Raw genomic sequence first — 144,179 nt, 5'->3', positions numbered from 1 at the left:
TGTGAAACGCAATCGGATTTACTGAGCAGCTTCTGTACATCAGGGGCCGGTTGCACCAGCTATACGTACTTTACAACTTAGTCTAGTTGTGGCGTAAATGGGCACTAAGGCACAATTTATGCTCTATTAAGTATTTGAGCGTTGCACCATTAAACTTAGGTAGGACGTTACCCTACGTATAAACTAAATATATATGGCAGCCTCCGACCAGGAGTAACTGATGGAATAAAAAAGCAGACTCATTTAATGACATCAATGAGCTCATGTTTTGGTTGACAGGCTTCAGTCCTTTCGACATATATGATGATTTTGGCATTTACACTCGTTTACATATACGAGAGAAAAAAACGTACTTTTAAGCAGCTCTTCAGCATGAAACCGATCAAACGGTGCTGTTTTCAGTTTCAGCACATTGAAAATATATATAGGATATTAAAATGAATAAATGTCTATTTTTCCAGCCTGTTGTATTAGTATTTATTTATCACCCCTTATTTATTTTAGAGACAGTTCCTATATATTGTTATTTACACAGGGCAAATATACTATTTATTTTAATGGGGATATAATTTATTACAGCTGACAGTTAAATGAGCAAACAAGGTTTGAACATCAACAGTAACGAGATAAAACTGAAATGTAAGGCTGTTTAACACATCTGTGTATAAATATGAAGGCTGTTTATTGGATCAATACAGGTAAACGTCATATTATGTGACTACACATTACTTTACGGAGAGCTTATGACCTACTAGTGAAGTCTTGCCTTAAGAACAGGTGGTGCAACCAAATTAAGCACTGACTTAATTACAAACTAACTAGTAGTTACTAAGCCCTTAGTGTGAACTTTACGTCCTAACTTACGGGAGAACTTACAGCTGGTGCAACCCTACCCAGCTCACCACATTATTTAACTACTGATGAGTCAGCAATGCAACTAGCTGCACTGCGTTTATAGTTTACTATGCTAGAAGTAAGTCCGGTTTAATAGCGATTGAGTTTAGTTACTTTACCTCACACACAAACAGACAAAACTTACAAAGTCTCTCTTCTTCTAAAACTGAAGTTGAATTTGGATGACATGATCCTCAACAAACTTTCCCGTTTCGGTGAAAGATTTGTCATGAAGACTTATAAGAACTGGTCACATAGAACTATGGGTGTGGCAAAGCGATGTTTGAAGTGTTATTGTTATAAACAGACATTATTTGTGCTCGACTTCACGTAACTAGACGCTTTCCATGAAAAACCGTGAAGTATAACAACTCATCCTATTGGTTCTCTTGTGCTAGCTCAGCCAATCAGCCCTTTAATCCTCTTAGCCACGGTGTTGTGCCATCGAGTGCAACACTTTCAGTATCCAGCAGAGGGACCTCTCTCCCACTACACTGAAAATTCTATACATACTCATACATACAATGCTTGAGAAAAGAAGAATAAAGGAGGTTGTCTTTTCAGGATTCTACATTAAGGATTTTTTGCTGTCCCAGTAGTTCAAATATATATATATACATACACATAAAAGACATACATTTTTTTAAGCAACATATTTTGAAAAAATACTTGTAGAAAAATATAAAATATGTATTTATAAATGTATATATATATATATATTACAAATGTAAAAGCTTTAATGTGTTTGTGTGTGTGTGTGTGTGTGTGTGTGTGTGTGTGTGTATATATATATATATATATATATATATAATTTATAATTATATGTATATACTGGCCCAATAGGGCAAGTGACAGTTCCATCAAATGGCCTGAAACTTTCTCACACTGGCCCTGGGACAGTGGGCCATCCTTATTGTTGAGCCCTGCTATTAGTTGTCATTGCCTCATTAATTAGGTTTGATGAAGGTTTTAATAAAAACCCAGTTCCTCGTTTCTGGCTTTAAAATTATTTTTAACAGAATAAAATTGTACTGTGCTGTCAAAACAAACAAACAAACAAACAAACAACAATAGGCTACCACTGCTGCAATTTAATAGATTATTATTATTATTATTATTATTCCATAAATCAACTGAACATGCACTGAAAGTAGTAATGAGGTCAACATGAGGTCTAGTTTAGGTTTAACACATTTATTAATCCTGTTGTGTACTAACTGTGTGGTCAGCCCTGCTGGAGTGAAACCTTTCTATACATAGGATCTAATATTTAATGACACAGTATTGAGACAAATACTGTACATTGACTTAATAAAGGCTGTGTGATGACATAAACTGTTCCCATATCAGTTTTTAATCTATAAAAAATGTAAGTTGTCATTATAAATATTTTTGGTTTACTTGTTTATTATTTAAATAATATGTGTCAAATCCTAACTTGATTGCTACATTTGTAAGTGGGTTAAATGTATGCTACTGGTGTTTATACAAGACTGCTAAAGAGGACAAAATGAGTGAGTCATACTGTTAGAAATCATTCTGGTGGAAAGTGTTCCCATTAAAAGCAGACTCATGTGTGCTATATAAATGATTCCAGTAAAACTTCTTTTGAATAAAAGCTAGTGTTAAGGAAGTCCTGAGTGGATGTACACTAACTGTGGAAGATACAGAGACATCTTAGTTCTCTCTATCTTTCTCTTACATGCACAAAAGTACAATTAATCGCTCTGACATCACTGCTGGCAATGGGAAGCAATCTCTTTAATAACCCAACCAAGCCACACCATAAAATTTCCCAGTCTGTGAGTGATTTAAAATCCATTATACCACCACACCATTTTCACTGTCCTGATTCACATACTCACAGTGCAGAACATGAATGACTCTGATACTCTCAAATGAAGAGGAATAGTGTCTGTACATTTCTTTCTCTCTGTTTAGTTGCCATGGTCAATCAATTGTTATATTACAGTATTAATGCATTTTTATCTCGGTCCTGCCCAGCCCTTACATTGAGTTTGGCATTCAAGTCCCAGCCTGGCTTTGAGAACTGTATTTTAGAATTGTCAGAGGAGAGGTGGGTTGGAGATGACTCAGTTAACATGAACTGACCATAGTCATGTGTCATGATAATCTCCATTTGGCGCACACACCCTGCTGAGTTCATATTCTCAGATTTCAGTCTAAGAGAACATAACTTGGGAGTTTAGAAGGAAAAATAAGGATGATTAACTACTGTCAAAAATATTAGTGCATTCTTAGAAAAGACATGCTGTTTTATGTATAACAAGAAACAAGAAAAATAACATACAAGCTGTATTTAAAGTTTTACATCTTGAACACTGTAAAATCTAATTAGATGACCTTACTGAGATTTTTCTAGGCAATCGGTTTGCATGCATTTCCTAAGTAGATGTATTTACTGTATTTGTCTCAAGTAAACTGAACTTAATTCAAGTAACTTTAACTAGTTAAATGTAAACTTAACTCATCTGTTATTAAAGTGTCATTGTTTTAATTAAATTATTTAAATTGAGTTATAGCATGTCTTATACAGTAAGGGAAATTATGACTGGAATCTCGGTTAGCCATATGGGACATTGGAGTCTCCTCAGTAATTCTTAGCGCACATAAATCTGCAATTTTGTACAGAATGATTGAATAAAAAAAAGTCTTGAATTTTGTAGGCTCCAAGTTCACCAGAGGTAACACTTATCACCCTAATGGTGACTTCACACAAATCGTAACTATCAACCAGTTACAACAAAACAACAATAATAGTCATAAAAATTAATATACACTGATGAGCCAAAACATTATGACCACCTGCCTAATATGCTGTTGGTCCTCCACGTGCCGCCAAAACAGCCTTGGCATGGACTCTGTGACATGTAGTATCTGGCACCAAGACATTAGCAGCAGATCCTTCAAGTCCTGTAAGTTGTGAGGTGGAGCCGGCATGGATCGGACTTGTTGGTCCAGCACATCCCACAGATGCTCAATCGGATTGAGATCTGGGGATTTTGGAGGCCAGGGCAACAGCTTGAACTCTGCATTATGTTCCTCAAACCATGCCCGAACAGTGTGTGCAGTGTGACAGGGTGCATTATTCTGCTGAAAGAGGCCACTGCCATCAGAGAATACCATTGCCATGAAGGGGTGTACCTGGACTGCAACGATGTTTAGGTAGGTGGCACATGTCAAATTGGCATTCACATGAATGGCCGGACCCAGGGTTTCCCAGCAGAACATTGCCAAGAGCATCACACTCCCACCACTGGCTTGTCATCTTCCCACAGCGCATCCTGTTGCCATGACTTCCCCAGGTTGGGGAGTAACGGAATACATGTAACAGGATTACGTATTTAAAATACAAAATATAACTAAATGTATTCCACTACAGTTACAACTTAAATAATTGGTAATTAGAATACAGTTACATTCAAAATGTATTTGGATTACTGAAGAGATTACTTTGCATTTTATTGTCATTTGTTTCATTTAATATTTAATCCTTTCAGATGGAAAATATTTATACATATAAATGATGCGATCCAAAGTGCATTTGAACAGCGGTGAAACACTTTCTTATGATGTGTTACATTCATACAAGCAGACAGAGAAGTCTGAAGTAAGTTTAGAGCAGAAGAAATAGAAATAAACCTTGTGTAAATTGTCAGCTTTACGCTAAGCTAAAATGCTAATTCTAGTCATTTTACATGCACATGTTACCAGGCACGATCATATTTTTTTATCAAGAAAATTCACATTAGATCATAATTTCTTTTTTTCTAGTAAGACCTTTGATATTAGGGCAAAAATTGTATTCTTGATGATAATTTTTGCATTTTTTTCCTGTAAAAATATCTAAAAATCCTTAAAACAAGATCAATTTGATTTATCTTGTTTTAGAAGCAACATTGCATAAGATATTTAGGTTTTTCAGAGAATATATTTTTAACGTGTATTTTGTCTTACTGTACTGGCAGAGTTTTAATAGTCAAAACAAGTGAAAAAATCTACCAGTGCTGAAGAAGTAATCCAAAGTATTTAGAATACGTTACTGACCTTGAGTAATCTAACGGAATACATTACAAATTACATTTTACAGCATGTATTCTGTAATCTGTAGTGGAATACATTTCAAAAGTAAACCTCCCAACCCTGCGTACACCGTCGTCCTTGTAAAAGAAAACGGGACTCTTTGGCATCAATGGGGACGCTCGCTTTCGACAGTAGACGGGGTTATCATGGGCATTCTAACCAGTCTGCAGCTACACAGCCACATACGCAGAAGGGTGAGATGGACTGTGTCTTGTGACACATTCCTCCCGTAACCATCATTCAAATGTTCTGTGACTTGTGCCACAGTAGACCTTCTGTTGGTTCGGGTCAGACGGGATAGCCTTTGATGCCCTCGCATATCGATGAGCCTTGGGTGCCCAACACCCTGTCGCCGGTTTGTGGTTTGTCCCTCCCCGGACCACTGTTGGTAGGTACTCACCACTGCTGACCGGGAGCACCCCACAAGCCTTGCCGCTTCAGAGATGCTCTGACCCAGTCATCTGGCTGTAACAATTTGGCCCTTGTCAAAGTTGCTCAGGTCTTTACTCCTGCCTATTTCTCCTGCATTCAACATGCTGACCACGAGAACTGATTGTTTGCTTACCATCTAATCTACCCAGACCTTGACATGTGGCCTTGTTTGGAGATGATCAACGTTATTCACTTCACCTGTGAGTGGTCATAATATTTTGGCTCATCGGTGTACATTTAAACGATATACATTTTTAAATAACAATTATTATTTTCTACATAAGTTCCCTCATTTTGACCAAACATAATTTATTCAAGTACAAGGGCTTATGGGTATTCCACACAGGGACAATTTTGTACTTGATAATTTTGAGTGTGTAGTACCCGACGCCAAAGTTTAAAGAACGTACTGTAGGGGGCCTGAGTAGCTCAGCGAGTACTGACGCTGACTACCACCCCTGGAGTCGCGAGTTCGAATGTGTGACTCCAGCCAGGTTTCCTAAGCAACCAAATTGGCCCGGTTGCTAGGGAGGGTAGAGTCACATGGGTTAACCTCCTCGCGGTCGCTATAATGTGTGGTTCTCCTCTTGGTGGGGCACGTGGTGTGTTGTGCGTGGATGCCTTATCACGTGGCATGTTGAGCGTGTTACCGCGGAGACATAGCGCGTGTGGAGGCTTCATGCTAGTCTCCGCGGTAACACGCTCAACATGCCACGTGATAAGATGCTCGGATTGATGGTCTCAGACGTGGTTGCAACTGAGATTCGTCCTCCCCAACCCGGATTGAGACGAGTCACTATGCCACCATGAGGACTTAGAGCGCATTTGGGAATTCCAAATTGGGGTGAAAAGAAAAAATAAAGAACGTACTGTATATATTTGAGTTATGATTCCAAAATGTGTCATTTCAAGTACTCTTTAATTAGGACCACTTAAATGTTATTTATGACAACTTTAGGGTTTAGAGAGTAACCGTAACTTAATCAATACCAGTAAGAATAGTAAAACCTAAGCTTAAGTTGAGCAAAATTTTTTTTTTACATTTTCAGATAACTATTAGTATTTACAGACTACATAAAGACACATATATGACCACATCCTTACGCAACCCCACATTTTTAACTAGAACTGTCTAATTACAAAGTGATTACTCACAGTAACCTTTTACACAATAAAAATCGCCACAGCTTTGACCCCTTATTTTATTTAGTTCAAGATTTACATATACAACATAAAACTAGGCAACAATATACAATTCAACACAAGCCAGACATTTCCTCAAACTTATCCCACTGCTAATCCACATAAGCTATAAACACAAGAACATGGGCAAATGTTATGAAACTAAACTGATATCCATTTCACCATTACATTAATATTTGTAACAAAGTTAGAATAGGGCACTGATATAGATGTAAGCTCAACCCTAATAAAGTATCAACATCCTCACAGAACAGAGTTTGTTCCAAATTCCAAATCTGGCACTTGTGAAAACTTAAATTGTAACGATACATTCATAAAGCACAGTATTTACAAGCAAGGAGTGTAGGCCCTCCGCTAAGAAGATTGCTTCAGTGTAGACTCTGGTAAGGCATTCTAAAGGCCTCTAAGATTTGGAGAGGCAGTTTAATGCAGTGTTAAATATTGTTAGTAAGATGAAGAAAAAAAAAATAAAAAAAAAACTGCCATCGCATGTACCTTTTGAGCTACACTATATAAAAAGAAGAAATGTACACTGAGTAACAGAAAAAATCTATAGCCATAAAACTTTCAATGAATAAATACATCAGGCTACATTTTCACAATACAAAAACCAAATAATTCCAATACTTAAAATGAATACATATGTTTATATATATAAAAAATTCTTTATTTTTGCATAAACATTATTTGATTATCAAATGTGTATAAAAATCTACTTTGTAGACAGTGAAATATTCCAACACATAAGAGTGCTAGGTAAAACACAAAACAAAGGTTAAATAAAAATGCCATTTAAATTCACTACTATGATATGTTACACCTTTTTGCTTGAACTTAAGCATAGCCAGAGTCCTATAATAGTATTTCCCTTCAGTGTAAGTAAATACTTCAGTTACACACACACACACACACACAAAAAGAAGATATTACTGCTTCTATAGATAGGCCAAGACCAAAAGCTATTCACTGTCCTCTCTTACATTGTTCTTCTACAGTGATTGACGCAAGATTAGAATTCTATTTAGATGATGCAAGATCACCATAGAAACCTTCTGTGGTGGTATATCTGTAAGCTACAGACTGTCTACTGTGAGGCAGGAAAAGGAAATTGTGTCCAATTGCAGAAAAAGGAGTTTTCTACACCTACACCCACAGTAAACTGTCAATCTACCAGCCCTCATTTTAATTTGAGGAGGGTACTTGTGTGTTTTGACAGTCTCAAAGACATTACTTGGCAGAATGTAAAAAAAAATCCTTCATCACACCTCATCATCCTTTAACAATACAAGAATAATAAAACAAACAAATAAAACATTTAAATATTTTGAGCAGCATACACGTCGTGTTTTGTCTACTGATTCATTAAAACACAATCACCTTTTTCATAATGATGATATTTTATATAGACAACCACACTAATGAAGAAATTAAAATAGCTTACACCTGTGTTTATAGGTCTGTGCAAAATGTACATTGTGTTTTCTTTCAGGAATTAATTTCACCCTCTCTAAATTTCTCTCCCTCTTATTGTAATATAGTGTGCTTTTGTGCTATCAGTGTATGTACAAATCCAGTTTTATATATATATATATATATATATATATATGTGTGTGTGTGTTTGTGTGTGTGTATGTGTTTAGTAGAGGGCACTATCATTATAGGAGGTAGGGCATGGTTTGTTGCAAGGCAGGGTTCCGCTGTAATCTGCGTTGGGTAAACTCAATGTGCTGCTGCTCTTCTGCTTGTTCTTGAGACCCCAGCTGAGGAATGACGGTTTCTTTGCCACCTTGCGAGACTTTGAGTTCTTCTCGTCATCATCGTGTGCCAAGCAGATCATGGAGTAGGTCTTCGGAAGACCACCACAGTACGTAGCGCTCTTGGTGGGCTGCAGGATTAAGCGAGAGAGAGGTTACAACACTAATCTGAACTGAATAAAAGCTACAAACCAGGAACACTCAAGTTAAATACTTTACTTTGAACTTTTTCTTAAGATATTCAATTTCCCATACTACTGTATTTTTTCCCCTCGTAAATGGTTGGACACATACACTTTGTGGCTACTACACTAAAAAAAGGATTTTTGCTGCTTGTTCAGTAAACTTAATTAAAATGAACTAAAGCGACACAATTCTAGAACATTTCATCACAACTTGATTTCATTGTGTTCTATCCATTTAAATTTGTAAAAATGGAAGTTTACTTAATCCATTTAAATTGGGACTACATGAATACAGTTTAAGGTGTTTATGCATTTAGCAGACGCTTCCTCCAAAGCGACTTGCAGTGCACGTATTAAAGGGGCAATCCACCAGTGCTACCATGTGGTGTTAATGTAGCATTGAATTCAACTAGGTTCTTTCTACACAGTGTTTTTGTTAAGATTACATAGTCATTTTAAGTTAAGGTAACTAATTTCAAAGAAGTGCACTGTCCATGATAAAATAAAGTTCAGCCAATAGCTTTTTTTTTAGTGTACTATTAAGTGCTTCTGTTACATCAAGACACACTGACCTAGGTACATTAGGTTCATTGTTTTTGTTGATTCAAGGACAATTTGTTCTTCAGAGTTAATTATCAGCCTATCATGCTTTAAAGTTCTACTGATGTTCTATTTGCCTGGCAATACACTATTTTCACTGACTTTTATATTAGTTAGTCTATCCATCCCGTTGCCTAAAAAAAAAAAAAATATAAAAATAAAAAATAAAAAGTCCATGTATCACCACAACACCCACAAGAATTCACAAAAGAATAGCAAAACCCCTTAATCCTATCAAGTATGAAAATAAAATTTCACATGCAGATAAAGGTCTCAATCCAAAATCATAACAGCCTCTCCAAAAACAACTTACAAAACGTTAAAGGTTGGATGGAATTCATTGGTGAAAGGGAGCTCATTTCTAATAAGGCTAAATGATATCTACAATGTTTACTATACAGTATATTCGTATTTTGTTGGCAATATACAATTTACAAACATTGTGAATGTTGCAGTGATTTTAATGCACTTTTTATTTTCCCTTTTCGTTCACCAGACACAAGCGATGCATCAAAAGCAAATAGAATATATTAAAGAAAATAAAAAATATAAATGTGCAATGCATCCAGTATAGACATCATCATTGATTATTATGAGTTCTATTTGCTTTTGACCAGTGTAGACAGGGTGTAGGACTAGTGCTAAATAATAGATATTTTGTAATAGTGTCCCCGATTCAAACCTTGAAAATTCGATTAATTTCCATGAGTCCCTTTTCGATGAATTGGTTCAAAACACTGATTCAGTGATTTGATTGTGGCAGAACTCTAAATTGTTCATAGAAGTCCCCGTTTTTTTTTTTTTTAGCAAAATACATAAATAACAAGATATACAGTATATCTAGAATATTGTCAGAAGGCTGAAAATTATCAAGATATGTTGTAGCTATATCGTCCTAGCCTACTAATCAGCCAATTAAGGAATTGTAGGCAAACAGGAGTTACCATTGCTTGGCTGCTGCTGTCCATCATGCTGACCACACTGATGTTGATGCCCTCCTCATCCACATCCTTTAAAAGCTTCATTACCTCACTCACTCCCATCCATTTACAATCTGTTTCGCCCACAGCAACAAGGTAATCTCCCTCTTTCAGTCCCTCAGTCTGGTGATGAAGAGACAGAGAAAAGAAAGAGTGGAAAGAAAGAGAACAAGTCACAGAGAAGTAAATCACATCCAACAAGAGTGGCACTTTGCCTGACACTTCAAATATTTATGGTATGAGTTTATCGGCACAACCACACTGCTGTTACCATAGAGATCAATTCTGAGAGGAGGGAATTTATTTGTGGGAAAGAACACAGCTGTTTGAGACAGCTTGAGACTGATATGGTCAAAAACAGGTGCAGAGTGGATATGGATGTATGTGTGTTTTGTTTTCATTCAAATGCAGTGGTCACAGATTAAATCTTCTCTGCTCAATTTGAGGGGCGTTCAGAAGGAAGATCAAGTGAAACTCTCCTCTGATAAATGTAATGACAGTTATTGGTTTCTGTTTGTTCCTTCTCATTAAGGCTGCTCGGCATTAATTATTTATTTGCAATGAAACAGAGGGAGAGGGAATAGTTTCAACTAAAGGTATTTGATCGTAACCATCATTTTGAAATTAACCTCTCATTTTCCCTTCAAATTCTCTTAAAAGGTTCCACTGACCTAATTAAAACCCACTAGGCAGATATTACGGAATGTTTAACCCTATGGTTTACCTCAAAGTAAACATGCACTTTTCATAAATGTAACTGGTACCCATTTTACTAACATTTCTGTTTGGTGTCAATTCAGCAAAAACACCCCAAACATAAGACCCCAAACAAATTTAATATTTAAAAAAATTATGGATGATGGTTAAAGCATGTTATCGAGTTTAAATTTTGTTTACAATCAGTCCTCATAAGAGTAGGAAAACGCATAAAGTATCAACCTGTTACTACAATGTCAAGTATGTTTTGAACTATTAATATGGCCTTGGAGACTCTTTTACCCCAAACAGAAAATTAAGGTTAAAGCTGAAGTATGTAATTCCTGTGCCACTAGCACCACAAACGGAACTGCAAAAATAAACACTGTTTTCAAAACAGCTTTCTGAATATGGCTTTTCATAGAAAACATTTTCATAGGGCCACAGAGACATAGTTTTCAAGAAAATGGCTTTTTACTACTTGTCTCTGCATATTAAGCTGGGACAGGAAAAAGTATTTTAACACATACTTAAGCTTTAAAAAAGGGAGAGCCAACACTATCATGTATGAGTCTGTGAGTGAATACTCACCGCTGCGGGACAAAGTGAATCGAGTGATTGTATCTGAACAGGTGCATTTCCCTTCAGAGTGAATCCAAGGTCTCTTTCCTGCAGCCTCAGCCTGATGGTGCGTGGGACCGTCCATCTCTGCTTTGCTGAGAAAATTGACAAAGGCCCCTGCACAACACAATCACAACAGCAACTCACAATACAGAAGTGTTAAGCTTGCCAATTTCAAAGATGGTTTTAACTCAAAACACAGGGTCAACATCACACACACGCACACAGTGTTTTCAACTTTAGCTTGCCACCATGGTTGTCCTTGGCTATAAATCTGGTTCTGCTCACCATCCAAACATTTGGCTTACTGGCTCACAGACTTCATGCTGTATATGCTTATATAGTGAGGAATGTTTATTTAATAGTATCATGTAATGGGATTGCCATCTGGTGATGCTAAAGGGATAGTTCTCTCCAAAAAACATCTCCTTATGTGGTTCATGGAAGAAAGAAAATCATATGGGTTTGGAACAACATGAGGAGGAGTAAATGATGACAATTTTCATTTAGGGTGAATTATCCCTTTTAAGAGTAAAGAGATTATGCTGTAGCATTAGGTTGCTCCTTACGTCAGCAAAGTCATATAAATTAATGAAGTACCTGCAACGTTTATATCTACTTTGAGCTGAACACCCCATGTAGTACGAAAATGTCATTTCAAGTGACGGGTCATTTAGAGTGCCCATGGCAACCACTGCAGGATCACAGCAGTGGTTCTTTAAACTCTCAGAAGGTCACTCAGACATCTGAAGGTGGTAAAACTGAAACATATGCCTTCATAAAACTAACCACATCATAAACTCCTTCACCTGAATTACCCTGCTCCCCACAGTCGGAGGCAATGGAATATACGTCACTGTGGTTCTAGAATGTTTGCCCAGTTCTGTACACCAGCTTTAGAATTCTACTAGGACTAAGTCAAAGGGCTTCTTCTAGTTTTAAAGAACCTATGGCAGATGAAGACCTAAAGAGGCGTTACACAAATCCACTAAAATGCCAGGGTGTTGCTATGTGGTTACTGAAGTGTTCTAAGTGTTTTTATATGTTTAAATGGGTTTCTAGGGTGTTCTGGGTAGTTCAAGTCAAAAGAGCCCACCTTGAAGTCTCTATGATAAAAATAAATTGTGTCCCTCCTTCAGAGTCTGATCACTTAGAAAAGTAATAGCTCACCTCTCCTCAACAAGCTGAACAATTTGAGGTATTATTCATGTTTGTAGCACAAACAGTGCAGGACAAGTTTTATACTTAGGGTTATGGTTTTGTTTGAATCAATAACCCCAAGTATGAACAATAGTAATAGTAATCACTAACAAGGTTGATTTAACCTTCAAAACATACCCCATTATGTCATACCACATCAAAAATCTCGTTAAAACCAGGGTTATTCATATTAGTACTGTAAAAGCTCTACACACTGACCAAGTAAACTCACACAACACATTTAAAATGACAGCTTACTGTCCATCCCCAACTGGTTTGGGTATCTTGGTTTTAATTTTGCTGGGGTTGTAGTCTATTTGGCCAGTGAGTACAGGTCAATCAACATGGGTCTGTTCAACAGCACAGATGCTCACACTATATGAAGATGCTCTTCAGTTTCAGATGATGTCTAAAAAAAAAAGTTTCAAATCTACTAGAGCATTCATGTGCTGTGAAAAGAGCTCAAAGGAAATTAGGTTTCTAAATAATATTAGTAGCCCACATACCAGTCGCTGGAATAAGTCTGTGACTTTCACCTTCGTGGCAGCTGGAATCTCCATCTCTGCTTTCTTTTCTGTTTTAGCTAACAGAGCAGGAGGAAAAATGAATGTTACTCCATGTTTACACTGTCAACAGAACTGACATATCCACTGTTGATCTCTGCTGTTAGAAGCAGGTTCTGTTCTGAGAAGGTTACACTGTAAGCATGACCTCATTCAGACCACATATACCTTTTAAATAGGGATGCTTTGGTGAAAACAAACTCACTGTTGCATACACAGTTGCACAAAAAAGTATTTGGACACATTTTGACATTTCAGTCACACTTAATATATAAATTTCATTGTAATACTGTAGATAACAAAATATAAAATCATGTGGCATCTGCAAACAAATGATGCAAGACATTTTCTCAGAAATAACTTTACTTCTCTAAGACATTTTTTCAATTATTTTTAACCAATTGGTGTCCAGGTGATTTTTAGATTTTAAGTTAGTTCTCCTCATGTTTACACAGGTGCCCTAGTAGAATAACCACAAGTTTAGTTCATCACATTTGCTATGGATATGTTCTACAATGTTTGACAACCATAAAGTGTCCAAATACTATGTCTTAATTTTGAGTGATATATTTTTTTTGTCGTTTTTTAATCTTCTTTTTGTGAAATGTTTTGCTTGAAAAGTGTATTTCTTCAAAATAAATGCCCCTTAAAGCTGAAGTATGTAATTTCTGCACCACCAAATGGTATACACAGACATTCAGAATGTCTGAATACACTTCTGTCTGCTGTTGATCGAAAAAAAAAAAAAAAAGTCAATATTATTCATCAAAACATACAGAGCAATTTCTATAGCGCCACAGAGAAACAGTGTTTACAGTTTTTGAAAAAAATAAAAATAACCTACAACCTTACATTTGTCTCTGAAAGTATTTCTAACACAGAAAAAGTTACAAACTTCAGCTTTAATTTAATAAATATTTTTATATAATTAATTTTTAAGTGTCCCAAAACTTTCTGGGGCCACTGTAGTTTACTTGTCTTGATAAGAGCATATGACTATTCGTAACTAAGTGACAAAGTGAAACTAACCATACGTCATTAACATTATTCAACAATATCATGACATTCTCTGCCAGAATGTACGCTCTATGTTTTATTCATTCTCTCTGTCTATCCATGACTTACAGATGACATCTGGTGCAACCATGTAGTCTGTGAACTCGTCTTCCTTGTTGTTTTGGTCAAACTTGGCAAGAGAGCGTTTGTGGCTAGCTTGCAGGATGTCATCCAGGATGTCCAGCTTTTGCAGGTGTTGACAGAGAGCATGTGTGCGGATTGCCTCTTCATGTCCCATGATGGCACGCTGCAAATGAGCTTTACCTGAGCAAAAAGACAGGAAAATGTCAGATTAGTGTGTTAAAGTGAAATAACCCCAATCATTTACACCCTCTAAGATATAAGGGGCCAATTAAGCACAATACAATAGGTCTTGATTTAAATAAGAGTTATGCCATGTTTGATTGGTCTGAATTTACAGTATCTGCCTCTCACCTATCCTCCGTCGCTCCTCCTTATTCTTCAGGATTTTAAGAGGGGAACATCCCTCAGGCATAGTGTCATATATCTGTGAAAGAGCCTTCTCTTGCTTGTCCTCATCATCACTAGGGGTCACTGCACAAACAGTTTTGTGCTATATTTACAAACTGATTACATTACATTGTTTTGCATTATATTTGCATGCATGTCAGAATGAAGAATCCCTGCAAATTTCATCTCATTCCACTGATGCCATCTAAACGTTATGGCATTTACACATCCTATTGTGTATTAACTTGGTCTGCTGAGTCAAAGGAATCTCAATGATGGCATAAACTGTGACTGTCATGGAGACGAAAGAGAGTGAGATTGAGAAAGAGAGAGAGGGGTGAGGGAGTGTCCGTTTAAATAACAACGAGAACGTTACATAATCCCATTTGTTCTGTCATTGTCTTTCATTAATCTGTCAAAAGTAGACAGATACTGAAACTTCTCCACCTTTCCTCTGTCTGTCTCACTCTTCTTCCCTCTTTATGGCTTTAAAAAAAGCTCCTCAGAATAAAAGTCCATTAAAGCGCTGATACCTGAATCCTTTTTTAGTCTCCTAAGGAGAAGTAAACGGTTTATATAAATGAGGCACAAAGGTAACCTTTAAAGATTCCATTGGGCTATCAGCCAATTGGAGATGGCCAAGAGACCTCTACCATTTCAGGGCCTTATATAAGCACCGTGATTGGCTGCTTGACTTACATTGGTGGTCCAACAGAGCAGTGGAGACAAAGTAGTGGGCAAGAGAGTTGTAGTGATTGATCTTCAGCTGGGACATGGTGGTCCAGAAAAAGGGCACATTGTTCTTAACAGGGGTCTGGATCATGGACTGGAGAACTTGATTATAGGTCTCCCCCACCTGAGAATAGAAGGACAAAGGAGTAAATGTCACAAGCATTCAAATACTGGACAGAGGTGTAACTGTAGGCTGAGTTTTGAAACAGACCCACACACTGATGGCAATGTATTTTATTTTGTAAACACTGCTACTCATACTGACACCCAAGATTGAATTACAACAGTAAGGACATGAACACTTGATGTGACATCTGATTTTCAGTGTCCATCCCTCATAAAAAAAAAAGAAAGAAAAAAAAAAAAAGAGATATTGAATAGCAAATAAGAATCTCATTAAATATTATATATATATATATATATTTTTAAAGCATCTTGCATTATGTAATAGGAAACCCTTTTGAACTACCATAAGTTCCATCTTTTAAGACAAAATACCTCTAAGCTTTCTCCAAAGTAAAATGTCTACAAAACCTGATTTTGAGACGGGCACACCAACACAGGTTTACGCCCATATCTATTTCGCAACTACCCACATACTAATTGAACATTCATAGTATAATGCAGTTTTTATATTTTGTCTACACAAAAAATAGTAGACCTAATAATTCTAATATTATAATTAACTTTAGTCAGAGAACATTTAATAAGATTTGAGCCTAGTACCTTGGAAGTCTCTTGGGCCATTTTGAGCAGGCTAAAGAATTCATTTCGGATTCCTGGCAGAGCGATCTGCTCAAACAAACACTCCTGCGCCTGTGCGAGCATCAGCCGAATCAGCATGCTTAGCATAGCAGGGCTCATATCATAACTGGGAGTGTGTGTGAACGTCTCCTTTAGGTAGTGCAGCACACCTGAAGCAGAACATTCACAAAAATAAAGTCAGCCAAAAGGACAAAATATTCGGGATTAGAGTGTATATCTATAGAGCACAAGTGCATTTGCCTTCCACTGTAGAGCTTGAATGTAAAAGCAATTTAAAGAGCCCTGCAGCGGCAGAATGTGACCAGTATTTGAACTAAACAGAAATAGCTTTGGCCTTTTCTCCATTTTATTTGGAGCTTTCAAAAAAACACAGTGTTAAAAAAAAAGAGACTTGTGTGACAGAGTATCAATCAATTATCTATCTTTGCAGAGAACAACCATATTTGGGCCTTCTTTCCGGTGGAGATATACAAAACATTGTCTGTGATGAAAGACAATGGGGTTGGCTGTTTTGATAGCATTGTGAGCTTAAGAAAAGCCTGCCAAATCTCTCTTTTTGTTGCTGTTATTTTAAGGAGGTTAAAAATTGACACAAGCCACTGAGTTTCCATGAGTCTGCAACAGATCTACTTTTAAAAGGGAAGAGTTACACAATGGTTACATTTTACTCTACCTTGTTTAAACACAACCAGAAACCTATACATGGTTTGTGCTGTGAAAGTCCTGCCTCATAAGAACAGAGGAAAACCATTCCTGCTTCATTTAAAGCCTTCATCACGGCCAGTTTCTGACCCTTACCTAACTTCAGATCACTTACTGTAGTTAAGTTAAAAGGCTAGTTCACCACAAAATTAAATTTTGTCATCATTTATTCACTCTCTTGCCATTACAAGCTAGAGCTGAACGATTAATTGAAATGAAAGCGAAATTGCGATATGACCTAGTGCAATTATCAAACCGCACGGGCTGCGATTTAATTAATAAATGAAGACTCTGAACCCGCTGTTTGCTGCATTTACTGTATGTGAACATTTCTGTTCTCCGTAGTGTATTAAACATCCTCAAAGCAAGTGCATGGCTAATGAGCAGAGTGTGTTATATTTATAGCCCTCTAGATTCACTAATTGCACATTTGCATAATTCCAAATATGTTTGGCCGCTAAAAGGTGCCATCCAAATGTAAAGTAACCTCATTACATTGGGTTTTAGTGGACAGAAGAGTGGATGAGAGCATTTCTCTGAATTACAACACCATTGCTAACTCCTTGTTCTGCAAAAATAAGAGCTGCCACCAAAATAAAGGCTTAAGGGTTTAACCGAAACGCATAGCATTGCCGCATGCAAGTTAAGAAATTATTGCATAAATATGATACCGTTTTATAATAAATGGTTCTTGTTTGTTCTTCTGGTTCTTCAAGTGTGAACACTCTTGAACAGTATTTCTACTGGCAGTAGAGCAGGGGTCGGCAACCTATGGGACGCGTGCCAGCATTGGCACGTGGAGGGGTAATCACTGGCACGCCAGCAACGGCGAGAGAGGGGTAGACTATTTTATTTATATAAATTCCACACTTGCATTCCAATCTACATCTTGATGTAATCCTTCCTCATGATCACACAGCATGTTTTCATCAGCTGAATGGGAGACTAAACAAAAATGTTAAATGTGACGAGACTGCAGTACACCCAACAGACTCGTGCAAACCATTCATGCATCACAACCGATCATCTATTTAGCCCTATGACATAATATAAGAAATATTTAAAATTCCACACAATTTTGTGATCAGTAATCATTAATCAAATGAGCAAATTTGTGATATTAACTCATTTTGTACAAAAGGACAGGCTTTCTTTGACTAAAGCACTTTCACAAGATGCTCTGTGAAAATTCACATGCAAGATCATGATTTTGGGGGGGGAATGGCAAAAAGGTTGCCGACCCCTGCAATAGAGCATCTTTGCCCATTACTTAATTTATGTAAAAATGAAACACTTACTAGCTTTTTTTTTTTTTTTATGTTAATGATCATATCGCTGTTCAAATCGCAATCGCAATATTTTTCAAAATAATCACAATTAGATTTTTTTTTTTATCCAAGACTTTCTCCCGTGGAACACCAGAGTAAATATTTTAAAGAATGTTCAGGCTGCTATTTCCCATAAATACTATTTCCTTTTGTTTCCCACGGAAGAAAGTCACGTGTTCCAAACAACATGAGAGTGAGTAAATGATAAAAGAATTTTGGGGTGAACTATCCCAAAGAGCTGCTTTAGCGGAGAGCTCACCAAATTTCAGAATCTTAGCCTTCCGTGGGAACTATAGCAACACAGATGAGACTCTACATACAGTGTTTGTGCCCAATATCTGCCTCTGTCTCACACTTTACAAATCAATATATCAGTGCATCAACAACTCTCACCTGCAGATTTCTGGAATGCAGAAATGGCGTCCTCGAGTCCGGCTTGTGTCTGTCTGTTGGCACGAGTGCCGATCTGTGAGTAGAGAGCCGCCATGTTGAAGAGCACACTGGCTTTTTCCAGAGAGATGTTCTGTTGACACACAGGCACGCCGGTGAAGGAGTCATACCTGCACAGAGACACATAGATAATGCGTTTAATTCACATAAAAAAAAATTAAAAAAAAACACACAGGAGTGGCTTATTATTATTTTGGTCACAATATAGTCTTATTTTTTTCTTATATGAATTGAATAGCTTTATGAATAATTTAGTTAATCTTCTCTGGCTTGTATTATGATGACTCTCGATCTTTATTTATGCTGTTGTCTCTCTTTGTCTCTAGGGTATAAATGACAAAAAAGCTGATCTATAAACTGAAACAAAGAGAGCTTGACAGCCCAGTCAGACCAGTTACGCGCTTCCTTTGAATGTCTTGTGATGTTTACAGCTGATAAAGCTGTATAATAGTTCACGATAACAATGTTCCATGCTGGTATGCATAAGATGTGACCTACCATGTGAAGAAAATGCCGATCTGATGCGTAGGGGAGAAGAATCGGTTCTCCAAGAAGGCAAGTTGACTGTAGTATCTGGCAAGCAATTCTACACCAGAAACGTTGCGGCTGGGGGTCCGACAAGCCTGAAACACACACATACCACACTTCAAGTTATTCAACAAGACAGTTCTTATTGGTGAAGCCTTATATAATTGTCCTTATCGGTGTTAAATGGATAGTTCACCCAAAAATTAAAATTCTATCATAAATATACATGCCCTCATGTTGATCCAAACCCATATGACTTTCTTTCTTATGCAAAAAACAAAAGGAGCTGCTTTAATGTATATCACGGTCCGTCTTTTCAATACAGTAGCAGTGGATAGAGTCTCAGTTTAAAAGGGATAGTTCCCACAAATTTAAATTCTTTCATCATTTACTCACCCTCATGCTATCCCAGATGTGTATGACTTTTCTGCTGAACACAAAAGATTTTTAGAAGAATATCTCAGCTTTCTGGGTCCATATAATGCAAGTGAATGGTGACCAGAACTTTGAAGTTCCAAAAATCACATAAAGGCAGCATAAATGTAATCCAGATGACTCCAGTGGTTTAATCAATGTTTTCTGAAGCGATATCATAGGTGTGATTGAGAAATAGATCAAAATTTAAGTCCCTTTTTACTATAAATTCTCATCCCAGCCCAGTTGGTGGCGATTTGCACACAGAATGCAAATCGCCAAAAACAAAAATGAGAATGTGAAGTGAAAGTGGAGATTTATAGTAAAAAAAGGACTTATATATTTATGCATTTCTCAGCAACACTTCTGAAGATATGGATTTAACCACTGGAGTCATGGGGATTACTTTTATGCTGCATTTATGTGATTTTTGGAACTTCAAAGTTCTGGTCACCATTCATTTGCATTTTAAAGCTACAGAGCCGAGATATTCTTCAAAAAATCTTCATTTGTGTTCAGCAGAAGAAAGAAAGTCACATCTGGGATGGTGAGGGTAAGTAAATAATGAGATAATTGAAATTTTTTTTGGTGAACTACTCCATTTCAGCTCAAAAAAGGACCCAAAAGTATCAAAGTTATTTTCAAGCAAAAGGATGCATAAAATAAATAAATAAATAATAATAATAATAATAATAATAATAATTCACAATGGCTCACCAAAATCTATTCTTTGCCTTCGCTAGACTATGTTTATTATTCATTTGGATACTTTTGTTAAACTATAAAGTGAGGCACTACCACTGCCTTTGTATTGAGATGTAAATTATGACAGAAATGTGATTTTTGTGTGAACCATTTCTTTACGTTTTCACTGATATTTGTATTATTTACTATTTAGCAGATACAGTATTTCATCCAAAGTGGATTACAGTACACAAACAGCCCAGCTTCTCACAAATCAGTAACAAATGTGATGGGGTGTGTACATACAAACACAGAAGTGGTGCTATACCTGTCTCAGGTCCATCAGATCATCTATCTGATCCTGAAAGTTTGAGCCATCTTCACTGTAGTGTTCCAGAATAAAGTCCTGTTCAAATAAAGCAATTTCATAGTCATTCATTTATCATGTCAACACAAACATAACAGTCCATCACAGTCACGTATTCAGGCCTGTTCTCCTTGTTAAACTCATCTGTAGTGAGAAGTAACATCAGAAGTAACAATGACACGCCATGCAGGTGAATCTATGACAGTATGTAATTACAGTCTGGCAGCAAACCAAAACCATCAAATTGATCCCTTCCCTTGCACACCTCAACAAACATCTCAACACATAATATGACATGCAGCAAATATCACTGTGCACTTTCAAAACCACAATGAAAGTTTTACTACGTCTTTGGCTTTCTTGTTTATCAAGTTGTGACCTACTTTCTCTTTTCACTAGGAAACTAAGACAAACTTTCTGAATCATAAAAGCTACTGACTGAATGCCAGAAAAGCAATGAGGTTTACGAGGTAAACATTGTGGGGGCATTTAGAAGAAACAGACCTTAATAGGAACAGAGAAGTCCACATCCTTTGTCTCCTTCAGTCCCAGAGGGATGAGTGGGATGCTAGATGTCTCTCTGTAAAAATGGAAAAAGAGGTAGAGATTAATTAAATGCTGAAAAACCGTTGAAGTCTATTGTTACAATAACGAAGCATGAGAGATTTAGTTACAGATTTTGAGTTAAAGGATGAAACAGATGAATCCTTCTCCCTGTGTGAATCAGATATGAGACATGTTTACAGTGGCAGTTGTACGTGACCCCTTCCACAGATAACTAATATAAAAAATTAAAATAAAATACTCAAGTTGCACCCAGCTCCAAGACTAAAGAAGCCAATATCAGAGTAAAGGATGATTTACCATTACAGGCTGAATGACCTTAATGCATAAAAAAAAAAAAAAAAAAAAAAAAACTGCTGTCAGAAAGGAGTGAGTCTGTTACATTTTGTGCTCTTTATCAAACTCCGATATCACACACACTCAAAATATGTGTATTTGTCTCGTCAATGCATTAACTTTAGTGCTTGCACTGTTTGGCCATTAGCCCAAAGCTGACCAAATGATTCAGCAGTCTGAAAGAAGACCACATGAGTGTGAACTGATAAGAGGCAGTCCTGGTCTAGAAGAGAGATTACCGTCTAGCCCCAGGGTGGTTCAGTGAAAAATTGCTTTCACAATGCACAAAGTGGACTAATTTAAAAGAAGTTACAGGTATGTTGGACCAGAAGTAACCAGGACCAGTCACACAGACTGGAGGAAGTATCACTCACGCTTCATTTGGCAGATCAAGTTTCCATATTTGCTCAAACAAAATGCTCTATTCTCTCAAATCTGCAGAATTATGCAGACTGGATTTAAACATAGTAAAACAGGTTAACCATAGCGAAGACTACACCCATTACACTCTTAATGGTACCTGAAAGCTTTTTCAAATTAGCCAAAATATTTAATAAACAAACACTCAAGAGGTGGAATTCAATAGCACTATCTGCAGAATTGATTAGCCAGAGTCCATGCACGCTTTGTCTGTCATAATTGGAAAAAAGTCAATTTCATAACTCCTCAAGAAAAGCTATATAATAACATTCCCACGATTAGAATGTACCACTAAATCACTCGTAACATGATATCATGTTAACATCTGCCAAGTTCCTCTGTGTAGAATTCTAATAAGAACATCTCAACCACTGAAAACCAGTCAGAGAGCAGAACAAACTCACTGCACAGAAGACAGGTTTTTGTTCCTGTATGCTCTTTGGGCCATGAGAAAAAGCTTGCATTTCAGAAACAGACAGAAAGGGGGGGGGGGGTTTGGGGCATGAAAGAAATGAAAGAATGCTGGTCTGTTCTGATAGTGACACACACACACACACACACACACACACACACACACACACACCTGGCAGCCAGGTGCGATTGAGATTGCAGCACTGTTTGCAGCTACAGGAAGACCTTGTTCTGTTCAGAGATCTGTGCATGAAACACCAGTGATAACACTGCTCCAATGGGAATATTCATTTTCTCACACTCAATCATTCAGTTTTACAGGGAAGATAATGCAGGTTTGTGGAAAGTTGAGGAAACACAGCCTAGAGACAGAGAGAAAACCACATAGACTCTGTAACCAGAGCCTGTAAGATTGGTATGCATCAATCAGTACACTTTCATTTATAAGTTATAATTGAGCTACAGTAGGTCTTTGCACAGTCAAGCTACAGACTTTATCTGTCTGTACAAGTATACACGACACAATGAGTAATCAAATATTTGAAGGAAGGACGTAAAATACCCCAGATAAAATACATGTCACATGTCGCCTCTGTCTTTCAAACAGGTACGATTTGAGTCAAACTTAAGCATTTACATGACATTTTAAAAAGATGGCTTTTTGTTTTAGTCGAACTGAAATTGAATTTTTAAGTGCATGTAAAACTACTGAGTGATTCAAAAATAAAGACAGCACACAACCAAATATACACACGAGGCAGAACCATGGTACCAAAAGCAATAAACTAGCCTTAGTATTGGATACACTTGACATTTACCATACTTTTCCTTAAAAAAAAAAAATAAAATAGAAGTGATTGATTCTTTTGTGTACAGCTTTACAGTAACGCAAGTTGCAATTACTGAGGAAGGTCGGGAGTTCAGAATCAAGTGCACATTTCTGCAGGGTTTTTTCTGGTTTATAATTGACCCTCCAGACACTGGGGATAAACACACCTACATTAATGCTTGGTCCAGAGTAACAATCCTTAGACTGTAAGTGGCAACATGTTATGAAGCTAATGCTAATAAAGAACTAGGCCAGCAGAGCTCTGTTAAGCAGTGATTGAGCTGAATATATGGCTGAACTTTCTTACAGAATAGAAAGACGCTGAAAGCTGTTCTTGCACAGAAAGTGAAGCATGCGAGAGACACTCGAGAGTGCATACGTGCACACACACAGAGACACACACACACACACACACTCTCTCTCTCTCTCTCTCTCTCGTCTGAAAAGCAAAAGGGGGCTTAAAAAGGATTTAAAAGAGGACAAGAATCCAATTGTAACCAAGGAAACACACTTGCTTAGCCAGCCACAAACACTCAAGGCCTTGAACTGACACACTCATGTGACACTCACAAAAGCATGCATTGGTTCAGAAACACACACACACACACTGCCTGACTGCCATCAGACTACAATTAGGCCCTCTATTTTGGTTGCACGCTGAGTTTGTATCTTGAAAGAATCACTTAAAAATAAAACTGAATACAGATCAAATATTTTCTCTCCATGTGCTCCGTGTCCTAAATTACATGAACTGTAATTTGGCAATATATGTAGAAAATCACGACCACTCACATTAAAATGAAGACTCCAGTCATATCAGTAACCTTATACAGCTGTTTTATTCTACATGGAGAGGGTCCGCACATGGGGGCTGCCATATTAGAATCACATGACCAGCCGACTACTACTCAATCTCAGTAACCGTCCTGTTATTTGACACTTTTACTCATTGATTAAAGTAATCATGGCTGACTATGAATACTACATTTCTACACTGGCATCTGAAACTAAAAACTATTGATTTTAAATGATGCTGCATCCAAGCCGCTAGATGTCAGTGTAAGTCCAAGATGAAACAAAGACAAAAGTTACTGAGTGCACCTTTAAGGACTAGGGCAGGATTATATGATGGTACTTTATACACCGTGTGACAGTAGAAATGCGTTAACCAGTAGATATTCTGCTATACTGTTTAAGATGAAGGTTTTTTTTAGTAACTCATTAATAACTCATTTAATAATGAATAATCTTATCTTTTGGTTTGTGTCCATCATGTTCCAAATTAAAAAGTAGATGATCAAATTCCTATCAAATAATTTGCACTAGTCACTGGAGTATCAAAAAGTAGGCATTACTACAAGGTTATGTAATATATAAAACATTTTAAGTTGAATTTCCAAAAGCAAAAATAACAATATTGTGACACATACTGTTAGCATGACATAAAATTACTCATACTCAGCCACTCCTAGATATGACCAACTAAGCAATGAGATTTGGGAAAATCAAGTGAGAGAGTCCATTGTCATCGTCAGTGAGTGACTGTCATAAAAAATCATCTAGCTATAATTAGTCAGTCTACAAAAACACACATACCAGTACAGGCTCTAGCCGAGTTGGTTAAGTATTTCCTTATATCTCAAAATTAAAGTTAAAAGGAAAACATTTTAAAAGGAAATGGCTTCCTCTTCTGACACGTGAGAGGGGACCACGTGTGTGAAAAGATGAGCCTGAGAATTCTACAGAATCATCTGAGAGGGGTGTATATTTCAAATTGTCAATCAAACCACCTCAGCAGCTTGTCATGAACCTTTCTGACCAGTCATATGCAGTGAGAGCCACTTTCTGTTGGGTCTTTACTTTGATTCTGTCTTTAATTTATGAAGAGAAACTCAAGGAGCTGTCCCTGATCAACCAATGAAGCATAAGTCTTCACTTGCAGCAAAGTTAGTCTGGCTTTCATGCATGTACTTATTGAGGCCTTGGGTTCTCTTTAAACCTCTGCCAAGTTTACAGCTGATTATTTCTCAAGTATAAGAGGAGGAGAGGTCAGGTCAGTCTTTTAATAAAGGAATACTCAATGACATAGAAGTAGAGGGAGCATTGAATGGCATGAGTAGAGGGGACACTCCTATGGAAATCAGCAGCCTGAGCGGAGTGTGATATTTTCAATATACAGTTGGAATGTATAAGCAACCCATCAAAGGCAAAGGAACAGAAAGCAATTTTGAAGCAGGCAAATTTCTTTGTGGGATGAGAACCAATCAATGTATGAAAGACCAATTGATTGATATGAATACTTAAATGTATTCATCTCAGCTTTAGTGTAAAAATGAATATTAATATCTAACTTTAAATAATCTACAGTATAATTTCTTCTGAGGCATGTATGATTTCACTGGAAATATATGTGCAAGCTCACATGGCCATAGAACTCTGCAGAAAGTTCTGCACATTTCTGCAGAATTCAAACATTCATCATGCATGAAGTTTAACACACCCCCACCCCTTGCATGTTATTTCTTCAAATCTATGTTAGTGTACTTCTAACCATTACCAAAATTTCTTTTCAGAAGATATAACCATTAAAAATCTGCAGTCTCTCTCTTCCAGCTAAATGGACCCAGAAAAAATTTTAACTCACAAATTACTGCATTAATTTTGTCCAATCAAATGCTTTTTAGAATGAGAACACACCCTTCCACTACATCTGATCAGCGCACATGGCTGTGTACTCACCTGCACTGATGATATCTTCGCAGGGCACTTCAAAGGAAGCACAATCCATGCTGTAGGGTCGTTCCAAACATAATTTCCAATAAGAATCACTTAAAGTGAGTTGTAAATGACCGTTATCACTTTTCAGCCCTCTGAAGCTCTCACAGTGGAGGGTAATTGTTAATAAGGCATAGGGATGATCACTTCTGAACAGAATGCACATGCAGGAGTTGGATGCGAGGTAATATGCTGGAGTTTATATTTTTAATGCAGCCGTTTTACAGAGGTTTCTTGGGATGTACAGTACGAGCAAGTGTTCTTTATTCTTTAAGTTTATTGTATTGTGATTAAAAACATTGATATATTGTGATCTTTTACATTAATCTGAATTCACTTGCAAAATGGCTTCAGCCTCGTCATAAGACCGCGATGCGCTGCGTTTGTTTGTGGGCTGGTTATGTAGTAACTTGTTTAGTTAGATCCGCTTCTCAAGTTAGCGGAAAAGCGGTCGAACTCTGCATTGAGATTGCTTCTTAGTTTCCCCAGGTGAACACCAGCACTGGCTTTTCTGGGCACTGCGATGTAAACTTAAAAAAAAAAAAAAAAAAAAAAAAAAAGGCATGAGCCGTTCGACAAATCCCGGCTCAACTTCATGTTTCGATAGGAAATACGTCAACAGGCCAAAGAAAATTGTGCTCGTCAAGGCAGTTCATGGGGACCTTTAATATTCTGGCTAATGTCCCTGTTGAAAACACAAGCATTGCTGGTCACCAGCATATGTTGCGTTTCAGATGCTAGTCCCTGGCATGCTGGTTTCACCACCAGGCTTCTTTACAAGCATAACCAGCAAGACTTCCTTTGTAAACCATGCTAGTTTTTGCTAGTAAACAGCATAGCTACCAACTAGCACTAACCAACATAAATCATAAAACTAGCATAAATAAATCAAAGTTGAATCATTTAAACTAAATAAATTAATGCTTCAGCAGAGTTGTTATTGTTTGCAGCTACCAATAAGAGAGTAGTACTTTCTCTAAGTACTAAGCTCTGTTTAAAACATTCAAAATATGTGGAAAATTCTGTGGAATGCATATTAACATCACCATTTTTAAATCCATTCAGATGAATTCACTAGATTCCAAAATAAGCACAGAAAAGTAAAAAATAAAATAAAATAAAAAATAAAAAAAAACTTACAAAAAAATACGATTCTGCCCAGATATCTACATTTTAGTAACAGTCTGACTTAAGTTATTATATCATTCTTTACACACCCCTGTACTGTAACTCATCAGGGAGGCTCCATGTGTCCAGATTAATTGGACATGTGCGTGGGTAGTCACTGTGCGTTCTGTCTGTAGAATGTTATGAATCTTAATTGAATCTGAGCATGTTCTTTCTGCACATTCTTTCTCTGAGTTCAACCTAGTCAGTTTTGTGTGTACTTACTGTACGTTCTGATAAACCTGCACCGAGCTGTTGAGTCCTTCCAACTGTACCATGAGAAGCTGCAGATCAGAGTTGACATAACTCAACTCCAGCACCACCTGCTCCCGAACCTTATTATTGGACGTCGCCCTTAAGAGGGAGAAAGAGAGAGAGAGACAGGATCAGCAAAGGATCATTAAATCATATCCAAATCAGGTCACGACAGGGGACAGTGGCACAGTAACAATATGACAGTGTATCTGGTTTGAGATGTCCTGCTGCCTCAACATCTACAGTACACAGAAGGGAGAGATTGATAAGACCAGAGCCTTTATTATTTTCTGTGTTCTCTGGCACATGATAGTTGAGTGAGCAGTACAGCCATACTTACTTGTTAAAGCAAGGATATCTTTAGAATTCTGTGTGGCGCAAAACAGCCCTTATCAAACACACACAAATATACACTCACTGAGCACTTAATTAGGAACACTATGGTCCTAATAAAGTGCCCAATGTGATCTTCTGCTCTTGTAGCCCATCCACCTCAAGGTTCTATGTGTTGTGCATTCTGACAATTATGCTCAGTGGTTATCTGATTTACCGTAGCCTTTCTGTCAGCTCGAACCAATCCATTGACCTCTCTCATCAGTAAAGTGCTTCAGTCCGCAGAACTCCACTCACTGGATGTTTTTTGCTTTTTGCACCATTCTAAGTAAACTCTAGAGACTGTTGTGCATGAAAATCCCAGGATATCAGCAGTTACAGAAATACTCAAACCAGCCCGTCTGGCACCAACAATCATGCCACAGTCAAAATCACTGAGATCACATTTCTTTCCCCATTCTGATGGTTGATGTGAGCATTAACTGAAGTTCCTGACCAGTATCTGCAAAAATTGTATGCATTTCACTGCTGCCACATGCTTGGATGATTAGATATATCGCATGAATAAGTACGTGTAGAGGTGTTCCTAATAAAGTACTCGGTGAATGTAGGACAGAGATATACAGAGACATTTTTCCCATGAAAAATGCCTGATCAAAACCAATAACAAACAGAGACACAGCACAGCGTGGCAGCTCGGTTGCGTATATGACTTCTATTCTAAACTCCTGTCAATGGCATTGATACATGCAAAACCTAAACTGTGCTAAACGGTCAATCATCGTGGGTTATTTTAATCACACAACTGATAGGTCTCACAAACACTCACCTAACTGCAGAAAAGACTCCTTTATAAAAATTGATTACAGTCAAATTGGGATCTGTTGTTGAGCAACATGTTTTCTTATCCCAGAATCCCACAGGCCTGTGACACAATGCAGATCATTATACTCCTTAGCTTTAATTTACATATAACTTTACTGAGACATGTTTGTCCTTTGTTGAATATTGAACACATCCTCAACAATTGAAACCAGTCAGCACAGGTACACATCTACCTGAATAACAACTTCCTTTCACCCTTCTCTGCTTTTCAAAAGTTCTATTATAATGTAGATGAGGAGTGGTGCAGTTTATCACAGCAACAAAATTGGTCTAATAAATGTTAAAGACCTCATGCAGTGTATGCAGTATATTTCTGTTCACAAACTCAAGTCACGTTAGCAGGGTGTGATGCCACAAAATCAGCTCTCAGTGAAACCAGTTGAGCCTGTGAGCTCACTCAAACAAACACAAGAATGTGGACATGACTGCAGCCGCTCAGATCAGAGAAAGAGACAGTGAGAGAGCGAGAGAGAGAGACAAGCAGAAAAACATTATGGTATGTATGCGTGTGGGGAGGTGGGCAAGACAGAATAGTGAGTTAATAAAAAGGAGACAATTTCCATTATGTGGCTGTGTGAAACTTTTATCCCGTGAACCACAAAGCTCTGAGACCTACGAGTGAGGGAACATTCCAGATAAACTCAATAGATAGAGCAGCTATGAATGGAAAGTAAAGAGACTGAGCAAGCAGGCAAACGCGCGCACACACACACACACACACTCCCAATTTCAGGAGCTCAGGTAACAACAGATATCCAGCTCTTATGGAGGGCAATAAGTGTGAGTCATTCATGTATATTGTTTCAATACATACCAGGCCTTCTTTAGATCTGACTCACACATCAAATACACACTCAATAATACTGTTTCATTGAACTATTTTATATAGTTCTAAACAGAGATCCTCAGGCTGTGTTCAACGTGTGGTTGTGAGAGATGCACTACTGCCACCTCTCAAACACCCTAATTTGAACAGTTGACATGTTTGTATTTATGCGTGTGGTTGTATGTGCCTGTGTGAATGTCTTAGGATGAGAAGCCCTCAGGGCTTTTTCTACATAACCCAGAAAGCACTGGAATGGCCTCACTACTCTAGTTACCATAACTGCCACTTGTTGATAAGTATGAAAAAAAATCTTTCCGATTAAAAGCAAACTACTAAGCCATGTGTCTGCTTGGCTGCTCTTCTTAAAGTAAACCCACCAGCAGTCAGCTAGGCCAGCCCTCAATATGCATCCAAACTGCAGCCAACACCAGTTGATAAAAACTCAAACATCAATTAAAGCTCAAACATACAGTGTCAAGAAAAAGTATGTAAATCCTTTGGAATAGCTGGTTTTCTGCATTAATTGGTCATACAATATGATATTATCTTCATCAAAGTCACAAGTAGACAAACACAATGTGCTTATGCTAGCTACACACAAACAATTATAATCTTTCATGTCTTTCATTTCTTTATTGAACGCATCACATTAAAACCTTTGGATTTAATAACTGTAGCAATGTTTTGTTGGAAAGCAGCGGCTTCCTTCATGGTGTCCTGCCATGGACACCATGCCTTTTTAAATGTTTTCCGTATAGTAGACTCATGAACAGAAATGTTAACCAGTTCCAATGATTCCTTCAAGTCTTTAGCTGTCACTCTAGGGTTCTTTTTTACCTCATTGAGCATTCTTTGAGTCTTGGCTGGACAGCCACTTCTAGGGACAGTAGCCACAATACTAAATCGTCTCCATCTATAGACAATTTGTCTAACTGTGGACAGATGAATATCTAAACTCTTTGAGATAACTTTGTAACCCTTTTAAGCTTCATGCAAAGCAACAATTCTTGATCGTAGGTAGGGCTGATAACGTCGACAAAAAATTGTCAACAAATTTTTTTGTTGTCGAATAGTCGTTTGATCTCATTTAACGTAACATGAGATCACATTAAACTCTGATGACGCGTGAAAGCAGCACTGCAGTTCGCACCTGACTGAGGAGAGGAAGAATTACACAGCTCACAGTCCAGATGCACTCTAAACTTTCCAAACAGCTTCAGGTGATGTAGATCGCAAAGTACAAGTGAATTATAATGCAAAAATACAAAATAAGTAAATACAGAAGCACTCTCGTTGTGGAATAAATGGAGCTGGAGCAAAACTTGCATGTCGAGCGTCTTTAAAGGAAACAACCCGGCGTTATATCTTTAATGCAGTTATATTTAATGCGTTATAGCTTTATTAAAGTTCAAATAATACGGAAGCAGATCATGTAAATAACTACAAACTCCGAAGTCGGTGCCTCTTCTATGAGTTGTGCGAATGTCCCGATCTAAGGGATTGAGATTGAAACTGCACCCGGCTGATGCACGCTCTGATGCGGGGACGCTCATCCCTCGAGTGCACACACTTGATGCAGCTAGATTATAACGTGATGGCTCACAACTTATTGAATCATAATATATGCGTCACTGTGCATTTCTTATTGTGAAGAAAATTGGCAATACGCAACTTTATTAATAAGAGAGAGTTTGTTTTTTGGTGAGTTAAAGATGGATCGAAGTGAACACAAAGGTGAGAGAGGGTAGTCTTCACCCCATTATGCACTGCAAATAAATATGTTTTTGATTTTGTTTTTTTGTTTTGTTTTTTTGGCTTGTTTTTCAAAACAATATCTAAAACTCCTTTAAAACAACATACATTTACTTTAACAGCTATACTGTAGAATAAAAAAATGTTATCTGAGAATGTTGAATATAATATTAAAGGTGCAATATGTAAAATTTTTCATGTAATATTCGCCTTTTTTTGCCAATGTGTGAACGGTTTGTAATGCAACTTAAAAACTGAGCCCTTCCCGGACTTCCTAGGTTGCCTATTAAAGCCTGTAGACTGATTTTCATGCGAAGGGAGCAGGTCGATTTTGCCGGGAAAATCCAAAAAGGATGTGACGTTTATGCGTGCTCCCGAGAGCCTTGCCTCAGTACTTCTCTTCCGCTATTCAACAGCGACAACAAACTGCAACTAACTTTATCTTTGAGATGGAATCCAGCAAACGTCCGGCTCCCAGCACAATACCGACTCCTACACAAACTCCGAGTAAGCCAAAAAAAAAAAAAAAAACCTACTGAATCCCGTCTGGCTAAGCGGGAACGTGATCGAGCGAAAACTAGAGTGAACATCGGCAGGGCATTTGATTCCTGGAGGGACCTTCGTTCGGTTTTGGGGATCAAATCCGACCCTGAATTGGCATTCTTCTTATTGGACAGGTAAGCTTACATAACTGCAAAGCATGTGAAATATAGTGCCATAAGGACTGCTCTGTGTAATTTTAGCTAAACTACAATAACACATGAAATAAATGCTAGACAATGTTCAAGATAATGCAAAAAGCTCCATGCATTAGTGTAACGTAACTTGGTTATACAGAAAATATATACAATCTATTATTATAGAACAATAGCGCATCAATATATCAAAATGACAGTTGTGATGGAATCACATCAATACTGAATTGGGTCAACATATTTATAATGTACAGTCTATTTTATAAACAGCTACTGCCATCATCCACCAAATTTAGCTAGCAGCTATTGATAAAGCTGGCTAGCTAGCTAACTCTGACATAGGCTATTGTATAAATGCAGCCAATGTATCATGCAAAGAAAAGTGATTACGTCAAACTACAGTCTCGCATAGTCAGACCTATATCCACACTTTGTTTTAGCCCTGTTCCAGCACTGGAGAGTCAAATATAATATACAGTCTCAAAGTTTGTAGTAAAACAATCATAACTGTTTAATTTTAATTATGCTACCTCATCTGTGATCATGATGCCGGTGAATCACGTACAGTCTTGCTTCCCTATGGAGTCATGCTCGCTCGCGTCCCTATACAGTGTGTGCGCAATCATGAGCAACAGGCTGTAGTTCACTTAACGGCCACAGGTGTCATTAATAACAAGGGTTTCTGAATCTTACATACTGCACCTTTAAAAATACAAATATTTAAAAATATCTAAAAATCCTTTAAAAAAGATGCATTCACCTGAGAAGCAGCATATAAGATATTTAGTCTTGCTGTTAGAGAATAGATCTTGAATAGAAGTATATTTTGTCTTTACTAGACTCACAGAAGTATAACCAAGTGAAAAAAATACAAATATACAAAATACACTTATATTTAAGATACATTCTCTTAAAGCAAGTCTAAATATCTTATATGTTGCTTCAAGTAAATGTATCTTGTTTTAAGGATTTTTAGACAATTTTAAATAGAAAACAAGACAAAAACACTTGATGATAATAGGATTGTTTGCAGTGAATATCTTTACTGAATTAAACTTAATAAAGAGTATTTTTTTTCCCCTTTAATTCAGTGAATGTCATTTAGAGATTTTTAAAAGATGATTTTGTCCTTTTTATTGTTAGTAAGCACGTTTAATACAACCTTTTAAGTCGGGGCAGAAGCTGAATAATCGGTTAAGAGCTAATGATTAATCATTGCAATAATCACTGAATAGTCGTTCTAATAATCGATTATCAAAATAATCATTAGTTGCAGCCCTAATCGTAGGTCTTCTGAGATCTCTTTTTTGAGAGGCGTCAGCAGATGCTTCTCGTGAATAGCAAACTCAAAATGTTTGAGTGCTTTTTATGTCAAAGTAATTTAGCTATAACCCACACCTCCAATCGTTTCATTAATTGGATGCCAGATTTGCCAACTCCTGACTCGAATTAGCTTTTGTTGACGTCATTAGCCTAGGGCACATACTCTTTCCAACCTACACTGTGAATTTTTGAATGATGTATTCAATATTTTCAAGAACAACGCAATAATTTGTGTGTTATTAGTTAAAACAGATTGTGTTTGGTCATTATTGTAACTTACATGAAGATCAAACCAGATTTTAAGACAAATGTATACATAAATGCAGGTAATTCCAAAGCGTTCACATACTTTTTCTTGACACTGTATTGCCGAAGTACAGAAAGGGAATGAGAGGACACTCTCTTAGGGCACTCATCCAAACTTTACTGTTCTATTAAGATTTGAAGCCACTCTGACGTCGGAGCCAATCAAAAGCTCTACGAACCAACCCAGCGTGTGTGTCCTTCACAACCATGACAACAAAAAACACACAACATCCCCATGGTGACCGGCTTGCCAATGTTAGTGTGTGCTTATCATAAATGTAAAAACATGGGAGCTTTTGTGATAGACACAACCACTGTTTCACCATCGACTTATGTTTTCATTCATATAAACACTGACAAGATACAAATCTGTCAGACAGTGTCTGGTAGCACTGGCCAGCAACAAGGCAAATTAGGTATTCAAGTACAATCAGAGGTTTCTTGTAAACAGAATATCACAACCATTCTCCACCTTTAGCACAATTTGCATCAACAGTTAAAAGTATCTCAAAGCACATCTCTAGCTTTCATTACATAAAATGTAACATGGCAGAAGAAGATGGACACATGACATGCTATTGTTCAAGCGATAGTTCACCCACAATAAAATAAAGTTATAATTTACTCACCCTCATTTTGTTCCAAACCCTTATGACTTTCTTCTTTCCTTGGAAAACAAAATTAGATATTAGGCAGAATGTAAGGGACTGATAGCCCAAGTTACCATTCATATTCATTGTAATTTTTTTCCATACAATAAAAGTGAATAGTGACTGAGGCTACCATTCGGCCTCTCATTTCTTGCTCCACAGAAGAAAGGAAGTCATAAGTGTGTGGAACAACATTAGGGTGAATAAATGATGACAGAATTTTCATTTTTGGGTGAACTCTCTTTAACAATGTTCTTTGCAGTTTGAAAAAATGTCAAACATTTAACATTCTGTGACTATGATTTAATCATTGTATCCTTTTGTATGTAAACCTGCTTCCACTTGATGTCACATTAGCATGCTACCAGGGACATCAGTAGGGTAACACTGTGCTAGAGTAAAATATTTGCATGATACTTTGCATAGGCATGTTTTTCAGTCCGAGACATTTTTCTTCCTCTTCGGTCTCAGCTATTATAGTATGCATGGCTGACTGTCAGTTACCTTTCAAATCAATGCTAACATTTCATAGTTGACAGCTAGCCGCTAGAATGTTCGAATAAGGTCTAACATGGTGAATGAATTCTATGATAGAACATATGTTTTTAATAGGATAATCGATTATCAATTATTCGTCGTTAATAAATGGATTAAGCTTATTCATGGTCGATTTTTCAATTTTAGCACAAATGCATTCAGTAATTATGCCAGCAGATAGAGAAATAGATGACAGTCTATACAGTCATCTGCTGCAAAATGGTGCAATGCCGATTGTGCGCTGCATGTCGTGTCCTGTCAGCAACACAGAATAAAAAGCAGACGCACATCCTTCACTTCCTTGCTTGAAAAGATGAAGCAGGGGTTAATGTATCATGGAGTATTTCTCTATAGATGAACATTACGTTTACTGCAATAATCGTGAGAGTTTTTCACTGCTGCCAGGATCAACAACAAGCATTGTTGATCCGCCGGTCTCCCTGTATCACCCACACTGACAATCACGTCACTTCTCGCCAGGAGAGCATGAAGGTACATTCACTTGAAATCTCACAGTCACCAGTGTAGTGGCATGTTATTAACTATATTCACACAGCGACTTATTTGACGATCTACAACGGGAAGTTTTTAATTAATTTGAATCTGTATCTTCTATACAAATGATTATTAACAGTAATAAATTAACAGTAAATTAATTTAATTAAAACACATTCTGAATGTATTAAAAAAAAAACACTTAACTGAAAATATATTAAGAGGAAAATATAAATGCTCGCATTTCTTACGTTTATTTATTTAAATTATATTTAAACAGTAGGCTACATGCACATACATCGGTGGATGTTTCATGTTTTCACATTTCTTTCTACAGTAAGGAAGTTTTCTCAGATGTTGACGTTTTCAAGTTTGCATTTGAACGGCTAGTCAGTCAAAAATCAATCTTTGTATAAAGCTTTGATTGAAGAAAAATATGCGTCTTGTATTTTTTGAGTTTCAAGCTGTTCAACGCTTACAGTTCATTATTGTCGTTGTTAATTATGCGTGTATTTTAATTAATTAACTTTAATGATTGTCAATAGACAAATTTGCATCCTTAGTTTCTAAGAACAAAAACAAATGTCTGTTTTAAGCAAATTAAGTGTGTGATTAAGTTTAAGATCATGTTAAGATCTGATATGGTTTCAATGTCCTTTCTATTTTCCAAAAGTGCAACAAAATCACATGTAGCATTCTCAGCCTCTTTAGTCATCAGAGTTAACAAAGACACAATGATACTGGTCTATCTTCAGCTCCAAATCAACACTGAATGCTAAAGGTATGTCTGACTGCCATCACAAAGTGCAGATTACTTCCAAACACTAGCTTCTGCATACATTCACACACACAAACAGTAAAATACTATAATGACAGGTTAGCAGCAAGGCTTCTGACTGAAACCTCACCACATAAAGAGCAAAATATTCCTCCAAAACAAGGCAGTGATTGCTCAAAAGGGCCAGGGCTCTTTGGTCCAGTGACAGGGACTTTAAACAGATGATGTTATGTAACAGAAGCATGTTAGTCAATGAAAGCCTTTTGTACCGCCTTTAGAGAAGTTTGTTTTATGAATACATTTTAATATTGTTGGTTTATTTTGGGCAAGATTTATTGCATCTGTTTGCATATCTACACAAGTGCTCATATAGGCCAACAAGAACCATCAGCCGTGTGAGACTGAGTGTGTTCCCTTGTGTCTGTGTCCATACATGAGTGTGATCGACTTACTTGAGGAGGTTCTCTGCTCCAGCTCTCATCCTCATCTGCTTGATGATTTGCTGGTTGAGAGTTGCTCTTTTATTCTGCAGCTTACTGCGACCCGTCTGAGCAAATGGATTACATCCCTGACACAGAAAAACAGACAGAGAGAATGAGACTTTGAGGCATAGGTTCTTTTTTGAGAGCTAATCTTACATCAATGTATTGCCTGTTTGTAAATGCATGCTGTGAACAGGCTCATGATCTTATAAAACCACAACTGCATGAATTACATTGTGTCTATGTATACCGATGATAAACACACCAGCTCACACTAGCTGACACATAAAGCTTCTTATGTCACTAAGGCGTGCCATACACAGTACAGCACATAATGAGAAATCAATTACCAACCCAGACACACCTAAATAAAGTATCTGTCATAAATCTGATAGCTAAGGGAGGAGGTTTGGTTTATAGGAGTGTGGTATCAATCTAGGTGGTGAAAATAGCAAACCTCTTACTGCTCTTATCTTGGCAAACATTCCATGAGAACCTACTGTGGAAAAGTAGCATCTATTTCTGAAAATAAGTACACTTAGTTGCTATGATTAAACAAAGATAAAAAAAAATAGTTTCAGCTTTGAATGGTAGAAAGATCTAAAAAGATTTTACCATAGTAACCTAGTTTTAGTGTTGTCACAGTACCAAAATTTCAGTAGTCTGTACCAATACTGGTGAAATTTCATGGTTCTCAATACCAATTTCGATTCCACAGAAAAAATTTGCTAATATGATAATGTGAAATTTTGCGGTTTAATAATCACACTAGGACATATCACGATTTTAATTTGATAAATTGTGCATTTCAGTGTAAAAGGAGTAACAGAGCACACGCTAAAATAACATGTGAGCATTCGAAAGCAGACGTGTGTCAAAAAGACAGTGTGCAAGTACTGAATTAAGTCGGTGCTCGGTACTACCGGTACTGTAGAATCACTGGTGTCATGACATCTTTTTTATTTTAGTACTGACTTGGTACCAAAGTACCGGTACTTTTGACAACACTACCAAGTTCTAATGTCTTGAAGGTGAAGTGTGTCATTTTAAATGTTAAAATACCTTCTCCTATACTAACTTAATATGCAGCAACAACTAAGCAATCTTTTTGTAGGTTGATATACCTACAAAGTGTAAACACTATCAAAACATTGCTCTGTCTGAGCATCACGTCCAGCTCGACATCACAACATTGGCTCATCCAATGGCATGAGTTTGGGGGGTGCTATCTGTTTGTCCGAGAGTAGGTGTGGATGAGTGTTCGGAATACCTGTTTGAAAACAGCATTTTTGCAATTCCATTTGGTATAGCTACAGGCAGAGAAATTAGACATTATATTTTGAATGTAAACATTCCATAATGAAGAGTCACTGTTTAAAATGAATCAGTGTGTTCCATTCTAAAAAATAAAAGTTAAAAAATTAAAAAAAGATTCCACTGCAACAGAAAGATTTCACAAGCTTTTCATTCAAGGAACCCAAAGTGACCTCTGAACATTCTAGAACACTGACCAGCCCAATGTTTAGCCAAGCAGAACCAAATAACTGCCAACAAAACTGCATTCTGTAATCACAATCACACAGCAATTACCCTTGTACTGACACTGCAGACAGAGCAGTAACAAGGTCCTAATCAAACCAGGGCATAAATGAGAAAGAAAACAGGGGCCTTGACCGAGTTCTGTAAGCGTTCAGAAACATCCAGGCATTTTTATAAAAGGAGGTTTAAACCAGGCTATGGTTTATTGATTATGCAACTGTTATATATGGCAGAAATCTGTTAAAATATGAGATGACAATAACAATGTGAATTACTATTTTCAGCCAAAGGACATTCTCTTAATGTCACTGTGACTAACCTCTCTGCGTGTTAGGGTAACAAGTGCAGGTTAGAGTGAATGCCATTCTGATGAATGTTATTGTCTCAGATTAAGACACAATCTTTCTTTCTTACTCATATGCTGTTGGTTTCTGTTTGATCCATTTAATGCTGTCTAGGTAATGCTTCTGTGAGATGTTCAGAGGCCACGTTAAACTAACCTTTTAGCTCTAAACAGCTTCTCTTGCCTGTGATGGAACATGAAACAGGAGCATCTGTGTTTTATTACTGTTTGTGGTTTGGCTATATGCACCGTCACTTGGGCAGATGCAATGTTAATAGGATGAAAACTGGAAAAACACGCTGAATCTGCAATTCGGTTTCTCCAAGCAGGCTCAGCTTAGACGGAACTGGACCAAAACCACATCCCCACTCTGAACCAGCCCCCACCTTGTAACAAGCCTGAAGCCTTCTCGCTGCAGACATTGACCACACTCATTTTCGAAGAAGGAATGTAACAAATGAAAATGAGACAATGGAAAGAAACACAATCACATCCATCAGCAGAAAATCAAACCCCTTTCCCTCAGCCAGCAACAGTAACCATGCAATACCATAGTGTGCCAGTCTCAGAATTACTCAGAAAAAGATCCCTGGGAGAGAACTATAGATACTGCCCACAGCAGACTACTGTTGGTCTGGTTGGACTCTACCGACGAACACTTTAATACCAACAGGAAGCCCTAAACAACAAAACCCAATAGATACTCTTTAAGACAAAGAGTAAAAAAGTTACATTTCTGTATTTGGAAGAAAATGACAGTCATAGGATGAGGGTACAAAATCCTTAAACATTTGGCTATGGTAAGCAAAACTCCAGTACAACTAACCTTACTTCTGTATCAAATAAAATGACATGGGATATCCTTCAAACAGTGTACAAAGCTTTCATAAGCATATTTTTTTCTAATGAAAGTGGATTCTAATACCATGTTACCACAGATTTACATTTCTAATAATGAGTGTGCAACTACTTTGGCGAAAACTATGATTACCATGGTAAATTGTTGTAAGGGATGTTGATATAAAAACATACAGTATTAAGCAAGTGAACGTATGTGTTTAATAGATTTAAGAAAACATACAAAGCACTGAATTGTGGAATCTTGAAACGAGAAAGCATATGGTGAATAGTGTGATTTATCCAGTCCAAAACCCCTACTTCGCGTGGCATTCCTTGTGGGCATTAAAAAGAGCTCGCCAGCCAGCGTCCACACTCCACATGCCCAACAGATGTTTTCTAATCTCCAACAGATCCTCTTATAAACATCTTAGAAAGTAGTAAGGCGAAACGCTCCTTAACTTGTATATGCAGCCTACACAGACGTCTTAGGTTTTATAACTTGTAAAAGAACATAATAAATAAGCTACATCTACGCCCTTAGTAATAACGTCAAATATTGAACCTTCGAGGAAAAAATACTGAAACTGAAAAGTACCCCTGACCTTTTTGAAGTAGCCATTCTCCACCGGTCCTTCGGCCTTGGGACCGTTAGGAATAAGAGTGTCCGTCATTTCTAAATTCTCAACCGTAAGCAGACTGCCTCGATTAAATTCAGAAAGTAGAAGTCGTGAGATCTCCCTGCAGCTCAGCAGGTGTGTGCACCAGGCAGTCAGATGTCTATTGATGCTCACAGTTGTTGAAACTCTGATAAACACCTTCAGCAATCGCTATTTGCACCAAACGTCCCCGCCCCGCTCCAGAAGCATGACGAGGGAGTATCCATTCAGAAGTGATCATCCCTATGCCCTATTCCCTTCGACGACTTTACCATACACTGTGAGCGCTTTGGAGAGCTGAAAGTGTGGGGCTCAAAAATAACGTTTATTCGGAACTCACCTTTTAGGTCATTTTTATTGTAAATTCTGTTTAAAGCTAGCATGGCTATCATGAGTGTTCTCCCTTCGAAGTGCCCTTCGGAGGCTTATTCATCCAGTTGGAACGCAGGGGAAAGCAGCTCGCTTAGTGGGTGGAGTCTTTCATAGCTTACCTGCGCAAATGCCACGCCCCTGATGTGAGTTGCTGTATAAAAACTTCGCCTCAACGTTATATTTATCTCAGACATGGCTAACTGTAACCAGGCAGATAGTATTTAACATATCCACTGCTCATGGTGAATGTGTGTCAAAGTATCTATCTATCTATCTAAATGTTTTCAATTTCTTAATTAAAATTTATTTAGATATTTTTGTGTTGCTTAAAGTCAAGAATGTCTAGGAGGTGTAACTGTTCAGAGACTGTATACATTTTTTTTTTTTTTTTTTTAAAAAGTCGAATTAATTTTAAAGGAATAGTTCACCCAAAAATGAAAATTATCTCATTATTCACTTACCCTGATGCCACCCTGTATGACTGTCTTTCTTCAGCAGAACACAAATGAAGATATTTAGAAGAAGATAGAGCTCTGTCAGGTCCTTATAATGGATGTACACCGGTGCCAAAACTTTGACGGTCCAAAAGGTCACATTTAGGCAGCATAAAAGTAATCCACGTGACTTCAGTCGATCATTGAATGTCTTCTGAAGCGAATCGATACGTTTATGTAAGAAACAAGTCGATAATTAAAGTGTTTTTAACTTTAAATAAGTGCTTCCATCCAGGGCAGCTGACGCTGTTTCAAATGGCCGAACTCTCACGTGAACTCGCCAATGCACTTATTACATGCTTCGTGTCAGCTGCTGGCAGGAAGCGCTTTTTAAAAGTTAACAACTTTTTAATTATTGATTTATTTTTTACACAAATGTATTGATTTGCTTCAGAAGACATTCATTGGTTGACTGGACTCACATGGATTACTTTTATGCTGCCTAAATGTGACTTTTGGACCATCAAAGTTCTGGCACACATGCATGTACTTTCATTATAAGGACCTGACAGAGCACAGTCATACATATCAGGGAAGGCATCAGCGTAAGTGAATAATGAGAGAATTTTCATTTTTGGGTGAACTATTCCTTTAAGTAACCCTAAGTCAGGAGTAACCCTCCTTCTTGATATTCATGACTAAAAATAATCTATTTTTCAAAATTGGCTTTAAAAATATGTCTGAAAAGCTTTTTTAAATCAATTATTCAGTTGTGTACACTCATGTGTATTTTATGTTTTTATTTTTAATTCACAATGTACTTTTTATTTTTTTATTTTTTTATTTTTACGTTATTTGTCCTTATGACCCTAATATCAACAACGATAGATACCTATACGTAGATACCTTATTAGCAGCCTACGTATGTATATCTATGACAACCACTACATATTCTCAGGACAACAATCAGTTGTTACTTAGCAACCAGATTAAACATGCCCTGCTGCCTTTACAGCATAACAGCAAATAGCTCTGATTAATCAAATATGCCTGTAGACTTTGACTTTGAATAGCTGAGCTGAGTTGAATAGAAAAGAATAAATGTAAACAACGTTTCCATTGAGATACTTTATGTTTACATTTGTATTTTGGTCATTCTGCCAGTGACTGTAGTTTTGCTTGTAGAGTAAAGGCGCCCTCTTGTGTTCTAGATTCTATTACTTTTTCTCAATCGCTTTGGCTCATTTTTTCAAACAGTCTTAACATTCTCTAAACTGTAACTGCAATTATCACACCTGTTTTATGGGACATCACAACTCTATTGCATGTCCGCAAAATGGAGTAACTCATCCAAAACCTTTAATTCATGCTTCAAAACCTTGTTATTGTGTCAGTAAATTGGCCAATGCCACCAAAATGAAAAGTTATCTTTTTGTCATCGTGTGAGCCGTACTGGTCAAATGTTTAGATGTTTTTTTACCATGGCAGTCAACCCTGGAAATGTTTGTCATATACAATTTTCATTTTTGTTCTACTTTTTGTTGACACTGACTGCTTACTTTACTATACAAGAATGCCAGTTTTGTTTAGCTGAATGCTATTGTGTATCACACTGAGTTTTTTAGATACCGATTTCAACAATAGGTAAAAGTTTACTGGGAAAATACTGTACAATACTGTAGGACACAGAAAAAGGATATGCACATTTGTATGTGTACAGTAAATGTATTTTTGTAGCAATGTGTTACATGTGAACAAAAAATTCACATTTGAATGTCCATTTTTACACATTTATTACATGTAAAGTCATATATAGTGAACAGAAAATTGCCACAAAATGACATTTAGGTCTAATCGCATGGAGTATTCTGCTATTATTTCATCAACCTGTTCCTTCCATTCACCAACCACATAAAATTTGTGTCCTAGGTATGTATATGCTCATGTCTAGAGTACACTCATACATGTTGATTATTGATTGTAAAGACCGGAGGTTTATCAGACTTCGAGTGATATCATCTATTATCCACACTCCTCCTCTCATATAATACAGAACATTTAGACTCCTTCACTTGCAGGCCAGACCATTCCAGAAAAGAGTCAGTCTTGCAAAGCATGTTCTTTATGACACTCTCCACACACACCCACACACACACACACACACACACACACACACACACACACACACACACACACACACACACACACAGACAGACATGTAGAGGGGGCATTTTTGTTAAATGCTTTAAAGCTTTGAGGAAATCAGGTCTTGAGTCAGTTTCTCTTCAGTCTGGGATTTATACTTTTTCTGGGCTTTGTTTGTTCAGCTGTTACAAATCCGTCTGTGCTTTTCTGTCTGATCCAACAGCCACTTATAAATGTCTCAAAGACTAGAGGGAATATTTTTGTACTTACCCTTTCAACCCCCTCATAACATATACAGACAAACAAGTACACACACTCAGGGTTCATGGCAGCCAGATTTCGCTCTTTGCCAACTGGATCAATGCTGTCAGACAGTGTGTTGACATTGGGGGTAATGATTTGAGGTCAAAGCTACAGTAATATGAATCATCTTTCCTACATTTACCCAGGCATGCTCCGCTTGACAGATTGTGAAATTAGATGTTTTGTTTTTGATAACTTTTTTTAAACACCTAACATAACCACTAGACAGTGTGTGCTTATGTTGGTACCTTGGAAGGGATAGTTCACCCAAAAAATTAAAATTCTCACATCATTTACTCACCCTCATGCCATCCCAGATGTGTATGACTTTCTTTCTTCTGCAGTTCAAGTTCAAGTGGTTTTTTATTGTCGTTCAACCATATACAGTTAGTACAGTACACAGCGAAACGAGACAACGTTCCTCCAGGATCGTGGTGCTACATAAAACAACATAGGATAAACACAGAACCACATGAGACTACACAGACTGAATAAGACCTACACATTCCTACATAAAGTGCATGTGCAAACGTGTGCAAAAAGTACAGGACAGAACAATAATTACTAAAAATGAAAACAGGAAAATAGGCACAGTAAGAGACAGTGAGAGACAGTGCAGCGCCGACCAGTACACATTTCTAATCTGAGTAGTGCAAAAAGATGAAACTTTCTAAAAATGCAGAATGTAAACATAACATACTATGAATAGTGTTCTATAGACATAGCAGTTATTGAGGTAGCAGCCAGGTATAAAGTGACAATGAATTAAGTGCAACTCTGGACATGTGCAAAAGTTGGATGGTGTACAGGTGTGTGTGTGTGTGTGTGTGTGTGTGTGTCAGTCCAGTCTCTGAGTATTGAGGAGTCTGATGGCTTGGGGGAAGAAGCTGTTACACAGTCTGGCCGTGAGGGCCCGAATGCTTTGGCACCTCTTGCCAGACGGCAGGAGGGTGAAGAGTTTGTGTGAGGGGTGTGTGGGGTCATCCACAATGCTGGTTGCTTTGCGGATGCAGCGTGTGGTGTAAATGTCTTTGATGGAGGGAAGAGAGACCCCTCAGCTGTCCTCACTATCCTCAGCAAGGCTTTGCGGTCTGAAACGATGCAAGTCCCAAACCAGGCAGTGATGCAGCTGCTCAGGATGCTCTCAATAGTCCCTCTATAGAATGTGGTGAGGATGGGTGGTGGGAGATGTGCTTTTCTCAGCCTTCGAAGAAAGTAGAGATGCTGCTGGGCTTTCTTGGTAATGGAGCTGGTGTTGAGGGACCAGGTGAGGTTCTCCGCCAGGTGAACACCAAGGAATTTGGTGCTCTTGATGATCTCCACAGAGGAGCCATCGATGTTCAGTGGAGAGTGGTCACTCTGTGCTCTCCTGAAGTCAACAACCATCTCTTTTGTTTTGTCCACATTCAGAGACAGGTTGTTGGCTCTGCGCCAGTCCTTCAGCCACTGCATTTCCTCTCTGTATGCTGACTCATCGTTCTTGCTGATGAGACCCACCACGGTCATGTCATCGGCGAACTTGATGATGTGGTTCGAGCTGTGCATTGCTGCACAGTCGTGAGTCAGCAAAGTGAACAGCAGTGGACTGAGCACACAGCCCTGGGGGGCCCCAGTGCTCAGTGTGGTGGCGGTGGAGATGCTGTTCCCGATCTGGACTGACTGAGGTCTCCCAGTCAGGAAGTCCAGGATCCAGTTGCAGAGGGAGGTGTCCAGGCTCAGCAGGTTCAGCTTTCCAATCAGATGCTGAGGAATGATTGTGTTGAATGCTGAGCTGAAGTCTATGAACAGCATTCGAACGTATGAGTCCTTTTTATCCAGGTGGGTGAGGGCCAGATGGAGGTTGGTGGCGATGGTGTCGTCTGTTGAACGGCTGGGACGATACGTGAACTGCAGTGGGTCTAGTGAGGAGGGCAGATGGGTCTTGATGTGCCTCATGACGAGCCTCTCGAAGCAATTCATGATGATGGGTGTGAATGCAACGGGCAAATCTTTGTTTGTGCAGAACACAAACAAAGATTTTTAGAAGAATATTTCAGCTCTGTAGGTCCATACAATGCAAGTGAATGTTGATCAGGCCTCTGAATCTCCAAAAAGCACATAAAGTCAGCTTAAAAGTAATCTATCAGACTCCAGTGGTTTAATCCATGTCTTCAGAAATGATCCAGTTGTTTTTGGGTGAGAATAGACCAAAATATAACTCCTTTTTCACTGTACTGTTTATGCTGACTTTGTTTTCTTTTTGGAGCTTCAAAGGTCTGATCACCATTCATTTGTATTGTGAGGACCTACAGAGCTGAAATATTTTTCTAAAAATCTTTGTTTGTGTTCAGCAGAAGAAAGAAAAAATATATACATCTTAGATGGCATGAGAGTGAGTAAATGATGACATAATATTTTGGGTGAACCCATAAAAATACTTGAAAATACTGTTAAAAGTCACATTATCTGTGACATATAACATGTTTACCATTATTAACTGTAGTACAGTATCTCATTTAGCTGTATTCAATATTGTCGACAGTGTGTGTGTGTGTGTGTGTGTGTGTGTGTGTGTGGGCAGGTTTAAGTGGTTTACGAGGACTTTTTTAGGTTACAAACTGGTAATTACAAGGGTATTATGCTATAAATGTGGTTTATGAGGACATCTAGTCCCTATAATTCAAATCACTTAAAAAACATACTAAATGATGTTTTTTTGAAAATGTAAAAATGCAGAACGTTTTTTGTGAAGGTTAGGTTTAGGGGTAGGGTTAAGGTTAGGGGATAGAATTTATAGTTTGTACAGTATAAAAATCATTATGTCTAAAAGATAGCTGGACCAACATGTGTGTGTGTGTGTGCCTTACTCATCTCTGTGTTTCCTGTATAGAGAGCGCTCACTGCTGCCATTGAAACCACATCAAGAAAAATGTCTTCCTGCCAACACGCTCCTAATGTATTTATCTTAGATAGTACATCAAGAAATGCTCTCTATAAATAACTCTAAAAACAAAAGACAGAATAGAAACATTTTATTCCAAGTCCAGTATACTGAACACATTTGTTAAGAATTTCTTGGCAACAATTATGCTCTCAGGTAACTGGGTGTTTCTACACAACTCATATACTGTAATATATTGAGCGGTTATTTGTGTTATGCTGTGTTAAGGAAACATAGCAGATACATGTTTTTCAGGGTATATACTACTCATGTAATGACACTTTAATGTAAAAAAATGACTGACAGAAAATTATGAATTCTGGTATTAAGTATTATTATTTATTTTTATGCAGTATTATAATTATTGTTTTATTCATATTTGATCTAATAGACCTGATTTTACATGTGCTGCACTTGCTTTAATCTTACAACACTGGTGAATATAAACATTTTCATACATCAGAATAATATCCGATTTCATATAAGTCTGCCTGTGTACTGGACACTGCCTATCTTTCCCCAACAGAAAAAATAAATAAAAATAATGATAATAATAATAATAATAATTTTATTTAATTTAGTTGTTTACAGTAATATTCAACTATGAACATTTTTCTTAACATTGTTTGCATCTAAAGTTTTCTCATATCTGTACTGAAAAGTATACAATTAATTAGCATTTATCACTAACTGTTTTAAGTGGAAAATCATTCACCCGTTTTTTTTTTTTTTGTTTTTTTTTTCCAGAAGTGATGCTCCAGTCTGATTAACCCTTAAATTCATGGCAATATCCCCAAACACTCTTACATATTCAGGTCTTTAGAGGCCTTATATCTATCAAAAATGGATCTACAAAATGCCCAGATAGTGTCAAATTTTCAAAATATTTTCAAGACAATTAGAAAATAATAAAATAAAATATATTTTGATATATTTTTATGTTTTATTTTTCATAAATCAAAGAGTTAATGTAACAAATCAGGACAAATCTAGAACAGGATTCATTATTTTCACACTGAAATTTCATGAGATCCATCTGGCTGTCAAACACATAGTGAGCTACACATAACACATAATCTGCACATAAGATTCACATCAGCTACACCTAAGTTACACATTACACATAAGTATTGTCAGGCACTTACTGAGTCTAAATGGATGAACAACTTACATTATTTCAGTAGTACACCCAAATTACAATAATCATACACTGTTCAAGTGTTGTACTTGCTATAGTTTACTTCCATGTTGTTTCTACGTCAGCTAGCAATGTCAAATGTAAATCAAATCAATCACTGAAACATCAGCGGCACCTTGAGTAAGAAATAACAAGTATAATATATATGTGAACATGCATATGGGATACTGATAATTCAACATTGTTAATAATTCATTGTTGCACAGAAAATCAACGTGATATCGTGTTTATTTGTATGAACATACTACTAATTTCTCTTGTTATAAACAAAGAAATAAATATTCTGTGAAAGTAAACTTAAATAGATATGGAATAATTATAAAAAATATAATTTATGGAAGTGTGAAAAAAAACCCAGACACTCTTACATACTTTGGGTGTCCAAAGACCCTATACACTTTTGGTACTTAAACCATTATAAAAAAATGTTTGTTGCAATTTTGACTTGTGTGTGTGTGTGTGTGTGTGTGTGTGTGTGTGTGTGTGTGTGTGTGTGTCTGTGTTACATTATTTATAAGAGATAGATTGAGGAATACTAAAGAGGTTTGGGCACAACTGCAAAAACTGGATGAGGTCTCTAAAGACCAGAGGTATGTGTTTAAGGGTTAAACATGACTGAAGAAATATGACTACAATGTCACATCTGTTACTTCTGGCCATACAATAGACTGTAATTGAGGACAGTGATAAACCAGAAACTACGTCAATAAAATAAATAAATAAATAATTTTATATACATATACATATATATATATATATATATATATATATATATATATATATATATATATATAGTAGCCTTTTGATCTTTCATTCAAAAAATTAACAAAACTCTAACTTTTAATTGAAGTAAAACAATTGAAACAGGGTAAATATCTCATTATTAAATAAATATTTTTCTCAAAAACTCATTGGCCATAATTACTGGCATCCTTTTATTCAATACTTTGTGCAACCTCCCTTTGCCAAGATAACAGCTCTGAGTCTTCTCTTATAATGCCTAATGAGGTTGGAGAACATCTGGCAAGTTATCTGGGACCATTCCTCCATTCAGAATCTCTCCAGATCCTTCAAATTCAGAGGTCAACGCTGGTGGACTCTCCTTTTCAGTTCACCCCATGCATTTTCTATGGGGTTCAGGTCAGGGGACTGGGATGGCCATGGCAGAACCTTGATTTTGTGGTCAGTGAACCATTTTTGTGTTGATTTTGATGTTTTTTTTTTTTTTTTTTTTTGGATCATTGTTTGCTGGAAGATCCACCAGGGCCCATTGTAAGCTTTCTGGCAGAGGCAGCCAGGTTTTTATTTTTTATCTGTTGGTATTTGATAGAGTCCATGATGCCATGTATCCGAACAAGATGTCCAAGACCTCTGGCAGAAAAACAGCCCCACAACGTTAAAGATCCAGCACCACATTTAACCGTGGGCATTGAGTACTACTTCATCTCTGTGTGTGAGACAAACCCATCTCTGGTACCAAAAAGCTCTATTTTTGTTTAATCTGACCACAGAACCCAGTCGCATTTGAAGTTCCAGTAGTGTCTGGCAAACTGAAGATGCTTGAGTTTGTTGTTGGATGAGAGCACCCTCCCAAACAACTTGTGGTGATGTAGGCGATGTCTGATTTATTTTTTATTTTTAGACTTTCTGACCCCAAGACCCAACTAATTTCTGCAATTCTCCAGCTGTGATCCTTGGAGATTCTTTGGCCACTTGAACCATCCTCCTCACTGTGCGTGGAGACAATATAGACACACGTCCTCTTCCAGGCCGATTCTTAACATCTCCAGTTGATCGGAACTTGTTAATTAGTGCCCTGATGGTGGAAATGGGCATTTTCAATGCTTTAGCTATTTTCGTATAGCCACTTCCAGTTTTGTGAAGCTCAACAACCTTTTGCCGCACATCAGAACTATATTCTTTAGTCTAACCCACTGTGATTGATGATTAAGGCAATTTGGCCTGTGTGTTACTTCATATTTATATTCCTGTGAAACGGGAAGTCATGGCTGAACAATTTCATGTTTCTAGTCACTCAGGTGCACTAAAAAATTAAAATATGAATGGTAATATACTTCAGATATATTTTACTCATAAGAATTTCTAGGGGTGCCAATAATTGTGGCCAATGTGTTTTGGAGAAAAATATTTATTTAATAATGAGATATTTCCCCTCTTTCAATTGTTTTACTTTAATTAATGGTCAGAATTGTGAATTTTTTGAATGAAAGATCAAAAGGACAAACAATGCAGATATTTTTCCCACAGCCTTCTTTGCTCATATTTACCAAGGGTGCCAATATTTTTGTCCACTACTGTATATATATTCCTCGAATAAAAAGAGACAAGGGATTCAAAGGAAAATGTTTTCTTAAAACAATAAGTGGTCAAAACAGCGATTACTGGAGCAGCCATGACTGATAATCTTTGTTGAACACTGCAGGTTATGTCAGGTGATTTCTGTTACTTGTAGAGTCAGTATGTGTGTGTGTGTGTGTGTGTGTGTGTGTGTGTGTGTGTGTGTGTGTGTGTGTGTGTGTGTGTGTGTGTGTGTGTGTGTGTGTGTGTGTGGGCAGGTTTAAGTGTTTACGAGGACTTTTTTTTTAGGTTACAAACTGGTAATTACAAGGGTATTATGCTATAAATGTGGTTTATGAGGACATTTCTAGTGTCCCCATAATTCAAATCACTTAAAAAAAAAATACTAAATGATGTTTTATTGAAAATGTAAAAATGCAGAACGTTGTGTGTGTGTGTGTGTGTGTGTGTGTGTGTGTGTGTGTGTGTGTGTGTGTGTGTGAGGGTTAGGTTTAGGGGTAGGGTTAAGGGATAGAATCTATAGTTTGTACAGTATAAAAATCATTATGTCTATGGAGAGTCCTCATAATGATAGCTGCACCAACATGTGTGTGTGTGTGTGTGTGTGTGTGTGTGTGTGTGTGTGTGTGTGTGTGTGTGTGTGCGTGTGTGTGGGCAGGTTTAAGTGTTTACGAGGACTTTTTTTTAGGCTACAAACTGGTCATTACAAGGGTATTATGCTATAAATGTGGTTTATGAGGACATTTCTAGTGTCCCCATAATTCAAATCACTTAAAAAAAAATACTAAATGATGTTTTATTGAAAATGTAAAAATGCAGCACGTTTTGTGTGTGTGTGTGTGTGTGTGTGTGTGTGTGTGTGTGTGTGTGTGTGTGTGTGTGTGTGTGTGTGTGTGTGTGCTTATCACATGGAACTTTCCACAAGGTCTTACTGACGGAGCCAGATTTCTATTTTTGCCATAAGTGCTAATAGCTAAGAATCAAAACCACTAGATGGAGCTACAAGTGTAAAATAGACTCAATAAGAATCGATGAGGAATCAGCATTTAAAAATCCTGAATTTAAAACTAAATTAAGATAAACAAGGCTTAATAATAAAATAAAGTCTTTAGCTATGTTAATACAAAGCCACTAAAAAGCAAATATGACCAATTTTACACACAAAAAAAGCCACCAGAAAAAGTGAGAGTGACTATCAGTCAACTTATTGTAAGGGAGGCTGGACTATTCTGAGCCTGAATGACTTTTACAACAACAGGTTTCCGCTCATTTCTCTCCTCTATTCGGCTGGGCACAAAGCTGATTGTGATGCAGTGCTTTTTGCTGCTTTGAATGAACTGAGAGTGAGAAATGGCATGTTAAACTGACCTCAGATCAGCGGAAACAGAAAAACGCTAAAGACTTGTGCAGAGTTTAGTTGCTATGCAGCTACAGGCCTCACCCGAAGAACTTTAGTTGTTCTCTGGACAAATTATATTATGTGATCTATAATGGCAGACCATTCAGGGCAGTGAAGTGATCGCAGTGAAATTTCAAGGATTCCTTTTTTTAGTCTTTTATAAACAGAATGAGTTATATTTTGTGTTTTTGTAAGAAATGTGGTGATGGGGTATAAGGGGGTTGGCAGAAAAGGTTGATTGTATAATTAATGTGTGTGTGCATGTGTGCTATGCGTATGGATGTATGTTAGCATGTATGGGCGAGAGTGTTTGTGTGTGAAAGACCACACCAGCTACATTGAACATTAGACAAAGTGATTGATGACAGAATCCATTGGGCCACAAGTCTTCCAAACACAGATGGATTCTGTACTGGCAATGTATATGAGTCCAGGAAGTGTCAACCCATTAAACAGCCCCTGTATATTCACTTCAAATTGCCATTAGGACTGCAGTGTGTATAAAAAAAGCCAAGAGGGGTAAAATGCGCTCCACTCTGGTGATACAGCTATTAAATTTAGACGCCTGATAAAATTTTCCATGATGGTGGAGTAAAGGTTTCCATAATGTGTATCCAAATGTTTTATTCCTCTACTGGTGATACTATAAATTTTGTGCTATGTGTCTTTACTATACAGTCTTAAAATGTAATATATATGTTGTAGTAACTGTTAAAACTTTAGTAATTTTTATAATTTCCTATAATAATAATTAACGAAGAGGGCATCAAAAAACATCATGTGGCAACCTGGAATCAAAAGGGCCTTAATGATTATATTTAATTATAATAAGATATTTGAAGTATAAAGTATTTAATACTGATGGAAGCCCAATGATCACTGTAACAGCAATCTAGGGTGGGGCTTCTGTCCTCAAAGTCTCCCATGAATTGGTAATTCAGAGTGAGAGTGTTTCTTCACATGCTGTGATATGTTTGTTTACAGACTGACTCCTCCTCTCCATCTCACACACAATGTCCTGTGTTTCCTCTTCATGGTGTTCAACAAAGCATCGTTTCGCTTTGTGCACTTCTGCAGCAGGAGAAGGTTTTATTTTAGTAAAAAATAAATAAATAAAATAAAAAAACTCTGTATTGTCAAATAATTCTTTGATTTTGTGGAACATCCAAAGTTTAAAGTTATCAGACTTTGGAGTATAAAATACAGAAAAGTCTGGGAGTTTTACAACAAAACTACTGTATAGTACACCACAAATGTAACCATTTGCCAACCATTTACTAAAAAAACTTCAGCTTTACAATGTATATTATTTATCAAAAAGCATGCTGAAACATACATTATATATATATATATATGTGTGTGTGTGTGTGTGTGTGTGTGTGTGTGGGCAGGTTTAAGTGGTTTACGAGGACATTTTTACAAACTGGTAATTACAAGGGTATTATGCTATACATATGGTTTATGAGGGCATTTCTAGTGTCCCCATAATTCAAATCACTTAAAAAACACACTAAACAATGTCTTTTTAAAAAATGTAAAAATGCAGAAAGGTTTTTGTGAGGGTTAGGTTTAGGGGTAGGGTTAGGGGATAGATTCTATAGTTCATACAGTATAAAAATCATTATATCATTACTTTTATAAAGTTTTCAAAAAGATCAAGAACTAGTACTGATTTGGCACTTGCCTATTTAGTTTATGGCAGATTTAGCTATTTGAAAATGTTGCAGGAATAATTAAAGAAACAGATGTCAATGCTTTGGAAAGCCTGGCTACCTTTAGGGCGTTTTCACACCTAGTTTGTTTGAGCACTCCAAGCGCTATCAGAGCAGTATAACGTGTATATGTGAACAACCCAAGTGGTCTCAGACCCCCCTAAAAGGACTCAAAGCGAACCTTTGGTTCGTTTGTGGGTCCTTTTGTGGTTCGATTGATTTGTGCGATGTGAAAGCGAAGAGGTACCAGTCCACTTTGCATTTTATGACATAAGTAGCCTACCTCGTAGCTTGCCATACTGTCCAGCAACATTACATACTTCATATTCCAGTCACAATTTACTGTCCACATATGGGAATTTTAAGCGAATATAGATATACCGTGATTACCATGATGTGTTTTTATGTCTCATATTCCGTTCTTGTATTATTTGAGCACCTAAAATGAACAGACCAGCCGCATTCAGAGCAGAGCAGTGCGTTAAAATGAACCACTTTTAAGTGCTCTGATGGGCGTACCGTCTATGGAGGTTTGCGCCAAACTCCCATGAAAATACAAGTGAGCATTTTTATAGTTTCACTTTAATTTCACTTATACTCATACACACAATGTAAATGACACACAGAAGGAGACTCTTGCTTGCTCCATTACTCTCGAGATGATAGATAAAGAAACATATTTTCAAATGCACATAGAATTTCAAATGTTTTCCTTCATGCGTAATAAGGGCTTGAAGGTTTTATCGGAGAGCCTTAACATAACGTGAGAGAGTGAAGAATTTAGGACAGAAATACAGTATACATTATTACTATTGCATATTGTAATATAATTGGCGGTGTTGTCTGGGTTTCATGAATGATATGACATATAAAATATTTCTTTTTATGTAATTCTATCCCTGTGCAATAATTTTTAATGAAAAATTCAATATTCTTTAAAGCTTTAAAAGTAATCATATAGTCCCATTTTATTATATGATTTCAAGTTAAACATCACTAAATTACTACTATCTGTAATAAGCATACGTGAACCTTAAGAAGTACGACAATTTGTATGACAATTGCTAATCAAAATAATCACAATTAATTAAAAAAATATATTTTCAGCCAAATTTCATAACAGCCCTAGCTGCAATGGTGTCTGAGTTCTTCAGGAGCTGTGGTGTGAACAACATGGGGTCTGAGACCACAATAATGTGAAGAGGACCAAAAAAGAAATTGGGTCCTCTTTTAAGTCCACTTACATTGTGAACACCAAAAGCACTGAGGTCATTTGCGGCTGGTTCACTTTCTGGTTCACTTTAACTGAGTTTAGTTCACTTAAATCATACTATATGTGAAACCACCCTTAGTTAATTGTTCCTCATATTTGTTCAAAATTTAGGGAGTGATTCTAACGATGAGCCCCACATGAAATCTGCACACTTACTGTATTTCTTATTTTCTGCGCTGATTGTTAGGGAAAATTGGAGAATTGAACCCTCAGAGAACCAAGCATAGAGATTTATGTTATATTTTATGTTTTCCTCTTTGAATGTGTTTTTAGGAAGCCACTCAGGGCATAACCAAAGTTTGAAAATTGGTGAGGTCCGGGGTGGGGTGTCAAGAATTTTAAATTTTTTACATTCTACACTGCCTCTCTATCTGTTCTGTTTTCTGTGGATTGTTACCTTATTGATTGCATCATAATTTGTTAGGCTACTATAGGCTAAGTGTGGAGAATTAATGTATTTACATATTATTCATGCAACAATGCTCATTAATAGTTTTCATTTACATAAATATTGCTGCATGAATGATAAGAAAATTAAGCAGGGGTGTTCACACTTCTATGAATTGAGATCTACTTTTGCTTTCTACTTCTTAACCAATTTCGACCAAAACTTCCAATTTTAATCACTGAATTTTCATTCAATTGTAGCTTTCAATTTTATTTTTGAATATGAATTTACCAAGATCCGGACCTCGGTGACCTCATAGCTGGTTACAGCCATGAAGCCACTGATGATAAAAAAAATCTTGAATTTTAAGCATATTTTGTTTTCTGGGACCTCAGATTACTAAGTCTACTGAAAAATCTTGACATTAAAGCACATTTTGCTTTGAGGTGACTATTGTGTGACTTCAGCAAGCTGTGATATTCAATAGGCTACGCCATTGTTTCCCCACCAAAAACTGTTGTTGTGATACTGTTCAGAGTGTCAGCTACTGCTGTCTGTTTACCATTAATAAAAAATAAAAATTAAAAAAATATCATTTAATTGCTGTAAACCAACATTGCAATTCTGCTACGCTGGATCTCTGAGGGCCGTGAACATACAGAGGGCCCAGCAGAACCTCCAACTCTGTTCCTGCATGATTTTGTGATAACTGGCCACTTTGCACAGGTAAGCCAACAAAATAAAGACTGCTCTTACTTGATAGTAAAAGTATGATCATGTGTGTGGGATCCCCATTGAGATGTTCAGGTTTATCCCAAAAGCACTTGATTTTCAATGCTAACTTTGCTAAATGTGCTAAACTGCGCAGCCTCGCACTTGTGTGGATACGTCATATACACCATGCTTAACTGCATCGTGCGGATCGGCCAAACAGCACAGCACAGACCACAAAACCAGTGAGACTTTTCTACTTTGAAACACTGTGGAGAATGTTAAACATATCATATTAATGCCAAACAGCCCCGACATTCTAAACAGCACAGATGAGGAAAAGAAAACAGATTTTACACAATAGGAAAACTGATTGGTCCATAATTCATGGATGTCCAGACTTTAAAGCTCTTGATTTTACATTTTTCATTTGTAGAATTACCACAGTTTAGACCATGGATTACGTACATTAAGCAGGTCAATATGATTTCTAAACAACTATAATATCAAAACAAACTATAATATTTTCTTATGGAAAACAAAAAAACGGTAGCCTAAACGCATTTAGAATCTATAACTAAAATTGCCATCATTATAATACAAAGGGAGTAGACATCTATATCATTTTTGTCAAAATACCAGTTTCTACAGTTGGTATTGCTACAGTAATGGTGCACATTATGTTCTGTTCTAATGCTCTCTGATTTTAGGGGAAGAAATCTGGGTTTGTTTTCCATCAGCTATTCCAAGGTATGATTTAAATCAACATTTAAAAACAAAAAAATCCAAATTTCCATTAGTAGCAGAGCTAAACTGCCTTGATCAAACATTCTAATATGTGTAAGTTAATTTATTATATTTTGTTATTTTTAATAAATGCATCATTTAAATTATTTGAATAAATTATTCAAAGTAAAATTTGTTTTCGTGCCTCTTATGTGCAATCATGCTTATGTTTACATTTATTAATTAGATAATGTTTATGAAACATTTTCTTCCAGGTTGCAATAAGACAGGGTCCCAGAGTGTAAAATTGTCAGGGGGCCCAGAAATTTTAACGGTGCCCCTGTCTCTTTATCCCTAATATGCAGCAATCACACATTTTCTTTTTGAGTAAGTGACTGGAAAACAGAGGAACTCCCAATAGACCCTATTTATTGTGAACGTGGCCCTCTCGTGACTATCAGTTTGTAAGATGATATGGACTGCTTTGGGAGTACAATGACACCTGAACAACCAATCATTTGCTTTAGCTGCAGCCTGTAACTCTGTTTTCTTGGTTGTGACGTCACAGATTGCATTTAGCACAAAGAACAAAGATGAAAGCTTGTCTGTCTCAATGGGGAGTCTGCACAAGCATGCACAAATATACATACACAGATGCAGAATGAAATAAACAAATGTGGATTCACATTCTAACTGCTTATACATTCACACAAACACATACAGTACTAGTCAAATATACACTCACTGAGAACTTTATTAGGAACACCTTTACACCTATTCATGCGATTATCTAAACAGCTAATCATGTTGCAGCAGTGCAGTGTATAAAATCATGCAGATATGGATCAGGAGCTTCAGTTAATGTTCACAACAACCATCAGAATGGGAAAAAATGTGATCTCAGTGATTTCAACCATTGCATGATTGTTGGTGCCAGATGGGCTGGTTTGAGTATTTCTGTAACTGCTGATCTCAACAACATTCTCTAGAGTTTACTCCGAATGTTGCCAAAAACAAAACACATCTAGTGAGCAGCAGTTCTGCGGATGGAAACAAAGGCCTTGTTGATTAGAGAGGTCAACAGAGAATGGCCAGACTGGTTGGAGCTGACAGAAAGGCTACAGTAACTCAGATAACCACTTTGTACAATTGTAGTGAGCAGAATAGCATCTCAGAATGCACAACATGTCAAACCTTGAGGCGGATTGACTACAACAGCAGAAGATCATGTCAGGAACTTTATTAGGACCATAGTGTTCCTAATAAAGTGCTCAGTGAGTGTATGTACATGTATGTCACTCTTCTATAGTCTTTGCATCAGTTATAATAAGTGTATCCCTAATAATTACCTGAATGTCATTCAAAAGGTTTTTTGTTCCTTCCCATGTCTCTCTGCTCCTCTTAGGTCTGTCAATAGGCATCCTCCTGGTTAGTGTGTCACTTTTAGTTACAGATATATATATATATATATATATATATATATGTGATGGTATATACACATGCATGCATATATAAAAACAATGTACATGCATAAGAGATCACTCATAACATACACACAAACATACACTCTGGAAATTCATATTATGTAGGGTGCCTTTATATATTGGTAAACAGGTGTTCCTCCCACATGAAAACAATATGTAAGATTTGGAGGAACAGAAATCAAAACCAAGCTCACACCAATGCATGGAATGATTAAAACTGACAAATACAATTTTAAAATGTAATTAAAATTGTAAATTTTAAAATTGTAAAATTAAATTGTTCAAATACACTGAACAAAATTTCTACCAAAATTTCTAATTTCCAACATCAGTAATTAGGCTAGAAGTGTATTTTAATGGATTTACCATGTAAGTATAGCTAATAGAAAATATGTAAATTAATATTTAGACTGAAAATGCAACAATCAATTTTATACCATATGTAAACAGCTCTATCCACCAAGGGGTCATTACTGCTCTAACCACTTTTTCAAACCACAATCTCAAATCTCAGTGACTGTAAAGGCCAAGTTTCACTTTGATTGCTGTGAAATTTGGATGATTGCCGCAATGACATTGAAGTAATGCTCGTCAGTCGTTATAGTTACTTGTGTGGTCCAGGTAACTGTGCGCACGTGCTGCCTTTACTTCCCCGTGACAGCGAGCGCAACTGCAACCTGTTGGTGTCCAAAAAGAGGCAGGCAGAGGGGAGTTCTGCGCATGCGCATGCTCGAGCGCTATATGAGACCAGGCGCGGATACAGATGCAGCTTTCATAAAACAGCCGCACAAATGGATGGAACCGAGACGAACCGGAGAAACTGTGCGAAAACGGAGCAACAGAAGATGTTAGACTCAGGAGGAAACCAAAGTGGATCAAAGGACAGAGTAACTCTTAAAAAAGAAATTGGTCTCTTGAGCGCCTGCGCCATAATTATAGGTGAGAAATGTTTCCTGACAGCTGCGTCAACAACACGTGTGCTCTGGAATACTTTAAGCTCTCTCTTTCTCTGTATGTGTCAATGCCTTTCTTTTTCTCGCTGTTATCCCTCGCTCTTTCATATTCTGTATGACATCTGCTCACATCTGTCTTGTGAAATGTGTTTCGCTTTTAATGTCGAACGTTTCTGGTGAAAAATACAGTACCAAAAGTTAACTGGTCTCAGCGTGACCTTCATAACTAACGTCCAAATGTACGCTATAAGGTGTTAGGGCAACAGTCAAGTGATGACAAACACCGGTAAGTTGCATGAATCTCTGTGCATTGTAGAGGAGTCAAAGTGGTTCATGCCATGCCGCTCTCTCGATGTACTCTCCATCAGACTCTGTTCATCAGAGCTCAGATTGCATCATTTTAGGGAAGAGAGGCTGAAACTCAACGCCGCGCCTACGTGGCTACAACTCACTACTGTGTCCCGGCACCAACTGACCATATAATACAATGTAGAATATAGATATAAAGTACGCGGAAGTGTAGGCAAGATTATTTTGCTCCCTTGATGCCCTTTGAAAGTTCTCGAGTTATCCTTGTCCTGTCTCTATAGGATGTTATACATGTTTTCTATGTGCATTATAAAAATGGTATACGATTATATAAGTTCCAGACAGGAAAACTCATGTTCATTAGCTCTTAATATATATATATATATATATATATATATATATATATATATATATATATATATATATATATAGAACAACATATGTAATTAATAAAGAGCTTATAAGCTATAGCCTATGAACAGGCTGTTACCAATAATAGCACTACCAATGTGACATTCATGCATATGTAGCCTAATCTAAATTTAAATAAGGTTAAAATCCCCCTTTATTATATCTGATATAAAAATGGATTGATTAGACATATAGGCCTAAAGTTAATAGTACAATCTATAAATTCAGTCTATAAAATCCCCAAATTTTGTTAAATTGTGCAAAGTCACAGTGAAACAGACGGGATGCAAACTACTCACCTTTTGGCTGAAGTCACCTTTTTTAACCTAATTTGCCCAAATTTTTCGGTAAAATGATCTACATTTTACTTATTATAATCACTTAAAAGGGGTATTTTATGCTTAAATGCTTTAAATACAACGACAAAAATCAACTGAAAATACAGGCACCCCTGGAACACCTGCTATGACTTTCTCACCTTTTTCAAATGTTTTAAATGTTTAGCATTTTTGTGCCGGCACATTCTACCAAAGAATTCTCCTCAGTGGTTGTACTGTCACAGTTTACTTGTAAATTCACAAAAGAGATGTAAACTGTTAGTTGGAATGTGAGCTTACAGTATGACTTTCAACAGAGCAGCATGTAAACATCCAGACTGATCTGAGACGGTTGGTAAGTTTATTTTGTTTTTGCACAAAGAGTTTTCTATGAGAGATATTTTTGTTGCTCAATTGAAGGTCATCTTATGGAGGCCTTTGCTAAGATTGACATTAGACCTTTGTAGTATTCACAAGTATTGTGTCTGCAATGCTTGTTAAATTTAGCTGTTCTCCCTGTTCAGTGCTCACTTTTCCTCATTAACGCACACAACGTATTTGGGACAGAGGAAAAGACATACTGTAGTAATAGAGTGATGTGGTTGAGAAATAAACATTTGTATCATATAGTAAATTGACCTACTTGGACAAGCATTACTGTGATACCACTGAACACAGAGAAGCGTGATTCTATGTGACTGCAGTAAACCTGACAGTTTATTTGGACGGAAGTGAAATAGCAATGATGTCTTTATGTCATATTTACATGCGCAATCTCAGAATTAGTTCACATTTTGTAATGCAGAGATACTTTGGATACCTAATGAATTTAACCTTAAACTCTGGTGGATCCTAAGGGGGCGCTATATCTATGAGCGATGACAGTGCCTGTCCAAAGTTTATAATTCAAAACACTGAGACATCAAGTTCATTTTAAGTGCATAAAACAATAGCAGCATTACAAACATTAATCACCATAAAATCAACATAAAACTATCATAAAATGAACGAAAATTAATGACCATAAAATCAACAGGAGTGACTTTGCCTAGGTCAGTGTGTGAGCTGCACACCATTGGTGAGGTAGTAAGAAATAATATATATATATAAAAAAAACATATCTAGTTAATTTTAAGTGCATAAAACAACAGAAAAATTACATGAACAAACAATAATGAACCTGAAATCAACAGCAATGACATTGCTAGGTCAAAGCTAACAGCTCAAAACTCTGTCACACTTACTTTTAACCCTTACTATTTTTAATCCTTACTACTTAGTAATAGTCCATCACCTGTTCCTTAGCTGATGTGCATATCTTACAGTTGTAACGTAAAATGAGCACATGCACAATGTTCATCTATGAGACTATTGCGCTTTGGGGTAAGAATATGATGATACTGATATGAAAATTCTCAATAAATTACTAACAATTTACTGCCATTGCCTTGTTAATATGTAATCATGTAATCTATAAAAAAGTAACTGTAGTCCGATTATGAGTATTTTAAAATGTCATTTAATCCAATTTCAAGTACTTGATTTTTGTAATCTGATTTAGTAATACAGATTACATGTAATCCGTTACTACCCAGCACTGGTCCCAAGAAGCCTAAAAATGTATGTCTGCTCTTACCTTAGGCAGTGTTCTAAAAAATTAGCTAGCACAAAAGGGTGTAACATTTCTGTTAATCGACCAAGCGGACATGTTTTTTGCGTGATAATCTCAAAATGGCCAAATATCAAATTATTAATTGGCCTGGCCCGATATATCGATCTGTCTCTATAGTCTGGAGCCCTCTATGTTGTGAGTTCCATGACCAGTCCAGATTAGTGTGACCCCATAAACTTCATTCTGCATGGGTGTGAGGATCAGTTTGTCTCATTTAGGGTGTGTTTATGAGATGCGTTGAGCCCTGCATCATTGCCTTCAGTGGCTCTTGCTTTGCACAGAAGGTCTGGGAGCAAACATTCACAGCTACTCCAATGTGAACACCAACAGACAAAGAGAGAACCCAAATGATTATATAATGCTTCAGTCCATAACTGTCACTGAGGCTCCTATAACTGAAACTCAATTGTTTAAGTTTCTTGAGGCATAATCAATCAGGCACTGAACATGCTCAGGGCGGTGTTGACCAACATATCTCCAGTGAGGCAGAAAATTTACCTTTTACCGAATACTGAACTCTAATCTTGATTTCCCAACCGATGTTTACTCTAACAATGTTGATCTTCTTTTATCATGTCCATTTGCCTGGTATGTGCAACAACATTGTGACAGCTGGGAGGACAGTTCTTGTTGGACACATTGGGTTGGCTCAGTGTTCACGTGGGGAAAAGGGAGACTCTACCAAAATAAGGTTTTTAACAGATCAAAATTTGGTAAAAATGCAGTCATCTCAAGCAGTGATAATGATGAGGGAATGATAAATTCTCACATTTCTCCATCAGACTAAATGTCACAAATCTCCATGCATTCTGCGCAAATAAATAAATAAATAAATAATCTAAAAAGTACAGTTAGCAACCAGCTCATCAATGTCTTTCTTATTTATAATATGAAAACACCAAGCAAGCATGTTCTGAAATGATGACCTCATAATTGTTCAGTAATATATTATGATATAATATATTATTTTTTATACCACGGGTCTGTTGAATGCTTGAATCTGATTGGTTGACAGATGTTCTAAGGTGTGCAATTACTTTCCAGTAAACGCACAGCTATGAAGTAGTTCCAGGTCTTCAGAATCAGAATCAGAACCAGAATGAGCTTTATTGCCAAGTATGCTTACACATACAAGGAATTTATCTTGGTGACAGGAGCTTCCAGTACACAACAATACAAAACAGCAACAAGACTTTTAAAAAATAATTAAAATTGAATAAAAAAATAGATAAATATTGAAAAGAAAAAAGTATATATAGAATACACAATAGACAATATATACAGGTGCATCTCAATAAATTAGAATGTCGTGGAAAAGTTCATTTATTTCAGTAATTCAACTCAAATTGTGAAACTCGTGTATTAAATAAATTCAATGCACACAGACTGAAGTAGTTTAAGTCTTTGGTTCTTTTAATTGTGATGATTTTGGCTCACATTTAACAAAAACCCACCAATTCACTATCTCAAAAAATTAGAATATGGTGACATGCCAATCAGCAAATCAACTCAAAACACCTGCAAAGGTTTCCTGAGCCTTCAAAATGGTCTCTCAGTTTGGTTCACTAGGCTACACAATCATGGGGAAGACTGCTGATCTGACAGTTGTCCAGAAGACAATCATTGACACCCTTCACAAGGAGGGTAAGCCACAAACATTCATTGCCAAAGAAGCTGGCTGTTCACAGAGTGCTGTATCCAAGCATGTTAACAGAAAGTTGAGTGGAAGGAAAAAGTGTGGAAGAAAAAGATGCACAACCAACAGAGAGAACCGCAGCCTTATGATTGTCAAGCAAAATCAATTCAAGAATTTGGGTGAACTTCACAAGGAATGGTCTGAGGCTGGGGTCAAGGCATCAAGACACAGACATGTCAAGGAATTTGGCTACAGTTGTCGTATTCCTCAGGTTAAGCCACTCCTGAACCACAGACAACATCAGAGGCGTCTTACCTGGGCTAAGGAGAAGAAGAACTGGACTGTTGCCCAGTGGTCCAAAGTCCTCTTTTCAGATGAGAGCAAGTTTTGTATTTCATTTGGAAACCAAGGTCCTAGAGTCTGGAGGAAGGGTGGAGAAGCTCATTGCCCAAGTTGCTTGAAGTCCAGTGTTAAGTTTCCACAGTCTGTGATGATTTGGGGTGCAATGTCATCTGCTGGTGTTGGTCCATTGTGATTTTTGAAAACCAAAGTCACTGCACCTGTTTACCAAGAAATTTTGGAGCACTTCATGCTTCCTTCTGCTGACCAGCTTTTTAAAGATGCTGATTTCATTTTCCAGCAGGATTTGGCACCTGCCCACACTGCCAAAAGCACCAAAAGTTGGTTAAATGACCATGGTGTTGGTGTGCTTGACTGGCCAGCAAACTCACCAGACTGAACCCCATAGAGAATCTATGGGGTATTGTCAAGAGGAAAATGAGAAACAAGAGACCAAAAAATGCAGATGAGCTGAAGGCCACTGTCAAAGAAACCTGGGCTTCCATACCACCTCAGCAGTGCCACAAACTGATCACCTCCATGCCACGCCGAATTGAGGCAGTAATTAAAGCAAAAGAAGCCCCTACCAAGTATTGAGTACATATACAGTAAATGAACATACTTTCCAGAAGGCCAACAATTCACTAAAAATGTTTTTTTTTATTGGTCTTATGATATATTCTAATTTTTTGAGATAGTGAATTGGTGGGTTTTTGTTAAATGTGAGCCAAAATCATCACAATTAAAAGAACCAAAGACTTAAACTACTTCAGTCTGTGTGCATTGAATTTATTTAATACACGAGTTTCACAATTTGAGTTGAATTACTGAAATAAATGAACTTTTCCACGACATTCTAATTTATTGAGATGCACCTGTATATATATATATATATATATATATATATATATCAGTATATACAGATGTACATATACATATATATATATATATATATATATATGTATGTATGTATACACATATACATACATATACACATACATACATACATACATACATATACACATATATATATATATACATACATATACATACATACACATACACATACGTAGTGCAAATCTAAATACAAATCGGTTATGTACAGTGCAAGGGAATGTAATGGCAGAAAAGGTAGAGGTCTTGACTGCATACAGTTCCATATCACTTCGCCAAATTATTTCAGTTATTTCAAAGAGCCCTACAGGCTTCGATTGAAAAGTGTCCTTGGGCTCCTTCTCTCTCTCTCTCTCTCTCTCTCTCTCTCTCTCTCTCTCTCGCACTCGTCTCACCCACATACAAACACCGTACATGCTACCACAGCAAAATAACCATATAAACAAAGACATTGGTTAAAAAAAATCGGTTAAGAATGTAAATTTCTGTAATATCCTACATTTATTTCAATTTAGGTTGAAAATCACACTCGTGCTCACTTGTCTCCCCTGCACTTATACACACTCACACACATACGTACGCACGCACGCACACACTATATACACACACACACACACACACACACACACACACACACATTGAGACTCGAGTTGCGACCATCAAATAGAGTTGCACCCCCTGTGACTTCATCAATACAACAGTTTCTATTATCTTTTTATGTTTAAATGTATTTCGCCCTAATCAGCCTCACATAGCTACTGTATATTGGAAAGCACCATGCTACAACTCCCCCTCTCTTTCGCTCTCACACAAACTCTCTCCAGAGCAAAGTCAGTGCACCCCCGTGAGTGGGATTGTAAACAGTTGTTTAGCAATGGAAAAGCTGTACAAGAATGGCGACATTCGCTGCTGCTGAGAAATATACTTAATCTGAGGGCCTACATCTTGGCAATTTGAAGCAATGTTATTCCTGACTAGAGCCACTTTAAACAGAGGTAATTCCACACGCGATTTCTCTCAGTTTCTCTATTTTTCTTACTCACATTTATACACACACTCACACATGCACATCTTGCCGATTTTTAAGCAATGTTACTTCTGACGAGAGCTGCAACAAAAAGGTAATCCCAGAAGCGATCTCTCTCAGTTTCTGAGTTTTTCTCTTTCGATCACTCAAAAACAAACTCACACACACACACACACGCACGCACAAACACATTACCTTATTACTCCAGTAAGTGCTCCAGTAAAGCAGCGCAAGCCTCATAATCATCTGTTTCTGGTTCAAAAAGTGACATTTTCGAACTAGCAACGAAGGCTCGGATTGCATCAAAGCAAGACGCTCAATCCATGGCAGAAGAAAATAGTTCCACTCACAAGAGTGTTTTGGGGACGAAAACTAGAAAATGTCTTGAGATAAAACCTTGAACGATGTCTTAAGGTGTGGTAACCGTGGTATAAGCGGAATAATTGACTCCGGCCCGTTGAATTATTGAAAAATAATGCACACCCTGGCATTATTTTTCAATAATTCAATGGGCCGGAGTCAATTATTCCTTACGTATTATATTATATTATATTATAACAAGTTCACAAGGAAGGGAAAGGAGGAAGCAGGAGACGGCGAAATCCAACTCAAAAGGTAATTTTATTGGCTCGCTCTTAAATATCTCTCCAACTCTCCCTGCAGTGACAAGCAACTGTTAGAGATAATCAATGACAGGTGACCGTTCTCATCTCCCAATCTCGCTCTCCATTCACAAGCCGACGCTCAACCACGCCCCCACCTCCACATTACCCCATTTCTGGAGAGGAAGTCCGCAATAGCCATCTGTGCCCCTGGTATGTGGAAAACCTCGAACTTAAACGGCTGAAGAGCCAGATACCAATGGGTGAGCCGTGCACTGGTATCCTTCATGCGATGGAGCCACTGGAGTGGGGCATGGTCCAAACACAGGGTGAAAGCCCGTCCAAGGAGGTAGTAGCGAAGGGTGAGGACTGTCCACTTGATGACCAGACACTCCTTCTCAATGGTGCTGTACCTCGCCTCTCTTGCTGAGAGCGTCCGTCTGATGTACAGCACCAGGCGCTCCACCCCCTCGACCAGCTGGGACAACACGGCTCCCATACCCCTGTCTGACGCATCAGTCTGCAACACAAATGGGAGAGAGAAATCAGAAGTATGTAACAATGGCCCACCACAAAGCACAGCTTTCACCTGCATAAAAGTCTGTTGGCACGACTCCATCCACTGGGCTGGGTCTGGGGCTCCCTTTCTAGTGAGATCATTCAGCGGGCTGGTGACGTCTGAATAATTAGGCACAAACCTTCTATAGTAGCCAGCCAGCCCCAGGAACTGTCTCACCCCATTTTTGGTCTTAGATCTTGGGCAGGCTGCAATCACTGCGGTCTTATCAATTTGGGGATGCACCTGGCCGTTGCCCAAGTGGGACCCCAGATACCGTACTTCCACCCGTCCAATTGCACACTTCTTAGGGTTTGCCGTAAGTCCCAACCATTGCAGTGACCTCAAACAGCCCACAGATGCTGCATATGCCACTGCCAATCTTTACTGTATATAATTATGTCATCCAGATAGGCTGCGGTGTAAGCAGATTGCAGTCGGAGGACTCTCTCCATAAGGCACTGCAATGTAGCCGGGGCCACGAACAAACCGAACGGAAGGGTCACAAATTAGTGTAAGCCAAACGGTGTGAAAAAAGCCATTTTCTTGTGGGACATTAGCGTTAAGGTGATCTGCCAACCCTTTGTCAAATCCAGTGTCGAGTAAAAGCAAGCCGCACCCAACCGATCGAGCGGTTCATCAATACGAGGCTTTGGATATGCGCCCATACACCCATTAAATAATTCAAATGGGGAGAACCCCATGGAGGACCTCTCGAACTGCGAATAACAGGGGTTCAAGCCACTTATCCCAATTCCAAGCATCTTCGTGCACGAACTTACGAATCATGTTTTTCAGGGTTTGATTAAACCGTTTGACCAAGCCATCAGTTTGTGGGTGGTACACAATTGTCTGAATCCATTTAATACCCAATAATTCTTACAGCTTGCGTAGTGTAGGTGACATAAACGTAGTGCCCTGATCAGTGAGAATTTCTTTCGGAATCCCCACTCGGTAGATGATTCTGAAGAGTGCCTCTGCAACACTGTGTGCTGAGATGTTGCGCTGAGATGTTGCGCAGAGGCACTGCTTCCAGATATTGCGTTGCGTAATCCACCAGGTTCAACACAAGGCGATGCCTGCGTGCCGTCCGTTCTGATGGCCCGACAAGGTCCATGCCAATTCTTTTGAAGGGAACCTCGATCAACGGAAGAGGGTGCAATGGCGCTTTTGGGGTGGCTGCTGGATTCACCAGCTGACATTCACGGCATGCTGCACACCACCTGCGAACATCCCCTTGAATACCCAGCCAACAGAAACGGGCCATCAGACGGTTTAGTGTTTTTTCCTGCCCCAAGTGACCTGCCATCGGATTATAATGAGCCATCTGGAATAACATTTCCTGACGGCTCTTCGGTACTAACAACTGGGTTGCATCCTCCTTTGTCTAAGCGTCCTGCGTCACTCGATACAACCGATCCTTAATAATTGAAAAATATGGATATGTGAGTGCAACGTCTGGCCAGAGGCATTGATCATCAATCACTTTCACTCATCTCACATCTGCTCCAGCGGGAAATCCCCAGCAGGGAATCCTCTAAGGCCTGGGGAAGCCGAGACTTCCCCCTCCCTTATGTCATTTTGACGTGGAGCTGATGTAGACGGCCCTGGCTCTGCCTCCCCAGTCAGCATGTCACACACCACACACCTATATGTTTTGTTGCAGGACCATCCACACACATTCCCCTTTATAAGGTAGTAAATGCCTGCCAATTCGTTCCCAAGATTAGTGGTGAGGCAGGAATTAACCGCAGCCTCAACACTGTTTTCGTCCCCGAAATTGAATAGTGACCGTCACTACAGGGTGATTTTGAATATCCCCATGCACACACCTTACCTTCACCCACCGGTTTGTATCCAAAGCCTCGGATTGAACCAAGCTTTGGTGAATGGAGGTTTTATTACAACCTGAATCCACCAAGGCTTTATATGTACCCCCCTTAATACTCACAGGAATCCGGTACGCTACTGCTCGACTGGGGGCGGCTTGTGGCGCGTCGGGAACCTGGATCAATGTCTCCACCTCCATCCTGGGGCATCGGTCCTGGAAATTCCCAGAACCCCTGCAGCTCCAGACTTCACGCCTACATCCCATCTGTGGGGGAGAGTCCCTGAGGGATGACCGGTCAACTTGACCGGGGAACCGGTTTGGGGGAAGGAACAGGATGGTAAGAAGGGGAGGGAAGAAAAGGAGGGGCGACAGGGGAGAGAGAGAAGGATCTCGGGGCTCGCCGACTCCCGAATATGCTGCCATATGATCCTCTGCCAGCTGGATAGCCATTTGGAGTGACGCCGGGCAATGTCACTGGACCCACTCCACTGTCCCTCTCGGAAGCTGAGCGATAAACTGCTCCAGTACCATTAGATTGATCACAGTCCCGATGTTACGTTGCTCAGCTAGCAACCACCTCTGGCAGGCGTCCCGGAGCTGCTGGGCAAAGGCAAATGGGTGGCCGTGCTCGCCAAGGGTTAGTGATCAGAAGCGTTGGCGCTTTTGCTCCGGTGTCCTGCCGACCCACTTCAGGATGGCTTTAATTAGATATGCGTACACCAGGAGGTTCTCTGCTGGTAACTGCTGCACCGCGAGTTGGGCCTCCCCGGACAGCAGTGGCAATAAGTGGACCACCCACTGGGTGCTGGGCCAACAGCATGCCCCTGCCGTCCACTTAAAGAGCTCCAAGAAGGCTCTTGGTTCATGTTGGGCCCCATCTTGACAAGAGGAACATGGGTCCGGGGCCACAGCGGCAGTCCCCTCCTGGGGTAGCAAGCTCCGGAGCACCTGCCGGTCCTCTGCTTGGGCCTGGATAAGCACGATGAACCGCTGCTCCTGCTCTGTGCGCAGCTCGAGGAGGGCCTGATGCTGTGACTGGTGGATGCTGGCAAGGGTATTAAAGACTTCCTCCAGTTGTGAGGCATCCATGGCGATGTTCTTCCTTCTTAAATCCCGGGTTTCTGCACCAGTGTAACAAGCTCACAAGGAGGGGAAAGGAGGAAGCAGGAGACGGCAAAATCCAACTCAAAAGGTAATTTTATTTTTCACTCGAAACTCGCTTTTCAGCTGACTTTAATAAACACGCTCTCTGGGTGTGTGTGCATGTGCAGCTCTCTCTCTCGCTCTCTGGTGTCTGGCTCACTCTTAAATCCCTCTCCAACTCTCTGCAATGACAGGCAGCTGTTAGAGATAATCAATGACAGGTGATGATCCTTACCGTTCTTGTCTCCCGATCTCACTCTCCATTCACAAGCAGGCACTCAACCATGCCCCCACCTCCACATATATTATATTATTATTTGTAACATTTAAAACCCAAGTTTATTTTAGGTTGTATAAACAATATGAGACTAAATAACCTGTTGCTTTGTTTCTTTTGTTTTCTCAGGCAACATAATTGGATCAGGGATCTTCATCTCTCCGAAGGGGGTTCTAGAGCATGCAGGTAGTGTGGGGTTCTCTCTCATCGTGTGGGTTCTCGGAGGAGGGATCTGTGCTCTGGGATCTCTCTGCTATGCAGAGCTGGGCGTCACCATCCCCAAATCAGGTGGAGATTACTCTTACGTGACAGAAATCTTCGGAGGACTTGTTGGGTAGGTCTGTTGTTACTCTCCAGTGTGTTCCACTCAATGTGGGCATCTCACACACACACACTCATTGTATGTATGCAGCACTTGTGCCGGGGGAATTTCTCCTCCTCAGGCATATTCACATGTGTTTACTTGCTTGCTCAGTTACAACACTTCTGAATTCTTTATTTGCCTAATTCTTTATTTGCATGATACTGTGTATGTTGCACAGTGGTGATGATAAAGACGTGTGTGTAAGTGTAAATATAACATGACAGTGTGTTTATGTGTTTTTGCAGGTTCTTGTTGCTGTGGAGTGCAGTGTTGATTATGTACCCAACCACTTTGGCTGTGATTGCACTCACCTTCTCTAACTATGTGCTGCAGCCTGCCTTCCCAAACTGCCTGCCTCCATACATCGCCACGCGGCTTCTCTCAACCACCTGTGTCTGTGAGTACAACACACACCAGCCAACCCAGAAATTAGTCTGTGTTCGACATTCACAGTTTGGCTCTAATTTGGTACTGATGTGGCACTAATTTCTACTTTATCAACAATGTATATATACCGTTATATACAGTGTATACACATATATATATATATACTCACTGATAGGGGTGTGACGATACACTTAGCTCACGAGACGAGACGATACATGATACTGGGTTCACGAGAATGAGACGAGACGATATTTTAACACTATATACACTACCGGTCAAAAGTTTTGAAACACTTACTCATTCTTTATTATAATTTTTTTTCTTCACATTTTAGAATAATAGTAAAGTCATCAAAACTATGGAATAACATAAATGGAACTATGGGAATTATGTTGTGACTAAACAAAATCCAAAATAAATCAAAACTATGTTATATTTTAGCATCTTCAAAGTAGTCACCCTTTGCCTAGAATTTGCAGACATGTACTCTTGACATTTTCTCAACTTCTTGATATATCACCCTGGGATGCTTTTTAAACAGTATTGAAGGAGTTCCCATCAATGTTGGGCACTTATTGGCTGCTTTTCTTTATTATTTGGTCCAAGTCATCAATTTCAAAAACTATTTTTTAAAATAAATTTTAGTTTTATAATGAAATAAATTAATATGGTGGCACAACTATATTTTTGTCTACAAAACTAATTTCAAACATTTAATCATACGCCTTCAGATCAAAAGATTTTTAAGATCATGAGAAACATTTCAGGCAATTGTTTAAAAACTTTTGTCCGGTAGTGTATATGACTGGAAAAATAGTCTTTTATTCGACTGAAAGTCACAAAATGCAAAACAATGCAGGTGCATTTTGAAATGTTTTAACTAATCAGCTTGTAATGAATGTCTCTTCAGTTCTACTTTCTGAGTATGAATTATCATATGTAGTAAAAGACAGAACAATATGCAAGCACTGTATAAGGTTTTGCCACAAACTCAACTGACTGGCTTCTCTCCTGTATGATTTCACATGAGTCTCTTCAGACCTGGTTGATTTTAGTTGAGAGCTGCGGTGGTTCTGTAGGTGTCTTTGCATAGTGCTTGTGTTAGCCGTGGTGTACGGCACTATTTTCTCACAGTGCTTACATATTGGCTGTGTCTCGTTTGGAAGGATGCGTCCTCCGGTGGTCGCATTTGTCGGCCGCATACGTCATCGAGGCTGTCTCGTTTCATTTTTTTTATTTATTTTTTATTTTTTATTGGGAATGCAAAAAAGGTTAACAATTGTATAAATGTAAGTGCATATACATTAAAGGCATTGACAATAGATAAAAATAAGAAAAAGAAAGACAAAAAAAAAAAAGAAATGTAACGAAACAGCCTCAATGACATATGCAGCCGACAAATGCGACCTCCGGAGGATGCAGCCTTCCAAACGAGACACAGCCTTTGTTCGTGTCTTGTCTGTCACTCTGTCGCCGTTTATTGTTTCCACCGGGAACCTAAAATGCTGCCACACAAACTATTTAAAAGTGGCGGGGGCATCTTCTATGCTAATTTCACCCTCACACTCCATCATGCTGATATCATGAGACAGCTTTTCACCTCAACGAGAAATATCGTCACGTTTTAATATCGCGAGGTTTCGTGGCACGAGATCGTATCACACCCCTACTCACTGAGAACTTTATTAGGAACACCTGTACACCTGCTTATTCATGCAATTATCTAATCAGCCAATCGTGTGGCAGCAGTGCAATGCATAAAATCACGCAGATACGAGTCAGTAACTATGTTCATATCAACCAAAAGAATGGGGAAAAAATTTGATCTTAGTGATTTCGACCATGGCACAAATAGTATCCTTGCATAATTCCCTGGTCTGTCTAGATGTTGAAGTATGTAATGCAGTCCCATACTGACTGCATCATCCACAGACCTGTTTGCTCTACAAGCAAATTGAAGGGGATCCAGAAAGCGATCACTCTGACCATCGTCGATCCCCGAGATCATCGTCTGTCGGCACAACCCTAATGTGCATTTCTCTCTATAAATTAACAAAATGTTCAGACAGTCTGCTTGCTGGTTTTTCCAACACATTCAGAATCATTACTGCTTTTGCCGGTGTCACTGCGGCTCGCTTCATGCATGCGCTTGTAAAATGTATATTTTAAAGGCTCATTATTACGGTTTAGTATTTCTCTGTAAGTGTTAGCAATGTTACTTATAACATTCTTTCTCAGCCCTGGAACTCAAACCATTTTCTGATGTCCCCCAAAATATATATATTTAAGTAATTAAATTAATATAATAAACGTGCGACAACTAGTGGACTAATTGCTTAAACTAACGACTAGTAGTCGACTAGGAAAATCTTTGGTCAGGGGCAGCCCTACTTTTTTTATATCAAATGTTTTTATTATATTTTATGTCACTATATGTAAATATGTTTAAATGTATATGTTTGTATGCATGTATATATGTTGCATTCTCTTGCACTGGAAGCTTCTTACACCATGACAAATGTGTGTGTAAGCATACTTGCCATTAAAGCTCATTCTGATTCTGATTCTGATTTAAACTGAATAATTACGTCAGACACACGACTCCAACTCAGTAGGATTTCCCGTGAATCCCTATGATATAGTATCAAATATTTAATTTAATATTTAATATATTGATTAAAAAGAGTCATTTTTATATTTTAATGAGTTGTAATAGATTATAATTTAGTGGCCACAGTGGATGAGATGCATAGTGTGTTGTAGAGCAATAAATAAGGTAAAGCTAAACAGGAATGATTATAATATAGTAGAAAGTATTTTTCCTTTGAACACACATTGACCTTTAGTGGCAACTTGCTCCAATAGCACGGCATGTCGCCATCTGTAAATTCCTTCAGAAAACAGCCCGTGGCACACTTGGGCATGTTTATAATTTTTTGATGGAATAAAGATGCAGTTCTTTGAACACACATGCCCTGCCATTGGAGCAAGTTGTCACTAAAGTTCAAAATGTGTTCAAAGAACTGCATCTTTTTCCTGTGCAAAAGCTGTGTACATGTTCAATAGCTTTAAAACTTCAAGGTATGTGGCTATGCAGAAATTGACTTTGAAAAATAAACCTACCCTGAGAAATATTTACTGGAGGGAAAAGTGCACTTAGTAGCATGGGTCTCACATATACATATACAATGTTTAAGTCTTCATAGACACAGTTATGAAGAACATGAGTGTAGAGTTGTTACTTTTACCCTTATTCTGTCTCTCTCTCTTTCTCTCTTTCCATCCTGTGTATACAGTATATACCACTTTACAGTGATTTAATCTTGATCTTAGCCCTTAACTCCAGTGGACAGGATATATTTGGAGTCGGTGAGGTTAAATCAGCTGTGTCGTGACCAGTGCAATGCATGTGTATGTGCTTGTGTAGGTATGTTTGTTTCAGGGGAGCCCCGTGACTCAGCTGGTTTGGGCCTGTTAGATCTGGACTGGGGCTTGCAGGAAGGAGTATTGGTGGTGTGTCAATGTGAGGACAGTGGCCCTAATGACAGTGCTGGCTGAGTTGCGGCATCCATCTCTATTTTTGGCAGCGCAATCCAGAATCCAGCCTGAAAAACAGCCAGCTAAAGCCTTAAGACAGACATACTGCAAAGAGCATGGGGATGGATTAGGGCCAGTGGCTCAATTTAGGAAAAGACACCTCATGTATGTTCCCATCAAAGGATGCTAGACCTACAGTACATCACAAACCACCATTCTCTCTTCAGATGAGCCGGCTATGCACACAGAGTGACTTCTCTGAAAGGTGAATGTATTTGTTTGGGTCTGGATAGTAGTGTGTGGTTGGTATCGATGTTGTGGTTTAAGGGCACCTGACCCTCACACTGCGTGGCATCAGACTCTATAATGGTGTCAGGCTTTGAGCCACCAGAACATGTGGGCGTGCCATCTTTATTGTGCATTGTTTGGGGACATTGTGGTTGCCCTAGTTACCCCAACGCTCTTTGACGAACATGGGCAAAGAGGCAGACTTTTGAATTCTGCTGAAACACCATTAAATCTGACAAATGTGGAATAAATTATGATCATTTAATAACAGGTTTGAAGTGTGTGAGTCATGCTTTTAAACTCAAGGTTTAAAAGAAAACCAACAGAGCATAGTTCCAATGCATTTTCCCCTGCCATCTCTCATAAACCTTTAGACAAAGCATTTACCAACAATGTCTCATTTAAAATTGCATAGGAGTGCGCCCTTAGGTCTTCACACACTTCAAGGGATGTACCAGGTTCAAAACAAGTTAAGCTTGATCGACAGCTTTTGTGGCATAATGTTGATTACCGCAAAAAATAAGTTAGACTGTTGAAGTGGAGGTACAGATTATGGTCTTATTTTTAGTGCTTTCTCTGTCTCCTCATGTGTGTGCCTGTGTGGATACAGCAGTGGATATTTTTAGTGGTAAACTAATACGTTTTGGAAATCTTTGCATGAATTTCTGTTCATGTGTGAGAGCGTATTCTTGTTTGCACTGTGTTAGAATTAGTCTGGTTTACACTGTGTTACATTTGCCCTCCCCTTCTGAATGTTCTGAATGAATGTCACAAGTTCTGCCTCCTGCAGTCAGATTACGCACTCACAGATACACAAGCACAGACTCACTGTTCCCGCATTTCTGGACACACAAATAAACACACAGACCTTTGGCAAGTGTCTTCTAACCTGTAATAATACAACTCAGCTTGGTCTATCATTTGAATTGCTGGAACATTTTTAAAAGAAAATGCATTTCCGGAAGCTCTGAAAGATATGGCTGTGCCTTCTATACAGTGTAAATGGGTTTTTTTTTTCCTGGCACCATGAACGTATACTTTAAACAAATGATGATGCACTGTTTTTTAAACAACTGTGTTTTTATTAAGAGGTAATCTATCTTTATAGATTGCTTAGTGCCTTTTTAGTATCCTTTTTATGTTTATGAGTGTGTGGGAATCTTCTCCTCTCTTGTGTAATTATAAAGGCCACATACTCAGGAGACAAAAAGAGAGAGCTGGTCAAGTGATTGTCTTCTTGCTTAGGTTTATGCCTGCTTATGAAACATCATGCTGACATCATGTGCCACTGAACTGCCTATCATTTGGAAAACATTTGCTTAAGCAATAAGGTACGAGAGGGCATGATATATTGTGAATAAAGTCACAGGTGAAGGCTGTTGTTAGGCACAACATGAAGCATGACTATAAACATGAGTATGGCACTGCCTTCAGTGCCTTATTGCTTTTATAAAATGGTTACCACATAATAAAAATATTAAGGAAAAGATGTTTATTAAAGTGTAAATTTTTTACGTAAAATCATCAAATGCCATCCATTCGTCAGACCGTTGCTGTGCAACAAAAAAATAAAGCTCGGCTATGAGTGATGTGCAGTGATACTGTTAAGAGTAATTCTGTTAAGAGGTCATAACTATGCTTTATTATTAAATAAAGCACAGCTTTTGACCGATCAGCATCCAAGACCAGGGCAGCATTTCCCAAAAGCATTGCAAGCTTAAGTTGATGGTAGAGACCATGGGCGCCAATGGTTTCTACGATCTACTTAGGCTTATAATGCTTTGGGAAATGCTGCCCTGAACTATCCGTTTTTTAGACTTAAAATAATTACATAGAGATACAGATATAGTAAAATTTGGACAAACCTACTCATTCTTTATTGTTACTATTTTCCACATTTTAGATAATAGTAAAGTCACCCAAACAATGAAATAAGACAAATATAGGAATGTTAAATTCAAAACTTCTTGGATTCTTTAGAGTCTTCAAAGTTAGCCATTGTTTGTCTTGATAACAGTAATGCACATTCTTGCCATTCTCTTTACCAACTTCTTAATGTACCACCTGGATGCTTTTTCAACAGAAGGCTATTGAATAAGTTCTCATGTATTCTGAGCACTTGCTGGCTGCTTTTCAAGATCAAAAGGTCTTTAAGAGCATGAGAAACATGCATTCAGTCAGTTGTTTCCAAATTTTGTTTGGTACTGAATTTACTTCCAGTATGCTACTAGAGAGAGTAAAACCAAGGGTAAAAACTTCTTCTCTTGTGTTTAGCTTATTGATTCACTTTGAATGACTCCCACTTAGCTATACAACAGTGCAGACTTCAGTTTACCCAGTCCTATAAATAATACAGTTGAGTTTGCCATCTGCAACCCTTGGTAAGCATTAAGCAAAAATATGGTTTGTGCACTTATTTTAGGCTTTGGCCACAGAGATTTGTAGTGTCTTGCACATTTTCCTGTATTTAGTGCATTTTTTGTTGGCTTTATGGGTCAATTAGCTGCAGAGGGATGCCCCTCTCAGTGTTTGGAGTGAGTGGTTGTATTTTGGCAGATTTAAAGGCTGTTTGCACTTCATTAGAATTCTCCTCTCATTAGCTTTGTGTTCATTTAACTTCATTTGGCCACCCTTGGTCACTTTTGCTCAGTGATACAAAACAGAAGAATCTGGAGTTAGATCGGATAGGGCCAAACAAGAAGAAAGCTCATGGCAAACGCTGTAGTGTTCTCAAATCTCTAATCACCTGAAACTATGAAGAACAACTGTTTCCACATGCAGCATATGAATCATTGTTCTGCAAATATACTATATGCAGATGCATTTATTGCAGGCGTAGTACCAGTGCTAATGGTCTGAATGTGTAAACTGGTCCCATTGTTTGTTTTTATCTGTTTCCTGCCTCTACTGAGTTGTACTTTAATCTTTGTAGCTGGTCTCATACCTGGTGGGAAATCTGTGTCTGAGCCATTCGACTTTAACCATTTGACTCAGTTGAGGAGTAATTTATGGGCTGAGAGCTATATGAAAATGTTAATAAGTTGAAGATCCGCCAATACTGAATGCTGTAGGGATATGAAAGTGACATATCTGGTCTGTACCGAGCCCAGGATGAGATGAGTAGATGGAGTTGAACAGGATAGCTGTTTTGCTGGTTTGCAGGCTTTAAGCCGCTCTTGCCGACTGCATACTCTTGCCAAAAATTCAGCTGGCGTCTGGACCCGTTTTGTTGTGGGGCATCGGAAGCTGTTTGTCTACTGGGGTCTGACAGATGCCCCGCATGTGTTTGCGTGTGTGGGCGGGTAATTCCGGCCATTGATGGATGAGTGGGGGTAACCCGTCTCCCCTTTGCCCAGTGTCTCCCTCGGCATGCCTGGGTATACTGTGCCGTCAAGCCCTGGAGACGGACCTCTGTGTACCGGATCTACACCGGAGCTCTCACACAATGTGGCTGAACACAGAAACCACTAACCTCAAACGCAGATGGTTTACAAGACCTGTATTTCCGCCAGTGTGTGAATGTACAGAGTAGCGTGTATTGGTCAGCTTTAGGTACCTTGTATTGATGCCCCTTGAAAAACTACTTTGATTGTTTCCAAAGATGTCCTGAAGAATAAAGAGTAATTTTTTTGTAATTTAGTCCATTAAGATGCCTTATAAACCTTAATGACCAGAAACATGTAAGTACACAAACGCAGATGCTAGCATTTGGACACATGGTCCATTTGAACATAATTAATGTGCATTCCTGCATTACTTTGACCTTGCTATAAGTATATCAACTTAAACCTATTTGCTTAGCAACATTCTCTTCAAACTGTTGCTCCCCCAGTACAGTAGTTGAATTGAAATAGAAAACTCACTGTAAAAGTGGACAGTTCGAACTAATGACGGCTCTAGCGCCCCTTGCGCAAACCCTGAGAATGCAATACTTACTTGTGTTATGTTATTAACTGTGGTCTGAAACATTTCAGAATGAAATTGAGCTTGTGTAACAAGAAGCAGTAGCATGCACATACTTGTGTAGAGTATGTTTCTGGCCTATAAAATGGGTTACTATAGACCAGGTTACTGTAATACTTTACTTTTTCTCTGCATTAATTCATGCTGCCTGCAGTTAGAGGAAACCCCAAGTAATGTGTGCTCAGTAATGAATGGGTCAATGGAGAACTACATTGCTCTGTAGAAGTAAAATAGTTTACATCTGATATTTATTTCCTGTCTCTGGACTATTAAATAAGAACCATGTGGCCAGCTTGTGCTGTGCTGCCAACAAAACCATGCTGCTTTCATTACTGGGACATAATCTGATTTGTCCACAACAAACTTGTGACCTAACTATTTCTCGTGAAACATCTCTTTGATAAAAAGTCAGTGGAGAGAGAGGAGTAAGAATGACAGAGGGGAGAGAGTGACAGGCTGTGAGACCATATGTCAGCCCTCTGAGGTGTTATTTACCTCCCAGCCACCAGAGGCCCTCAGTCAACTGCCTGTGATACTTTTTCCTCTGCCCATTTGAGCTAATTATTTTCACCTGTGGGCAGCACGGTGGCTAGCACTGTCACCTCACAGCAAGAAAGTCACCTGTTGAAGCCCCTTTCTGTGTAGAATTTGCATGTTCTTCGCATGTTCGCATGGGTTTCCTGTCCAGGGTGTTTCCCCGTCTTCGGTCTGAGACAGCTGGGATAGGCTCCAGCACTACCGGCGACCCTATAGGATAGGCAGCTATAGAAAATGAATGGATGGATTTCCACATGTCCCTTGTTTCATTGGTTGTATTTATACATTCCCCTTTGTTTGTTTCCTTGCAGAGTTCTCTAGTCTTTCTCATGAAACATAAGCCCTGATGTTTTTGGTGTCTCTGTTTTTTAATTCTATTTTTTTTAACTGTGATGGGCCCTGTTTGGATTTAGTTTTTAAACTGTTGATTGGAATGTTGGCCCTGGATTTGATTTGCCTTTTTCTGCCTGTTATCAAGACTCTATTTCTGAGTATTTTTGGATGACTCTTTTCTTTCTAAGGATTTGGGTTCACAACAAGCTGCCTGAGTGGTCAGTGGTAGTGTGTTGCAATCTCATGCAGATGAGGGCACTGCCTTGAGAGTAGAACTCAGCCATGGAGTTGAACCCTGCAGAGAACCTTCCTGAATCAATGGAGTGAATCCTGAAGAACACCCTCCTGCATTAGATTCTTTCAATCTTGAATGTCTTGTAGCAGCCCTCACAAGTCATTAAGTTACTATGGAGCATCATGAGCAAGTACTAGTCAGACAGGATGTAATGGTGGAAAGACACGAGCATATGTAGGTAGAGATCCTACAAGCCTTGCAATCTTCATTTACACCTGCCCATACACCTCCCCTTGCAACCCCTTCAGCACAAGAACCCTCCAGTCCTGCTCTGACTCCTGGTCCTGAGCCATGTCTACCTTCTCCCCAAAGGTATGATGGTAACCCAGGAGGGTGCCATGCAGTTGGGTGGTACTCAGATCTCACAGTCGAAACGTAATGGTCATATGAGGGAGTGACGCTCTCTCTACTGAGGCAAACCGGGAAATTTACGAGCTTCCTGGGCTAATTTTGGAGGGAAAAGCCAAGCCCTGTCCAGATGGAGGAGGGCTGTGATGGGGGTGACTTCTCCCATGAAACAGGCCTCTGGGGTCTTCCTTACCATCACTATTTCCTGGGGAGAACATCCGCTACAGGGTTTTGCAGACTCTGGAGCGGCAGGTAACTTTATCAGAATCAGATGCCAAGTGTGCTCACGTACACAAGGAATTATGAAGTCCACTATCATCTCCACTGTTTTGAGCATGTACAGCTTAAGGTTGTTGTGACCGCACCAGACAGCCAGCTGTTCAAACTCCCATCTGTATGCAGACTTGTCACCATCACGGATGAGATCAATGACCGTGGTGTCATCTGCAAACTTGAGGAGCTTGACAGAGGGGTCCATGGCAGTGCAGTCATTCATGTACAGGGAGAAGATTAGTGGAGAGAGAACGCATCCCTGAGGTGCACCAGTGCTAATAGTTAGAGTCCCAATATGATTTTCCCCAGTCTCACTAGCTGCTGCCTATCTGTCAAAATTATTTATGAATGATTATTATTTATGAATTGTTCTCTACCAATATTTTTGTCCCATTGACTGTGCTACCTATACTTCTCTCAGTTACAGCCCTTGATGGTAGGCCTTTGGGTGATGGTCATGTTCGCCAGATGACTGCTTCAGTTCAGGTGCTTATTAATAACCATCTGGAGGAGCTGCCTTTTAACCTGATTAGTTATCTTGACATAATCCTCACATAATCCTCACTTTGACTGGGCCTCCGGCTTCATTTTTGAGTGGGGTTCTGCATGCATCCTCTCGAGTCCCTCGCCTGAGTCTCCCGAGACCCCCAAGTCACTCAAATCTATCGAGTCTCCCAAGTTGTCCCGAGTACCCTCTGAATACCTGGACCTGAAAATGATGTTTAGTAAAAAAAAAAAGGGGAAGCCGTTCTTCCCCTGCATCAGCCTTATGACTGTGAGATTGATCTGCAGCAAGGTACTAGCCCTCATAGATCAAGGATCTTCTCCCTGTCCGCCTTGAACTCACAGTCATGAACAGGTTGATCAAGGAAGCCCTGGCCTCTGGTCCGGCCATCTTTTTCTCCTGCAGGGGCTGGCTTCTTTTTTGTGTGTAAGAAATATGGAGGATTGTGACCTTGTATTGACTATCGGGAACTCAGTAAAATCAAAGTCAGAAACCACTACCCTCTTCCCCTCATGTCATGAGCTTTCGGGATACTCCAGGGGGCCTCCATCTTCTCAAAATTCGACCTGCGGAATGCCTACCACCTGGTCAGAATTCGAGAAGGGGACGAGTGGAAGACGGCATTAAACATGCCCACTGGGCATTATAAGTACCTGGTTATTCTGTTCGGCCTTATTAACCCCCTAGTCATGTTCCAGGTCCTCCTCATTGATGTTCTCAGAGACATTTTTTTTGGGGGGGGGGGGGATTTTCTCCCCTTTTCTCCCCAATTTGGAATGCCCAATTCCCAAGGCACTCTAAGTCCTCGTGGTGGCGTAGTGACTCGCCTCAATCCAGGTGGTGGAGGACGAATCTTAGTTGCCACTTGGCTTGTTGAGCATGTTACCACAGAGACCTAGCACGTGTGGAGGCTTCACGCTATTCTCCGTGGCATCCATGCACAACTCACCACGTGCCCCACCAAGAGCAAGAACCACATTATAGCGACCACGAGGAGGTTAACCCAATGTGACTCTACCCACTCTAGCAACCGGGCCAATTGGTTGCTTAGGAAGCATAAGAGAGGGCAGTATCCAAATGGACCCTGGGAAGAAGCAAGCTGTCCACAACTGGCCTCTACCAAGCTCCATCAAGGAGATGCAACGACTTGTTGGGTTTTCCAACTTTTCCACCGCTGGGGGGGGGGGGGTTCTCCAGTACCTGGTTGACTGGGAGGTATATGGCCCAGAGGAACAGACGTTCGTTCCTGCTCGGGATGTTTTGGACCAAGGCATTATCCAAGAGTTCCACCAGCAGCATCTGGATCACCCTGGGAACATCAGGAGACGTTCTTAAAGTTGGGGGTCCTATCAGCTTATAATAATTTTGCCTCTGCCAATTTGAGCTAATTATTTCCACCCATCCTTGTTTCATTGGTTGTATTTATACGTTGCCCTTTGTTTGTTTCTTTGCTGAGTTCTCCAGTCTTCCTCAACTTTGTTTTCTGGAACGTAAGCCCTGCTGTTTTTGCCTCTTGTTTTTTTAACTATGCTGGGCCAGTTTGGATTTACTTCTTGGACTGTTGTTTTGACCGTTTGCCCAGGATTTTGCTTATATGCTTTGTCTGTTTTCTGCCTGTTCTCAGCACTCTATTTTTGAGTATTTTTGGATTACTTTTTTGAGAAGTCAATAAACTAAGAGACCTGCATCCTGCTTGAGTTTGCTTTCTCTGCACTTGGGCTCACAACAAGCTCTTTGAGTAGTATAATTGTAATGTGTTGCAAACTGGTGAAACCGTATAGTAAAATGTAATATTAATTGTAGTAATAAAAATAACAATAATTGTTGTTATTTATAATGAGAAGCAAGCAAGCAAGAGTGTGTTTGTACTGAATCAAAGTTTTCATCAATGTTTTCATCATTACTGTGATGCTATGTTGTGCAGAACAGTATTAGGATCTTTAGAAAGGCTCTAAAGGCTCTAATTAGTTTTATGAATTAATTTGATTAGACACCATTTTGATAAAACTCTAAAACATGGAATTCAGAGAAAAAAAATGAAAAACACACAGGATTTGGGAAAAAAATACAAAAAGATTTCAGTTGGGTCTTACTTAAAAAAAACTTTAAGCAATGTTTACTTAATTGAAAAACACTTGAAGGAAACATGCATTTGTTTTAGTTTATTATTTAAATTAATATGTACCTTTTTAAAAAGGATAAACAAATATGATCAATAGCATATTATCTATTTTTGCTGTGGTATTGAAATTGGTATTGAAAATTGTGAAATTTTACTGGTATCGGTACCGACTACTAAAATTTTGGTATCGTGACAACCCTAGTTGTGAGTTTGGCATTATGTGAATGAATATGATTGACTGTGTTTGTATGTTTACTGTGTATGTTCACAGTGTTCCTGACATGGGTGAACTGCTCTAGTGTGCGCTGGGGTACACGGATCCAGGATGTCTTCACCGTTGGGAAGCTGCTGGCCCTGGTCCTCATCATAGTAGTGGGAATGGTCCAGATTGCCAAAGGTGTGTGTGTCAGATGCAGATACTTTTGATGTACATTAAGTCAGTTTTGTGTGATACATGCACATCCACTCTCCACTAAGTTGTGCTCAAGCATTAACACCAATGCATTATTAAGTACCAAACAATCTCAAAGCTTTTAAGTGTTCAATGACATTAATTCTTTTAAAAAATAAGGGTATCATATCAGAATTACTGTATCAGTGTTAATTCCTGGAAAACCTGGAAATATCAGGGAATTTTAAAATTGTGATTTACAGCCTGGAACAGTCATGAAAGTTAACGAAACCATAAAACTTAATGGAAAAGTCATAGACATTTTTTTATAGTGGATATATACAGTATACAGGTGCATCTCAATAAATTAGAATGTCGTGGAAAAGTTGTGAACTCAAATTGTGAAACTCGTGTATTAAATAAATTCAATGCAAACAGACTGAAGTAGTTTAAGTCTTTGGTTCTTTTAATTGTGATGATTTTGGCAAACATTTAACAAAAACCCACCAATTCACTATCTCAAAAAATTAGAATACATCATAAGACCAATAAAAAAAACATTTTTAGTGAATTGTTGGCCTTCTGGAAAGTATGTTCATTTACTGTATATGTACTCAATACTTGGTAGGGGCTCCTTTTGCTTTAATTACTGCCTCAATTCGGCGTGGCATGGAGGTGATCAGTTTGTGGCACTGCTGAGGTGGTATGGAAGCCCAGGTTTCTTTGACAGTGGCCTTCAGCTCATCTGCATTTTTTGGTCTCTTGTTTCTCATTTTCCTCTTGACAATACCCCATAGATTCTCTATGGGGTTCAGGTCTGGTGAGTTTGCTGGCCAGTCAAGCACACCAACACCATGGTCATTTAACCAACTTTTGGTGCTTTTGGCAGTGTGGGCAGGTGCCAAATCCTGCTGGAAAATGAAATCAGCATCTTTAAAAAGCTGGTCAGCAGAAGGAAGCCTGAAGTGCTCCAAAATGTCTTGGTAAACGGGTGCAGTGACTTTGGTTTTCAAAAACACAATGGACCAACACCAGCTGATGACTTTGCACCCCAAATCATCACAGACTGTGGAAACTTAACACTGGACTTCAAGCAACTTCGGCTATGAGCTTCTCCACCCTTCCTCCAGACTCTAGGACCTTGGTTTCCAAATGAAATACAAAACTTGCTCTCATCTGAAAAGAGGACTTTGGACCACTGGGCAACAGTCCAGTTCTTCTTCTCCTTAGCCCAGGTAAGACGCCTCTGACGTTGTCTGTGGTTCAGGAGTGGCTTGACAAGAGGAATACGACAACTGTAGCCAAATTCCTTGACATGTCTGTGTGTGGTGGCTCTTGATGCCTTGACCCCAGCCTCAGTCCATTCCTTGTGAAGTTCACCCAAATTCTTGAATCGATTTTGCTTGACAATCATAAGGCTGCGGTTCTCTCGGTTGGTTGTGCATCTTTTTCTTCCACACTTTTTCCTTCCACTCAACTTTCTGTTAACATGCTTGGATACAGCACTCTGTGAACAGCCAGCTTCTTTGGCAATGAATGTTTGTGGCTTACCCTCCTTGTGAAGGGTGTCAATGATTGTCTTCTGGACAACTGTCAGATCAGCAGTCTTCCCCATGATTGTGTAGCCTAGTGAACCAAACTGAGAGACCATTTTGAAGGCTCAGGAAACCTTTGCAGGTGTTTTGAGTTGATTAGCTGATTGGCATGTCACCATATTCTAATTTTTTGAGATAGTGAATTGGTGGGTTTTTGTTAAATGTGAGCCAAAATCATCACAATTAAAAGAACCAAAGACTTAAACTACTTCAGTCTGTGTGCATTGAATTTATTTAATACACGAGTTTCACAATTTGAGTTGAATTACTGAAATAAATGAACTTTTCCACGACATTCTAATTTATTGAGATGCACCTGTATATATTTAGTTATGCTTAGCAAAAAAAATTTAATCAGCAAGAAATCGTTTTTTGTTAGTGCAGTTTCTATTAAATGATTTTTAAAAATCCTTATCCAGTAGTCCAAGTCATGGAAATTAATTAGCCAATACAGTAGGTGTGGGCAGGGTCAGATTGGGAGTCAAAATTTTACCAGGAATTTCAGGATTCTGAAAAATCTACAGTCCATGGTTCAGAGTGTTTCCCATTATATAACACACCTGCTGCTATTAAAACCTTATGGCACAATGCAATTTCAAATCCAATACATAAAAGATCACACAACTAATGCAACAGCAAGCATGCCAAAAAATCTGTCCTACTTTTAAGTTGTAAATAGTCTGTTGTAAGATATCATTATTTGTGATCTGGTTGATCAAGTCTTTGTTTTAGGAAGTTCAGTGCAAACCTCCTCTCTCAAATGCCACTTAGGCAATACCAAAATAAGGAAGTAAGGAACTTGTAAGAATACCCAATGTTTTTGGGTCCCTCTGCGCTGTTTTTCAATTGTTTTCCTATGTACAACTTTGTGCTGCGTCTCTCTATTGTTCATCGTCTCGTGCAGAAGTGACAAGTTTTTTAGGCACTTTGACAAGTTAAAAAGAACTTAAATTGTTAAAAACCCGTTTCAATACACCTGCGCTCTGTTCTGTTTTATTTGTTGCACTACGTCTAGCTTTTTGGTTGTGCAAGGAGTGTGAACGGCCCCTTTCTCGATAATCTTTGATCCGATGACAAAAATGGCCACGTGAAAAATTCAGGAATTAAGCATTATGGGGGTCGTTTTTTATTTTATAAATGAAATAAGCCGGCGAAAATGTTGTTTATATTTATCAGTCTTGAAAAGGTGATACTGCTGTTTAATTACCAGAGCCAAAATGTAATTTTTCTTTCAATAAAGTTTTATCTTTTAAGTGACACGGCTTCATTTTGCCAAAGTCAAGCAGCGATGAGAGAGCACAGTCTTTGCTAATTTATTATGACATGTCAGTTATCTATACACAGGTCTACTATATTTATAACATAATCGAGTCAGATACAGTTCAACTGGAAATGCACATAGGACGATGCTATTCATAACACCCAGACTGTATAATAGGTATATCATAATTGTAACACATTGTAATAAATAAAAAGCAATATAATGTGACTATATAGGACAGATTTTAAGTGAAAAATGTCAGTCAATAAACAACACACCATAAGATCATGAAGCACATTTATTGACACCACCAGACTACAGTGTAAAACACTAATATGTCTCAGTTGCTTTCTTTGTATTCTTCATGAGTTAAAATCAGCTCTAACATTCATACAGACGGGATCATCACAGACGTTTTGTAACTTCTGAATGAGAGATGTTTACTGTGATGCTCCGAGAGGCGTGTGCACTTGCCGGTCACACATCAGACTCACCGGCATACAGAGATAAATCGTGGATAAAATATATTTAAATGTCCGCGAAATTCAAATTTGGCAATATTTGTGCTGACCTCAGACCTGTATACACATTTCCTTGGACTTTGCATAGATCAAAAGCATTTTTTTATATTTTTCTTGAGATCATGTTATGGGTGTTTTTCCATACACTGCCATTGTTTTCTCCCGCTGATGGTCAAAAATATGGCGGCTGCGGGGAAAAAGTGACATCACTGAAACAGGTCCATATTGTAAATCAATAATATTATATTTTAAATTAGATTAATTTGTTTAATTGGCTATTTTTATTTTATTTTTTTATTATAATGTGCATCTGCCTGCTAGCAGCCCACCAACCTGGTGGCTGACTTGGGGAAAGGCCCTACTCTCCCGATGGCCAATTAGTGTAGCCAAGCTGTGACACAGATAGTCAATACAACACAACAAACAGTATCCAGCTGCTAACATAATCTAAAAAGGGAGCATTTGACTGGGCCTTAGTCACAATGATTTTTCTAAAGTGTGTGGACAACAAAAGCAGAGAGTGCAGTTTAAGTGTAAGGAGAGATAGCTGGAGAGAAATAAAGAGAAGGCCAGAGAAAGAAAGGGAAGGAGTGTGATTAGCTCACATCTTTAAATAAGTCCCCTAGTTGAATGCCATGAATCATCAAGTACTCCCAGCACATTAACAAAGCTACTGCTAACCCAAAACAGTCCAGTTACCTAATGAATAAAAAGCAGAAAATTAAGACTACTGAAATAATCCAATACAAGCAAGGCTAGAGGAGACTGTTTGCTCTATTTATTACTGTAAAAACGCTATACATTCAGACTGAAACAACCAAAACCATGTCTTATACACTAACATCACATTATCTCCAGTTAGTATATCTCCAGTAGCAGTGACGGGCTGTGCATTTACAGTCTATGCCTTCAGTGTGATTCATGCCATTAAGAAAACACAGTTTCACAATTAATAAGACACCCTATGTCTTTGGGCATCATACATTATGTCGCAGCTAACTAGTAATACCAACTGACATTTTAAAAACACATCCACGCACGAAAGCCAGAACTTGAAACGATACTTAATGCTCAAGCAAGCCTAATTTAACTGCATCATGACTGTTTTGTGAAATGAACGTCTCCCGAACAGACATTCAAAAATCATTCTTTTTCATATGAATCTACCAAGGAGGTCTATAATACCTGGAAAATCGAATAATATTTGCGATTTAAATGTTACTTGCAATAAATTCCGTTTCGTCAGGCGAAATCGGAGTTGAGAATTTCTGCACGAGCCTACAAGTTGTAATTCTGACTTAAAGATGCATTCCATTGCACTTTTCGTAGTAGGAAGTTGAAAATCCGACTTTCCGAGTTGAATGGAATGCAGCACAACTTTTCAAAACTTGATCCGACACTAAATGCTCCAGCAGCCTAATTTACACTTAGAAAACTCTTGATGTTGCTATAACAATGCAAAAAGCACTTACCAATTTACTTGAAGTGAATATCAGTCCTCCTTTCCTGTTTAATAAATTAAGCAATCACATGGTCATGCAGAACATCTCGTGTTTTTAAATCCATAAGGATTTTAATGTGGCAGTAACAGCCTACTCGTCAGCAAGATCTCGCGTTCTTTAATTTCAAATTACATATGTCACTTAATGCGTGATTGCGTCACTCAAGGCCAGCTAGAGGGTCTCGACCAGGACATATCCTAAAGATCACACCCACCAAGAACAAATAAATCAATCTGATTGTCTGATGAATCTGACTTTAGTTGCTCATTCATTTGCACTGAAGAAATTCTGAAGGCCTGACGGGGTGGAGCTCAGACTCGCATGCTTCTTCGGCTAACGAGCTCGGCTTCGGGCATGCGATTTGTGAAACAGTTGTCACACTTTGCTTGTAAGCATCAAGGAATAAATTCTGACTGGATAAACCTTTAGTTTTTCTCTATTTCTTTGTAGATTAATTAAGAGTGGAAAGCGATTAAAAATACATAGGCAAAAAGGTGATTGAGAATGAAAGGATGAAAAATATTAATTTATTTGGCATGTTAGGCTAGCAGAGAAGGCTTTGCAACATGTGTTTGAGAAATCGCCACTGTCCAGTAGTGACATCTAATGGGAAGTCTTGTACTATCTTCTATTGATCAAGTGCTTTCTTATTTTAAGTAATTTGCACAACAATTAATTTACTACTGGGTTAGTCCTCTTGAAGCAACCTGAGGTTAAGTGCCTTGCTCAAGGGCACAATGGTGATAAAACAATGTATAGCAGAGCCTTTTACTTTAGACTGTTCATTGCAAACTAAGCTTAGACAGTGGTATATACACTAATTGCAGCACTAATGTGAACATTAGTCTGCATTGACATAAATGTTACATGTTTTGTGATGCCTATGACCTGTTATGGGCAGTTTATTATTATTATTATTTATTTATTTATTTATCATGGAAGCATGCTTGTCTGGAGGCATTCCCTGAACTGACAAGGGAAAGAATTGAGTAAACGAGAGAGCTACGAAGTGGATGAGAGCACTTTCACACTTCAGTGAGAGAAGAGGCTTTATGGAGGCTCTGGTTGATTGATGACATTTGAGTGTGAGGTTAAAGGGATAGTTCACCCAAAAATGAAAATTCCGTCATCATTTACTCGCCCTCATGTTCTAAACCTGTATGGCTTTCTTTCCTCTGTGTAACACAAAAGGAGATGTTAGGCAGAATGTTAGCAGGGGGATAGTGTTGTTAGGTGTGGGTCTAATACTTATGGTTCATTGACAAATACGGTTATCCAGGGTGGTAAAATGAGAAATCTTTAAAAAAAATCATCTATGTGTCAAGTTCTCAGAAATGTAATCTTTGTGTCCAGTGTGGTTTCATACATTTTTGAAAAACCTTTATAGCATTTTCTACAAAAAATATTTACAACTTTAAAATTGTCATGTGGTGTAACCATCAAGTAAAAAGTATAATAATAATTTTTTTGGACCTTGAATACATGAGAGTATAAACAACTTCATTAATTTCCAAAATGTTTTCAAATACATTTTTCAAGGTACTTTTTTATATACTGTATATAAATATTAAGAAGTAACTAGCTCAAAATATATATCAGATGTTTTTTAAACTTCACACTCAGGCTTAAAAACAACAAAATACTTACCTACGTGTTGGTTACACCATGACTTTGATTTGGTGGACAAAAGCATTTTTAAATATGAATCATATTTTAAAACACAATTGTTTCACTGCTTATTTTTTAAAGAATTATTAATAAGAGATAATTCTGCACTAGTCATGCCAACATTTCTTTTTTCAAGAATTTCAGCTTTTAATGAGACTGTGACTTTTGTTTACTGTCTCTTGACGCCACATGACATTTTTTATTTTAAGCCCCAGAAAAAACATCAATATGACTTGAAAATAAAAAAATATGCTCATCATAGAAGAGGTATATTCAAGTAAATGGTTTGTTTGAATTGCATTTTTTAAATGTATTTTTAATTTAATAGATTTGGACAAAAATGAGCATCACTTCATTGACCCTTAGGACACATGGCCATAATATGCACCTGTTACCCACTGTAATTGTATTTTATGATGAACTCTGTGAAAAGAATCCACGTTATGATCATGAAAACGTTTTTTTTCTAGATCGCTCGCTCACTGTCACAGACACGCATTTTTTTCTACTCCAATAGACTGTTTCTGTGAAACATGCTTAAACAGTGCTATAAAAAAATTGTTCTACACACAAAAGTGTTTTATGGGCGAAACCCTGAAAACTGTTTGATTTAAAAACATGTACACGTTGTAACTGTAAACAATATCTTACATTCTGTTCTCCTTTTTTTTAAAGAAAGACAAAAGATTTCCTTGAACTGTTCTCTTTGCCATTTCTGAAAGTGCGCAAAACTTTTAAAACATTACCTTCAGTGGCGTAACTTTCATGTGAACACTAGGAAGAACAAATCAACCATTACTTAACTCCAAAATACCTACCAGTGTTTAATTCAGAAAACCAGCATCTTTTTGCAGTGGAGAGAGAGCTCATGTGCTCATGGTTGCCAGATTTTTTGACTAAAGCATCACCCTGACAGAATATTTGCAAAATCAGAAGTGTCAAGATCTGATTGGATGATTTCACTTACAGAAATCTGGCAACCTTACACGTCAAAATCTAATTCTGAACAGCTAATCGCCCTTATTTAAAGTCTGTTATTTATCAAACATAGAAAATGTTATATTTTACTTGCACGATTAGTTCCAAGTAATACATGACACAATTATTCCAAAGAGGATGGTAAGGGGGATGGTGGTTTTACAAGGGGGATACTTTTTGGTATTTCTTTCAGCAAAGGGGATCCCATCCTCTTGCATCCCCCCTCAGCTCAAGCCCTGGCCTCAGTCACCATTAGCTTTTATTGTATGAATAAACAAACAAACAAAAAATGATGCAATAAATGTGAATGGTGACTGAGGCTAACATTCTGCCTAACATTTCCTTTTGTATTCCATGGACGAAAAAATGCTGTTTTTTGTATGCAGTAAAAAATACAGAGAGTGCAGAATTTGATAATCTATTTAATGTATGAATCAAGCAGCTATATTCTTTCAATATATATACTGTAAACTCTCTCTCTAGGACATTATGATGCTTTGGAGCCACAGGCAGCATTTCAGTTTATAAAGGATCCATCAGTGGGGCAGATTGCTCTGGCCTTCCTACAGGCCTCTTTTGCCTACAGTGGGTGGAACTTCCTCAACTATGTCACTGAAGAGGTGGTTGAACCACGCAAGTGAGTATATTACAATAGTCTATATCACAATAACTCACAGTCTATATGCATTCACAAAGATTTAAGTCTACACATAGTACTGTACAGTATTTTTATGATCACTTGCATAAGCATTTAGTTAAACAGCAAATTTTTAAATAGAAAAACTAAAATCAAAATATTTTAGAAAATCGACACTGCAAATTACAGCATGTATGATATGGTGTCTGATGTGTCTGTATAGGAATCTTCCACGTGCAATTTACGTCTCCATCCCCCTGGTAACACTCGTCTATACTCTCACCAACATTGCATACTTCTCCTCCATGACCCCCCATGAGCTGCTGGAATCCAACGCTGTTGCTGTGGTAAGTAACCTCTGAACTCCTCTGTCTTAGCTATAGCAATGTTCTAAAACCCGATCAAAACACCTCAGCAACCACATAGCAATGGCAACGCAACCATCCACAACACCTTAGCATTGTGGCAGCAATTTTTGAATGAGCAAGCACCACTCTCATTTTTATTTTCAGAAAATGTACAAATATTGTCGTATTTGTTCTGGTGAAACAGTAATCAATATATTACATGCTTTGGTAAATCATGATCGGTTTGTACAGTCTCATTTAGCAGTTATTTTGTGTGTTGACTTGTAGACATTTGGGGAGAAACTTTTAGGAATGTTCTCCTGGGTGATGCCCATCTCAGTAGCTCTGTCCACTTTTGGAGGGATTAATGGATACCTGTTCACCTCCTCCAGGTAAAGAAACATCTGAGTACTATTACTCAGGCCTTATACAGTCATCACATGAAGACAGGATATTTAACACTTCATTGTCTATCGTCCTCAGGTTGTGTTTCTCAGGAGCAAGAGAGGGTCACCTGCCCTCCCTACTGGCCATGATCCACCTTAAGAGCTGCACACCAATCCCTGCCCTGCTTGTTTGTGTAAGATAGAAAAGTATTAGCATAAACAGCTTACATATATAGCATACACAGCTTTCGGTTTGCATGATTAACAACACAGTAAGTGTCTTTCTCTCTTGCTCTCCATAGTGTACTGCGACCATAGTGATCCTGTGTATCGGGGACACACATAACCTGATAAACTATGTGTCATTTATAAACTACCTCTCATATGGAGTCACTATAGCTGGGTTGCTTTACTACAGATGGAAAAAACCCAAGATGTTTAGACCAATCAAGGTACTCTCGCTGATTCTGCCTCATTTAGGTTGTTGAGTTTAGGTTGCAACTTGATGTGAGATTATGCTGATGTATATCTGAGCACTGAAGCAAAATTAGTTGAGAACTACTGGTTTAAAATGCATTACCTGTTGGTTCAGAATGGAATACCAAAACACATTTTGGTTTTATTCACTGTTGTCCTTTCTATTTTCCTCTTTCTCTTATTTTCTCACTTTCTGCAGGTAAACTTGCTAGTCCCTTGCAGCTACCTGGTGTTCTGGGCAGTGTTACTGGGCTTCAGTCTGTACTCAGAGCCAGTGGTGTGTGGTATGGGGCTGGTGATCATGCTCACTGGAGTCCCCATCTATTTCATTGGAGTGTATTGGAAGAACAAGCCACACTGGATTTACAATGCTGTGGGTGAGTGAGAAAAGTGTTTTGCATTGTTTTGCCTGTTTAGAATAGGAATAGTTAACCAAATAATAAAAATTCTGCCATAATTTACTCACCCTCATGTTGTTCCAAACCCATATGACTTTGTTTCTTCCGTGGCGTAAATTGAGAAATTCTTACTTTAACCTCCTGAGACCCGAGCATGACTGCTGTGTGCATTTTCCATTTCCCTTTTTGATTTGTAACTAGGAGCACCAAATAAACACCCCACCCCCCAAAAAAAATAATATATGGAGCAAATAGTTTTCTTAACAATTGATGGCAACATATATGGACAGCGGGACTAAGTTGTGAAAAATTAAATAATACCAAATCAAATTGTTTATTATGTTTTACAGGAGTGTTGGTTATTCATGTTTTGTGATGTTACAGACATTACATCAGAAATTAGCATAATCAGCTTTGTTAACTATGTTAAAATATTCTGAATCTAAGTTCTGATTACCTTTTTCCCATGTCTGCCAAACATGTTGAGTGGTCCAAACATCATCGGCAGCCTGAAACTGAACTTTTGGTCGGATTTTACGAGTGAATGCACTTAGCTGCATAGAGAGCCTTGGGATTCTCCCTTGCTCCCTATTCACTAAGTGACTTAACCTCCAATGTGCTGTCTGTCTGCACTGGTCTCAGAACAGTTCGAAATGCACCTTATTTTCATCCTAACTCCATATAAAGCCTCTGAAAGCAACATTTTTCAGCTTTTGGATGACCCCATTGATTGTCAATGTGATAATGCACAGTTAATATAGGATTTCTAAGGAAAAAATGCGCTGAAGTAAACATTAGTGTACATTGTGTTCCGCAGCGTGACGTTTCGCGATAAATCACTCAAATTATAAAAATGGCATATCGGATGAAACTAGAGACTCTAAACTTTTGACTCAAACAGGTTTCAATATAAAAACTTAATTAGGTTTCTTACCAGATGTAGTTTTGTTGGCATTTCTCCCAAAGACAAACTCCGCCGTGATCGGCACCATGTTGTTTTGTCACATGACTCCGTAGTACGTCGAGGGTTTAACCATTTACTGACAGCCCAGAGTCTTCTGAACTGAGATCAGTTGATTTAACTTCATTTAAATTATGCTTTGCATATAGTGAATCCAAAATAAAACATCTACGCATGTGTACACGGGTCGCACAAGGATATATTCAATATGTGTAAGTCGCTTTTTTCCATGAAATTACAAAAGAATGGGGACTTTTAAGCCTCAAAAAAAAGATGCAAATGCACCATAAACACATCATAAATGTAGTACATTCAACTTATGAGCTACATTCCAAGTCTTCTGAAACCATACAATTGCTTTGTGTGAGAAACAGACCAGAAAAAGTTGTTATTCAGTCACCATCCATTGTAATTGTGTAATTGCATTGGAGAGAGATCAGCCAGTACAATCTTCAGAATATCTCCTTTTGTGTTCCACTCTAAAGAAAGTCATATGGATTTGAAAGGACATCACGGTGTGTACATGACAACAGAAATGACATTTTGGGCTGAACTGTTTCTTTAAATATCCCCCATTTTTGGCTGACATCTGTAAATGTGCATGTTTCAGAGAGAGTGACCTATCTGGGGCAGAAGTTGTGTTACGTGGTGTTTCCTCAGGATGACCTCTCAGAAATACAGCCCCTTAAAGAGAAAACAGTCAAATCTGAGCTGTGAGCATCACCAGAACCTGCACTCCTGTTTGGAATAGTTTTTGAGGGTTTTCCATGTCATTTGCATCTCAGCCATTACTGCAGAAGAAACAAACGTTTTTCATTTATGGCAAAGACATCATATTTCTTAGTTGCTCTCCCTTTGCATATATTTGTTTTGGACATCACTTTTTAATTGAATGCACTCTCCTCTTATCACAGGGGAATTCCTATGTCCTTTTAATGTTTTCTGTGGGGTTTTTTCCGTTTTGAGAACTGTTTGTGTATTCCTGTGTGCCTTACAGGATTTCTCTCTACCTTTACTACTATTAGACTTTTTAGTAGTTCATTGAAGTTCCCTTTTGAGCGAAGAGGACATGTGAAGGCTAATGGAGCCTTTGTGCCTCTTTGTTAACCTTGTCATCAGTGAATCAGAACTTTCTCACCTATAGGACTAGACCTAGTCCTCCTAATAATTACTTAGTCCCTCAAGCGAAAAAAAGTGATAATATATAGCTATGCTCAACTCTCTATGCAAAAATAATCTATGCAACCTAAAGTAGTAGCTTTATTTTTTGCTCATACTGTATTTACCTCTAATAGAGACAGAGGAATTGCACCTTTGCCATGCTTCCTGAAAAAGCACTAATCTTTTGCCACTGTTTAACAGAGGCTCTCCCCCAGCACTCGTAAGCACTGCCAGAAACTGCTGCCACCTTATGCTTATAATAGGAACAATAGGATGGCTCATAATTCATTTTTCTTTTCAATGGCCAACGTTATCTACATAAAAGGTGCTTGTAATTTCAAAAGACTATCTTAGGCAGACACTTTCAACTGCTGTATATGCTAGGAGATGTATTCCTTCACCCACTAATGTCTTTAGGTAACCAAGACATTTGTCTCTTTGACTGGGATGCCTTTTTTTGGATGGGAATGGGTAAAACTTTGGCCAATTTTCGGTATTCCACTGAGCTACGCACAAGCAATAATATATGTCACTACATTTTTAAACTGACAACCAAACCGATTCTCCGCCCACTAGATTTGATACTGAGATTAGAATCTTTTGTACTTACAGTAAATGTCACTTGAGTGCCCTCTTCTGGTCACATCTGTTTAAACATGTGCCCATACCCTATATAGTGAAAGCACTTCAGTGCTTTTCCCTCTCCCTGGGTCCAGCTCAGTGTCTCTCAGTGATATGAGGAATAACTCTGTTAACATGTCCGTTAGCAGCAAAGCATTTTGTCATAATGCACAGTACAGTGAAATCTTATTGTAAATATAGCTTCAAGATTCAAATACATCAGGGATTCATTGTGAGATCGCATTCCTGAAGTCATATGTATTATGTATACATGTGTTCCATAATGTATGCACTATAGACATGTATGCTGATATACTTGTGTTTTGTAAAAATGTTAAAGGTGTTTATCATTAACAATATTATCACATAAAATTTAATTCTGAAAACAAGTTTCTAAAATTGTGCTACTGTGTGTATTGAAACTGTTGTGAGTAAAATTGACCTTATCCAACTATCCAGGGCATTGTTCATGGGTACTGTAGATGATGTTTATGAATGACTATACTTCACCCAAACAACAAGAAGTTAGTCTGTGTCTAATAAAGTAATGTGTGTTTAATGCAGTTACAAGGAAATACAAAGGATTATGGAACTCCTTCAAAAACATATCAAACATTACAACCTTTCTTGACCATTACCACAAATAGTTGAAAAGTTAAATATAAACATTTTTGTTTATATTATGAGCCTAGAGGATCGACCCTGATAGGATCCGAGACAAATAGGTTTCAAAATGAAAACAGGCATCAAGCTCTGAAGTGCTTCATTCACACAGAAAGACACAAAAACAGTATGAGGGAGGGGCACTGCAGGAAAGTCTGATTGAATATAACATAATTGACTCTCCAATACTGCTGAAAAACAATAGCATACATGGTCACCAGCACATGTTGTGTTCCAACAAGAAAGACCACCAGATAGACCCGCATAAACCAGTCTAGAACAGCATGAGAAATGAATGCTGGTTAAGCTGGTCTTTTCAGCAGGGAAGATATTAAAATACATGAGAAAATATCTCACATCCATACTAGTCACATATGAACGGATCAGATGCTGTAAGTAATTCATACTTTGCTGTATTGAACCTACTGTCAACAACATTAAAGGAAATAAAGTGTATGATTTCTCCAAATGGCACACTGAATCTAAACCCATCATATTGTATTAAAACACCTCCTGCAATTCTATAAACTGTCCATCTTTGAAATGGCACATTCTTGGACCTATCAGAAGAGAAATCCTGCATTCGGTGAATGTTAGATGAAGATGTGTGAAATAACAGGCACTCAGCCAATGAGATGAAAGAACAGATTGTGCATTCAGCTTATTAGTTGTATTGGTTGTTATTTGCAAGCCAGTATCAGGACAGAATGTCATAAAGCAGCAAGTTGGACTTATGTGGCACATTACATTGGATATTTCATTATACAGAAGACATACATTCATGGAAAAGTGAGCAACATAATCTTACTGGCAAACAAGAACATGGACATTAATTTGAATGATATTGTAAATGTAACCGATGTAGCAGATATGAAAAACAAAGACATCAACTTTTACACCTGATGAAGACGCAGGCGTAAGCTCAAATACACGAGATATTTAGTCATTTTTCCACTATTCTGTGATTTTAGAAAATCCTGATGGCTTCACAACTCTTGAGTACATCTACAAAAGTTAAAGGAATATTCCAGGTTCAATACAAGTTAAGCTCATTCAACAGCATTTGTGGCATAATATTGATTAAAACAAAAATTAATTTTGACGTACCCTTCCTTTTCTTAAAAACAAAAAACTGGGTTCCAAATGAGGCACTTAGAATGGAAGTGAATGGGGGCCAATTCCATAAACATTAAAATAATCACTGTTTCAAAAGTATAGCAACAAGACATAATATGTGTTAACATGATTTTAGTGTGATAAAATCGCTTACTAACCTTTTCTGTGTAAAGTTATAACCAATTTTACAACTTTGTTGCCATGACAATATAATGTCAACAAACAAATTTACAGCTCAAATAATACACAAGTTTTAACAGAAGAATGAATGTAAGTGCTTTTGGCCCCATTCACTTCCATTGTAAATGCCTCACTGCACTTCCAAAACATTTTTAAGAAAATGAGGGACAATTAATCAGTATTATGCTACAAATACTGTCGATTGAGCTCAACTTGTATTGAACCTGGAATATTCTTTTAACTGGTTCTCTCTCATAAACATTATACATTCCCTGAGTTCTACTTCCCTTAAGAAAAGACTCACTGTCCTCTGCATGGGGAAAAACCTTAACATTGATTTATGTCTATGGCGGACCTGCCATAATATAATAGTTTGGAACCAGACTGCCAAAACATGATTCAGGAAACAGTTCCAGCATTAATCTTTCATATAGTGTATAAAACCTATATATTTTAAGAGGCCTTAAAATCCAATAATGCAGATAATGCACAGAATGCAACCAACATTCAAACATTCACAACCCGAGTGTGTAGCAAACTGTAGTATACATTCTAAGACCACTGGCTGGTTATGAAAGGTGCTCTGATACAAATAAAATTCAAAAGTATTTCACTCAATAGGCGACACAGTGAATCACTTAAAAGGCGTTGAGGAGGTGAGAGGAGAGCTCTGTAAATCTATCCATAACAGAATGTTAGAGGCAGAGATACATATTCTCTGTTATAATATATTTCCACTTGGAAAAGTATATATGCTCAGTCCTAGTACCACATACATGATCATTATAGCCACATTCATAAGGTTTTTTGCTGATTTCTACCAATCATTTATTATTGAATGCTAGAGCCGAACTATGAGATTATCTTTTCAAGTATGACAACAAACATGTATCTCAGCAGAGGTCCACTCCTACATGTTCTACTATGACATAAGAATCATAAGAATCAAATATTCTGGACCTAAAATGCTTAAAACGGTATGAGTCTGGATGGAATGCTATTCACTTAACCTGGTAAGGCCCAGTGTGTTGGCGCAAATTCAGAATAGGGAGGGTTATAAATGCTTCTCAGTGCACTAAAAGAGTCTCATCATCCTCTTCCTCACTACTTGTGAGTATGCAAAGCCTGACACAGTCACCGGGCACATCTTCTGTTCCTGATGATTTCCTGGTGTCCTCTATGGGACTGTGTCCAGGACTCGAATCTGTGTATGCATCTGTTTGTGGTCGTCTGGGTGTAGGAAGACTTCTCTGCTCGTCAGACTGACCACTGGAGGATGTTGGTGACTCGGGAGAAGAAAGAGGCGAGATACCCACAGAGGTGTAACGTAAGAGGGATACTCCTCTGAGCTCTGCAGCCAGGTCCTGCACAAGCCTTCTGGAGGCTCTGGACCTGTTTGAGCTGTGTTTAGGGCCATCAAGAGTTCCAGGTGGACTGTCTATGTCTTTTCGTTTAGGGGAAGGGTCTTGAGTGCTGGGTTTGGATCTCATTCTTGTCCCAGACAGTTCTAAACATCTGTCATCATCACCATCATCTTCAACATCTTCATCCTCCAGGGTGTCAGAGGTGGAGTGGGGCGAGACGGGGGAGGGGGGAGAGAGAGGAGAGGGAGGCGACTCTCTGTCAGGAAAGCAGAGGGCCTCAGTATGAGCCTGCAGGGCTAAGCCCAGTGCCATAGCGGAACAGGGAGATGGAGTCTGCCCCACACACTCCTGCACCTCCTCTGTGCCACCATCTGCTGTGTTGTAGCTGTGGAGGCTCAAAAAAGTGTGTGTGTTTGTGTGTGTATGGCCAGGAGGTGTGAGGAGAGGAATCTGACCACGTGACCGAGAGCCTAGATGGAACAGTCGGCTCCAGAGGCGTCCAAGTCGCCGTCTTGATGAGGAACGACGAGACGAGTGACGGCGAATCTGTCTCCGCATAGCTGAACGGAGATTCTGCAGAACAGATGCCTGAGAGAAGAGAAAACGAGGCTGTAAGGAAAAGACTAACAGTCTCTTTAATGGGTTGTTGTACTATATTGGTGTTGGTCATTCAGCTGACAAAACATTGAAAAGTATCTGTCCAAAAAAATTCCAGTAAACAAAAACGCCAGAAACACGAGTTGTAAAAAAATGTATGTAACCTATGAGCTTAATACAGAGCATGCCATTGTACACACTGTAAGTCTGCCCCTAACTGCCTGATTTTTTTTTTCTAACTTTGTAAGATCCTGTAGCTGAACTGGCAGCAACACCAAGGTTATACAGTATGTTCAATTCACAGGGACCTGATAAAATGTAAATGTAGTTGTTTTGCATATGTGCATAATTAAAAGAAATAGTTAACCCAAAATAATAATTCTCACATCATTTACTTACCATTTTGCCATCTCAAACTTGTATGGCTTCCTTTCTTTTGTGGAATACAAACAAAGATGTTTTAACCTCCTGAGACCCGAGCGTGATTGCTGTCTGCATTTTCCATTTCTCTTTTTGATTTATAACTAGTAGCACCAAATAAAGATGCCAAAAATAAAATCTAAAGCAAATCATTTTTCAAAACATTTATGTCCCATATGTGGACAGTGGGGCTTTGAAATTTGTGAAAGTTTAAAAAATACTAAGCTATAGAAAGACAGTTTTTTTGTTTTTCAGAGTGTTGGTTATTCATGTTTTTGAGACGTTACAGACATTACAGCTGATTTTCAGTAAACCTGCTTTAATTGGAACAATGTTTTTTGGGAAAAGCAAAAATAAAAAACTATACAAATAAAAATTATTTGATTTGATTTGACTTATGCTACAATGTTTTTTGTACTTTGGCAACAAAATCTCACTGTTCTCTCTTTGCACTGTCAAAAAACCAAGTGATAGCCAGTGCTGAAGCATTTTACCAATCAGAAATTAGCATAATTAATTCTGATACAAGTAATGGCCAGCATCATCCAATCACTGCCAACCACGTTAAAATAAAATTATACATTATAAATTCTGAATCTAATTGTCCCATGTCTGCCAAACATGTTGAGTGGTTAAAACATCATCTGCAGCCTGAAACTGAACTTTTGATAGGAAGTTAGGATTAAATCTTCTTAGGAAATTTATAGGATACTCCCTTGCTCCATATTTAGTGAATGATTTAACCTCCATTGTGCTGTCTGTCTCCATTGGTCTCAGAAAAGTTTGAAATACACCGTATTTTCATTCTGACTCCATATAAAGCCTCTGAAAGCAAAACATTTTCTCAATGTGAAAATGCAAAGTAAATATAGGATTTCTAATGAAAACCTTTTGCTATTGTACACATCAAAGTCGCTCAAATTTAAAAAATGGCATATCGGATGAAACTAGAGACTCTTTTGACTCAAACAGGTTTCAGTGTAAAAACTTAATTAGGTTTCTTACCAGATGTAGTTTTGTTGGCGTTTCTCCCAAAGACAAACTCTGCTGTGATGGCACAATATTGTTTTTTTTTACATGACCCCGTATGTCAAAATGTAACCTTTTACTGACAGCCCAGAGTCTCCTGAACTGAGATCAGTTGGTTTAAATTAAATTAAATTATGCGTTGCATATAGCAAAGCCAAACTACAACGTCCACGGGTGTTCGCGGAGTCACACGAGGTTAATAGAGATATGCGTCAAGCACGAGGAAGTGTAATCGAGCTTGAAATCATGATTGCATCTAGGAGACTGTTATGTCAAGATTTATAGTGAAAAAGGAGTTACATTTTGGTCTGTTTCTCATGCCAAATTAAACCACATGAGTCATATGGATTACCTTTATGCTGCATGCCTTTATGTCAGTTTTGGAGCTTGGAATCAAATCTCCATCAAAATATCTTCATTTGAGTTCCGCAGAAGAAAGAAAGTCATATGAGTTTGAGATGGCATAAGGGTAAGTACATGATGAGAGAATTATCATTTTGGGTGAACTATTTCTTTAAAGGGAAAATTTGAAGAATTTTTCTAAACATAGAATTTTTTATTCTGGTAAAATGTACCAGAAAACACTCAAAATAGTAGGAAAAAGCTAATTATTTTCAAGTTTAGACTGAACTATCTGTACGTTCCACTGTATATTTTGCATATGGCTGCATTGAGAGTAAACTTGACTTGACTTCCCTTGATATTCTCCAATTGGCATGGGGATAGCCCTTGCCTTTTTATTACTTGTTTAAAATCCCTCATTCACATACTAACTCACTGCTAACTTCAAGGCCAGATAGAGGATATTTGCATTTTTGCATACCTGTGTGGGATTGTACACAGGGAAGTCATCAACTGGAGGGATGAGTCCTTGAGCTATAAGTTGACCGTAAGAGGGTGGAGCCTCTCTCTGAACAAACTCCGCCTCTAGTCGGGTCATCTGGGTTTCAAAAGCTCTAATGAGGGAGGTAAGAGAGATGAATCAGAAAAAGATGAATATAGATCAAGTTTATTTTTAAAAAAATATTTAGATGCTGATTAATGCGTTTTAAAAAAGAAAGAAAAATGGCTTCTTCGGATTTGTTTAAGTTTAGAGTTTGATTTTTATGGTTGGTGTGCAAGCCAAATTCTACTTGAAACGAGTCCACTTGAAATGGTGGTTGGTGGTATGTATCATTTGCCTTTTATTTTATAATGCATTCCTAATTGCTGCTCGTCTCAACTGAAATCACTGAAAGTGCAAGTAACTCATATTCTTTGCATTTCTTGCAATGCACCCATAGGAGAAATTGCAAGTGTCGTTTTGTGAGTGTTTTTTTTTTGGTTTTTCCCCTTTTACACCCAATTTGGAATGCAAATTTGCAATTCCCTCGTGGTCGCGTGGTCGCGTAGTGATTTGCCTCAATCCGGGTGGCGGAGGATGAATCCCAGTTGCCTCCGCATCTGAGACCATCAACCCGCGCATCTTATCACGTGGCTTGTTGAGCGCGTTGCCACGGAGGCATAGCGCGTGTGGAGGCTTCATGCCATCCACCGCGGCATCCGCGCTCAACTCACCAGGCACCCCACCGAGAATGAACCACATTATAGCAACCATGAGGAGGTTACCCCATGTGACTCTACCCTCCCTAGCAATCGGGCCAATTTGGTTGCTTAGGAGACCTGGCTGGAGTCACTCAGCACGCCCTGGGATTCGAACTAGCACACTAGCGAACTCCAGGGGTGGTAGCCAGCATCTTTTACTACTGAGCTACCCAGGCCCCCGTTTTGTGAGTGTTTAAGTAAAAGCAAAGGGACTACACTATCAATAAAACAGTGAGGCAGGCATCTTCTCCTTCTGAGTCGTTACCTAGTTTCAGTATTAAACAGCTGCTACTACTGCTCAGGGTGGTACACACACTGATGAGGCAAATGTACCATGGTTCAGAGCCACATAAAATAGTGTGAGAAGAGACCTGCAGAGGCAGGAGGAGGGCTTTGAATCGAACTCTGGTTCAGACCAAACAATCAAAACAACTGTGTAAAAATAGCCTAAAAGGAAAGCTACTATTCTCCATTACATTCAGGCAGTGCATTTCTTGAGAATTACCAGGAGCTGTTCCTTAACACAGTACTAGTTTGACAGTTTGACGAAGTACAATTTTTTGGGATTCTGCTGTGCTATTACAAGGCTAATATGATAAAAGCTGTGCATGACCCCCCAGAGCAGCATATGAGCCTTTACTGCAGTACCCAATTATGTTTAAAGTGACACAAGTGTGGGGGGCCTGGGTAGCTCAGTGGTAAAGACACTGGCTATCACCACTGGAGTTCGTTAGTTTGAATCCCAGGGCATGCTGAGTGACTCCAGCCAGGTCTCCTAAGCAACCAAATTGGCCCAGTTGCTAGGGAGGGTAGAGTCACATGGGGTAACCTCCTCGTGGTCACTATAATGTGGTTCATTCTCGGTGGGGCACGTGGTGAGTTGAGTGTGGTTGCCTGCGGTGGATGGCGTTAAGCCTCCATATGCGCTATGTCTCTGTGGCAATGCGCTCAACAAGCCACATGATAAAATGTGCGGGTTGACGGTCTCAGATGCAGAGGCAACTGGGATTTGTCCTCCGCCACCCGGACTGAGGCGAATCACTACGCGACCATGAGGACTTAAAAGCACATTGGGAATTGGGCATTCCAAATTGGGAGAAAAAAATAAATAAATTGACACAAGTGTGAGTATATCATACAGCAGAGTATGGACCTCTCCTCCAAAAGCTCTCTTTCTCTCTTTGGCATCAACTTGGGCTTCTAGCTTGCAATAATATGGTTCAAGATTAAAGCAGTTAGTCACCACTGATTATATGTGTGTGAAGGAGGCAAAATGATTAGGACTACAGTGTGAATACATTCAGCACAAAATAAGAATATAAATCAGCAAAGGAATAAACAGGAAGATAAAGACTGACAAAGAGAGTGAGGGAGGATGAGACAAAGGGCAATACAAACAAAAGACATTTTGAAGGTCTTAAATTATGAATTATATATTGTGAGCACAATATACTTTGACAGAAAATAAAGAAGGATGCAGGGATCTTTAGACTTTTATTCTGAGCCATTTTCCTGTATGAACAGTGAATTTCCATGACTGTCCCATGACCTTTCCAGTCGATTTTGATGAGTTAATGGGGATTTTTAGAAATCATTTAAATTCAAACCCATAAATCTGCTAATGAATCATTCAGACCGATTTGTAAACTGTTTCGACTGATCCATTGAAAATAATTCACCCAAAAGAACAATTTGCTCACACACTGGACATCACTATGGCTTGCACAAAAAAGTTTTTCTCTAAACAAGGGCAAAATCTTTGATTTCAATATCTAAATGATTTTTTAAGAACAGAACAACATGTTCAGAAATTATATTCACTATAGAAGTTTCCACGACTTTAAGATTTTATTAAAGGGATAGTTCACCCAAAAATTAAAATTCTGCCATCATCATTTTGTTCCAAACCCATATGACTTTCTTTCTTCTGTGGAACACAAAAGATGTTAACCCTTTCAGCTCAGATTGGGACCACGTGAAAAAAATTACTATCAAAATATGACTAACTACTGTCTTGACCAAGCTTTGAAATTTGCACACAAATCAGAAGTGTTCTGTTTTGATAATTTATGAAAACTCTTGCACTGTATATATTATTGTAATCGTTAAAAACATCAAACTGATCAAATAGCCATGTGTCATATGTCATTGGAAAGCTCTCAAAGAGTAGAATACAACCAACCTATTTGTTTTACTCAGAAAAAAATAGCGAGTAATAGCTAAGTAAATGTCTTTGGCTTACATGTTACATGTAAACAGGTGTTGATTGTAAGCAGTGTTTTCACTTATAACTTCACAAAACACACACAGAACATAATATATCACATATCAATACTTAGAGGAGGGGATTCCCTTTAAACGAGCCACACACAACGTAATAGGATGCATAGCTTTCCAGCATGATGACTTCATGTTTGTTTGTTTGTTTGTTTTTAACGCCATGCCAGCTTCTATGGCTATTTCCATGGCGAGAAATGTGTATAGAACTCTATATAAGGTTTTTTAAATCTATTTTTCCTAAAAACTCTAAAATTGCGTTAGGTTTCACTTTGTTAAAAATTTTCTTCCAGAGTGTTTACTGAATAAAATGACCAGTACAGTATAATAAAATATGTTTTAGGGATAATGGATTCTGGCAGAAGGTACATGTTGGTGAATCTTCTCCCAATATTAAAAACTTGTGTCATCCTGGAGTGACCTTCTCGACAGCGGGTGTAGACGATCTGGTCCCAGCGATTTGAAAACAGAGAGAAGCTTATTTTGCCAACAATAGGGCTGATTTCATGGAGTTTGTTCATGGTGCACTGATCCCACTCAGTTTGCCATTTGTTTTTAATATATTAATTTATTATGGGTTTTAGGTCAGTGGGAGGTATTGGACACTTTTTGAGATCCGCTGATAATGCCTCTTTTGCAGCAGTGTCTGCTTCCTTATTTCCTAGGATTCCTCAGAGTCCAGGTATCCAGCAGAAGCAAATGTTAAAATTTTGGGCCTCCAGATCCAGCAGTTTGCATAGAATATTTACAAGCATTGGGTGATATTTTTTTAGAGATGACATTGCTTGAAGACATGATTTTGAATCTGTAATTATCAGAAGGTTTCTCTGTTGCATAGTCTTTATGAATTTCAGTGCTAAGATGATAGCGTTTGCCTCAGCTATAAAAATTGAGCTGTGATTGGGGATGGATATTCTATTTTTTTGGTGGTTGATCACAAATGCTGATGATACATGGTCCTCAGATTTTGATCCATCTGTATATATAGGGGTAGGTGATGGAAATATGTCACTAATGTAGAGGAGTTCTTGTTGAAAGTAATGTTTCAGATTTTTTGTTTCTTGTTAGGTCTAAAATTATTTTTGGTTTTTTAAAGTTCCAGGGGGGGATTTTACAGAAGTGTATCTGTTCCAGTATGCTCAGATCTACTTTGAGATTTTGTAAATGTGGTTTGATCCGTAGTCCAAAAGGTCAGATCCAGGCGTGATCGAATTAGTGTTCTGTAGAGATTTGAAAGAACTGAACTTTCTGCACCCCAATTTGTTTTAGCTAGAATGTTTAAAACGTTCATGGCTTTAAGACATTTATCTTTTAAAATCTTTGTGTGAGGGATAAAACTCAGTTTACTGTCAAGAGTTATTCCAAGGAATTTGGTTTCCTTAACAACTCTGATGTGTTCACCATTCATGAATATCTCTGGGTCAAGATGGAGAGAGCGTAGCTTGCAAAAATGCATACAAACAGTTTTAGTCTTGAAAACTTAAAACCACTTGATACTGACCAGGACTGCATTCTGTTAATTGTCAGCTGGATTTTCTGTTCAATTTTATTCATGGATTTGCCTCTGTAGCAAATACCAATGTCATCCACATAAAGACTGCAATGGATATCTGACCTGATGGCTTTGATAAAATGATAAATGATAAAATGCTTCCTTGTGGTACTCCTAGCTCTTGTTTATGTGGGTCAGAGGTATTACCTACTCTGACTTTAAAATGTCTGTTTGATAAAAAATTAGCAATGAAAATGGGTAATTGTCCTCTAAAGCCAAGTTTATATAAATCCTTTAAAATACCGAACTTCCAAGTGGTGTCATATGCTTTCTCCAAATAAAAAAAGACAGCCACTTCATGTTCTTTTCTGATGAAAGCATCTCATACTTAGCTTTCAAGGCTGATGAGGTGATCTACAGTGCTTCTTTCTTTTCTGAAGCCACACCGAACTTTACTTCTGAGATGTTGCGATTCCAGGATCCATACTAGACGTTCATTAACGATTCTCTCCATGGTTTTCTTTAAGCAACTTGTCAGGGCTATCGGGCGGTAGTTGTTGAGGTCATTATGATCTTTTCCTGCTTTTGGGATGGGAATGATTATCACTTCTTTCCAAGTGAGTGGAATATACCCTGATATCCAAATAGAGTTAAAAAGTTTTAACAGTAGAGGCAGGATAATGTGAGGCACATTTTTTATAAACTGATAGTGAATATCATCTGGTCCAACTGCCGTGTCATGTGCTCTGTTTATAGCTCATGTCAATTCTTCCATTGTGAACGGTTGATTATAGGGTTCCTTATTATTAGATGAAAAATGTATATTTTTCTTTTCATCCTGTGCTAGGAAAACTTGGAAGGCATTAAGGCAATTTTCAGTGGAGGAGTTCTTTTCAAAAGTTTCTGCTAGGGTATTTGCAATCTCTTGTTTTGAAGTTAGAATAGAGTCTTGATATTTGATGTGCTGAATTTGAGCTCCATCATTCCTGCCCTTCATCCTTCGAATCAGATTCCAGACCTTTTTTGTTGAGGTACTTGTTGTCAGACCAGATACAAATTGTCTCCAACTTTTCCTTTTAGCTTCATTAATTATTCTTTGAGCTTGTGCCCAACATATTTTAACCATAACAAAATTTTCATTTGTTGGCCTTCTGAAGAATAATCTTTCAGCTTTCTTCCATTCTTTTATAGCTGTCTTGCATTTATCATCAAACCATGGCATCCGTTTGCATTTTGTGTTTGATAATGTTTTTGGAATGGTATCATTTGCTATGGAGATGAGTGTGCTGGTGAAGTGTTTAATAACATCTGGATCATCTTCAGAGGCTTCATTAAACCTTTCATAGCAAAGCGTTTGAAAATGATACCAGTTAACTTTTTTAAACTGCCATCTTGGTATTCTGAGAGCTTCTTCTCTACTTTTTAGGGTTAATATTAATTGAAAGTGGTCACTACCACATAGGTCATGCCATACTTTCCATGAAAGGTCTAAAAATAATTCAGGTTCGCAAATTGGTATTAGGATTCAGATCGCTGCCACAAGAGGTGGAAGTCATCCAAATAAGGGCAGAGAGGATCGTTCACTCTAATCACATATGGCACACCAACAATTTTTTCTTTTCTTTTTTTTTTTTTTTTTTTTTTAGAGTTAAAAACCTTTAATTTTGGGAATGCCACTGAAACAGGAAATCTTTAAAAACACCTTCAGAGCAGGCCTGGGTAGCTCAGCGAGTAAAGACGCTAACTACCACCCCTGGAGTCGCGAGTTCGAATCCAGGGTGTGCTGAGTGACTCCAGCCAGGTCTCCTAAGCAACCAAATTGGCCCGGTTGCTAGGGAGGGTAGAGTCACATGGGGTAACCTCCTCGTGGTCGCTATAATGTGGTTCTCGCTCTCGGTGGGGTGAGTTGTGCATGGATGCCACAGAGAATAGCATGATGCACTATGTCTCTGCGGTAATGCGCTCAACAAGCCACGTGATAAGATGTGCGGATTGACAGTCTCAGACACAGAGGCAACTGAGATTCGTCCTCCGCCACCCGGATTGAGGTGAGTCACTACACCACCACGAGGACCTAGAGCACATTGGGAATTGGGTATTCCAAATTGGGGAGAAAAGGGGAGAAAAAAAACACCTTCAGAGCTTAAAGGGTTAGTCTCAGTCACCATTCACTATAATTGCATCTTTTTTCCATACAATGAAAGTATATGTTGACTGAGGCCATCAGTCTGCATAGCGTCTTTTCTGTTTTACGGAAGAAAGAAATTCATACAGGTTTGAAATGACATGAGGGTGAATAAACTTTCATTTTTGGGTGAACTATCCCTTTCATTTCCATGACTTTTCCAGTTCTGATATACACAATTTTTAAATTCCCTGATATTTCAGGTTTTCCATGACTGTGGGAAATTAAGGATAAAATAAATAAAGAACACATCTCCCTCACCTGTACTCTCTTGTCCTGAGCAAGTATAGTTTAAAGGCACAACCCAGTGCAATGACCAGCAGCAGGCCACAGACCAAGCTGCCAATCAGAGCTGCTGTGATCACTTTCCTGGGTACGGAGGCCAGACAGTCTCTTTCATCACTGCCATCGAGACAGTCCTCCTGCCCATCACACCGCCACGTCTCAAATATGCACAGGTTGGTTCCACAGTGGAAGTTTCCGGGCTGACAGTTAAAGCAGTTCTTTTCATCTGAGCCTTCTGGGCACTTTTTCTGGTTGTTACACCTCTCAGAGGCCGGGTAACACACCCCACTGCCACCCTCGCAGGGATACTCGCCCGGTCGGCACAGCGGGCAGTCCTCCTCGTCACGTCCTCCAGGACAGTGCCAGTAGCCGTCACAACGCTGCAGGTCTGAGTAACAGCCCTCATCTGTGCCACATGGATGCTCACCTCGAAAGCAATACCCTTTAACCTGCAGAGAGAGAGATGGACACAGTGTCAGTTAGAGCTCTAAACATAAACAATAATACTGAATGACAAAATGTTATGATGATATGAAGAGAAATACTCACAAACACATATTGAATTATGTTGACCTGTTGATCTTCATGCAAGGTAAATACAAACTGTCTTCCTATTAGGAAATAATGCTAATCTTGTTCTTAACAAAAATAAGCTTTAAACAAAAACAATTTTTCCACTGTAATAATATAAAACCTTAAAAAAGTAGACAATGACAATATAAAACAAACATTTTTTTCCAAGTTAAATCAGTTCAAAAATACTTAGAACTACACACAAGTCTTACATTTCATTCAAAACTCCTCAAAAGGAGATGTCAAGGTGTCTATTTTAAAATGTCAATATGAGTACTTGTTTTAAGATAATTTTACAAAACAATGTCCACACTAATACGTTTTCAGTTGAAAACTCTGTTTTTAATTTCATAATGTCATCATTTTCCAAAGTATATGGTACTAGAGTGCGTCTCAAGTTTTCGGTAGAGGAAAATGCTTTTCCAGTGTGGATGTGATGTGGAAACATAGCACAATCAATGCATTTTCAAACAAAAACATATTAGTGTGGACATGACCAAAGTGTTCTTTGTTTTGTTCCATTGACAGATTTTTTTTCATTTTAAATATTAACTTCAATAAATTAATTAATTATTTTCTAAAAGCCATTTTTCCCAATGCAGACAGCAAAAATTGTTAGGCAGACTAGAAACGACAGTGACCAGAAGCATCTTGTGAGGGAATGAGAGACCTGGTAGGTGGCATTGAAGCCGTGTCCAGGACTGTGTGGTTTAGCGTGGTACAATATGCTCATCTGTCCCTGGGAAGACTCCAGCAAGGCTCGTCTGTGGTTGTTATGGTGGGAGAGACTCTGCAGAAGACGTTCTGCATGCTCTCCCAGACCATCATAAACTTGCACTGAGTCTCCCACACCCAGCTGTAGGTCCACTTGCAGCACCAGCGGCTTTGGGTCCTGAAGCAGCAAAACAAGTCAAGTAGAAATCTTTAAGCAATTTAAGGAGGAGGGCTAAAAATACTTTTTCCCTAACTAAAATAAGAATGAAATTTAAAATGAGATTCTTCAGTCAAATGAAATATAAAATGTACACTCATTAATTTCTTGTTGACGTTGCATTGGCTCATATGGTAGAAACATACTCTACGCAAGTAAATGAATGCAGACGCTTCTAGCTATGCAAGCTCGATTTCGTGCCTTGTTGCGTCAAGAAATGTGTCAGACCCCAATTCATGACACAACGGAAGTAGACGTTGCATTTTCAATGTTGTTACAAGGGGCATGATATCAGATATTGAATGGTTCACTTCTAAAGTCTGTCTTCTCTTTCAAGAACACCACTGTCATGGCTGAGAAACAATTTGAAGAAAATATTGTTGATCAAGTAATTTAAGTCAACATTTTTATAGCAACTTACCTGATCAGTAACAAATCTAGTTTAATGACACAGACTTTTGAAGGTAACTCTATCGCCCTCTTGTGTACTGAGGTTTTTTTACCGCCACAGTTAGGGCCCAAACATCCTCAACGTAAGTATGTGAACGCAAACGCATCTTGCTACGCAAGTTCGATTTCACGCGTCGTTGCATTGTGAAATGTGTCAGAGTGCAATTCATAACCTAACGCAAGTACGCACTGTATTTTGGATTTTTTTTTTCAATCAACAACTGTCATGGCAGAGCAGCGATTTGAGGAGAGTTTTGCTGAACAAGTTAGATTATACAAACATACAGTTGTGCTCAAAAGTTTGCATACCCTTGGAGAATTGGTAATATAGTATGTACCATTTTTAAAGAAAAGAGTGAGCAGGCAAAACACATTTCTTTTATTTCTTATGGGATTCATATTCAACTGTAGGTTATAACAGAATGGCACAATCATAAAACAAAACATGGCAACAAAGAATGAAAAAATGACCCCTGTTCAAAAGTCTGCATACCCTTAGTTCTTAAAACTGTGTATTTCCCCCTTTAGCATCAATGACAGCATGCAGTCTTTTGTAATAGTTGTCTATGAGGCCCCAAATTCTTGCAGGTGGTATAGCTGCCCATTCGTCTTGGCAAAATGCCTCCAGGTCATGCAAAGTCTTTGGTCGTCTTGCATGAACCGCATGTTTGAGATCTCCCCAGAGTGGTTCGATGATATTAAGGTCAGGAGACTGTGATGGCCACTCCAGAACCTTCACCTTTTTCTGCTGTAACCACTGGAGGTCAACTTGACCTTGTGCTTATGGTCATTGTCGTGCTGGAAAGTCCAAGAGCGTCCCATGCGCAGCTTTCGTGCAGAAGAATGCAAATTGTCTGTCAGTCTTTTCTGATAACATGCTGCATTCATCTTGCCATCAATTTTCACAAGATTCCCTGTGCCTTTAGAGCTCACCCCCCCCCCCCCCAAAACATCAGTGAGCCACCACCATGCTTCACAGTGGGGATGGTATTCTTTTCACTATAGGCCTTGTTGACCCCTCTCCAAACATAGCGCTTGTGACCATAAAGCTCTATTTTGGTCTCGTCACTCCAAATTACAGTGTGCCAGAAGCTGTGAGGCGTGTCAAGGTGTTGTCGGGCATATTGTAACTGGGCTTTTTTGTGGCATTGGTGCAGTAAAGGCTTCTTTCTGGCAACTCGACCATGCAGCTCATTTTTTTTCAAGTATCGTCATATTGTGCTCCTTGAAACAACCACACCGTCTTTTTCCAGAGCAGCCTGTTTTTCTCCTGAAATTACCTGTGGGTTTTTCTTTGTATCCCGAACAATTCTTCTGGCAGTTGTGGCTGAAATCTTTCTTGGTTTACCTGACCTTGGCTTGGTATCAAGAGATCCCCAAATTTTCCACTTCTTAATAAGTGATTGAACAGTACTGACTGGCATTTTCAAGGCTTTGGATATCTTTTTATATCCTTTTCCATCTTTATAAAGTTCCATTACCTTGTTACGCAGGTCTTTTAACAGTTCTTTTCTGCTCCCCATGGCTCAGTATCTAGCCTGTTCAGTGCATCCACGTGAGAGCTAACAAACTCACTGACTATTTATACACAGACACTAATTGCAATTTAAAAAGCCACAGGTGTGGGAAATTAACCTTTAATTGCCATTTAAACCTGTGTGTGTCACCTTGTGTGTCTGTAACAAGGCCAAACATTCAAGGGTATGTAAACTTTTGATCAGGGCCACTTGGGTGATTTCTGTTATCATAATGATTTAAAAAGGAGCCAGACAACTATGTGATAATAAATGGCTTCATATGATCACTATCCTTAAATAAAAGACAGTTTTTTTGCATGATTAGTCATATTTTCAAAATCATTGCTAAAATGTCTCAATTTCTGTAAGGGTATGCAAACTTTTGAGCAAATACAAAAGCACACACTCCTCAACTGTCGACATGTTGACTCCACCACTTCCGGTTTTGTGGCGCCTAAAAACTCTTTCATCCCCTTGTGGTCAGAGGTTTGTAACCGCCAGAGCAACGCAAGAATGCACATAATGTTTGTACAATGGTACCATGCGTTGGTGAAGCGCTCGCATCTGCATACTTGCGTGAAGTATGTTTGGGCCCTTACACTGGAACATGTTAAGCATGTTCAAAAAGACCACACGTTGACAATGCATTGGTCTTTGGCATAGAATTGGGTGGGGAGGGGAGGCACCGCACACTCCCCCCCCCCCCAATGCTGTGAAGGGGGTGATTTTTTCCCCTAATCATGCATATGTCCTTGTTTATATATTTGTTATCGATGCTGAAAATAATTTAGTATGAGACACCTTGCAATTCCCTGAATGTGAGTCTGTCAAAAAAAAAAAACTGAAGTCCCCCCTCCGTTGTACGATTTGGTATCGGCCAACTAGTATTGCAAAATCCCATTCTAGCACAGACGGCAGTGTCACATAGTACCTGTTACTTTTCTCAGCACTGGCCAGGATGGGCCAATCACAGTCATCTATTACTACTGGATGACGATTTAAAAAAAATGCTTTAATAATGCTGAGGCGGATTTCCATTCACAGGTATGAATCCTTGCAATTATCAGTTTTTAATACAAATAACTATCCAGAGAAAAATGTCTCCAAAGGGATATAAAATGTTCTGAGATTTAAATGTGTATGCATGGAGAATTCAGTTTTCAGAGTGTCAAGTGCCCCCTGCAGAAATAAAACTTTCAACTTTGGCTGAAAACGTGCAATTTCGGTCAGTAGGACTGTTACCCACACAAAACTTACAGTGGCAAGAAAAAGTATGTGAACCCCATGGAATTACCTGCATTTATGTATAAATTTGTCTTAAAATGTGGTTTGATCTTTATCTAAGTTCCAATAATGAACAAACACAATCTGTTTTAACTAATAACACACATATTATTGTATTGTTCTTTTACATACTGAATATATCATTCAAACATTCATGGTATAGGCTGGAAAAAGTATGTGAACCCCAAGGATAATGATGTCAACAAAAGCTAATTAAAGTCAGGAGTTGGCAAACCTGGCATCAAATTAATGAAACGAGATTAGAGGTGTGTGTTAGAGCTACTTTGACTTATGAAAAACACTCAAACATTTTGAGTTTGCTATTCTCAAGAAGCATCTGCTGACGTGGACCATGCCTCGCAAAAAAGAGATCTCAGAAGACCTAAGATCAAGAATTGTTGCTATGCATAAAGCTGGAAAGGGTTACAAAGTTATCTCGAAGTGCTTGGATAATCATCTGTCCACAGTTAAACAAACTGTCTATAAATGGAGATGATTTAGTACTGTGGCTACTCTCCCAAGCATCCAGCCATGATGACTTAAAGGGCACACCGCAGAATGCTTGATGAGTTAAAAAAGAACCTTAGGGTTACAGCTAAGGACTTGAAGGAATCATTGGAACTGGTTAACATCTTTACTATAGATGTCTACTATATGGAAAACATGAAACAGGCATGAAGGAAGCCGCTGCTTTCCAACAAAAACATTGCTGCGTGCCTGAGGTTTGCCAAAGACCACCTTGACACTCCACAGTGTTACTGGGAAAACATTTTGTGGACTGATGAAACTAAGGTTGAATTGTTTGTGAAAAACATGCAACACTAGTTATGGTGTAAAAAGGGCACCGCATACCAACATGAAAACTTCATCCAAAGGGATAAAATCCCGTGGAGGGTGCATCATGATTTGGGGATGCTTTGCTGCTTCGGGGCCTGGACCACTTGCCATCATCAAGAAATGAATTCCCAAGTTTATCAAGATATCCTACAGGATAATGTCAGAGTGGCTGTGCACCAGTTGAAGCTCAGTAGAAGTTGGATGATGCAGCAGGACAATGACTCTAAACATCAAAATAAATCCACTACAGAATAGCTTCAAAAAAAGAAATTGCACCTTCTGGAGTAGCCCAGTCAGAGCCTAGACCTTAACCCAATAGAGATGCTGTGGAATGACCTCAAGAGAGCTGTTCACACCAGACATCCTAAGAATATGGCTAAGCTGAAATAGTTCTGTAGGGAAAAATTGTCCAAAATTCATTCTCAACATTGTGCAGGTCTAATCCGCAGCTACCGGAAATGATTGGTTGAGGTTTCTGCCAAAGGAGGATCAACCAGTTATTAAATCCGTTTGAATGTTTCATGGGATATGTTCAATAAATACATGAAAGATTATAATTGTTTGTGTGTTGTTAGCTCAAGCACATTGTGTTTGTCTATACTTGTGACTTTGATGATGATGAGATCACATTTTATGACCAATTAATGTAGAAAAGCAGCTAATTACAAAGTGCTCACATAATTTTTCTTGCCACCGTATTCATTTCTTTGTGTCTAAAACATTTTATGAGGAAACAATTCCTGAGTTCACATTTAAAGAAAGCTATGTTTTGTTAAATGTTTCTGCCAAGTTTCACATCGTACTTGTGTGTCCAGGAACCATGTGCAGTGAAGATCTGTGCCTAGGCTCCTGTTTGGATGGAAAAAGTCAGGTGATGCAAACGTTCCGTAGAAGTTGACAAAATGTTTTCCGCAGGAAGTGTTGGGGCAGTGAGCCTCATCTGATCCATTGGGGCAGTCCCGGGCTCCATTACAGCGCAGAAACACTGGCAGGCAGCGGGTGGACTGGAGTTCAGAGCACTGTAAAGTTCCTAGTGGACACAGACTTGCTTGGGCAGGTGTGGGATGTGGGGCACAGCTTCTTTCGTCAGTATTGTCTCCACACTCATCCAATCCATTACAGCACCAAGAACGTGGAACACACTTACCGTTTCCACATAAATACTCATCGTTCTCACAGCTGCTCTGACCCAACCGACCTAACATAAGAAACAAACAGAGACAGACAAACCAACAGACACAAAGAGAGAATGAGAGATCTCAGTCTTTTATGCACATAAACACTGACACACATAGACATACATACGCACTTTGTGGAAATGAGCCAATAAAATCTATCCACTCTGCAGATGTTTGCGTGGTGACAACTTAACAAAAACAGCCATTCAGAATTATTGATTTAAATGCACCTCTAAGAAAAAGCACTAACACAGCATTTCACCCCTCCCACACGCACACACTCACTGACATGAACACACACACTCAAACCCTGTGGAGTTAAGTAATGACAGCCCATTATCTCCATCTTCATTAACTACATATTAGATCTAACTAAGTAATCTAACACACACTGGCATAAATGCAATCCAAATATGCACATCAGTTCTCACAGTACATTAAGTAACAAGTGGCGCAAAGCATTAGCATTCCGTTTAGAGAAACTGTCATCTTGGCTCTACAGCCATATGCTATTGATCTGTTACGCCTGCATTCACTTGGTTGGTGAATCTGTGCATGCAGTAAATCTATATGCTGCTGTAAAAGACTTCATAATTCAGCTGATGCCTAATGATGAATACAACAAATCTGATGAAAAATTTAAACTTAAAAGGAAATGCATTAATATGAATGTCCAATCATTTGATTTTAAACCCAAAAATACAAAGCTTAATATGGGATGCTTTTCATCACCACTTTTTTTCATAACCTCAGTAAGTTTTCCGCTGGCTCTTACTCATCCCAACTGTACTAGTGGTTTTGGACTTTATACTGACACCTACCATCATGGATGCACAAAGCTTGTTTACTAACTGCTGCTGCTTCACACCAAGATGTTTATGTTCTGTTTTGTTACTTTTAGTGTAATCTGTATAATGGACATTCTTGGATTCAATCCAAACACGTTGTTGCACACTGCTGTGAGTGGACTGCTGCGACTTGCGTGCTCTCTGGCGGCTGAGACCGTCATGTGTTCGTGCTTGCTGCTTAATGTTGTGCCATTCATCTGTGATTCATGCTGTGAGAGCAACAGATTGTAGCAGTTTGTTTCATCACACCAGCAGGGACCTTTTTTATCAGGGACATTTTATCTTTCCACTTGCACTCATTCTGTTTGGATTGTCTGGTGGAATACACTCCTGCTGATCAATACCATCACTCTGTTGACTTGGGCTCAGTTGTTGTCTGTAGTATGTATGTTATGTTTGTTGTTATATTGTTTAGTTTGCTTGTTTCGTTTACATGTGCTTTTATGTTTAATATTTGCTGAAAGCGCGACAAAGTAAACATTTCATTATTATTGTCATTATTAGTGGTAGTAACTCTGTCAATTGCATGACACAGTCATGTGATGTCAACGTGGCAGCGTCCATGAGGGGCCGACCCGCTCCATGTAAAATTAAACCAATTTTATTGAGCTACTGCCATGAAGTCTTTATCTCATGTGTGTACGTCATTTTAAATGTATCTCTAAAAAGTGCTATTCATGACTTTCTGTAAACCTTTTTTTTTTTTAAATACTGAGGGCACTTTCAAAGGAACAGTTCAACCAAAAATGAAAATTTGACATAATTTGAAAATGAATGACAGAACGTATTGCATGCATTCAAACTTGCCAAATGGCAATCGGTCATGAGACATACTAGAACCAACGACATCTGACGTGTCTTGAGGCACCTGGTTTGAATGTGTGCAGACGTGCATCAGATTTGAGAGCACACAAAAAGATATTGAATGGCTTTAAAATAGAGGCTGACCAATAGTGGATTTTGCTGATACTGATAACTAAGTGCAATGTTGGTGTCTGGAGTGGAAGAGAGGAGATGTAAGAGTACATACTTTTAATAATAGTCGCTGGAGTGGAAATAAACGATCAAGCTCAACATGCTAACATAACACTTCACAATGTAACACTTCAAAGACTGACAAATCTAGAGGGTATTTACACAGAAAACTAATGAGGGAATGGAAGGCAGGTGAGGATGACAATGAGCAGATGGAAGTGATTAGGGCAGTGAATTCTGGGAAATGTAGTGCAGGGGAAAACTTCAAAATAAGAGTCCTTGAAGAACATGGAGACAGACTGTGACATTATCCCACCCACCCTTAAAAGGGCGACTCCTGGCACCCAAAAACAGATGAGGAGGGTAGGGTGACGCAGAAGATGAAGGATCCAAGGAGGATGATCAGGAGGCCTGGGGGTGTGGCTTCAGGGCTGGGAAAGGATATGGAGGCCTGGGAGGCAGCCACAGGGCAGGGACTGGGTCTGGAGGTCTAGGAGGCAGCCACAGGGCAAGGACTAGGTCAGGAGGTGGAACTGCTGGAGGAGGAAACTCTGGAGAAGTGGGAGGAGCCGTGGAAGAGTCTGAGGGCGGAGCCGTGGGAGGAGGAGCTGAGGAATGCGGAGCCGTGGAAGACAGAGCCGAGAGAGGCTCGAGGGGCAAAGTCGTGGAAGGCAGAGTCATGGGAGATGGAGCCAGGGAAGGTGGAGCCTTGGGAGGATCGAGGGAAGAGTCCGTGGAAGGCTCAGGGCTGAGAGCCGTGGAAAGGAGTACAAGCAGCTGGGGAACGACCTCCGTGGTCGTGAACATGGGCAGAGGCTGGGGAACGACCTTCGTGGTCGTGAACATGGGCAGAGGAACGACCTCCGTGGTCGTGAACATGGGCAGAGGCTGGGGAACGACCTCCGTGGTCGCGAACATGGGCAGAGGCTGGGGAATGACCTCCGTGGTCGCGAACATGGGCAGAGGAACGACCTCCGTGGTCACGAACATGGGCAGAGGAACGACCTCCGTGGTCGCGAACATGGGCAGAGGAACGACCTCCGTGGTCGCGAACATGGGCAGAGGAACGACCTCCGTGGTCGCGAACGTGGGCAAAGGCTGGGGAACGACCTCCGTGGTCGTGAACATGGGCAGAGGCTGGGGAACGACCTCCGTGGTCGTGAACATGGGCAGAGACTGGAGAGAAGGTGTCCTTTTCCTTCTCTTCCAGCCAGCAGGGAGTGTGGTTACAGGGACAGTCGAGGCTACAGGCATGGGCTCTGGCTCATTAACCGTGGCAGGCATGGGCACTGGCTCGTTAACCGTGGCAGGCATGGGAACAGGTTGTGGCCCGGGGTTCCCGCCATAATTCACAGTATATGGGGGAAATGCAACTTCCTTGGTCGCTACCGCTGACTGCGGCAGGGAATCGACCACCGGAACCTGGAGAGGATGAGCCCCCCCCCAAAAAATGTAGGGGAACTGAATGGAGAGGAGTTACCTTGGAGATAGGGGGTGAGGAAGGCTTGGAGACAGGGGCCGTGGAAGGAGTCAACAACTCTAACAAATGTGATGAAAGTGAAGGGTAATGGATATTCAGGGTGGCTAGGATGTAATTTGCCAAGGAAAGATTTTCCACCTCTGGAAGTGCTGTGGGTCTGTGATAGTTTAATCACATTCCATAAATGGACTTGAGGTAAATGTCCGGTGTTGATGTAGAAGCAGCGAGGTGAAGGAACTTGGTTGAGTATTCCAAGAGGGGAAGATCTTGCCTGAACAGTTCCATTAATAACTCTGTTGGCTCCATGCTCATGTGGGTCTGGACGAGTGGAAGAGGAGGATTAGTGGGATCACTGGAGTAGAGGAGGACGTTGGGAGGAACAGGTAAGCAAATCCGTATTTCTTTGTAGGTCAGTCCTTCTGTAACATTGGTGTCTGGAGTGGAAGAGGAAGAGAGGAGACGCAGGAGTAGATTCTTTTAATAATAATCGCTGGAGTGGAAACAAATGATCAAGCTCAACATGCTAACATAACACAACTATAACTCAGTGTAACACAACTATAACTCAATGTAACACAACTATAACTCAGCGTAACAATTCACAAAGTAACACTTCAAGGACTGACAAATCACTGAAAAAACTAGAGGGTATTTATACACAGAAAACTAATGAGGGAATGGAAGGCAGGTGAGGATGACGATGAGCAAATGGAAGTGATTAGGGCAATGAATTCTGGGAAATGTAGTGCAGGGGAAAACTTCAAAATAAGAGTCCTTGAAGAACATGAAGGAGACAGACTGTGACACTAAGGTGGTGGAAAAGGCTGATACAATTAAATGGCAGTTCGTTTTTAAAATCGATTTATTGAACATTAAAAACATTTCTTAGTCTGTCCTTACTCGAGACAATAAGAGTCCAAAACAAAAATCAATTCCAGATGCAGTTTATTGGGCAACCAAAATCCCAACCAAAAATGAAGATTCGGTGCATTATGAAGGACTTTTATTTAAAAAATGTCTGTGCTCCCAGCTCACACAAACACATAAGGTAAACAAAACATGCACTCTTACAGTAACCTACAATGTATTATAATATGAACACTTTGAAGTAAACATTGTCATATAACAAATATGAGCAGTAATTCCTCAACAGTAGATTATCAGCGATTGCTTGTCATAATTGTCCGGTATTCCAGTAATCCAGTATTATATAAATCATACATTTTTCCTTTTCTCTAGGAAAATAAACATGAACTCAATAACCAATAAATGTTACATAAATAAACGTTTAATAATGTATATGCTTCATATGTGTCTTTTTTGTTAAATAACATCTTGTATTAATAATCATGCATTAGTCCATAAACAGTGATGGTGACAGAGACTTGGCTCTGTTACAATGCTTCAGGGTTAGGAATTCGTGGGCTTGTGGCAAAAATGTAAAAAATGAAAATTTGCTGATAATTTACTCACCCTCAGGCCATCCAAGATGTATCTGAGTTTCTTTCTTCATCAAAACAGAATTTAAGACTTTTAGGATTTCATTTCAGGCCTCCTCTTAACAATGCAAGTGAATGTCCTCCATTTTTTGATGGTCCAAAATGCATATTTAGGGTGCATCAAAATGATCCTCATGACTCCAGTCGACAAATAAAGGTCTTCTGAACCCAAATGATTGATTACTTTTAGAAACAAAACAATACTTATATACTTTTTAACTACAAATGTTCACTTCCGTACATCTCTGTGACGTGCGCTCATGAGAGGGATGACGTAAGCTTGTTGGTAAGGTCACGCGGAGGAGTCAGGAAGCCCGTCATTGTTTACAAGAGAAACTTGTGCCATTCACAAACCAAAACAGTCCAAAACAATTTCAAAACAATATAAACATTTTTAAAAATAATTTCCAAATAATAATAATAAAAAAATAAAAAAAAACAATGTAAACAATGACGCGCTTCCTGACTCCTTCTCCATGTGAAGCGTGACCTTACCAATGAGCTTACGTCATCCCTCTCATGAGCGCATGTCACAGAGATGTACGGAAGCGAACATTTGTAGTTAAAAAGTATATAAATATTGTTTTGTTTCTAAAAATAATCAATCGTTTGGGTTCAGAAGACCTTTATTTGTCGACTGGAGTCATGAGGATTATTTTGATGCACCCTAAATATATATTTTGGACCGTCAAAAAATGGAGTACATTCACTTACTTTGTTAGAGGAGGAGGCCTGAATTGAAATCCTAAAAGTCTTAAATTCTGTTTTGATGAAGAAAGAAACTCGGATACATCTTGGATGGCCTGAGGGTGAGTAAATTATCACCAAATTAAGATTTTTTTTATAGCTTATATACTGTATTTACCAGATGAGGTTTTTTATTATTATTTACAAGATCGGAAGTTAGAGACTATGCTGTCGGGGCACATTTACATGAAGTCACTTATTTTTGGCATGCTCTAGCTTAAATTGAGAACACTTGATTATCTAAGCAAAATAACAAAATATGCATTGAAATGAGGATAAAAATCTCAATTGTTGATTTTTGCAGATAACCGATAGTTTCAAGAGGCAACTATCGGCACAGATGTATCAGTAAACCCAATATATCGGTCTACTTCTACTTCAGAAGACTTAAAATATAAGCCACGAGTCATATGGATTATTTTGATGGTGCTCTTTTTTTGTATCCACCTTTTCCATGGGGGTCTTACTGGGGAAACGGATATAGTGTGACATCCACCAAGTCTTTCTAAAGCATTGGCTAGCTCCAGCTGCAGTCATTTTAGTCCCCATTTTCAGCTGGTATTAAGATGCGTTTCGAATTATCCGATCACAAGTGATCAGTGCTAAATACAGGTGTAAACGGGCTGCAAAACATTTTGTGATATGATCACAAAAAACACACACAGAGGTAGTCAAATAATGCATGTGACCACATCACATTTGAAGTGTAAATGCCCGGACTGATGACAGCAGCGAAACGCCACCCTCACCTGTCAATCAAACACTGTGCTAAAACATGAGTTTCTGTCTTTTTTTCTTTTTTTTATCTTTTTCTCCCAATTTGGAATGCCCAATTCCCAATGTGCTTTTAAGTCCTCGTGGTCGCGTAGTGATTCGCCTCAATCCAGGTGGCGGAGGACGAATCTCAGTTGCCTTTGAGTCTGAGACCGTCAACCCGCACATCTTATCACGTGGCTTGTTGAGCGCGTTGCCACGGAGACATAGTGCATGTGGAGGCTTCACACCATCCACTGTGGTATCCATGCTCCACTCACCATGTGCCCCACTGAGAACGAACCACATTATAGCGACCATGAGGAGGTTACCCCATGTGACTCTACCCTCCCTAGCAAATGGGCCAATTTGGTTGCTTAGGAGACCTGGCTGGAGTCACTCAGCACGCCCTGGGATTTGAACTAGCGAACTCCAGGGGTGGTAACCAGCATCTTTTATCACTGAGCTACCAAGGCCCCAAACATGAGTTTCAAACTTTGCCAGTTACGTGCAGCTTTAAAAGGAATTTACTGTCCAATCAGAAAATTTTTAAAAAGCGCAAATATATACATGCACAAGAGCTGTACTTAACTTCTTGAGTGTGTCTGATATCAACATTGACACAGATAAGAAGCACACACACCCAAAGCTACTCTAAAATGCAGATACTACTCTAAAATAATGGAGAAATCTGATCGAAATTATGCATTCGTGCTTAGATTATATTTCAACTACATCTGGGAGAAACAGTGCGCCATTTTTTCATGCTTTCTTTGTCTTTTATAAAGTTTTTGTGGTTAATTATCATGCAGTAACACACCGACATAGTGATTGATGTATGTCGTCATGAAATCAGAGACCCTCCCTTCGAAATCCCAACACATCTAGATGTATGGATAAATGACCAACACCGCAACGGAAAATGAATTAGCGTACGTCGCAAAGACAACTATGTTTGCTTTCTTAACAGAAGTAATGCCCATATTTCGTGCAAAGCATCACAGGACAGGAAAAGAAAAGTGTAAACACATCTCCTTCGGTATACTATAGAAGAAAGAAAGTCATACATGTCTGAAACATGAGGGTAAATAAATGATGAGAGAATTTTCCTTTTTGGGTGAACAGTTCCTGTAACGGGTCCTAATTGAACATATATATATATATATATATATATATATATATATATATATATATATATATACTCTAAGCTCACCCACCTCGTATGTAGGACAATCTGAAGCCCTGTGCCTGTCCGGAACTGTTGGCCTGAGAGTGGAAGTAGACCCAGACTCGTCCTCTGGAGGAGATGAAGGGAGGAGGAAGAGCAGAGCCACAGAACCGATACTCTGTTTTCCATGTGGGGCCGAGCAGCAGCCAGTCACCCCTGCAGTCCCCCGTGTCCTCTACATCAAAGCTGTGGAAACTGCACATAGTAAACACATGCTGCTTAATGCATGGGCTGGAATCTCTGCTGATGTATGAACACTCCTCTGACTAGTGTGGGATTTTTTTTTAAATACAGAAAACTGCCAGTTGCAGCATGTTGCAGAACCACAATAAATGAGTGAATAAAAAAAAAGATAAACTGTCATTTTCAAGTTAATATGTTCTAAAATTATGTGTTCTGTTTACTTCCTCTTCCCATGCAACCCTTTTTGTGTATTTCCATTTTATTCTTATCAAACACTTTTTTGCCATGGGTTGAAATTAGCTTTTCAAAAGCAGGTGCAAGCACACTGTAAAAATACATTACATACGCTTACTCAAATGAGTGTAGAAAATAATTACTTTCACTCATTTGTGCTGTGTCAGTTTAAAGTGCTTTTAACCTCCTGAGACCTGAGCGTGACTGCTGTGTGCTTTTCCATTCCCGTTTTTGATTCGTAAATAACATCCCCTAAGAAACATGCAAAAAAAAAAAAAAATTTTTTTTTTTAATGATTTTAAAAATGTATGTCCACATATGTGGACAGTGGTACTAAGTTTTAAAGGTATCATTAATTGGATTTTTATTTTATTTTATAATGTTCCTTGAGGTCCACTTATAATGTTAGTGTGATTTTGTCATAAAAAATAATTTAGAAATAATTGGTAATTTTCTATCCACTTTTTGTGCCTCTGATTCAAACACTCCGTTTTTAGGGGTGTGTTCTTGAAGACTTAAGTGTAAACGCCCACTGCTGTGATTGGGTAACATCTTTGCATGTGGATAAGTGTAAAAACGCCCCCGCTATTACGCGTGTGTTGAGTTGTTCTGAAAACTTCGGATGATTAAAAAAAGGACAACTGCAGGAATTCATCCATACATGTTTGAGCCGGAGTCTGATCCCGAATTAAGCCCCTCCACAAACACCACGGATACTGCAGTCTGTGACAGCGTGGTAGTAATCACTGTAATTTACTTGTCCATTTGTGTAATAGGTATTACTTCTATTCTTGATTAAACCAAGACGCGACACAACGGTGTGTATCTTGTTACATATTTGGTGCATTTTCCAATGGTGAAACATTTCCGTGTTTTACAAATGCTGAGTAACGCATGACAGTACCAAATAAAGTGTAAATACATGGTGCTATCATGTTTATAACTGTGAAAGGATACACTTACCGTGCAACATGTAAACGTATACAGGACACATTCACCGGTGTTTGTTGCACTGTCGTTCATCATATAATCATCTTTCATAATATATTCAGTGTAGTGACAAACACATACATTGTTCATTACAATGAGTCATGTTTCCATTAAAAAGGAAAGAGATTGTCTAAATATATTGATATCAATAATCTTTAGGTGCATCTGTGGCAATTGTGCCATCATGCCAACAGAACAAGAAAATATATGCTGCTTAGAGATCCCTGTGCATTAAAACTAATACACGAGCGTCTAAAATCACTAGGATCAAATCAAATACTCAGTACACATCTAACAGCCTGTAACATACGAAGCAAAACAATTAACATGGATACTCCCAATTGTTTGTTGTGACATCACTGTCGGTCCAATATAGTTGGCACTGCATCAACTTTTAATTTAAGTCTCTCTGCAAAGCCTGCTTCGAACTGTGTCTTGTTTGTGAAAGAATCATTGGTAAAATGAAGCGAGCAAACAAACACGATCCTTGCGAAGCAAATGCAAGAGATCTAGTTTCCCACAACCTGGCACTGCACAATGTCTTGACATCTTCGTGGCCATCGTGACACCTCCTGTTGCTCCAAAAATAACCTCACAGCTCTACTCTAACCGCAAGACCGGTGGGCGGGCCTAAGCAGTGTCGACGATGAAGTAGGCATTGATCTGTTTATGCAGAGGCTGCCTGTGCTGATGTAATACCTCACCATGACGTATTAGTGAGGAGGAAGTAGAGAACAAGTCATTTTGGCACCTTGGTTTCAATAAAGCCTTTTATTTGGACTATCGAAGAAGTTTTTGGTTCTCAAATGTACAGTACGTTTTTATAGTGCTATGAACTCTTATATGTCAAGATATCATGGCAAGTTTGATTTTCCAATTCATGACCCCTTTAAATAATACCAAGTTATAGAAAGTCAGATTTGTTTTTATCAACTTGTTTATTATGTTTACAGTGAGTGTTGGTTATTCATGTTTTTGACGTTACAGACATTACATCAGAAATTAGCATAAATAATTCTGATTCAAAGTAATGGCCAACATCATCCAATCACTGCCAACCATGTTAAAATAAAATTATACATTAGAAATTCTGAATCAATGTACTGACTACAACTGTCCCATGTCTGCCAAACATTTTGAGTGGTCCAAACATCATCTGCAGCCTGAAACTGAACTTTTGACTGGATGTTAGGAATGAATCCACTTAGCTGCATAGAGAGCTATAGGATGCTCCCTTGCTCTCTATTTAGTGAATGACTTCCAGTGTGCTGTCTGTCTGCACCGGTCTCAGAACAGTTTGAAATGCACCTTATTTTCTTCCTAACTCCATATAAAGCCTCTGAAAGCAGGATTTTCCAGTTTTTGGATGCATCCATTGTTTCTCAATGTGATAATGCACAGTAAATATAGGATATTTTAAGGAAAATTAGCCTATATACATGGTCATTGTGTTTAACAGCGTGCTGTTTTGTGATAAATCGATTACATTTTTAAAATGGCATATCGGATGAAACTAGAGACTGCACTCTTTTGACTCAAACAAGTATTAATGTAAAAACTTAATGAGGTTTCTTACCAGATGTAGTTTAGTTGTCGTTCCTCCCAAAGACAAACTCTAAGATATGCGCCATGTTGTTTTGTCACTAAAGTGAACTAAAGTGCATCGAAAATGTAACCCTTTAATGACAGCCCTCTTTTTAACTCTTCATCTCATCCTATTTCTGACTGAGTGGGTCAGATACCCCTATATTCATCTGTCTAAGGTAGTTTGAGAAAATGTGTTTGATTGAGCGTGCCACAGTAATGTCCTCTCCGGCTTTTAGGCAATGAGCAATTAGCAAGCATTGGATAATGAGATGTTAAAATACTCTTCTCAAGATCTTTTGTCATTTTCCTCCTCAAGGTTTTCTCTAAACACAAGTTTCTAAGCAGATAACCCTGTTGAAAAGACCATCACTGCTGGTCACCAGCATATGTTGTGTTTTGGATGCTGGCCCACAGCTTGGGTGTCCCCACCGTGCTTCTTAACTAGCAAGACCAGCATTCAGTAGAGTACGCCCTGCAAATGATGTCATGCTTTTAGATAATTTTATTAAAGCAGTAAAGAGATCCATTCACACACACACAAGTGGCTGGAGAGGCGAGGAGTAATACATTATAAAATCCCCGCGGTCAGCTCTATTGCTCTTGAGTCTAGTCACCATAGAGCAGTCTAAGCTATTTCAAATGCAAGAGTGTGCAGATAAATACAAAGGCTTGTAAAAACTAAAATGCATGAAACAATTATGGGCATGTACATTGTAGAACCTGTGATTTATCATAATAATGAAAATATATTAGCTTCTCCTCATCCAATCACCACTGTGAGTGACAGAGATGTGTGTATACCTGATTGTGATCACATCTCCACGGTTTCCCTGTATGTTCCAGCTGCAATTCACTCCGGGCGGGTAGCTGAGGGGCCATGATGGACTGTAGATCACTCCTCTCCTTTCAGTATGTAACTCCACTTTACCACCACAAGCAGCTGAGGAATACATACAAAAAGCTTTTGGATTGTTTGTATGTGTGACAGAATTAATCATGAACGACCATAGCTGTCACACTGTGATTGAAATGACATTAACATATCACTCTGGGGTCAGTCTGTCACCTCTTTTTCAAGCTACACACACACACACACACACACACACACACACTCACGAGTACATGCACATGAGGCTTTATGGATTCCTGAGTGCAGGACAGGTATTCACAGATATATGATGGCAGGGAATTTGATCCACTCACTTAGAAAGATCAGAGAGAGCCTGTGGGATTTCACTGACACACAATACTCGATTAAGGAAAAAAAATGTGTGAGGGTGTGTACTACTAATGGTTACATATATGGACAGAGAGAGAATAAGTCAAGCAGGAAATAGTATGGGAAGCAACAGAAATAGTACAGGAAGAAATAGAAAGTGCAAGTGAATGTAAAGTATTCATTGATGTCTAATCCTGATCTTCTTTTTCTCCTCATCCTTTCAAATTGTTTACGTGTGCAGTTATAATTGAGCTACAGCAGGTTTTTTCTATCTGTCTGTCCAAGTATACATGACACAATACATGACACAATGCATAATCGAATATTAGAAGGAAGGACATCAGCTGAGGAAGTGTGTCACCTATATTTTGTGGTCCAATTAACTTGTAAACATGCTGGATGGAGCCATACTACAGTCGCATTATCTAGGTCTGTTAGTCCGACTTTGCAAAAACTGGACCGGGACAATTTCAGTTGAACTAAAGCATACACATCACATTATAAATAGACAAATTATTGTTTTAGTCTGACTGAAATCTGACTTTTAAGTGCAAATTAATGTATTGTTTCTTTAGTAGAATATCATTTTATAGCTGAAGTGTGCAATGTTTTAGATGTTATAATACTTTCTACAATAGCAACTGAATATGCAGAGACAACTATAAGTAACACATTTTTAAGTTGATTTTGCTGGAATGTATAAATACTGTGGCTGAAAACATTGGCTAAACAACCATTGACTAACCAATGGTGTGAGTTTGGGGTGGGACTATCTGCTTGTCGAAATGGAAGACAGGGGAAGAGAGGTTGGGAAACCTGATTGCAAACAGTAATTACAATATACCAATTTACAATTCCATTTGGTGACACAAGTGGCACAGAAATGACACCCTTCAGCTTTGAAAAAGCTACAGATTAAAGATAAAAGGGACATTACAAACCTGTGACTATTTGTGTGCGTGTACAAATTTGACAACTATAGAAAAAGGTTGAAGAAAACTGTGTATATCCTCATTTCACTCTGAGTTTGATATTGACAGCAGCTACCAATACTCTCTCTTCATCTCCTCACCTCTCTCACTCATTACCCTGCAGCATGAGCACAGATCTTTCAAACACACAACTACAGGAGCTGCTGAATGCCTTAGCCAATGCTGAAGAGCAGAAAGGTATTACCCTGTTCTCGGACAGAAAGAAAGTGTGAGTGAACAGGAATGGAGATCAGGGGAATCCCACCATATAAACACATAAACACGATTCTAAGGATGTTGAGTCTTAAGGCTTGTATGATGAGGCTATTTACAGCAGATGGTATGGATTATGGAACAGTTGGTAAGTGAGTTAAGGACAGCATCTTATTAACATCCTTTCAGTTTCTGTGCTACATATAGCACACATAACATCTCTCTTTTGCCTGTATTATGGCAATTTAACACCACCACTCTTTCTTCCACTTGTGTGTGTGTGTGTGTGTGTGTGTGTGTGTGTGTATCCGTGGGACAAATGAACCAGACCAATGCGTGACTTGGCTCTCAGGCTGGCAGTTATACACAAGATCAGTGGCGGATTTATTCATGGGCGACATGGGCAGCCGCCCAGGGTAGCTTTGTTTAAAGTATTGTAAGAGTATCGAATCATGAATTCAGTATTGTGAATCATACCAAATCGTGAGATGAGTGAATCATTACACCCCAAGAATCATTCAGAGAGATTTGTGAACCGTTTTGACCTGTTCATCGGCTCAAAAGAACGATTCGCTCACAAATCAGACATCACTTTGGCTTGTGAGCAAGTTTAATATCTAGCTGATGAGATATTTGAGATATAGTGCAGAGGAAAACTAGAAACATGCGTTTTTACTATAGAAATATCCATGACTTTTAAGGCTTTATCATATCCATGAACATTTTTTAAAATTCCCTGATATTTCCAGGTTTTTCATGACCATGGGAACTCTTTACTATGTAATATTGCAGACCATTATAAATAGTGAACATCCCCAATGTATTCATCTATCAGATAAAACACATCACCTTAAAATTGAGAAGGGCAGGATTAAAGTGAAACCATCATTTCAAAAGGAAATGCTGACTCAATATCAGTGATACATTTAGTGGGAAGAACACGTCTGAACATGGAATATCTGCAGTTAAAGCGATAGTTCACCCGAAAATGAAAATTCTCTCATAATTTACTCACCTTCATGCCATCCCAGATGTGCATGACTTTCTTTCTTCTTCAGAACACAAATGAAGATTTTTAGAAGAATATTTCAGCTCTGTAGGTCCATACAATGCAAGTGAATGGTGGCCAGAACTTTGAAGCTCCAAAAAGCAGATAAAGACAGCATACAAGTAATCCATAAGACTCCAGTGGTTTAATCCATATCTTCAGAAGGTGTGATAGGTGTGGGTGAGAAACAGATCAATATTTAAATCCTTTTTTACTAAATTCTCCTCCCTGCCCAACAGGTGGCGATATGAATGATGGATGTGAACAGCCAAAAACAAATGAAGAACATGAGATTTCTAATAAAAAAGGACTTAAATATTGATCTGTTTCTCACCCACACCTATCGAATCGCTTCAGAAGACATGGATTAAACCACTGGAGTCGTATGAATTACTTTTATGTTTCATTTATGTGCTTTTTGGAGCTTCAAAGTTTTTGTCACCATTCACTTGCATTGTATGGACCTACAGAGCAGAAATATTCTTCTAAAAATCATAATTTGTGTTCTGCAGAAGAAAGAAAGTCATACACATCTGGGATGGCATGAGGGTGAGAAAATTATGAGAGCACTTTCATTTTTGGGTGAACTGTTCCTTTTAGAGTATGCAAAAAGAGAGTCTGTCTGTATATGTAAGAAGGAGAGCCCTTAGGTGACACTGGCACTATCAACATACCTCTTCCCCCCTCCAAACCCTCTTTTGTCACCACCCCTAAACTGAATATGTCCTCCAACATAACATAACCATTTGTTCTCTTTCTGTACTTCTGTCTCTGCGTATTTAACATATGAGGGCAGATGTATTCAAAGCCGTGGTCTCTTTCTCATATGTTTAATCTCTTCTAACTGTGGTTGTCTGAGTGTTAAGCTGACCTCACCAGATCATATGTTACAACAGATTGTGGGTGAGATCACCAATGCTGCTATTATGCGGGTCAGTGCTCAGTTTTGTTTTGTTTTTGTGCTCATACATTAATGTCCATACACCTTGTCAGGATGTCCCTCTGAGACAACTCTCATATGTGAATGTTTGTGTATGACTTGGGCCACTAAAAGTAAAGAAATATATAACTGTTTGAATTGCACTAGTGATCTAGAGTATGATATTCAATTCAATATATTTTCTAAAAGTCTATCAGGGGAGAGTTTTAAACTGCGACATAAAGGTGTATGGAATAACATGTGAACAACTTAATAATATAATAATGGTCAATAATAGAAATTTGTAATAAAGGAATAGCTTCACAGTCCGTGCATAGATTAGATCAGTTTGATACAGCCGTGTTTATAACTGCCATGGCAACAAGCCAATCTGTCCAATAAATGCTGTGAAACCTGAGCTAACCGCTTCACCTTTCTTTGCCATCTCATAATTGAGGCTATAATCACCTGCCTAAGGTCTTTCACAAGGAAATTAATTATATTTCATATAAATCTGGTCTAGACGAGACTTGAATTTGGTGTAAATCTACCGTGCACTTCGCCTTTTTATTTAATACAATACATGACATTATAATAGATATGTAAAAATATCACTATCAACTTACCCACACAAACCCAAGCCCAGCGCAGACAAATCCATTTCATGAGGTAAAGCCTCATCGCCCCGATTCCCTCCATCATCACTATCATCTTCTTCACACCTCAGGTCATTTCCTCATTATCCAGACAGATTTTGCGGCATAATTCATGTCGGTTTGACGCTTATAGTCGACTTCTTGCACGAGCATAAAGAAGCAGCATCTCTGCTTGTTTCCGAGAGGCAGGCACATCGCACTGTCTGCAGAGAAAGGCAGGCAGACCTTCAGGAGAGAGACGGGATTGGAGGTTTAGTGGGGGCAAAGTGATAGCGACACAAGAGACAGTTCTGCTCCTTCTTCAAACCAGTATTTGTTTTCCTTAGGGCAATCATTGCCTCTGATGTTAAGAGTGTAGGCTACAGTTAGTAGATACATCACTGTATGTTTTCTTTTCACAGAATATTGACGGATGAGAAATTTGCATCACTCGTTTTGTGCCAGTGATGTAATAATTCCGTGCACGTTGCAGCAATCTACTCGTGGACGCGTTAATACGTCTAAATGAAGTCATGTGCAATATCATGGCGCTGTTAAATATCCATGATGAAAACTCAGTGAAATTGTTTTGCTGATTGAAATGTTAAACCAATTTTAAAAATGTAAAAATGTTTTTTTTTAATGTATTTATTTATTTATTTATTTTTATTTTTTTTACATTTTTAATGGAAATGTAGGATGTAAGATGGACATTTTATTGTAACTATGTAAACAGACTTTTTATTTTATTTATTTATTCGGAATTTTGCATTGGTTTGTTTTCATGCTTTGCCATCCCGTTTGGGGAGGCTGGAATATAGCAGTGAAAGCATGCCCTCGTATGGACGGAGGATGCATCGTTGGAAAGCAAGGCACGTGCACCAAATATCCTTTACATGCTGAGAAACGTTAGAAAAGAATGCTGCACTGACTAGTTTCAGTCTTGCCTCGCTTCCGTACGTACGACTAAATTGTTCTCTGCGATATAGTTCATGCCCTAACCCCTTTTAAATTCATTATTTAATGGCATATGTATTGTTCGATCATTTGAGATTAAATAGTTGCGTCTTCCATGTCGTAAAAGGCACCGCTGGGATTCGAACCCAGGATCTCCTGTTTACTAGACAGGCGCTTTAACCAACTAAGCCACGGCGCCGCTGTGCCTGTGGCTTCTATGTACATTATTCATACTACTGTTCCAGACCGGTTATTTATATGATATAAAAGTTACTTAGAGTTTATTAGAATTCGCACTAAAAACAACCTAGAACATACCAATATACAATATAGGGACAGAGTTTTCCTTTGGTAGTAGGCGCCGCCAGTACTGTATATACGCTGGCATATCTATCTAAATAAAGGAAATATTACATTCGGATTCGGGATGTAGGTTTTAATTAATTAACAACTCGAGATTAATCTTATCTTTCAGTGTAATGCAAAATAAAGTATACCTCGACTGGATACACTTCTGTTCCATTGTGTATGACAGACCACTTTAATGAAGTTCACTTCCATATGAGCTTTTTTCCTCTTCCTCACCCATGACATATCTGGGTACGAAGGATACATCTGGGTATAAAGGACACATCTGGGTATGAAGGACACATCTAGTGAAGGACACATCTGGGTATGAAGGACACATCTAGTGAAGGACACATCTGGGTATGAAGGACACATCTGGGAGTGAAGGACACATCTAGTGAAGAACACATCTGGGAGTGAAGGACACATCTAGTAAAGGACACATCTGGGTATGAAGGACACATCTAGTGAAGGACACATCTGGGTATGAAGGATATATCTGGGTATGAAGGACACATCTGGGAGTGAAGGACACATCTAGTGAAGGACACATCTGGGTATGAAGGACACATCTAGTGAAGGACACATCTGGGTATGAAGGATACATCTGGGTATAAAGGACACATCTGGGTATGAAGGACACATCTAGTGAAGGACACATCTGGGTATGAAGGACACATCTGGGTATGAAGGACACATCTAGTGAAGGACACATCTGGGTATGAAGGACACATCTAGTGAAGGACACATCTGGGTATATAGGACACATCTGGGTTTGAGGGAGTGAAGGACACATCTGTGTATGAAGGACACATCTGGGTTTGAGGGAGCGAAGGACACATCTGGGTATGAAAGACATATCTGGGAATGAAGGACACATCTGGGTATAAAGGACACATCTGGGTATGAAGGATACATCTGGGTATAAAGGACACATCTGGGTATGAAGGACACATCTGGGTATGAAGGACACATCTAGTGAAGGACACATCTGGGTATGAAGGACACATCTGGGTATAAAGGACACATCTGTGTTTGAGGGACACATCTGGTATGAAAGACATATCTGGGAGTGAATGACACATCTAGTGAAGGACACATCTGGGTATGAAGGACACATCTGGGTTTGAAGGACATATCCGGGAGTGAAGGACACATCTGGGTATGAAGGATACATCTGGGTATAAAGGACACATCTGGGTATGAAGGACACATCTGGGTATGAAGGACACATCTAGTGAAGGACACATCTGGGTATGAAGGACACATCTGGGTATAAAGGACACATCTGTGTTTGAGGGACACATCTGGTATGAAAGACATATCTGGGAGTGAATGACACATCTAGTGAAGGACACATCTGGGTATATGGGACACATCTGGGTTTGAGGGAGTGAAGGACACATCTGTGTATGAAGGACACATCTGGGTTTGAGGGAGCGAAGAACACATCTGGGTATGAAAGACATATCTGGGAGTGAAGGACACATCTGGGTATAAAGGACACATCTGGGTATGAAGGATACATCTGGGAGTGAAGGACACATCTGGGTATGAAATATACATCTGGGTATGAAAGATACATCTTGGTATAAAGGACACATCTGGGAGTGAAGGACACATCTGGGTATGAAGGATACATCTGGGTATGAAGGATACATCTTGGTATAAAGGACACATCTGGGAGTGAAGGACACATCTGGGTATGAAGGACATATCTGGGAGTGAAGGACACATCTGTGTATGAAGGACATATCTGAGTATGAAGGACACATCTGGGTTTGAAAGACAAATGTGAGTATGAAGGACATATCTGAGTATGAAGGACACATCTGGGTTTGAAAGACATATCTGGGAGTGAAGGACACATTTGGGTATGAAGGACATATCTGAGTATGAAAGACACATCTGGGTATGAAGGACATATCTGAGTATGAAGGACACATTTGAGTATGAAGGACACAACTAGTGAAGGACACATCTAGTGAAGGACACATCTGGGAGTGAAGGACATATCTGAGTATGAAGGACACATCTGGGTTTGAAAGACATATCTGGGAGTGAAGGAAACATCTGGCTATGAAGGTGTAGCAAATCTCGAATGCTTGTAGATTTAAATGTAAGGACTTGTACAATAAATATACTTGCAAGTTGAAATTTACAATCAAAGCCCCGATGTGAAAACTTGTCAAATAAAATCTGAAGTTGATGTTGCAATCTGCACTCACAGACAATAATCACAATAGGGATGGAGGATCGATACTAAAGTATCAATACTTCGATACTGATGTGGTATCAAGAATATCGATCCTCACATAAAAATATCGATTCTGAAGTTTTTTTTAACAAGTGATCTTATTATTTAGATAACATGAATATTAATGCATCTCATAAGCTTCGAAGTGGAAAAAAAGAATTATATGAGCGAATAGTTGCATGGCACCAGAACTATTTTTTCTTCCACTCATCTTGACGCACAGAAATGCTAAAATACACCAGCAGTAGTTTCTATCCACGTGAAAATGCGTAAATTTTATTTGTTGAGAAAACTGCCATCTTCTGCCTGTTTCCATTCAAATGACCTATTATCGATAAAAATGGTGTTCATGATGACGTCATGCCTAAAAAAACACTTTGTTACATAAGTTTTGGTTTATCGCAAAATAAATCTGCTCTAAGCTGTTTCCATACAGAAATGTGTGTTTATCGCTAATTGTGTACCTTTCGTGTCCCTATTTTTTTTCCTCTGAAATTTTGTAAAATGGGGAGAGTATTGAGACAATTCATTGAAATAAGCCAGCTTACTGTCATTTTAATTTCACAAATAAATGCAATCAGAAGAGGAGGAATTGCAGTCAAAAGGGAACAGTTGCCCTTCTGATAGGACTGTAATATTGGTCCTGATGTTGCGCCTGTCGCAGGTTGCCACCGGTTCCAACCCGAAAGCGGATCGTCATGGCCCTGTTCAAGCTGGCAACCTGCACCAAGTAGTGTGGGAAACTTTCAGTCATAGTATAAGGACCATCCATCGATGTGCATATGCTGTCTGCACAACTATTAAAGAAAAATGTATGCGGTGTAATATCAGGGTTTACATATATAATACATTCCTGATATTCAGTGGGCTATTTTGAACAATCATCTAATCCAGGGATGGACAACTGGTGGCCCGCGGGTCGTATACGGCCCTCTGTATCGTTGAATGCGGCTCGTTGGACAAGACTGAGGATTGATTTTGTTACTTTCAAAAAGGGATTATGTAAAGATTGCATTCAGTTTATGATGTTATTACACCTATTGACCAGAAGAGGTTGCTTGTTCTTAGCAGACATGCTGATCACTGTAGGATTCTAGCATGCAACATTTACACTTGCTTACATCTTGTCATTAAAGATTTCAATTTGATTCGCAAATACACCATTGATCAAGTGATCAAAGAGGTGTACAGTATGAGAGATACATACACCTGAGCTGCTCTCCTCACAGATGTAAAGGGTAAATCAAATACAAGGGTCCCTAATAGCAAGCACAGTCGGCCCGATTCCGATAGTGTTGGCACTATCGGCTGAATTACTGTCTCACTTGCTCGGGCCGAGTCTGGCATGGTGTAGTCAGACTGACTACATTGCACTGTACCTGGCCCGATTATGGCTTAAGATATATGTGATACTGCCATTGTTGGTGCAAATGAGCTGTGATGAGGTAATTATAATTATAATAATACATTTTATTTGTAATGCGCATTTCTTATACCCAAGGCACTACAGATCCTTACACATTATGATAAAATAAATAAATACAATGAAGTGAATTTCTAAGGCAGTAGCCTAATAACAGTAAAAATAGAGAAACAATAACAACAACAATTAAAAAGAGAGTGAATTACGACGTACACTTAAACCCTATAAAACTGAGAAGAACATTTTAAAAAAGTTTTTTGAACTCTACCAAACTACTCTGACCTGGTCAGACCTCCTGTCTGAAGAGGAAGTGTCTGGGCAAAGACCACCAAGGCGTAAAACGTATGGACATTTGTTCAGCACATCACTATTACTATTCACCGATGCTTTCAGTCTGGATTTAAAGTCCTATTTTTCATGAAACATTGTAGAATTTGCCAATATAATCAATATTTCACAAGTTTACATTTAATTTTGATCAATTTCATTTTTTATTAAAATAGGAAGTGTGTCCGGAATGGCCCATCTAGAGGTCAGGATCATTGTTTGTTGGACTCAGAGGATGAGTCTGCCCCACCACTCAAACAAATTCTTCCACCTGCCCCCACTGTAAACTTCCATTCAGTCACCCCAAACACCAATTTCCCCCCCTGTTCCCAACACCTCTTTACCAGCAGCAGCACCACCAGCACCACATGGCTCATTCACAGAGATTGCTGCAAAACTGGCAGCCAATGGACGTTATGCCATGTGAGTGTATTCTTTTGCTTTCTGATTGACTTTCTTTTATAAGTATTTCTTTTGTAGAACATTTTTCCTCAATTCACTTAACACAGTGTTCTCTTGTAGCGCTGTCAAGTTGTCAGACATTCCGAGGGGCCCCCCAGCAATCATCAGAACCAGGTAGGGCCAACAGTGATTTCCACTCAGCCATTTTACTGGAATTTGTATAGGTTAGGAATAAGACTAAGGATGGAGTTGTATAGTTTTGTAGTGTGTGCATATAATTTTTAAATACTGTAAACTTCTTTTATCATAGCCATGCTGAGGGGGGTGTTAACCAAATTAGAGATGGTGCTGGACCAACAAACCACTGTCCTGAGATTGCTTCAACTGCAGGAGGTCCAGGTGCAGCCTTTAGATATTGAGGAAGGTTTAGTGCCCCTGCAAGACCTTCCTCAACTGCTTAATCTGGAGCCAAAGGATGCAACAGAGCCCAGATTACAACCAAAAAAACTTTTTTTTTTTTTTTTTTTTTTTTTTTTTTTTTACAATTGCTTGCACAATTACACAGCTACTGAAAGTGTTTCTTTTTCTCAAAACAACACACATAAACACAAAAGATAACATGCAACACCACTTTGATATGATGGAACAATTATGACCTAATCTTTGGTAGAGTAGGAAAACATGAAATACACACAGGGCAGGAGTAGTGAGAAGCACTGACACAGTTGACGAGGCAATATATGTTTATTAAATATTTATTTTTATATTATATTATTATTTTTTAAATCGATTTCAGGTAAACTGGTTGGGGCTTATTTGCGGGGCGGATGTGCGTGACTGCACCTGGCGCATATTGAAGAGGGTGATTGCCAACTCCTGGCGAAGAACCTCAATTGGAGGGGAGTCAGTGGAAAGACTTCACTGGCCACTCTCCAACTCAGAGAGGTCGTGATTGGTAAGTTTATCTGTTTACATACAGAAGTATGTATAGATGATATGTGTAATTAATGCTTAAGATTTCATAATGACCTTACAATATGTATTCCTTTATTTCAAAGCTGCAGTTCGTAGATACCCCCTCACAGCTAATGCTGCTGAAATGGAGGTCGAGGGGACCGTGAAGAGGTGGCTCCAGCTGGCAGCAGATCGAGAGGGAGGGCGCAAGAGAAGACTTTTGCAAAAGGAAAGTATTTAGAGTGTTTTACTTGTTATTGTTTTGTTATTTGTTAATAAATGTTCATATAATAGTGTATTTTTTAATTGTTTATAAAAGTCCTTAATGTTTTTAAATGGGTGAATTTATGTGTATGTGTGTGTTGTCATCTAAAATTAATTTTAGCGTCATAATGCAATTGACATTTTCTGAAGAAGTTCAGCAAATGTGATCCGAGGTAAAGAGGGTTAGATTTCTAATATTTAAAAGTTTAAAAATGTTCCAAATCTATTTTTCTGAAAGTAAACTCAGCATTGGACAAATAGTTCTGATAGTTTATTGTCTTAAAAAAAGTGCAGAACATTCTAAGAATGTCATTCAGCCACTTTTTTCATCTACAAAACAGGGTAAGACTAATTTAAGATTGTGTAAAGAAAAGGCAAGTATATAGGCCTAACAATATTATTTTTTTCGTTTGGTAATGAATTATATTATTTAATGCTTTATTCATTTGGTAGGCTAATTTATTAAATTTAATACAGGGAATTTTGCCAGCATTTTTTCAAAAGTAAGCTAAACAATAATTTAATATAATTGGGCTTTTCTCCTTGTATTGTGTATTTATTTTTAATTTAAAACATCTTTGTGCATAGAAATTATATGTTTTTTTGTGTTGTGGGCTAATTCCTTGACTGCTGTCTATTATTTTGAATGGTGTGGAAAAGCAGCTTTAATAAATAAATGATGGCTACCATGATTAATCGCAAACAGTGGCCATTAATTTGTTCTCCGTGCACTTGTCGATGACAGGTGCATGATACAAGATATTTGTGTTGGCACTCCTGGAAGTGTCACGATGCAGATATGTTTTCAGCATGCCGTTAAGACCAATCCATAACAGTGCGAGTAATGCTTCACGTACAATAAACTGGCTTTCAAGAATGTATACCTTGTTGTCATGATTAACACAGGCTAACGATTGGGGTAAACTCTGTCATGTGACACTAGATTTTTGCGTTAATGACAATTTTCTCGACAAAAAGTGTTTCCAAACCAGTTTTTCGTGACATTTGAAGTATCGACATAGAGTTTATGTGCTAGAGTTAAACGGAAAAATACTACTTCGACACTTGTGAAATTTTTCCGATAATTTGCATTTCCATCAAGTTTATTTTGATGCGCTAAAACATTTTTCACAAAAAGTCCTTGAATGGAAATGTAGTTACAGACAGTGCTCACTAGTTATGGGAAGTCCGATTCTTTTCTACGAACCGGTTCTTTCGGACGGTTCATTTCAATGAACTGGTTCAAAAAAACGATTCACCAGTTCATTTATGTCATCACGTAATACACCGGCGTCATAGAATACATGCACAAACACATTCAATAAAGCCATATGTAAGAGCATATTGCTAATTATAACATTTTATTTAATTAAGTTATAATAATAAGGGTGTTTACTGTCATCAGTGTTTCATTCAGTGATCTTACAATACATCCTACATTAAAGTTTTGCACCTAAAGCACCCAATACTGACACTGATATAGAAACGTGGATGTTCTACATGTTTAAAGAATAAAAAGTGATTAAACTAATCTTAATCAACTCACCCTTTTTTTTTTTTTTACAGAAACCATGATCCAGCTCATCACAACTTCAGATATAATCTGCATGCACAATACTCAATAGTAAAATTTGTTTTCATCTCTCGACTGAAAAGTTTCACCCCCTCATTCATGTCCTCAGTTCATGCTCATCATCTGCTCACTGATCAGCAGTTCTCAGTATTATGTCCGAAAAGGCAATTCTGTCCTGTCCTGGTGACTCGCAAACTGCTGTGATCGACTCAATGTACTGTTGACTTGAGCTGCTGTCCTCAAATCAGTGTACTGTTGACTCAAGAACTGCTGTCCTCGGATCAGTGTACTGTTGACTCAAGAACTGCTGCGCACGACTCAATGTACTGTTGACTCAAGAGCTGCTGTCCTCAGATCAGTGTACTGTTGACTCAAGAACTGCTGTCCTCGGATCAGTATACTGTTGACTCGAGAACTGCTGTGATTGACTCAATGTACTGTTGACTCGAGCTGCTGTCCACAAATCAGTGTACTGTTGACTAGAGAACTGCTGCGAACGACTCAATGTACTGATGACTCAAGAGCTGCTGTCCTCAGATCAGTGTACTGTTGACTTGAGAACTGCTGTCCTCGGATCAGTGTACTGTTGACTCGAGAGCTGCTGCGAACGACTCAATGTACTGTTGACTCGAGAACTGCTGTCCTCGGATCAGTGTACTGTTGACTCGAGAACTGCTGCGAACGACTCAATGTACTGTTGACTCGAGAACTGCTGTCCTCGGATCAGTGTACTGTTGACTCGAGAACTGCTGTGATCGACTCAATGTACTGTTGACTTGAGAACTGCTGTCCTCGGATCAGTGTACTGTTGACTCGAGAACTGCTGTGATCGACTCAATGTACTGTTGACTCGAGAACTGCTGTCCTCGGATCAGTGTACTGTTGACTCGAGAGCTGCTGCGAACGACTCAATGTACTGTTGACTCGAGCTGCTTTCCACAAATCAGTGTACTGTTGACTCGAGAACTGCTGTCCTCGGATCAGTGTACTGTTGACTCGAGAACTGCTGTGATCGACTCAATGTACTGTTGACTCGAGAACTGCTGTCCTCGGATCAGTGTACTGTTGACTCGAGAGCTGCTGCGAACGACTCAATGTACTGTTGACTCGAGAACTGCTGTCCTCGGATCAGTGTACTGTTGACTCGAGAACTGCTGTGATCGACTCAATGTACTGTTGACTCGAGCTGCTGTCCACAAATCAGTGTACTGTTGACTCGAGAACTGCTGTCCTCGGATCAGTGTACTGTTGACTCGAGAACTGCTGTCCTCGGATCAGTGTACTGTATGTTGATAAAACGGTAATACAATCAAGTCAGAAACATATTTCCAGTATGTTTTATTTGTTACACTCTGTTGTTCAGCAAAATACAACTGAAACATAAATTTCGCCCCTTAATCACACACATGCTCAATGTCAGCATCTCATCGGTTCTCAGTATATCGGACACCTCCGAAAGAGGTGATTCTCAGTTGTGTGTACTGTTGACTTGAGAACTGTTACGAGCAACTCATTGTACTGTTGACTGGAGAATTGGAGGCAAAATGCAGAAGTGACCGAGTATAGAGTCCATTATTTGCCATGGTAAATTATTCACTAAAACAGGTTTCCCCCTTTTTTTAAATGCATTATGCATTCTGAAAATTAAGCTTTAGAATAATGACCTTAATACTGATTTTGTGAATTCGATTTTCCAATTGTCTGTAACTCATCTGTAAGCTGTTATTTCCTCTCTGATTTTAATTCCATGCAAATTGGTCATGCCAGTAAATTTTCTGGACTGCTCGTTCCCGTGACGAAAAAGATTATAGCTGAGGCTATTTTACCTTCTATAAAACACCTGGTAAAAACAACTGGGCAACATGTTGAACCCTTTAACTTTCGTTGTTTCTCAAGTTATTCAAGTGTCTGAAGTGAATGCTGGTCAAGAGATAGTTTCACGTAGCCAGACCTTTGACACAGGTTAGTACACAGACTGTGGGCATGCCGTGTGAGGCTGAGACTAGTCAAGAGAAGACACCAGAAATTGTAAAACACGCTTCACTTCAGATAACTCTGGCTGTGGCGTTTGGACTGATGCATGTTCTTCTCAAGCATTGTATGCTGTCGAGTGTGTTAATTTGGCATGGTTTTTTTTTTTTTTTTTTTTTCGGTTAAGAAAATGAGAAAAGTAGCTAGACAAGCAGGTAATATTGTGATGTGCCCTCCGCGTTTCAAAACATATTTTGCAGAGGGACAAATATAAAGTGAACGGATTGTCCATATTGTTTATTCAAGAATGTAGCCTATAATAATACAGGATTTCAGGCTCGCTAATATCACCAGTTCTGTTATATTTTGCCAGATATTCCAATCAATTTCTTCTAATATCAGATACCGTATATGATCATGTTTAATATTTCCTGCATAATTAATCAGCACTGCCATACATTTTCTGATAGGTCATTTACATGGTGACAGTGTATAAATGCAGAAGACTCATCTCTGTGATTTCTGCAGACATCGCTCGCTTAAATCCCAATCGATGGTGAACTTACAGACATCTGCAGTAATAACAAACTTATCCCATCCGAATAGAGCTTTCCTTCCCCCTTAAAGGTCCATTTACTGTTTATCCCTTAAAATCATCATGATAACAATAGTTTTTCCACAAAAATGCCATAATAGTATAGTAAATATTTATCATGTGAATAGTCACATCCTCTTACCCCACGTTAAATATACTGTATGTTAGATCTCTTATTTTTACTCCCCCAGCTGGTTCTGTGTACTTTTGCGTCCATTCCTTTTTCTTTTTTAACCCCAAAATGAAAAACTAAAAAAGTTATTTTTTTTTTTTATATATATATATATATATTATTATTATTGGTTTTAACACTGATAAAATAAGCAGATACAAACTCGATTTCCTCTTGACCATTTCATTTTCTATTTAAAAAGGAATAAACGAGATTGGGGGGAAAAGGCTTAATTTTCTCCAAAAAAAATTGTTTTCCTGCAATGTTTAAAAAATTAATTTAGGTCTTGAATGTTTGATACGCACATGTGAGCGGCACTGAAACGCCCCTTTCATCTGATTAGTCAGCTTGCCCCGTCTTCTGTATCCTACTGTCTTCAGCTAGAGTTGGAATCGCTCTGCAAATTTGTCTCAATTTTCATTAAATATTGTCCCGAACCACCACTAACTGTAAACTATGCATGCCATATGTATTAGGATCTTGCTGCTGCGCACATCATGGTGTTCTTGCCTCTAATGGACGACGTGTGAGAGATCGCAAGCCACAAAGCTTGGCCATATGCTCACTGGGAGTTGGTCTATTATATATTATTTTTAATAACACTGTATGATTTTGTAGTGACTGTGTATTCGTGTCCCATTGATAAATGTAATTAAAAAAAGAGTTCTGTTGCTTTGGATAAAAGCGAATGCTAAATTAATGTTTAGGCATCATGAACATGGATTGGAGTGGACATAAAATTCTAATAGCTAAGATTCGGACACAAGGCGTCCCGGACACGTATGGGATCAAAATCCCATCAAAAGTATTGCAGTTACGAATCCAAAAATAAGCATGAATCAAAAAATAATAAGTGCAGATAAAAAAATAAAATTAAAATTAAAATAAGCGCAAAAATAAATAATAAGCGCAGATAAAAAAATTAACAAGCATGAATCAACAATATATAAACACATTTGAAATATGCTGCAAAAAAAAAAAATAAGTCATCAGAACTGCAAACAAAATCACGTTTTCCTCGGTTATATTACTGTTTTCTGTGCTCTGACAATTTTGCTCATATTTTCTATCTTTTTCTTTGCTTTTGTTTCCAAGATTTTCCAAAACTTGTGAGTAGAGTTTCATGTAAATCAGCGGGCGTTTTGCGTCCCTATTGGTCCACTAGTTCTTGATCGACAGCTCCTCTAGCCAATCATTCGAAGAGGGGAGGTGACGTCACTCCAATGCAACTCCGATGGCTGCTACTCAATATCATATTATTTGTGGTTGATAGATATGCTGCTTGTGTCTCTTTTTGAGTATTTTATGCCAGCTCTAGGAAACAAAGTGTTACACGAGTAGGCCATTATTATAGTCCATTAACATGTATCGAGTCAGCTGAATTTAGTTAGCAGAGTCTTAGTTTAGGCATTATTTAAGACTTCCTTGTTTGTAGGTTATTGGCTGCATATCTTAAAAAACAAAACAAAAACAAGGCTGGGTTGGTGTGGTGACCTTTGTAAGTGTTGATGAGAAGAGTTATGTCAATTAAAAATAGAAGTTTTTATTTTTATTATTTTCGTTTTTCTTCTCTTCCGTTTTAGTTTTGAGAAGGGAGAATGAGAAACAAAAAATAGAAAAAGGAAAGAATTCTACTTTTTAAGAAATGAATCAATTTGTGTATGTTTGTTTTATACCTTTGCAGAAAAATAAAAAATAAAACACCTGTTTTTTTGTTTTTGTTTCCCGATTTTTGATTTCAAAACGGAAATGAACGGAAGATACAGAACTCGTTAGTTGTTCATGTTTAGAAAGAGGTTTATAATAGTGTGCAGTTGTCCATTACCTTTTGGCACTCACTTCATAAAATATCCAAATAATACACTTTAGTTTTATAAAATAATAATAGTAATGAAACAGGTTATTGTAAAACTGGATTATTTCGTGCAATGTAAAAGTATTTTTCATAGCCTGTATTTGACCATGCTGGGCTGTTCTGTCATTTTTTATTTTGTATTTTTTTTTACCGATTTCAGATTTGTTTTTGTGATCAAAATTGTTTCCTCAATCTGAGTGGTACAAAACTTTGTGACTTTTCCGAGACTTGTAGTCTGAACATACAAAAAATGTTGGACTTGATTTGATAAGTCTGGTAGTAAGAAAAAGTGAGTAAAAATAAAATAATAATAATAAAAAAAAGCAACACCTTTGCTGTTCGTGGTAAAAATTGACCAACCATAGGAAATGAATGGGAGAGACCCTAAAACGCAGCAATTTTTTTTTAGATTTGTCAAATAAAATCAATAAATCAGCCACAATACCGAACATAAACA

The 144,179-nt window shown here is 38.6% G+C and overlaps 3 protein-coding genes and 1 non-coding gene across 6 annotated transcripts; 1 reads left to right on the top strand and 3 right to left on the bottom strand.

Moving 5' to 3' along the window:
* Positions 1–6,623: 6,623 nt before the first annotated feature.
* Positions 6,624–40,090, bottom strand: LOC127415192 (rhophilin-2-like). Of its 2 annotated transcripts, none has more exons than XM_051653831.1 (15): positions 39,873–40,090; positions 36,519–36,634; positions 27,457–27,585; positions 21,234–21,309; positions 20,691–20,768; positions 19,235–19,359; positions 18,680–18,846; positions 16,218–16,405; positions 15,459–15,615; positions 14,724–14,843; positions 14,358–14,552; positions 13,176–13,252; positions 11,440–11,586; positions 10,117–10,275; positions 6,624–8,518 (listed from the first exon to the last, which is right to left on the bottom strand). In XM_051653831.1, the coding sequence occupies exons 1-15, from the start codon at positions 39,939–39,941 to the stop codon at positions 8,270–8,272; spliced, it is 2,052 nt and encodes a 683-aa protein (XP_051509791.1). In that variant the 5' UTR covers positions 39,942–40,090; the 3' UTR covers positions 6,624–8,269. The 2 variants fall into 2 exon arrangements, with proteins under 2 accessions (XP_051509791.1, XP_051509799.1); XM_051653839.1 differs by having other exon boundaries at positions 13,206–13,252.
* A 17,952-nt stretch (positions 40,091–58,042) lies between these two features.
* Positions 58,043–95,602, top strand: slc7a10a (solute carrier family 7 member 10a). The gene is made up of 11 exons (XM_051720677.1): positions 58,043–58,249; positions 69,407–69,611; positions 69,887–70,038; positions 82,501–82,626; positions 90,629–90,782; positions 91,006–91,129; positions 91,418–91,521; positions 91,613–91,709; positions 91,818–91,967; positions 92,192–92,369; positions 93,962–95,602. Exons 1-11 carry the CDS (start codon positions 58,102–58,104, stop codon positions 94,066–94,068), a joined length of 1,545 nt encoding a protein of 514 aa, XP_051576637.1. The 5' UTR covers positions 58,043–58,101; the 3' UTR covers positions 94,069–95,602.
* Positions 95,603–95,668: 66 nt separating this feature from the next.
* On the bottom strand, positions 95,669–131,019 carry LOC127453895 (low-density lipoprotein receptor-related protein 3-like). Of its 2 annotated transcripts, none has more exons than XM_051720665.1 (8): positions 130,616–131,019; positions 126,421–126,559; positions 122,615–122,811; positions 114,721–115,115; positions 109,569–109,790; positions 108,302–108,774; positions 101,326–101,458; positions 95,669–99,044 (listed from the first exon to the last, which is right to left on the bottom strand). In XM_051720665.1, exons 1-8 carry the CDS (start codon positions 130,698–130,700, stop codon positions 98,160–98,162), a joined length of 2,529 nt encoding a protein of 842 aa, XP_051576625.1. In that variant the 5' UTR covers positions 130,701–131,019; the 3' UTR covers positions 95,669–98,159. The 2 variants fall into 2 exon arrangements, with proteins under 2 accessions (XP_051576625.1, XP_051576616.1); XM_051720656.1 differs by having other exon boundaries at positions 122,615–122,820; positions 130,616–131,018.
* A 687-nt stretch (positions 131,020–131,706) lies between these two features.
* Positions 131,707–131,780, bottom strand: trnat-agu (transfer RNA threonine (anticodon AGU)). Its single transcript has one exon. It is a non-coding gene; the product is annotated as a tRNA-Thr (tRNA).
* Between the last annotated feature and the right edge of the window lie 12,399 nt (positions 131,781–144,179).

Source organism: Myxocyprinus asiaticus, chromosome 2 (genome assembly GCF_019703515.2).
Source record: "Myxocyprinus asiaticus isolate MX2 ecotype Aquarium Trade chromosome 2, UBuf_Myxa_2, whole genome shotgun sequence".
Taxonomy (NCBI): Eukaryota; Metazoa; Chordata; class Actinopteri; order Cypriniformes; family Catostomidae; genus Myxocyprinus; species Myxocyprinus asiaticus.
This window is presented reverse-complemented; position numbering and strand designations above follow the sequence as displayed.

Coding starts and splice junctions, on each gene's coding strand:
- LOC127453895 (XM_051720656.1), bottom strand. CDS start 130,700: ATGATAGTGATGATGGAGGGAATCGGGGCGATGAGGCTTTACCTCATG. Junction 109,791..114,720: donor CATGGTTCCTGGACACACAA/GTACGATGTGAA, acceptor TTGCTGCTTCAG/GACCCAAAGCCGCTGGTGCT. Junction 108,775..109,568: donor GCTTCAATGCCACCTACCAG/GTCTCTCATTCC, acceptor CTCTCTCTGCAG/GTTAAAGGGTATTGCTTTCG.
- LOC127415192 (XM_051653831.1), bottom strand. CDS start 39,941: ATGACGGACACTCTTATTCCTAACGGTCCCAAGGCCGAAGGACCGGTG. Junction 21,310..27,456: donor CAGGTTTATCAGAACGTACA/GTAAGTACACAC, acceptor CCATTTTTACAG/AGAGACATCTAGCATCCCAC. Junction 16,406..18,679: donor TGCATTCCAGAAATCTGCAG/GTGAGAGTTGTT, acceptor GTTCTGCTTCAG/GTGTGCTGCACTACCTAAAG.
- slc7a10a (XM_051720677.1), top strand. CDS start 58,102: ATGGATGGAACCGAGACGAACCGGAGAAACTGTGCGAAAACGGAGCAA. Junction 91,130..91,417: donor AATCCAACGCTGTTGCTGTG/GTAAGTAACCTC, acceptor GTTGACTTGTAG/ACATTTGGGGAGAAACTTTT. Junction 91,968..92,191: donor AGATGTTTAGACCAATCAAG/GTACTCTCGCTG, acceptor CACTTTCTGCAG/GTAAACTTGCTAGTCCCTTG.